Source organism: Euleptes europaea, chromosome 5, assembly GCF_029931775.1.
Source record: "Euleptes europaea isolate rEulEur1 chromosome 5, rEulEur1.hap1, whole genome shotgun sequence".
Taxonomy (NCBI): domain Eukaryota; kingdom Metazoa; phylum Chordata; class Lepidosauria; order Squamata; family Sphaerodactylidae; genus Euleptes; species Euleptes europaea.
The window spans coordinates 54680582-54824760 of NC_079316.1; the positions used below are offsets into that span (position 1 = coordinate 54680582).

At 42.7% G+C, this 144179-nt stretch overlaps 1 protein-coding gene across 1 annotated transcript; it reads left to right on the plus strand.

Moving 5' to 3' along the window:
* The first annotated feature begins 7376 nt into the window (after window positions 1–7376).
* Window positions 7377–91643, plus strand: SUFU (SUFU negative regulator of hedgehog signaling). The gene is made up of 12 exons (XM_056849744.1): window positions 7377–7531; window positions 17855–17989; window positions 27016–27152; window positions 41679–41821; window positions 45017–45102; window positions 46545–46617; window positions 49785–49941; window positions 53183–53294; window positions 69548–69682; window positions 71030–71168; window positions 87841–87909; window positions 91158–91643. Exons 1-12 carry the CDS (start codon window positions 7377–7379, stop codon window positions 91245–91247), a joined length of 1431 nt encoding a protein of 476 aa, XP_056705722.1. The 3' UTR covers window positions 91248–91643.
* The last annotated feature ends 52536 nt before the right edge of the window (window positions 91644–144179 follow it).

The window sequence follows — 144179 nt, forward strand, 5'->3', positions numbered from 1 at the left end:
CATGGACTGACACAAACAGGACACAGGGTCTTATTCCAAGACACTGAAAGACTGGACAATTCTACCAACTATTTTGTCAGATTGCACAGAGAAGCCATTGAAATTCATAAACATCAGCACAACTTTAACAGAAAAGAGGAGAGTTTAAGAATGAATAAGGCTTGGCTTCCTGCCCTGAAAAACCTCCAGACAAAGACAATATTCAACAATAGCCATACAGATTAGCTTTGGATTACACACATTAACAGATCACTTCAGGATACAATGGTTCCATATTAACATACCATACCCTCATTAGCACATTATCTTGATACTTACAGGACAATACTTTTGCAGGACAATACTCAGCTCAAACCCAACCCCTTTCTGACTATATATTACTCTTCCTACACCCTTGACACTGAGAGACACTGTCCTTCAGTGTTACTACTCTGAAGATGCCTGCCACAGTTGCTGGCGAAACGTCAGGAAAGAAAATTCCAAGACCACGGTTACACAGCCCGGATAACCTACAAGAACCAATGAACTCTGACCGTGAAAGCCTTCGACAATATTTTAATGCATTCTGGTTATTTACAAAACGGTAAGATTTCATTCCTGTCTGATACCCCAGGAATGTCAACCTTTTTGCTCTTTAACCACCTTTCCTACGTTGTTTCAGTGGTATATTAACCCATGCTTTACTGCCAAATATCCTGATATGATCCAAACTGGGATCTTTCCCATACAGAGCCTTGTATGGAATGTTATTTGTGGCACTTGTCCAAATTCTATTTGAAATATAAGAAGCATTTTTTGCCGCTTCTGCCCAGAACATTTTTGGCAATCCAGCATCAAGTAGCATTGATTTTATCATTGTTTGCAGTACTCCTGCCTTTCTCTCTGCAACACCATTTTCTTGACTCATAGATACATTTGCAATTCTATGTTCAATACTTTGAGTCTTAAACCAATGAGCCATTTCACCAGACATGTACTCACCCCCAAAGTCACTTTGGAACTTACAAATTTTATGCCCCAATTGCCTTTGCACATTGTTAGCCCACATCTTTATAGTGTCACACACCTCTGACTTCTTTGCTATGGGATACACCCATGTGAACCTTGTGGCATCATCTATCAAAAGAAGAAGATATTTTCTTTTAGATATACTGTCAGGGAAAGGGCCTACCAGATCACTATGAACAAGATATAGAGGGGTTTTTGTTACTCTGTCACTCCTTGGTGCAACTGGGTGTGCTTTAGATTTACTTTGCTTGCACACATCACAATCCAGATATGTTTTGCACCCTTCAACCTTCTCTTTGCCCAGCATGGCAAGAGTTTTATTCAAGGTACCCCAGCCCACATGGCCAAGTTTTCTATGTAGCAAATGTATACATTTATGGTGAGGGTTTTTATTTAACACAGTTTGTGCTTTACCTGCCATGTTCTATAGCACGTACACATTATCCTTCAAATTCCCCACTGCCATAATCTTATCACCTTTGAGAATATTACAGCACTTATTTCTGAAAATCACACTGAATCCAGAATCTAGTGCACTTATACTTAATAAGTTTTTCTCAACAGAGGGTATACAAAGCACATCTTTGAATGTATGGTTTAAACTTCCAAACATTACACTTCCTTGACATGAAACAGTTGCAGAACGTCCATCTGCCAAACTTACATGACCTAACACCGATTGATGTGAGTTCATTAGTAGCCTTTCCTCCCTCACAAATATTTGTGAAGCTCCTGAGTCAATTATCCAAGAGTCATTCAGGGAGTCTGGACTTGCTCTCACCAGCGTAGCTTGCTGTTTGGTCACAAATTGAGTCCTTTTTCCTTCTTTGTATTTCCTTGCAGCAGGGCAAAATCTTTGAATGTGTCCCTCTTTCCCACATCTGAAACATCTCTTTACACGTAACACCATAGGTATAGGCTTACTTGCTTCACAGCTGAGGCTTGTATCCTTCCTTATCTCTTGCTTGGCACAGCTCCCGGTCTGGCCGGCTGCCAACTCCCGTTGCATATATCGCGCCTCTTCCTCTAGCAATCTGCCCGTGATGAACTGCAAGGTCAACTTAGCTGCATCCACAGATTCAAGGGCTGAGATAAGTGGGTCGAAACGCTCCGTCAGGGAACTTAAAACAATAAACACCTGGTCCTGGTCAGAAATCTGCTTTCCCCTCTGAGCCAGCAGTTGAAAATACGTGGCTAAGGTGTTCAAATGAGCTCTAACACTCTCATTTGGCTCCATAGTCTTTCTATAAATCCTTCTCATCAGGGAAATAAGGGATCCAGCTGTGTCTTGCACATATACAGCCTTGAGGCTATTCCAGGCATCTTTAGCTGACCCCTGTCCCTCCACATGCACCAACTGGTCATCAGCAACACTTAATATCAACATGGCCAATGCCTTTTGGTCTTTTAAACTTTCCTCAGGCGTGGGAGCTTGTGGGGGAGAATCCACATACGTCCACAATGACTCACGCTTAAGATAATGCTCCATTCGCAGAGACCACACGGCATAGTTATCTGCAGTCAGTTTATCAACCAGCAGGGCAGAAACAGCTTGCGCCATGATATCTTCTCTCACCGGCAGTAGCTGATTATCTTCCCCTAGTTCCTCCTCCGACTCTTTGTCAGAAACAACTGAACCGTCTGCAGACTGTACATCAAGGTCCTCAGCGTCGCTGGCCTCTGTAGACATCCAAACCACTCACAGCAGCAACTCACGGCAGTAGCTCACCAACTCCAATAGAACCTCCAGCTCTCAGCGCAGTCTATCTGGGCCCATAGCCCTGTCGCGCACAGCTTGTCTGGACTTCAGGAGTTTACTGGTAGCAACTTCACACCACGCAGTTCTGCTATGTACAGTTTATTTACAATATCTACACAGAGTCCTTCGGCTGTTAACATTCACAGCTCTGAGCAACAGCATGCTCCGCCAGCATATATAATTCAGGCAATAGGTAACTTACATTCACTATACAGACTTATATACACATTCATGACCAATCACAGTTCACCTGAGATGAGTCATTCTGGAAATCCCCATTCCTGGCTGTACAAACTGGATCAGACCAGCCTCATCACATGACTTAGCTGTCACTCTGATCAGTATGATCTGTTTAGCAAACTGCAGACTAGGCATAACTTTGACATATGTTGACACTTCAAACTCCAACTCTGTCATGGAAGCTTCCTGGGTGACCTTGGGCCAGTCACACACTCTCATCCTAACCTACCTCACAGGGTTGTTGTGAGGATAAAATTGAGGATAGGAAGAGGATAGTATAAGTTGCTTTGGGGTCCTATTGAGGAGGAAAGTGGAGTATAAAATAAATAGAACCATTCCGTGAATGTCTGCTGCATCCTAGCTGTGTCATCAGCAAGATAGGGCAATACTGGTTCCTCTTAGCAATACTCAAACATGTTGGTTTCTAGCCTGCCCCCTTTATTTGTTAATGGTTTCCTTGCCTGGCTGAACAGTGATATGTTAATAAAATTATTTTCTGAAATGCAGCAACAAGACTAATAATTCTGGGGCAGAAATCCTGTGCATACTTACCTAAAATGTTCATCTTGGGAATTGTAGTATCCTAGCCTGGAGAATTTTTTCATGCTAATTTCCAGCTACATCATGTACAGGAAAGATCAAGAAGGGGACGATTGTCGCCCAAACTTGCCCAGATCCCCATTCTGGGAAGAGAAGGTCACACACACACTCTGGCTATGGAGACTTGGAACTGTTCTGGGGCACTCAATCAGGGCCATAAAGAGTTAACTTTCACATGGTAGCAGTTCAACCCAACAGCAGGAGATTTTTTAAAAATCATACATAAAGCCTCCTGAAACACATCCTTCTGCTGTGAAGGAACACATATTTAAAGATGCTCTATATGCCAATGCCCAACCCATGTAGATCCTCTGATCTTTGGCAGGATTGCCCAGTGTGGGAGTGGGTATCCCTAACTGTCTACTTCCAGAACACTCCTGGATCTCAGTGGTCAGAGTGTGCATGTGATAAAGTCTCTTCCCCTCTCAGGAAAGAGAACTGGGCAAGTTCATAGAATCACAGAATTGGAAGGGATCACCAGGGTCATCTAGTCCAACCCCCAGCACAATGCAAGAAATTCACACCTCCCCCCACCCCCCTCCACTCCTACTCCATGCCCATAAGATGGCCAAGATGCTCAAGTCCATTGTATCCAACAAGGCAAGTGACTCCCTTAGCCTTTGAGCAACTAGCCTTGGGGGAAACTTAGCCTAAAAAGTCTCTCAGGGCCAGGATTTTATTTTTAGAAGTTTATTTAAAGCACCCATTGAGTGTGACAAATGAAGGGAATCATGCAAAGGGAAAATGCAAAATTTTAAAAATGAAATAAAAGTACAGTTTCTAGCTAATCCTAAACCCATAAGAATTCTCTGATCTTTACACATTCCTTTCAGATGGGCCAAGCAAAGGAATACCTCCTTGGAATTATTCTTTGAGAATACAATACAGACAAAAGAACATTTGCTTTACTCAGCAAATAATTAAACGGTGGCATTAGCTGCCAGTGGATGCCACAGTGGCCTGGTGTGGCAGAAGGGCAGGGGAACCAGAGGCAAAGGACCCTGCTTCCTGTAAGCTCTTTGGTTATTGCTTGTCCCTGAAACACACTCTCATTGGGTAGCTGCCACCACCTGTCATGTTAAGATCTGAGACAGAATCTGACAGGCCCACTTGGCCAACCTACCTGCCTCTGTCTCACATATACACACCTACCCCATCCAGCTTGGTTTATCTGACAGCTGGCCTGTATATAATCCAGTCTTTTTATACCAGAACAATCTGGGAACAACACAGGTTGTCTTAATGCAAGTTTTAACTTGATATTGGGGAAACCTCCTAAAAAGGGGAAGGCATATACAACTACTTGATTTCAATGGGCTTAGATGGGCATAACTCATGGGCATATTGCATATTGCATATTGCATAGCCAATATCTTACAATTTTTCATAGACTCCAGACTGCATCAACCTGATACATGGCTGTCCTGCAAGGTACTCCTCTTCCTTTGCTTGCTCCTGGAAAAAACAAGTCACTCTCATTCCAATTTGGCTATAATCACACCCCCTTGCATTGATAGGTGTCCTGTTCCCACACTGGCTGATTCTAAGACAATCAGTTGCGGGAGAAACTCTATCCCTCTCTGTCTGGCTTTCTGGTTGACTGTCCTGTCCCTGCTCTAACTAGAGGGGCTGTGCAAAGGGACTGACTGATTTTGGAGCTTAATTAAAATGGGGAATCATGGGGACCAGGATGGAACTCACAATGAAATGAAATACTTCTTAACTCAATGAGCAATTAAACAGTAGAATTTGCTGCCAGTGGTTATAGTGATGCCACAAACATACATCGCTTTAAAAGGGAGTTAAGGCAGATTCAATTATTAATAGCCTCAGTGAACAAAGGGAACCTCCATACTCAGAGGTAGTTTACTTCTGAAACCAAGTGCTTGGAGGCAACATCTGGGGAGGGCCTTGTGTCCTGTTTGTTGGCTCTGCAGGGCAGCTGGTGGTTGGTGGCTATGTGTGAAACAGAATGCTGAACTAGATGTACCACAGCAGGGCTCTTCTTATGTTCGTAGTGAGCCATATTGAATGCAATGGGGCTTGTTTTTCAGCAAACAATAAGATCAGAATATTGTCGAAGGCTTTCACGGTCAGAGTTCATTGGTTCTTGTAGGTTATCCGGGCTGTGTAACCGTGGTCTTGGAATTTTCTTTCCTGACGTTTCGCCAGCAACTGTGGCAGGCATCTTCAGAGTAGTAACACTGAAGGACAGTGTCTCTCAGTGTCAAGGGTGTAGGAAGAGCATTAGCACATTATCTTGATACTTACAGGACAATGATTAGCACATTACTTTTGCAGGACAATACTCAGCTCAAACCCAACCCCTTTCTGACTATATATTACTCTTCCTACACCCTTGACACTGAGAGACACTGTCCTTCAGTGTTTCACTCTGAAGATGCCTGCCACAGTTGCTGGCGAAACGTCAGGGAAAAAATTCCAAGACCACGGTTACACAGCCCGGATAACCTACAAGAACCAATAAGATCAGACTACAAGGATGCAAAGCTGTGAGCGCAGGCCAGGATTTATTTTAGACTAATGTGCCCAAGACTGAGTTGTCAGAAAGGCCACATCCACAGGGCCACTTCCCTACCTCTCCAGGCTCATTTGGGTCCCTAATGGTTAGGGTTGACAACCTCCAGGTGGAGCCTGGTAATCTCCTGGGATTACCATTGATCTCCAGGCAACACAGGTCAGTTCACCTGGAGAGAATAGTCACGCTGGAAGGTGGATTCTATGGCTTTATACCCAATTGAAGCCCCTCCCCAAACCTCGCCCTCCTCAGGCTCCACCCCCAAGCCAGCAGGTATTTCTCAACTCAGAGCTTGCAGCCCCGCTCATGGTCACAATGAGGAGTGTTGATTCCTGTAAAGACAAAAAATTAACAACAAGAGAATCCATCCTCATGGTACCGAGACCTTTAGTGAGCTTGCAGCTCAGTCTTAAGCAGAGATACATCCTTCCAAGTCTGCTGGAGTCAGTGGGCGTAGAGGGGTATAACTCTGTTCAGGTCTGCACAGTGCACTTGTTAAGCTGTTACCCTGAACTGAGATTCCTTTCTAGCTTGTTTTGCTGAAACCTATATAGCAACGGAGAGACGGCGATAGCCTAGGAGCGAGCAAGAAAATCCCCTTCTTCCAGCTATGCAGCTGCAGTCGCCAGCGCGGGTTTGTTATCTTGCCCCAGAGTTTTGGATTTCCTCTCTTGTCTGCTATGGAGCCTTTTTTTTCTCTTAATAATAATTTTTTTTATTTTCTTAATTTGACACGTTAACCTATAAAACAATATCCAATACTAAAAACACACACTTAAAATTTCTAAAGTAACCACAAATTGACTTCCCCCTCTCCCTCTCCCGTCCAAAAATAAATTGTATAAACTTTTGCTAACGGGGCTAACCCCTTTCCTATTTTAATTTGTCTGCTCTGCAGCCCGACGAGCACAGAAGCTGAGAGAGGGGCGGGGTTCCTCTCCGGCGGAGCGAGAGGAAGCGTGCAGTTGCAGAGCTCCGTCACTAGGTGTCAGGCATACGCCTCAGCAAGGGACGGAGGCAAAGGCGGGCTCGTGCCAGGCTCCTCCTCCGGCAGGCTGCGATTGGCGGAGTCAGGTGTCTGTCAAGCCGGCAGGCGGGGTCGCTGCCGCCTCTGCCGCCGCTTGGGCCGGGCTGGGGTCGCGGAGGGAGTTGGGAGCAGCCGTTGGGAGTCCGCGCGCGGGGGCCGCCTCCCCCTCCCCCCACAGCGCGACCAGCCCCGCCGGCTCCCCCATGGAGACCACCGCCGCCCCCGCTCCCCCTGGCCCCGCGGCTGGCCCCTTCTCCCCGCTGTTTCCCCCGGGGCTCCACGGCATCTATGGCGAGTGCCGGAGGTTGTACCCAGAACAGGCCAACCCCTTGCAGGTCACCGCCATCCTCAAGTACTGGTGAGTGGGGCCGTCCCAGGTCGTGGCGGGGGCTCCGAGAGGCCTTTGGGGACCCCGACAGGCTTTGGGGCCTGGGCAAGAAGCGGGGAGGGGTCAGGCGTCTTGGGTTTAGGAGTACCTAGGGAAGTCTAGGGGCGCTTTCCCAAATAAATCCTGAATAGTGCACTTTCAACGCATGTTGCGGCTGGGTTTGACTGTGTGGAATGGCAAAACCCACTTGCAAACGATCGTTAAAGTGCGTTGAAAGTGCATTATTCAGGAGGTGTGAAAGTGCCCTAGGAGTGGGTAGGGTGCCTGTGTTTGTGGCGAGATCCGCTGCCGAGCTGGGTTCAAAGGGGTGATTGAAAAAGTTTGGGATTTACTGGTGCTGGTTATAGTTGGGTGGGTTGGGGCTTTGTCAGGTAGACGTTGGAGGACTCTATAGGTATGAAGGTAGTTCGGTAGAGGAGAGGTTGGTTGGTGTCCCCCCCCCCTTTCGGATGCTGAACCTGGTTGTGGGGGGGTGTTAAGGCTTGTCTGTGATCTTGAAGGGTTGGGGGAACAGGTGGGTCTAGGCTTGTAATTAAATGGGGGTTGATCTGGTGTCTGAGATGAATGGTACATGAGTTGGGTTTGTTAGGGAGCAGAATGGTTGATATGGTGGTGTGTTTTGTGTGTGAGGGGGGGTTGAGAAAGCCATACATTTAAAACTTTGTTACGGTTTCCCTAGGTGCATGGGAAAGGGTTGGAGGCCTCTGCAGCATGATTACTTATACCGTGAGAAGGATTAGCTGGAGATCTTGGTTTTTTATTTATACATTTATTCTTTTATACCCAGACTTCCCCAAGGGGCCCAAGAACGGCTTTCATCATTCTCTTTTCCATTTTACTCTGAAAGATGGGTTAGGGTGAGTGTGTGACTGGTCCAAGGTCATCCAGAAAGTTTCCATGGCACAGTGGGGATTTGAACCTGGGCTTCCCAGAGCCTAGTCTGACACTGTGACCACCACACCAGGTCCCATAGCCTAGTCTGACACTGTGACCACCACACCAGGTCTATAATTATAACAGCTTGAGGTTATGTGTTTGCTCTGTACCTTCAGTACTTTGTTCCTCTGTTCCTTTCTTCTTATACTACTTCCATTTTTCATTTCTGAACTCATGTTTGCTTTTCTCTTACTCGTCTGATGTGCTTCTGTAGTCCACATGCTTTCCTCAGCCTTTAAGCAGGTAAGGATTTGTCTCAGTCACAGTTTACACGTGTATACTATTTACTTTTTGTCCTAATCTGCCCAGTTTTCAGACTACCCGTTCAGTGTTAGCACAACCACACACACTTCCTACCTACTCAATACATGGTTTGTCTTGCTGGCTAGTTTGCTCCATCACAGTGCAATCTTTTGGTGAGTTACTCTAATATGAAAGGGTTTAGACTGGTGTAACTGCACAGAATTGCACTGTTAGTCTGCCCCTGGCAGCCTTTACCTTGTTCACAGCTATGGCCTCAGAATGAATTGGCTGCTAGGCTGACTTTCCTTATGAAGAGTGGGTAACACACATAAACCCAAAGATAAACTGTGCTCCTTTGGGGCATTAGCCTTACAAATGGGACATGTAGCTGTGCATATAAACTGGGAGTTTTGGCATACAGATTGGTTCAAAGAGAAAAACATAGCATGTGTGTATATTAAGTACTGGACTCTGTAGGGGTATGTAGACTGCAAAGGTTATGTACCCATGGTTGAGCATGTGTGCAAAACTCTGGCCTGTTTGTATACTCCAGAGAGTATATGTGTATATTAATCTAAGAATAAGGTGCCTCTAGGAAGCCCACAAACAAGATGACTGCAGCAGCATTTTCCTGCCTGTGTTCCACAGCACCTAATATATTAGGCATACTTCTCTGATCCTGGAGAGAAGGAGTTTCTTGATCTTTCGGACAGATGTATTTACCTTCTGGAAGAAGCCACTGCAATGAGGATATCAAGGGTGTTCTGTCCTGTCCTTCACATATTTATCACATCCTTCTTCCAAGAAGCTTAGGGATCTCTGCACACTTTTCCTTTCCTTTAACCATGTTTGGTTAAGCTCACAATGCGTGACCAGTCCACAGTCATCCAGAAGACTTCAGAGCAGTGAGGATTTGAACTTGGGTCTCTCCAGTCCTAGTCTGACTCTGTCACTTGTTCTAGCTTGGGAGGAACATGATATGGCATATTGGAGAGGTCTTGGTAGTGATCTGGCATGTTAGAAGATTCTCATGAGGGTGAAGTACCCAATCTGATACAAGGAGAGGGAAAGTGTCTGAAATAGTACATATGGTCCTAGCTATCTAGGATTTGAGGAAAGGGTGTTGATAGAAGGTTGAAATGTTGTGGCAAAGGTTCTAGGTTGGAGGGAATGGCATGGGTGACGTATTAGGAGATCTGTGAAGTAATAGGATGTAGTACAGTAGTCACCTGTGGAATAGAAACATGATGTGAGAGTGGAACATAAGTTCTGCCTTACCTTGCAAAGAGTTGAGATGCTGTTTTGTCTGGTGCTTAGGTCTGAAGGCAAGTGGCAGTCAAGCAGGCAGAAGGCTAGTGACACAGAGCAAGGATCCCGATGGCATCCTTCAGTGACAGATTATCCAGGTAGTGGGATGGCAGCAGATCTGGAAGTTTTATATCATCTGGCACCCATTTGTCACTCTGACACCTTACTTTCCCAGGTCAGAAAAATAATGGATTATAGTGTGAAATGTCCCAACTGGAAATATCTACCAATTTGTCTGACAAGCAACCTCAGTGGCTCTCAGAGTTGGTGGCAATGGTTTGGATCCCACCAAGATTTCCAGAGACATATAGGGGTATTTTTTTGGCAAAGATCATTTTTGGTGTGAGAGACCTCCAATTCCTCCCTAAGCTATTCCTGTGGATGTCCTGTCCCCCAGGAGCAACATTTCAGGGGCTTTCTGGGTCACTGCAGGAGGCAGGAGTTGGCAAAGGATTCCCCTTGTTCCCATGGAAATCTAGGTGAGATCCAAGCCTGTATTCAGGTGTCACAAATAAGCCACAATTTATTTGTAATGAGACTGAAATCCTTGGGTTTGTATATGTGCTGTGTGTGTGTGTTAAGTGCCGTTAAGTTGCTTCCGACTCATGGCGACCCTATGAATGAAAGTCCTCCAAAATGTCCTATCTTTGACAGCCTTGCTCAGATCTTATATGCGTCGAACAGCTTCGGGCTTTTCTTTTGCATCTATTCATGTCAACCACTGAACGTCCTTTCAGCTTTAGTCCAATTGCATCATTAAGAACAGTGCTACTCGTACTCCTCTGCTCTACCCCAGTAGCAAATTGAGTGCCATCCGACCTGAGGGTCCCATCTTCCAGCACTATATCTTTTTTTCATTTTGGATTGTCTCATCATAGGGTTTTGAAGGTAAAGGTTGGTCAGAAGTGGTTTACCAGTGCCTTCTTCTGCGCAGTACTAACCAGGGTTAGCCATAATAGCACTGCCGTTGTCTACGAAAGATCTTCCGCCAGTGTTACCTTCCACTACTGCTGCTGCCCAGTAACTAACCTTCAGGGATTCCTCTGCCCCCATCCCCATTGGAACTGCCTGTTCTCTTCTGCGGATGTGGCCGTTGATCCCTTAAGGGGGTGGATGCATCTTCGTCTGGTGTCTCAGCTGTGACCATTCCGTCTTGAGTGACTCTGCTAGGAGTTTAGTCTCTTGACAGAGTCTAGACCCCTTACAGTATTGCTCTCAGCTTCCCTGACACACACAAACCCCCTCACCACGTTAAGGTGTGCATCCAGAAGGGGTGTATGTGTGCTACTTTGTTCTTTATCTTTGGCTCCATGCTGAAAATAAGGACTTTCTGATTTAGGAAGTTTTCTGTCTTACTAAAAGCTGTTATGACATTTGCATAAAGCACCTTAACAAATTGCAGTTCATTTCTTGACTGTAAACAGAGATTCAAAATCAGTATTAAAATGTGGCTTAGAATCCTGGTTTGTAGACAAGAAATAAACTGTGATTGCGCTAAAAGTGCCTGATGGAGTTGTAAAATTTCTAGACAAGATCAGGCTAATCTGGGCTATCTATTATTAAACATCATTAAAACACTGAACTCTTTGTTGATGTATTATCATTAAACATAGCCTATTAATTGTTGCCAAAATGATTACATTTAAACACAAATATCTTGAAAATGTTGTATATGTTTACACCGTAAGAATTTTTTTCAGCTCTCCCAAAAATTTCCCAGGTTTTCTATTGAAAAAACTGGAAAATCCACACACATTTTCATGCTATACATTTTGAGTGTGAAAAACCTTGTCTTACACATTTTACTCATTCTAAAAGAGAAGATATAGGAGTCTCTTTTCAGTGTTGCACCAAATTGTCCAATCATTCTTTAGGGAAGTTGTGGGGGGAAGGCCAGGAAATATGTTTTCCTAATTTTTCCATTCCCATTAGTCTATTGCCTCTTTTTCATGAAAGTGATGACTAGAATATTTAAATTTAAATTCTTCAAAGTTGTGTTCACATAAACATAGGTGAGCACCGTTAGCTTAGGTGCTTCTGTGTAACATGACTTATTCATCGGTTTCTCTCATACATTATAGGAATAGTAGTATGTAATGTGTCCTCCTTCTGGAGGATTTCAGTTGACCTCAAAAGTTCTTGGAGGAATGGGCATTATAATGGCAAATGAGATTCAATGTGAGCAAGTATAAAGTGATGCTTATTGGAGTGAAAAATCCCAACTTCACATATACAGACCAAGAAAGGGATCTTGGGGTGGTAGTGGATAGCTCCATGAAGACATCAACCCAGTGTGCGGCTGCTGTTAAAAAGACAAATTCCCTGCTGGCCATAATTAGGCAAAGAATAGAGAATAAAACTGCTGCTATCATACTGCCCTTGTTCAAATCTATGGTGAAACCGCACTTGGAATACTGTGTACAGTTCTGGTCACCACACCTAAAAAAGGATATTGCAGAGCTTGAGTAGGTGCAGAAAAGAGCAACCTAAATGATCAGGAGGCTACAGCAACTGCCCTATGAGGAGCGTTTAAACCCTTAAGGCTGTTTAGCTTGGAAGGAAGGCAGTTAAGGGGAGATATGATAGAGGTCTATAAAATTATGCATGGTATGGAGAGAGCGGACAGGGAGAAGCTTTTCTCTCTGTCATAATAATAGAACATGGGGTCATCTGCTGAAGCTATAGGGTAAGAGATTCAAAATTGATAAAAGGAAGTATTTCTTCACACAACACAGTTAAATTGTGGAACTCCCTGCCCCAGGATGTAGTGATGGCTTCCTAGAGGCACCTGGTTGGCCACTGTATGAGCAGAGTGCTGGACTTGATGGGGTTTAGTCTGATCCAGCATGTCTTTTCTTATGTTCTTATGGCTATGCTGCATATGGTACAAGTAGTCGTAGGTGTTGTTGGAACTCAAGATGTGTAATTTGACACTAAGACGTAGTTGGGGGGACTGATGTAGAGCAGGGCCATGGTGCTGGAGAGAGGGTTAATTCTTTTCCTTCTCTCCCTCCCTTCTTCCCTGATAGAAAAAGGACCCTACTATGCCACAGTACACAAAGAGAAAAACAAACAAAATAACAACCAGCTACCCATGTTGTGCCTTTCCCCCATACCCAAACTAAAATTAATGGAGTGGGTAGTCTTTTTGTTAGGGGAAATAGTCCTGTGGAAGCCTTAATCCGTATCTCTTACACTTGTGTAGCTATGGCTTCTTTTTTAGGACCAAAAACCATGTTGAGAAATTCAGTCAGGGAGCTTCACTGCCACTTGTAGCCTTGCCCTTTAGTGTCTGGTGGGTGGGACACCATGGGAAGATAAAGAGTAACCCCATTCTTGTAATGTTCACATGATGAGGAGTTAAAGTAATTCTCCTTAAAGAAGAGTTTGTAATTCTCTTTAAAGAAGAGTTTGTACTTGTGTTCTCTCTCCCTCTCTTTCTTATTCACTCACTAACTATGTAGCTGAGGAGTTAAGGTGTCAATGTTAACATTCTGTAACCATTTGTGAAGAAACTGGTAGAGATTACCGTAGCTCTTTATTCCTATAAAATGAAGCGCAGATTCAGAAAAGCAATGACCTTTAATTGGTGAAAGTTTGAAATTTCAGCCCATAGAAGAACCAGATAATGATTTAAAACTTTCCTATTTCAGCAGAACCAAGTAATGTTGCCTTTGCTGCTTTAACATGGCATTTCCTCCCTCTTCTTTGGGCTGTATAGGGTTAAATAAGCTGCTTTGCCTTTGGCAGTGAGAAACACCACTACTAGGTGGTCTGCTGCAAGCACACTGCTTGCCAATAAATAGTTGAGAGACTGACATCTGGTGGTCCCTTTAAAATTGTACTTAGGGCTATATCTCCTTCAGACTTGCAATGGCACATCTTTATGGGTGTTCACACAAAGCTTTTCTGTTTGTGGCATGTTTCACAAAGCTGCCTCTTTCAGTTCTTACTGACAAGAAATGTTTTCTTTGCTTATGTAAAAGCAGATGGTGCTTAAGCAGCTGGTGTCCTGAGCCCACTGCATATCCTGCTATTGTCCCATTGTTTGACCGTGTTCCCCTTATCTGCTCTATCTTCCTGTTGAAACATCCTGTATTTCATGTGGAGGTGCAGCAGTCAAAAACAAGTGGACACTTGGATATTTCCCCTTCTGCTTCTACCTTAAAGAAGCAAACGTGGAAAAGGGGGAGAGTTGGCTGGCACTTATTTTTTAATATGGCTACTTTACACACTGAAGAAAGTCTTGTAGGTGTACCTAATGCATATTCTGAAGATTATAAGGAGGGGCAAGTTACTAGTTTTGCACTTTTAGCATTTCAAAAATAGAATTGCAGCAGTATCAACTCTTATGCTTTCAGCATTTTAAAAATAAAATTGCAACAATATCAGCTTTTCCCCGCAGTGTATTTAGGATGGAAATTTAGTTGTAAGGAACTCATTGGGAAAGAAAAGTATGACCTGTTTATTTCTTTAGGTAAATGTATAATGCTGTCTCTGCAGAGACCTTCTGGAGGCGGCTCACAAGTAAGAATAATACCAGAAAACCATAACAACAAAATGTCAACATTAAAATGAAGCCAGGGGTGTAAATACAGCACAAGTACCACCTAGCAGCCTAAAAATAAACAGTTCTAAAGCTACAAGCAAGCAAAAGCCGCTAAAGAAGATAAGCCTCATAAGTTAAGCCTGGGTTAAAGGAAATGTTTTGGCCTGACGTGCCTTAGGAGGGGAGGCATGGCAGAGGCAAGGTACCATCACTGAAAAATGCCTTTCACTCACCACCCTCTTCCTCACCTCTGCAGGCAGGGCATGGAAAGCAGGGTTTGAGAGGCTGCTTTTAATCAGCAGGTTGGACAATACAGGAGTAGGTGGTAGTCCATGTACCCTGGTTTCTAGCTGTTTAGGGCCTCAAAGGTAAAAACCAGGAATTGGAATTATGCCTGGAAAAAGATGGGTAGCCAGTGCAGATCTTTTAATCACATGGGTGATAGGATCCCTGTATCCAGCCTCCAACAGTAAGCTGGCCACAGCATTTGTTCAGTCCTCAAGCAGGTTTGTGATTAATAAACAGCATCTGGGTATCTTGTGGAATTGGATATCCTGCTGTTCTTCCTTGGTAGCAAAATTATTTGGGGAAAAACTGCATTGTAATTTTTTGAACTTAATAATGTCCTGCTGTGTGTAATTATCAACATTGGTGGACAGAATGCAGATTCTTTTATGAATCTGGTTTGTGAACATTAATGGGGTTTTGAGGGAGACCCCCACATAAAGTGATTAGATCTGGACAACCTAAGTATAACAGAGGTGGTGTAGCTAGCCCAATCTTGTCAGATCTTGAAAGGTAAACAGGGTCAGCCCTAGTCAGTATTTGGATGGGAGACCACCAACGAAGAAGAGGAGTTGGTTTTTATATGCCGATTTTCTCTACCTTTTAAGGATAATAAAACCAGCTTACAATCTCTTTCGCTTCCTCTCCCTGCAACAGACACCTTGTGAGGTAGGTGAGGCTGAGAGAGCTCAAAGAGAACTGTGACTAGCCCAAGGCCACCCAGCTGGCTTCTTGTGTAGGAGTGGGGAAACCGACTTAGTTCACCATATTAGAGTCTGCTGCTCATGTGGAGGAGTGGGAAATCAAACCCGGTTCTCCAGATTAGAGTCCACCTCTCTTAACCACTACACCACACTGGTCCAGGGTTGCTACACAGAGGCAAAAAGTTTCAAACTACCTCATCATCTCTTGCTTGAAACCCCTATGGGGTCACCATGAGTCAGCTGCGATTTGACAGCACTTTACACACACAAGCACATATACAAGTATCACTGTCATTAGGTCCAACACTTGATCATCTTGGGGAACAGGGTTGCTCCCCAGTTGAAGGTTCTAGTTAGTATCAAATGGAGTCAGTTGCTGGTAGATGAGCACCTCTTAAAAAAGGGAAAAGGTTAGTCCTGAAGATAGGCCATATACAATTTACATCATGAGATCTGGGAGATGGTTACTGAGAATCAGTTCATAATAAGCCTATGTTATTCTTGCTAGTGACTGAGTTATTGAAAGCAAGTGGAGAATTTTGTTACCTCATAAAGATTTTGCCCAAGCACAACAGGCTTTCTCTGGGCACCTGCACATATACTTTTTGGGAGGAAAAACCAATTAATTTATAATGAACATTTTTTTTGTTAGGGCTTTCTTGCCATCTGTTCTTGTTCATTATTTGATGGGGTCCCCCTCTAATATGCATATAGTCATTCCTATTGCTTGCTGTTGTAAGGAGGAAGCACTTGCCTCATGAACCATGCTAGCAGTTTTGCCGGCATTTCTTTCCTTTAGAGATTTTAAAAGAAGCACATGCTGTTATGGCTGCTGCCTAACAGAATATAGCCTGCCTGATAAGGTCAGAAGGACTCCCAAACTTGTATTATTTTGCAAATTGTATAGAACAGAATTCAGGAAGACATTTTTATAATGGAAATATAGTGGTAGTAAAATGGAATTGTTCAGGAAGGCACTTTTGTAAAACAGAAGCAACTTGTAATTTTAATGTTTAATGAACAAATGTAGGCAGTTTTGGGTTTTTGCCCTGACCTGGATAGCCCAGGCTAGCCTGATTCTGGCAGATCTCAGAAGCTAAGCAGGGTCAGCCCTGGCAAGTATTTGGATGGGAGACCTCCAAGGAAAACCAGGGTCATGATGTGGAGGCAGGCAATGGCAAACCACCTCTAAAGTCTCTTGTCGGGTGAACTGTGACTTGATGGCAAAAAAGGCAGTTTTTAGATTCATTGCATTATTTATCGAACTATTATATTGTTTCTGTCACTTTGTTCTGTACTTTTTAAATCTAGTTATTGCATTATTGTCTATATTGTGCTGATGATTTTGCATTGTTTTCTATTTCTGGAGTCTGCCTTGAGTCTCAATGAGATAGGCAGACTATAATTAAAACATGAAATACTGTTATAAAGGCCAAACTGTGCAGTACTGTCTGAAGGACTCTCTCCTCCCATATATTCCTGCCTGGAATCAAGATCACAGGGAGAGGGACTCGTGACTGTCTCACCAATCAAAGAAGCTTGTTTAGGGCACACGAGAGAGGGCCTTTTTGGTGGAAGCCCCACAATTATGGAGCAGTTTCCCCAGGGATGAGTGTCTGACCTCCTCACCTTTGATCTTCAGGAGGCAATTGAACACAGCTTTACTTAGGACTGCATTGGACAAATTTAGTTTTTGTTTATTGACAGTCTCGTGGCGCAGAGTGGTCAGCTGCAGTACTGCAGTCCAAAGCTCTGCTCACGACCTGAGTTTGATCCCAACGGAAGTTGGTTTCAGGTAGCCGGCTCAAGGTTGACTCAGCCTTCCTTCCTTCTGAGGTCAGTAAAATGAGAACCCAGCTTGCTGGGGGTAAAGGGAAGATGACTGGGGAAGGCAATGGCAAACCACCCCGTAAACAAAGTCTGCCTAGAAAATGTCAAGATGTGACATCACCCTATGGGTCAAGAATGACCCAGTGCTTGCACAGGGGACCTTTACCTAATTGAGATTTAAAATAATTTTTTCATACCCGTTGCTTTATTTACATTGTAAGCTGCCTTGAGTTCTGCAAGGTAGAAAGGCACCTAATAAATGTTTTAAATAAATAAAAGAACTGTGACAACATTGTAGTTTTGATGACACTTTTTTTTAAAAAAAGATTTATTTATGCTGTGTTTTTAGTAGTGATATATTGTTCTATTTTTTAAAAAATCTACCTGTTTTCCTTGACCAAGCTGCAACTTCCTCTTTTTTGTTTTCTTTTTTAATAGGTTAGGTGGACCTGATCCTCTGGACTACGTCAGTATGTACAGGAATTTGGGTAGTCCAGCCTTAAATGTTCCTGAGCACTGGCACTATGTGAGTTTTGGATTAAGTGATTTGTATGGCGACAACAGAGTACACGAGTGAGTCCTTATTTTCATTTGCTGTGGATTATTGTTTTCTGTGTTGGGGTGCCTTTAGTCTTTATATTTAACCATGTGCAGTGCTCAGCTAGAAACTGACCTATCTAATGGGGTCACATAGATGTAGGCCAGGGGTCCCCAACTTTTCTGAGCCTGTGGGCACATTTGGAATTCTGGCGCAGCAACAATATGGCTGCCACAAAACGCCTGCCACAGGAGGCAGAGCCAGCCACAAAATGGTTGCCACAGCTTAATTTCAGTGTCGATCCTTGTGCTGAGGTGGCAGTTGCTGCCAAAGCCACATTTTAAAAAAACTGCACAGCCAATCAGAAGCCATGCTGGGCAAAAGCCCTACCAAGCCTCATCCACATCCTAAAAACACTTGGTGGGTGCCAGAAAAGGTGTTGGCGTGTGCCATGGTGGCCACAGGCACCACGTTGGGGACCCCTGATGTAGGCAACTGTTCATCATTGTACCCAGTGTTCTGTAAGCCCCTAGAATACATGATGATTCCCCACATAGGGTTGTCAGGTCCCTCTTCGCCACTGGTGGGAGGTTTTTGGGGTGGAGCCTGAGGAGGGTGGGGTTTGGGGAAGGGAGGGACTTCAATGCCACAGAGTCCAATTGCCAAAGCGGCCATTTTCTCCAGGTGAACTGATCTCCATCAGCTGACGATCAGTTGTAATAGCAGGAGATCTCCAGCTAGTACCTGGAGGTTGGCAACCCTGTTGGAAATAAAAAGATTTATTTCTTTAAACAGATTTAAGTTCTGAATAAAAAGAAACTCAACCTCAGCCTATCCCCACATAATGGTGAAATCTTGAAGAAAAAAAACTTCCTTTTCACGGTCTGCTTTTGGCACAGTGCCATCAAGCAAAACTCCTTAGTTCCTGGTCTCTGGAAAGGCCAAGATCATGCCCGTTAATCGATGCAACACTCACACCCAGGATTTTGAAATGAATTAATCTAATTTGCACTGGATTCTTGATATTACAAATAGATGTAGAAAGTGGTATGACTGTTAATTTATTAAAATATTTATATCTCACCTTTCCTCATGTATACTTCTCTTAAGAATATGCAAAGACTGAAATATAGCTGCTCTATCTCTCCTTGCTCATGGTTTGTGGAAGGGGCATGGATGTCATATTCTGCTTAAATATTTGTTATGGCTTGCTTACAGAAGAGATTTGCTTGTAGAGAGATAATTAATGATTATAGGCATCCTTTTCATTTAAAATATTTTGTAAAGGTGCTTTAGGCTGTAATGACAAACAAATTTAATAATCCTTAGTCAGTACATTTACAAGGATGGAGTTTAATTCCATAGATGCAGTCTTTTTGAAAAAGGATGGAATTCCCCTGTTTTGTAATCCAAAGTATATTATTTGCAGCATTCCATTTATCTCCTTATATTTGTCTTTCTCATTATCAGAGGAAGGATTGATAGAGCAGTCATCACAGTCTGTCAATATTGAATGTTCCCAGTTTGCACATATTTGCTTAAGGCACTTTTGTAAATCTTAAGTATTCTCTGCATAAGTTGAATATCCTTCCTTCTTCATATGTGGCATCAAGGCACTTTTTCATAGTTCCTATTCTCTGTTGGTGGTAGACCTCCCTTGAAGCCAGGGCCACCTCGTGGATATTTCTTCTTCTTTTTTTTGTCTAGAGTGTGTTTGGATTAAAAATGTCATTTGTTTAAGGTAGTTAATGTAGGAGACAGGCCACCTACAGAGAGGCTGCCTTGCAATGTTTAAACTCACACAGAGTCTCTGGAACTAAAACACATCCCTATTGTTAAAGATTCTGGAATTAGAGACTTTTTAAAAAAGTGCGGAGGGAAACATCTTTTATGTTTACAGCACAGTAGTTAAACTTACAAGGAGGGCTGCTTTTAATAAAAGGAATGTTACTAAGTTTGGTTTTGGGCAAAGCCAGCTTGTAGCATATCTCCCTATACATCCTTGGAGAAGAAGCCCCCCCCTTTTAGTGCAAAAGATTTTCCCATTGCACAGTAGTAGTGATTGGGGTGGGGAAAGAGAAGAGGCCCTGGCTATTAGGAGTAGCTTAGTTAGATAATGATTGATATATTTATGTTGGTAACTTGATACTTTTGTTATCTCTATGATTACTGCTTCTGAATTATTCTTCCTTTGGTTCGCTTGCTGTCTTATCAGGCACTGTCAGCCCCGCACCTCTGGCAGGACTACTAAATTCTAGATTAGAAGCAGGAATTCCTGTTCACTTCTTGCTTAGTCCCTGGGATATTTGTCTGCTGCATGTCGACTCCATGCTAGCATCTATCCTGTTATTCTCCTAATTACTTAGTTCTGCACCTCGGCAGTGTAAGACTTGCAACTGGTTCCCTGCTTGTTTCCCATAAAGCTTCAATATACTGAAACCCCAAAGCTGCTGATTACATGCTTTTGTCCTAACTGATTAATTTGTGTCTGTTTATAGGCTGTGTAGGAATGGAAAGAATTCTGTTGCTTTTTATTAGCAGGTCTCTGAGCTGACTAGTTGCAGCTTTCTCAGTGAGGTCCAGGAAGGCAGTTTTATCAGGTCTTGCACATTCTCCTCTGGCAAAGAATCCCTGCAAAAAAACATGAACCAGATAAACTAAATGCAGATAATAGTCACACAGTGTTGTCTTTATGTAATGTATGAGCTTTATTCATTTCATGAGTTTTATGCATTTCATAAAGACAGCACTAATACAGTATACTATGCAGTTACAAGGGAAAAACTGACTCATTTACAGTACATTCCTAAGGAGAGTTACTCCAGTCTAAGCCCATTCATTTCAGTGGGCTTAGACTGGAGTAACTCTCTTTAGGAATGCACTGTTAGAGTAGTTGAAGATTGCCTGCTCTTGAACAAAAACAGGAATTGTCATTGGTGGTAATGCATCAGTGTTAAGCCTGTGTATGGGCCCCACAGAGGCATGTGGATATACAAGTTAGGAGCCCAAAATACAGCAAGGAAAATTGGTCCTAGGGACTGTGAGCAAAAAATCAGACTCAACCTAAATTTGTTACAAGTAAGCGTGCATTTCCTTCAAAGCCCTGATCTTGAACTGCTTAAGCATCGAGTTGACTTGAATCTGGATCTCACAGGTGATAGTTTGACACGTTAACCACTGTATCTCACTGGCTGTCTTACTTTATATGGCATTTGGAAGCATTGGGGGGGATGGACAAAGGGGATTTGTGGTGATTCTTGGCATCCCTGATTGTTTGTCCCCTGCATCTGGAATTCAGTGATGCACTGCTTCTGCAGGCACCATTTTGCAATCATGGCAAATAGTCCCTTCTTTGTCGAAGGCTTTCACGGTCAGAGTTCATTGGTTCTTGTAGGTTATCCGGGCTAAGTGACCGTGGTCTTGGTATTTTCTTTCCTGACGTTTCACCAGCAGCTGTGGCAGGCATCTTCAGAGGAGTAACACTGAAGGACAGTGTCAAGTGTGTAGGAAGAGTAATATATAGTCAGAAAGGGGTAGAGTTTGAGCTGAATCATTGTCCTGCAATTACCTTTGATACTTTTTGCAGGACAATGATTCAGCTCAAACCCTACCCCTTTCTGACTATATATTACTCTTCCTACACACTTGACACTGAGAGACACTGTCCTTCAGTGTTACTCCTCTGAAGATGCCTGCCACAGCTGCTGGCGAAACGTCAGGAAAGAAAATACCAAGACCACGGTCACACAGCCCGGATAACCTACAAGAACCAAAGTCCCTTCTTTTTTTTAATTCTCTGCTCTTATGATTGCAGTCTTGAGCACAAACAATTATAATAACAAAACAGCAACAAAAAGATAACAATAACAATAAATACACCTATAACAACCAAGGCATCAGATTACTCGAATCTAACTAACTGGATTACTCGAATCTAACTAACTGTTAGATTTGACGACACAGGAAAAAACTTGGCAACTGCCAGATTGGCAAATGGTCATGAATTTTTCTAGTTTGTAAAATTTATGTAATGTGTAAATCTGTCAGACTAGCATAAAGATGCATTTTGCATATTTAAAAGAGCAGATTCTCTCCAAATAATTTATTACTGTAATGTCTGTATATAGGCATAGCTATGGCTTGGTACTATCACTAAATACCGAAGGACCAAAAACCAAGATAAGAAACCAGAGTTTTAAGTCAGCTTTCTGTTGATGACTTGCATTAAACATGCTTAAGCATCTCTTCTGAGCAGATCTGTTATAGAATTATCTGGATATGGTGTCATTATTGTGCTTTTTATAGATGCTGGCTAGATATAATTCTTGCCCAGTCACTGAAATGGCCAGCTATTTTCTTTGCCCTATTATTCCATGTGGACCTATATTTTGCTTTCGCAATAATACAGTTTGAATGAAGTTGTCAGAAGTTAAATACAAAATTAGACAGTGTTAAATGGGTGACTGTAGGAAGTACAGTAGATTGTATTTAGCAAGGCAAAATGAAAATGCGATTAAGGTCAAACTCTTTTTAATTTGAAAATCTTACCAAGCTGGCTGAGGGTAAATTGTGGTAAAATGTCCCAAACATTTTTTAAACCTTAACATTTGATTGTTGTTCAGCTTTTTGCAAAAACACATTCATAGATCTGACATTTGATAAAGAAAGCTAAACTTATCTTGAGTTTTAATCTTATTATCTATATCATCTTGCACATTAATAAAATAGTTAAGGGAAGTCATGCTCTTGTTCTGATTTATACACACAGATGATTCAGAGGCATTTTTTCCTTTGCTGGAGAGAAAGGGAAAGCCTCTTAAAGTAGTGCTTGCTATTAAAATACTTGTGTTAACAATTAACTTTTTTTTAAAAATTGACATTTGATTAATCAGAGATACCTTTTTAATAACTCAAGAGTGATAACCAGTTAATACAACAGATTAGACCCCTCCAGTGTTGCAGCACTAGATGTTGTTGAGTTGTTGTAATGGCCGAGCCATTAATGACATGTATGTCCAATAATTTCTAAAGAAATCACAAAAAAGTATAAAAATCTTAAATGGTGGAGAAATCTGATATTGCACAGGATATTGTTTCAGTTCTGTTTTCTTAAAATTAGAAACTGTTGTTGGTTGGATAATGTAGCGTCAATCTTCCTCAGCTGGTATGTTGGAGGAGGGGATTTTTCTGAAGACCAATGTTACAATATTACTTAAGGCTCAAACTTCACATTCATGGAAAATCTGTGATTCTCCATGATTTTTTTTTCTTTTTTTACTAAAAGGTACCTGGGTTATGCTGGGTGTGAACTGAAGGAGGCTGAGAGGGATTAATCTTTTCCCTTCTGGTCCCTTTTCAGCTGAAACGTAACCTTTTTTTCATAGGGTGTATGTATTGGTTTGTTATTTTGAGCTGTAAAAGGAGAAAGAGCCTCTTTGCATGCCTTTCTTCTGCTTCTACTCCTCTTGCCCCAGGCAGCCTTGGGTTAAAAAGCAAAACAGAACTCTGTGTAATGTCGTTTTTTGCCTAAGGGAGAGAAAATATGCAAAGTAAATGTCTGGTTTCATGTAATTTGGCAGAGTAGCAAGATCATCTTAATTTTAAGTTTCCATGTGCTAGCAGTGTATAGAAAATGTTAGTTTTCATTAACGTAAGAGAAGAATCTACTATAAATAGTTTTTCTGTCTTTAAATATTTACGCAAAATTAAAAGTGTCATTAGCACCTTAAGCAAATACGGCTGAGTCATTCTTGCTGTGATCTTTGAATTATCACACAGGCATCACTCTTTTTATATGCAAAAATAACAGGGCTTTGATTATCCACCCTGCCATAGGTCATCAAGATGCTGTGACACCTTAACTTGGGAAGTAATGGTAGACATTACTGAATAGGATTGAACTGGATGATTTAAATGGCTGCTTGGTCCATTTTCAAAGCCATGCATGGTGTGTATGTTGGCACTGTATAAGTTTCTAAAAACAACGTTCAGATTACACTGAAAATTGGCCTGAAGTGCTGCTTGTGCCTGGCTCACTGGAATGGCTGGGGAGTTACCCATTACAAACACTAATTTTTTTCAGGTGATCTTTTTTACATAAATATGTTTACACACAGGGCTCTTTGCCTAAAATGTAAATGTACAGTGTGCTGTTCTCCTTGTCCAGTGAGGAATAGTTTTCTCATATTTTACTTTCAATAATGCAGTCATCATTCACTGGAATTTGGAGGAAATTGCCTACTAAAGTGAGAATGTAAGCATTTTGGCAAGTAGCTTTGACTTTTGAACTAGAAAACTCTGAAAACTGGAGGTTAAGGCAAAGATTAGTGTGGTTTTTGCTGTTTGTTGTTTCTTTGTGAGTTGAAGGAGGGGGAGCATGGATTCCCCCCCCCCTGTTATTCTTCTGTAGAGGTTTTGACTGAGCACAGGCCAGCAGAGAATACAAGGAAACTGTTAATATGCCCCAAACCATGGGAATATTCTAGTCCTCGGAGGTAACTAAATATAGCAATAATTACAACTATATCGCTTTAAATGAGCAAGCTAGACATCTGCTGAAGTTTGGTGTTTGAGACGATACCCATGATGGTCCTATCGTGGGCCAGTCTAAAGAGATTTAAATGTGATATGTAACAATATATATCCTTGGCTTTCAGAAGATTTATTTTTATTTGTATAACAAAGTAGTATGTTTAATATTAAAATATCAGTCTTGATTTAACTTGGCAGATTCAAGAAGCTTCAATTATTTCTGCAGTCAAAGTATGGAACAAGCTGGTGTGTGGTAGTATTCCTGGCCAGTGGATTCTAAGAATTCCCCCTTTCCCCAAATATTGTATTTGTTTTATAGGGAACAGTGGTCAATTTCACACTTAGAATTGTTGTAAAGTTGAAATGCAGGTGGCAAGGAGACTAGAGAACAATTAAATCTGCTAAAATATTTGAATATGCCATTAATTTTTTTCATATGCAAAAAGTTGGAATGCATGGATATTGCTTTTCTTGTGTTTAAATTCTTTCCCTTTAGCATTATTAAGGCAGAAGCCAAAATGTAGTTTTGTGCAGGAATTGTAAAATAATTGTGAGCGAATATGAGCTTACTACAGTCTGTGCTTAAATATACAATGTTAATATTTATTTTCTTTAAAATGGGCTGTTAGATTTGTTTGCTAAATATGTTTTGTGTATACATTATATTCTGAACGATTTATGTAAACATTGTAGTTCTAAAAGATTTTTTTAAAATCTTTCAAGGCATATCACAATTAAAATGATCAAACAATAACCACAATAATAAAACAACTGAAACCGTGATCAGTGTCCCAAGTCATACCTTGATAATGATAGGTTGGAAATAATGTTGTGTTATCATGACTATTGGTATAGAATCCAAGCAGCAGTAGATGAGTTTTACTCATTTATTGTTTACAGTTGCCTACAGTTTGACATGCAGCTTGTTAACTGCATGTCTTCGTTTGTAGCTTCTTGCTTTATTTATGTAGAATCTTTAATTGGTAAGACCAGAAAGCAAATAAGAATTATTGCTACAGTTGTTCCCAAGGTAGGTCATGTCATGTACAAACTGGAACATAAAGGAGATCTGACCAATTCCTACCTGACAATTAAGATCACAGAGACCCTCCTGACTGTCCCATCAATCAAAGAAGCTGGGTTGGTGGGTACATGAGAGAGGGCCTTTTCAGTGGCAGCCCTACAATTATGGAACAGCTTCCTCAGGGAGATGTGCCTGGCCTCCTCACTTTCAAACTTTAGGAGGCTGTTATTTAGGACTGCATTTGATTAAGTTACAAGCAGTCCTAAATTGTGATTTTAAATTTTGTTTTTTATGTATTCTATATTGTAAGCTGCCCTGACCTTCGTATGGAAGAAAGGCATCTAATAAATGCTTTAAATAAAATTAAATAAAAATTTAGTATTCACAGAATAAAAGTATTTTGAACTTATTGGAGAATGTGCAAGAAAGAAAGAGGCATGTATTCTGAGGAAGATTCTGAAGTAGTCTGACATTAAGGACCATAGGTGGGTTGGAATGACCATGAAATTGTATAAAGAACAGAATTATCTCAATATAACCTATCAAAAGCCTTAACAACCTTAACACCCCCGTTGGTTTCTGAGCCTTCAGCAAATGGTAGCCTCATACATGTTGGACTGAATGGTCCCTCAAAATCCAAATTTGTACATAGATTTTGGAGACTGTTCAGGCTTGGTGGACCTCAGGACAATGTCAGCAATTTAAAGAAAAAAGAAAAGTGGCAGTGGAATTATAAAACTTGCTTCTGTCAGATTATTTCTCTTCATTCTATAGATGCATTTGTCTTGGTGGTAGGCAGTTAGATTTCATGAATGTTAGAAAAGTTATGAAAGCAATGATTGGGATCTGGAACAGACACTTGTCCTCATAATTACAGAGCATACTAATACTTCAATTCCAGTCATAAATGTGCATTTGATGAAGAATTTAATGGAGTTTGGACACAGTTTGCTGCATTGTTCCTTGCTTACATGAAGAAGCTATTATTTCCCCACTTCATACTTTTCCAGGTGGTTTCCTCCTGTTGCTGTGTGTACCTCATTGTATAGAATGGTAGACTGAAAACCCTGGGGTTGAATCTGCACTGTTAGTGAAAGCACTTGTGAATCTTTCCCACAGTCGCCTTTCCTATCCCTCTTCAGGAGCTCAAAAAAGAAAAAAGTCTGGGCATTGGGTGGTTGCAGTGAGGAGGAGGTGAAATTACTCTTTCTGTTGCTTCTGCCAGCAGCACTTGTATAATGAAAGAGCTGCATGTTGCATGGCATTTTGTCCATTTTGCCCATGCAGGTCCCCCAACCCCTGATGTTGCATTAACTCCATCACCTTCTCCTGAGCAGGCTGTGACTAGAACTGTCATGACAGCAGTAGTGAAATGCCTTTGTGGGGTGGGGGGTCTTTCCCTGTTTTACTTGTAAAATATACAGCACAGTGCTCTTTTCAGTTTATAAAACATTTTGACTGTGTGTGATGCTTTGTTGTAACACTTCTATGTTTAATTTCCTCCAGGTTTACTGGGCCGGATGGGCCAAGTGGTTTTGGATTTGAACTGACATTTCGACTTAAGCGTGAAACAGGGGAATCTGCACCACCTACATGGCCAGCAGAGTTAATGCAAGGCTTAGCTAGATATGTCTTCCAATCAGGTATTGTAACTTTAGATTGTTAGCTTTGTGTTTAATTGCTTTCCAGTAGATTACCTGATTGTTTTAACAGCTGGGTATGTTTATTCATTTTTTGTCACTATGTGACAATCTTCATTTCTATGATCTTGTCTTATTTTCTAAGGTCTTAACTTCTTTAGATATGGTTTGCATGGCTGATCAACCGAATTACAATTCAAAAACGTTTTTAACTGAGAAGGAAAAAAATAGGGAATGTAACTAGAAGCAATCATATTTTTAAAGGGGTACTTTGCAATACTGTTTCATGATCTGCATTTTTAGGAACATATCTTCTTCATATCTCCATTGTATTCTTTAGAAAAGGGTTCTCTGGACTGATTTTTTGATGTACTTAGTGCATGGCAAAAACAGACTTCTGATTTTTGTTCTGCAGTGAATTCAGCCATGTAGAGCCCCGAGAGATAATTTGATCTAGGGCTCATTCCATCATGTCTGAGAGTGTTTCAGACCAGCTGTTGGATTTCTTTAGAACTTCTTTAGTGGCTTGATTTGAGCTTTTCATTACTGAAAATAATGCTTTAAAATGCACTTGTATGTTCTTTGGCCTGAACATTGGCAAAGGAGGGAATTTAATAATGTGTCCCTCCCTCCTTGACATCTTGTCTGCTGCTGAGCCCAGGTTTTGAACACTTGTGATTGTGCTTGACTGCCTTGCATTACCAAGCTGAGGGCTCTGGATGCCCAGAAGCCTGGTCATAGATGGCCAGACTTGAGCTAAGAGCTTTCAGGTCAGGAGGACTTTTTCTGGGGTAGCACCAGAGGGCATGACCAGATCCATTGTCATTCTGATATGTCCCTCCAGCATGAAACTCTAGACTGGGCATGATACTATCAGATGAAGTCTGCCTTTTGTTTGTAGAAGATGATTTGGTTTGGGAATACAGGGTACAGGACTAGCCAAGAGAGAGATAATTTGGGGGATGGGTTGATAATTGCCTGGATTTTGCTGGGGAGTGGCCCATTGAGGGATGTCATCCGCTGACATCCCTCAGTGGGCCACTCCCCTGCAAAATCAGGGTGCTGTATTGTTTAGATAGGTATGGAGGGGGTGCAGAGTGGTAGGCCTGTAAGATGTTCAGTGAGATATGTATATGCTCACTGCTTTATACTCTTTGACCCTTCAATAGTGATTTGGATGGGTCAGCTCTTAATTATACCCCACCTTTACCATTTTTGCTGTTTGATGCCAGGCGTTTTAAAAATAAGATCACTATTCTATCTGGCCATTTTTTAGACAATTGGTGAGACCCGGCTAGACAATTCTAACAATTTTGTCTCAGTTGGATCTGGCCAGGTGTGCAGTCCTACATCAGTCTTGCAAGAAAAGTGGGAGCTTGGAAGCCTGAGAATAAACCAACTCTATTTTTTCCTGACATCTGAAATTTCTCTTGTGTTAAGCTGCAAGAACTCAGTTCTATGAGGACTAGGATGGTTCACCACTTCTTCAGTAGAGGTGATTCTTTGACAGGTGTGCTAGCTTACTAGTGGCCATTAGTGCACGCATGCCCCCCCCCGATATATACTGATGGAAAAACGTCAAGGATGATAACATTGGGGGGGATGGTGCAGTATTTTCTGTAATCTTGATCCAGGTGATTTGAAATGTATTATTTGTATAATAGATTTGATATAAAATAAAGCTTTTAAGCTAGTTATCTACTTTGTGCCTTTTGAACCTTTTCATCTTGAAGACGTAAAAGCTGTTTTACTAGGAGAGTGTTTTTAGTTTCTCAACAATATTTGCGAGCTGACTAAGTGGTATTTGCTGCTAGAGAGTGGTAAGTTAAAATGGAACAATGGAAGTTCCATGAGCCCTGTGTACGGTCTTCACATTATTGTATCTGAAAAGGATACACAATACATATTTGGAAGGGGTTGAGCTCCAAACACAGCAACTGTTTTGTTTGTAAAATAAACACATGATCTCTGGATTGTATCTCTTGTTATAGTGTGAGAGTTGGATTAGTCACCCGGTCCATATTTTCTTACATGCAATGGCAGGTTGCAGTCAGTGGCATGTGAGAATTTCCATATACTTATCCGTGGAACTGGTTGTTGTTACGAAGATTGGTGGAGCCACAAAGTTTAGTAAGCTCTGAAGTAGGGACCCAAGTTCAAAAAATGTTGAGAAACAGTGCAGCAGGTTATCAAGAGATTAGCTGCTAGATGTCGCAGGTTGACTTCAAAATAACTTCGTTTCTGAGTTGTCTCGTGGCTCAGGTGTAGCAAAATTTCTCCATTGGAATAGAACTATGTTTCAGTGTATTGCACAGCTTTAATGCATGGTAGTGGAACACATTTGTTAATATGTACCAGACGCAAAAACTGTTACCTTGAAGTTGTTGTCTTAATACTTTATTAGTAGTCTTACAATGACTTTGGATTGAAGAGAAAGATGTCATCTTTAGATCTTCAAAAGTTGGCAGGTATGGCTGATTAAACCTGGGGTATGACGCTAACACATACGCTGCCAGTGACTTCTAATTAGCCTTTGCTCCTGATTCAGCTCTACCACAAAGTTCCTTTAATTTGTTGAACAAAAGTTAGTATAGGCAAACCCTTGTTGTGTTCCACATCCTACTTTGTCTCAGACTTTCCATGTTACGCTTCTTATGTTCAGAATTTAGATAGATTTGTCTTGAAATCTGGAGTTGCAAGATTCTAAGTAGAATTCTAAGTAGAATTCTGGAGTACATAGAGGAGAGGACATTGTATCATTCTTTCAGGACGAGAGCAGAATCCTGCTTTATAGCATATATGTTCAGTTTTGTTGCTAAATTTATTTACATGATTTATAAGCTCACATTTCCCCCAATTCGTGAGGACTCAAGGCAGATAAAAAGTTTATTGGTAAAGGAATTCTTAATTGTAACTTTGCTAGGTATTGTTAGGACGTCCTTAGAAAAGCTGATCGTGCATGCTGCTGTATGGTGAGCTAGGGATTCACTTTCAAGCCTTAACACTGGGTTTACTGGCTCTTAGGGATTTAAATTGGCCTTCATATCATTTTTCACATGGGTAGGTTTCTGTAGTTTAATTGAGCAGTCAGTGTGAATTTTGTGGTTTGAGTGGGGGGAAAGAGACATTTTAAAAGTAGTCAGCGCTCCAATAGACACAAACAGGTGGGTCTCCAGCAGAGACATTAGCATTTGAAAACCAGCTCCAAATGGCTAGGATTTCCCAGGAAAAGTAGTCTGGGTAGCAAAACCCAGGGATCGATCAGCATAGAATTGAGTGAGCATTTGACATGCAGAATATTGTGACAGAGAGACAAGCCAGAAGAATAAGGGCCTTTGTGGCTTTGTTTCATTTTGAAGAACTGTGACTGCAAGGCTTACATCATTAAAACTGTTAATCAGCAGAATCTGGACTGATGTTCTATCTGATCTTGGAAATATTGGGAATTAAAATTGTGGAGACTTTAAGCTGGATGGGAATGCTTTAAAACAGCCTCCATTGTCTATTATTCTTTTTCAAAACTCCTAAAATGTCTGTATGTAGTCTGACTCTGCAGGTTGTTACAAGTTTATGGTAAGCACTGTCTTCTGCAGTGTATGAAACGGTCTAGCATATTCAGTGTTAGGCAACTCTTATCTGATTCATTTACTTTCCACATCTGTGTATTAATCAAGAGACATTTCCTTTACTTCTGTCAACGCTTCAGTTCCTCACACCCTACCCTTGAGCCAAGTTGCTCTAACTCAGTAATGATAAAATGTGGGGAAAGCCTTCCTAGGCTGTAATGGAGAGTTTCCAAAGGAAGTGTCTTCACTGCTTTACAAAAGCTAGAAAAACAGTGCAAAAAAGAAAAAGGTATTGGACATGATAAAATGCAGAAAAAGAAATTACCGATGTGGTAGACGATGCAGGAAGAGCAGGATAATACAGTAAACAACGGAATGTACAATGATGATCCTTTTATAAAATGCATCCACAGATGGTGAACAAGAGTCTAAGCAAGATCATAAAACTACTGCTTGATGGTAGGAATTAGGAGGATTTGAAGAAGGCCACACTTCCTCATGCACAAGATTTATGTGACTAAAAAGACAGAATAGCTGGCCCTTTAGGAATCTGTTTGGTGTAGGCCCAAACATGACAATTGTTGCAACATTAAAAATTCTTAGAAACTGGAAAAAAAAGTTTAACTTTAAAACCATTGCTGGGGCTAGGTGCTCCACGTAAGCTGCATTTGTAATTCTGGGATTCAGACCCTGGATAATAGTGACAGTTTGAACAAATTGCTAGTCTTGATTTTATTTAAATAAATTTTGAACAGTTTAATTCTTGATTTATACTTGCGATTGTCAAGAGACTAGCTTGCCTCGTAGTCTGTTATCTGTTCAGAAACATTCGTTCAGTCTGAGGCCTAGTAAAAATCATGGTAGCTTCTCGCTCTGAGAACTTGGAGGTCAAGCCAACTGTAGCTTCAGAGAGAGAGATAAGGGAGATGGGAGGGGACACAGGTGCCCGGCAGACTATTGGTCTAGCTGTTTCAAGGCCAAAGAATCTGAGAGGGAGTTTGGCCTACACATTCCATCTAGTTAGTACAAGGACCCATGGGTGGTAGAAGGTGTTTACTTGATTGGACCCTTTACACCTACACAGTTTAGTGTCTTATTAAGGCAACTCTCCTGGTTGGTTAGGTCACCTGGGTAGCAACATACCTGATTGGTCAAGTTACATACCTTTGATTGGCAACTAGAATCATGCCAGTGAGGGTCGTTGGGCATCTTTCATTTTAGTTTCGCTCTTTGTCTGGGTTACGTCTAACGTTGGGACACTTCTTGATTCTGGATGGGCCATGTTGGCTGGAGCACTTATTTTTGGACTTTAGACTTTGAAACTCTGTTGGACTCAGTCTTGTCAGGTAAAATCTGGATCTAAAATCAATGTTTGTAAATGTGCTTAGCTTAGATATCTAGTTTTATTATTTTGTCCTCACTGTTCACTTCTCTTAAATTGTATTTTCCTGTACATTCTATTAGTAAATCACTTTAATTATATCTTGGGGTGGTCTTGCATTTTTGGACTTCAATCTGAATCAAGTACATTAATCCAGATTGACTACAGCTATCAGAATAACTGTTTTCTGGAATTTGCCTTGTAAAGTGTCCTACCTTGCAGGTTGATTTCTTGATCTTAGATCAGAGAGGGCTAGAGACTCAGTCCCATGGTCTCTGGCTGGCGAGTTAGTTAAAGTGGACTGGTGGTAGCTTTACCGTGGGGTTGGGAGGAGTCACACCCCAGCACTTTGTAGTTCTCTCTCTGAGCTCAGGGGACATCTTCAGCGATGGGTGTTTCCGTTCCTATGCTCAGGGAGAGGCAGGATCTTAAACTTGCAGCTTCCCAACCTTGTCCTGCAGCGCCCCCTAACTTCCAATTCTACTCCTGCCTCATAGGGAGAAGCTGTGTCGCAAGCGAGCTCTTGAGCTAGGCTTCCTTTTAATAGATATATATTCCTGACTAACTTCCTTTTCTCTTCTAAATTTCAATCGTCTTTCTCAGTCTGCTACCCCCCTTTTTTCTGGGTGTCCGCAGTCAGCCGTTTCAGCTTTCTGTTCCTTTTAACCTCCCACCCCCTTCCCCCTCTCGTCTTTCCCGCTTGAGGAACGTGGCGGCCATAGCCAACCAGTCTGGAGAGGAAATTCTCTCTGGAGACGAGGTAGTGTCTGCAGGGATACTCCCCCCAAGCAAGAGGCAAACGGTCGGGAATCGAAAGCTAGCGGCGGCGGCAACAAAACCAGATGCGAAAAAAGCTCGTGAAGAGGAGGCGGCCGTCGCGTCCCCCCGTTTGGCCCAAGAGGGCTACGAGGGTGAGGACGAAGAAGGAGGAGTTCCTAACGCAGGCTCCAAAGGGGATTTGGCCACTGGCACAGGAGGTGGTAATGTACCATTCACCCTTTTTCTTCCTTCGGTGTGGGGGGGGGCCCTTCGGAACGGAGTATGATTACGCTAATGAGAAAAGCCTTGAGGGAAGAGTTTGCCCTTCTTGGAGAGCCATCTTCCAAGGGTCCCACGTTGGCCAGAGCCTCCTCCCCTTCTAGGAGTTCTCTGTATTCAGAGCCCACAGCGTCCACCTCACGCAAGCCTTGGCCTACTAAGGCGGCCAAAAAATCCCACATAGTTAATCCTCCCAGACTTAACCAAGAGGATTTCTCTCCTGATGAAGCGGAAGAGAGAGAAGAAGGGGAATTCTCTGCAGATGAAAGGGAGGGGGCGCAGCCTGGGCAAGACCTCCACCCTCTCCTATTTGCAGGGGAGGATTACCAAGCCTTTTTATGCAAAGTTATGGCAGCCCTTGACCTCCATGAGGATGAGGATACTGAGGCAATAAAGACCAAGACAAAATTTAGAGGGTCAAAAGAATTCTTCACCAGGCTGCAAACAAAGACATTGTCAGTTCCCTTCCTAGAGTATTTTGAGGATCTGATTAAGGCTGAATGGCAAAAACCAATGTCCACCAAGCAGATTCCAGCCTCTACAAAAAGACTGTATGCCTTAGAACCTAGGGCCATGTCTTTACTACGGGTTCCACTGGTGGAGACCCCGGTGGCTGACTTACAGTCATCAGGTTTAATTTCCCAAGAAGGGGCGGGGAACATCAAAGATGCCCTGGATAGAAAAATTGACTATGCCACTAAGAAGGCACATGAAGCAGCAGCTTTTTCCATTCAGGCCTCTGCTACGGCCGCCCTGGTAGCCAGGGCCAGCATCATGTGGGTGAGGAAAATAATTGATTTACTTCCACCAGAAAAACGAATTCTTAGTGGTCTAAACAGGCTCCTTAAGGCTTCCAATTTCATGGCTGATGCTACATTGGACTCTATGTCTTTTTCAGCCAGATCCTTGGCGGCTTCCTCCGCCACTAGGAGGGCCGCGTGGATTAGAGCCTGGTCAGCAGATAGTGGGTCTAAGTCTATCTTGCCAGGGTATCCTTTTGAGGGCAGTCGCCTTTTCTGACCCAAATTGGATGACATTCTCATAGAGACGAAGGACAAGAAGAAGGCCCTTCCTAAATTTATCAAGAAGTATGGGAAACCTCAATATTCTTCTTCCTTTCGTCCCTTCAGGACGTCACATTTTCTCCAAAGGCCCAGACCAGATGGTAGACACCACAATTGGGGTCAATCCAGAGGATCCTTCAGAAGAGGATCCAGGTCCAATAGAGGGTTCCAATCCTTCAACCAGGTATCGGACAAATCTGGACGCTTTGGAGACAAGTCTACCAAGCAATGACTCCCAGTCCAGACCGGTAGGGGGGAGGCTCCAGTTCTTTGCAAAAACTTGGGAGCTGTCGAAGCCAGATGCCTGGGTGCAGCAAACAATATCTCAAGGCTACGAAATAGAATTTTACAGGCAACCCCCGGACCGATTCCTAGTCTCCCTCGTCCCTCAGAGTTTAGAAAAGGCTCTACGTACTCAAAGGGCCATACAACACCTATTAAGCATTCACACATTAGAACATGTACCAACCTCACAGAGGCACACAGGGGTCTACTCTTTTTTCTTCACCGTGCCAAAGAAAAACAACGATTGGAGGGCCATATTGGACTTAAAGTTTCTGAATCGCTTAGTGCGCAAAAAAACACTTCAGAATGGAGACCCTTCGCTCAATTGTGGAGGCACTGCGACCCCAGGCCTTTTTAACATCCTTAGATCTTACGGAGGCCTACATGCATATCATGATTCACCCGGATTACCGCAAATATTTGCGGTTCACACACAACCAGGCCACCTTCAGTTCAGGGCACTGCCCTTCAGGTTGACCCCAGCACCGAGGATATTCACAAAGGTTCTGGTCACCCTGGTAGTGTCGTTGAGGGAGCAGGGGATCCACATATTCCCCTACCTCGACAACATCTTAGTGAGTGCACCTACAAAGTCACAAGCCAGACTTCATACATCCATAGTTATACGAACCCTATAGCAACACGGTTTCTTGGTCAATATGGCCAAGAGTCACTTGCATGTAACACAGACAATTCACCACTTAGGGGCCATCATAGATTCGGCCCAGAGCAGACTATTCCTCCCATCAGACAAGATAGCCACGATAATTACACTAGCAAAGACCACCATAGTCTCCAAGAGGATGGGCCTTTCGTCGCTAGTGAGGTTACAAGGCCTCATGGTAGCTTGCATAGGCCTGGTCCCGTGGGCACGCCTTCACATGTGGGACCTTCAATGGTTTTTAAAACCATACCAACTCCAAATTTCCCAGAAGAGGAATCCCCTAATCATACTACCCCCTCAAGTCAGGGACAGCCTATGGTGGTGGACCAAAAGCTCCAATCTCAAAAAAGGTCTGCCGTACATACAAGATCAGACGACGCAAATCTTCACCGACGCCAGCCTAGAGGGCTGGGGAGCAACCCTCCACCAGCACCTTGCACAGGGACAGTGGACCTAGGCGGAGACGCGTCTGCACATCAATAGGCTAGAGCTGCGAGCTGTTTACAACGCCCTTCTACGATTCCAACCCATGATAGAAAATCAACACATCCTCATAAGGATGGACAATGTGTCGACCAAGGCCTACATAAACAGGCAAGGAGGCTCGCGTTCATCCTCCCTCCACGCAGAGGCTCTGAAAATTCTCAACTGGGCGGAAAAACACCTTCCATCAGGTCAGAGCACATCAAAGGCGTGCAAAACCTTCAAGCCGATTGGCTAAGCAGAAAACAGGTGACGAGGGCGAATGGTCCCTCAGCAAGGAGGTCTACCAACTCATCCAAGCGAGATTCGGTCGTCCAGAGATGGATCTATTTGCGTCCCACGAGAACAAGCAAGAGAGCAGGTTCCTCTCGAGGTTCTTCCACCTGGAGGTGGAGGGAGTGGACGCCTTGGAGACTTCTTGGTCACAGGGACTGCTTTATGCCTTTCTGCCTCTGCCAATACTACCCAAGGTGTTGCGGAAGATTCGGAAGGAGAGGGCTCACGTTATCCTGATCGCTCTGCATTGGCCTCGTCGACCATGGTTTCCAAGCCTCAAGGAGCTTTCAGTTCAGCAGCCATGGGAACTACCGGCAGCAAGGGACCTTCTACATCAGGGACCCATTCTGCATCCGGATCCAGCGTGGTTAAAACTGACCACCTGGGTCTTGAAAGGCAGCGGTTGTTAGATCTGGGTTATTCTCTGGAGGTCGTATCCACTATGCTGGAGGCTAGAAAGCTTTTTACGAAGCACATTTATAATTTTACCTGGAAATCCTTTGTCCTCTGGTGTGATAGAAAACATCTAGATCCTCTCACCATCTCGACGGCCAATCTTCTTGCCTTCCTTCAGGACAGTCTGTGTCAGAAGTTAAAGCCGGCAACACTGCGGAGACAGGTGGCGGCCATAGCCACCGTGGTCACTCATCTAGACGGATATGCGATCACTCGTCACCCGCATGTCGTCTCGTTCCTAAAAGGGGTGTCATACCTTTCACCCCGACTGTCCATAGATTTCCTACATGGCGTCTCAACCTGGTGCTGAATGCGCTAACTAAACCTCCCTTTGAACCCTTGAGGGAGGTGCCACTCTCCTTCCTGAACATGAAGGTTCTTTTCCTTGTGGCGGTGACGTCGGCAAGAAGAGTTTCAGAACTGGGAGCGCTGACATCAAGGGACAGTCTATTCATCTTTCATGCGGACAAGGTCATGCTTCGATTAGATCCGGCCTTCGTGCCTAAAGTGAACACACCTTTCCATAGGCAACAGGAGCTCATACTACCCTCCTTTTGTCCAAAACCACAGCATCCAAAGGAAAAGAACTGGCATTCCTTGGACCTGCGGAGAGCCATTAGAGTTTATCTCAAGCGCACTGAGTCGTTCAGAAGATCGGAATCCCTGTTTGTCTCCATCTCACCTCCAAACAAGTTATCTAATGCCTCCATCAGTAGGTGTATACGTCAGTGCATACACTTATGTTACTAACACGCGGGCACCCCATGCCCGCAAGGTATTACGGCGCACTCAGCCTGCGGAGTGGCAGCCTCGGCGGCCTTTGACAGACAAGCTTTGGCATCTGAGATCTGCAGAGCGGCCACTTGGTCAAGTCTCTCCACATTCATAAGGCACTACAAGATCAACGCATATGCCTCGGCAGATGCGGCCTTCGGGAGACGAGTGTTACAGCAAGTGGTACGGAGCAGTGATCCCACCCAGATGGAGCAGCTTTAGAAGATCCCATCACTGAAGATGTCCCCTGAGCTCAGAGAGAGAACAGAGCCTTGGCTTACCTGTGAGGGCTCCTTCTTCTCTGAGGGATGAAGACATCTTGCCCACCCAGGGCGAAGTAAAAAAGAAAAAAAGAAAAACAACAAAGAGGAATAAAACAAAACCAGTTGAGGGAGCCTCAGAATTGATGAATTCCAGAATCTGAGGAATGATGGACTTGTCATTTGGTCAATATAGGTTCCCACTAAAGTAGGCAACTAACACCTTGCTGTGTGTTGCATGTGTGTTGTTTCATGTGAGGTCTCGTCAACAAGTTGTTCTTACGTCGGAGTTGGCGAACCAACAAGTTTTACTGTTTGTGTTTGCATTTGTACTGTTTGTGTTTGCATTTGTTCTGTTTGACATGTTATGTGCTTCCTGTCTTCTACCTGCTGTGGAAGTCCTCGAATTGGAAGTTAGGGGGCGCTGCAGGACAAGGGCGGGAAGCTGCAAGTTTAAGATCCTGCCTCTCCCTGAGCATAGGAATAGAAACACCCATCGCTGAAGATGTCCCCATCCTTCAGAGAAGAAGGAGCCCTCACAGGTAAGCCAAGGCTCCATTTTGCCATGTACCAACCCATCACCCTTAAGGAGGCTTTTATGCATCCTTGACAGTGATAAGGCTTCAAAACCCCAAGGATAGCTTGAATTTTTTTAAAAGTCAGGTACAGATAAAACCCAAACTTAGTTCAATTTATCTGTAAGTAACAATGAGGGCATCTGATGAATTATCAAAATTTACACACATTTATCTAGGTTCACTCTCATTAGCTATAATTAAACAAGTAGGGTGAGTGACCAGGGAGAAACGCTGTTACTACCTGTTGTGTTATGGAACCCCCACGGAGGGGAACCTCCTAATTCTGAAATGACAGATCCACTCAGGATACCCCCCCCCCATTTTATACTGAAAATTGAGTATTGTAAAATTCAAGATGCACTGAGATATGGTGATCATCTCAATTTTTGTGAATGACTGAAAGAGAGAGAGGTGTTGGGAGTAATATGAGTTGAACTTTAACATATGTAACAACTGGTCATTGTATACATTGACAATTTCTCATGGACAATGTATGCATTATCAGTTCATGAACAGGGAACATTATACATCACCCACATATTCATTGACATTGAATATGTCAATGTACATATTCTTCAACAGGCCCTGAGGAATGAGGCAATGTTGATCATGTTCTCTACATTCTCCAGCTAGTATGCATAATGTCCAAAAGTCCCTATGGAATGTGTGCATTTTGAAAGAATTATGTATACTGTTCTGTCAATATGCAATGTTCAAGAAACATGGCTTTTGTTTCTGACGCTAGTTGATGAACTTGTTGTAAAGTTCCTGGACTCGAAGCCCAATAATGAGGGCTCCTGAGGCAGCTGGCCACTGACCCAGATGCAGCACCACCAGTCCATATCCTGAGAACATTCTCGGGGGGGGGGGAGGGAAACAATGTGTGGCTCTCTGCAAGGCACAGGTGGCATAACAGGTGAGCCAGAGTCCATAGCAATACCCACCAATCACACAGTGGCAGCTGATGACGTCTGGAGAGTGGCACACACAGGCGCAACCAATAACCACAGGCTGATACAGCTGCTGCCCCTCAGCGTCACCCCCCACACTCATGGAGCAACAGGCAGGGAAGAAAGACCCAACAGCAGCACAACCCCAACAGAGGTGTGTGGTCCAAAGAGGACCCCAAGCCCATAGGGGAAGGGCAACCCTTCTCATACTGGCAACAAAATTGCTGGCCACATGCAGCTGTCCCTGCTCCAAGCCCCACATCCCTCCCCCACAAAAAAAGTAGAAAATAGAAAGGCAGAAGCCAGGCATTAACCCACAGCCCACACCCAAGACCAGCATCCTAACCACTGGGCCAAGAGGGTAGGTTCAAAGGAGGCGTGCCATCAGGCATTAGGCACTCCACTGCAGCTCTGACATCACCGCAAGCCACGTGGGGTCAGGCAGATACCATTGCCCAGAGAGACATGGCTCAGTGGGAAAGCACTAGCATGGCTAAGGCTTTTGTTTTGATTCCCACACGGTGGGAGGTGAAATTCAGGTAAAAGACTCTGATATGATTATTTGCCCCCACAAACTGCAAAAGCAGGAACTGAACATTCTATAGCCGATGGGCCGCTCAAGAGATCCATCATTTTGGCAGGGATGTCACTCCTCTGTGCTGCGCTCATAGCAGCCACTCCCTTGCATCCACCTAGAGTCCTCTGCTCCTGCATTGACACGCTGCATTGATTATCAGATGCCAGCAGTGCTGTGGGAAAGTGTAGGACCCAGAGACTGCCCCCCATGGCAGAGCAGCTACACATATCCTCAGACCACCCACCAGCCTGTTTCCCATGCAGACTGCACACAGCAGCCAGCAGAGTGTACGTTTGAGAAAGGGGTGGGGACACATGTGGGGTCAGTCTTCTCAATGCCACTGGTCTGCTGCTGTGTTTGCAGCTTGTCTGGATGACTTTAATCAGGTCTGATTCGGATATAGGCATACACTCAAGAAGTCTTAGGTATCTAGTTAACTAGGTATCTAGTTAACTTTCCTACATCAGATCATTTAACTCCTGGCTGGAGATACACCTCAAATATCACTTTAGGCCCTTTAACAGTATAGTACTGAAGTAAATAATAGAGAATCTCTGCTTCTGTTTAACCTTTTATGAAAGCGTAACTATTCATTTCTTAACTTTGACGAAATCAAAAGAAACTTATACCATCCGTTATTATTACATAGATAATTAAAGGAGTCCATAAAAGTTTCTTACCCCCAAAATAAACAGGTCACAAGGAAGGACCTGCTTCAGAGAAGAAGCTCTCGATCAGTTCAACGTCTCATATTTATAGGACTTTAACATCATCTCCTAACAGCGGCTAACTGTACCACTTGATAAGGGTGCACATTCTTGGCTGACTCATTATCTTATTACTTCAAACACCATACAAGGTTATGTATACTTCAAATGTCTTCTTAAAATATATAAAAACTGTTAGTTCATTCTGGCTACTTTTCATCTTATCAGTCAATTTTAAAAACATGATTACAAGTTTCTCATACATTTGAATATAAGTTGGCCCTTGACCAACACACCTGTCTTTGAATCGTATCTTCACTTCTGTGAAGCTGGACATTCTCAGATATTCTCTGCACCTGAACAGTATCTGTTCATATTTTTCTTGCTCCTCCTCAAGGCTATTCTGTTCTGGATCTCTGAACTTTCTTGTTGTCCTGTTATAGGTGGGAGGCCAGGCTAGCTTTGTTTTCGTGCATAGACACATTTTCTATAATTCTTTTGGTCAACCCTAGCAACTGTTTCCCTATTTTTTCTGGCTACATCTGTGACAAGATGAACAGAAGCCCAGTAGCACCAGAAAGACCAACAACAGAGATCATAGTATGGGTGTCCCTGTGTCTGTGCCCACCCTATCCGATGGGTGATGGGGGAAGAAGTGGGGATGGGGGGGTCATGGTTCTCATCTGCTCACAAACAAAGAAGCCCCTGAGATTTTATTGTACTACATATTATGAAGAGATCTGATGAAATGGATTGCCAGATTCCTTTTTCCAGTAGAACCTGAACCTTTGCAAGCTCTTCCTGGGGGCCATGTGGAGACAGACTGAGCTGTCCTTAGCACAGTATGCATTCGAATGAGGCAAATTTGCTGGTTGGAAAGCTGGGCAAGGCAGGACACTCCAGGAGCTGGGCTGAAACTGGTGACTGAGCAGAGTGGCAGGAACTGCACTATTCATACTCTCAGGTCTCCCTTTTGAGTTACCAGCTGCACAGACACTAAACAGACATGTGTGCCACGGTGGTGAACAGTAAAGATGCCGTCTTAATAGATAACTATTTCTCCACATTCTGTGCAGTTACTTGGAGACTTATGCTTATTGCATGAGCCGAGTACAAAATTATAATAGGAATATGTTGAAATGTGTATGTTTTTCCTTCTGTCTTGGAGATTGTGCACACTAGCAAATAATGGATAGGATTTGGCTACTGGGTTTGCGTCCTAGTTTTGTGTTTTACATCTTCATTACTGTTATGGATGAGTGAAAGTAATAGAAAGAAGTGTAAATGTCTTGTCTTTGTGGCTGCATCAGTTTATAAATGCTTCTCTGCTTGTTCAGGCACACTTCATAGTGTTTCTAGGTCTCTTCCTGTAATGCCTGCTTGAAAGCAGGTTGTTAAAAATACCTGTGATGAAACTATGCATTCTATTTCATTTACTTGTTTCTCTGAAATCCCCTTTCTCCCTTACAGAAAATACATTTTGTAGTGGTGACCATGTTTCGTGGCATAGTCCTTTGGATAGCAGTGAATCTAGGATCCAGCATATGCTCCTAACTGAAGATCCACAAATGCAGCCAGTTCAGACGCCATTCGGAGTTGTTACTTTCCTCCAGGTATAGTAATTGGACCATTAGTCTAATCATTACCTTCAAGATCTTATTTACTCAAATACCTTACTTCAAGATCTTATTTACTCAGATAAACAATAACCTTAGGTTTAACATGGCATAATGTGTTTTAGGTATTTAAAAACTTACGGACTGACACATTTTTCTTTGAATACATTTCTCTCTCTTTTTTAGAGAATTTATTAAGAGAAAATGAGAATATAACAATAAAAGAAAATGGAAATATAACATTACTAAAATACTCATAATACAAATTCTTGAAAAGAAACTAAAACCGTGCTGCTAATATAACTAAAATACCATAACAGTAAACCAAGCAAAACACTGTTTATCTACATCACTACCTCTCTGTGATTTATACATTGGAGTGTTTTTTCCATCCTGCAAATTGTTAAATTCCATCAAGCATCCAGTTTTTCCGTATTTTTGTCATTGTTATAATATGTCAACTTAATTAAAGCATAGGTTTCTTTAACCTTATCAAGCCAATTATTTAAATCAGGGAATTTAATGCTTTTCCAATATCTCACAAGATTTGTTCTAGCAACCGTTGGTATATGGAGAAACAACTCGAATATCCTTGGTTTATCTGGAAAGTAATTTAATAAAATTGTTTCCGGTCTTACTGGAATAACAATTTCAAGGCCGTTGGATAGGATTTCAGTCACTTTCATCCAATATGTTTGGGCTCTACTGCAGCTCCACCACATGTGTAGAAAATCTGCACCTGCTGAATCACAATACCAACATTTACTAGCATTTTTATCCAAGTGTCCCGTGTCGCTCATCCAGCAGGGCTCCCGGGACGCCCCAAACCCCCAGCACAATCACACGGATGGCAGGGAAGGGGCAGGGGCCCGACCCGACTTACCGGCAACCTGACACAGCCAGGCAGGGCTTCCGAAGCCCAGAGTTGTTGCCTCTCAACAGCTGAGAGGCGGCCAAAACCATGGGCATCTGTGGGGCCAGGGAGCTCCAACGACAAGCTCCCTCCCGAACCCCAGGGAACCCTGTCCAACAGCTGAGAGGCGGGGAAGAGAGCGAGTGGGCAATAAGCCCCACGGATCCCGCCGGGCCCCAGGTGAAACGGGCGGCAGGTCCTTCCGACCTCTCCCTGTCACACATGGGAGAGGAAGAGCGAGGTCGGCTGAGGAACCAGCCAGGAAGCGGCCTTGCCGGGAGAGGGGGAGAAGATTGTAGGGGTATTAAGCCCGTTCCAAATGGAAGGGCAAGGGCGAGGCAATGCCGAGCGGCGAGACCTCTCCCAGGCGCTCCAAAGGAAGGGAACGAAGGAGAAGACAGGGGAAGCCTTTATGGACTTGGGGGAGGGACTAAGGGCAGAGGGAAGGGAAGTGGAAAGGGCGGAACGGGTGAAGTGGGAGAGGTATAAAGCCAAGGGGATGGAGGCCAAGGAAGAGGATGCATGTGGCTTGGAAGCTCTGCAGTCTGCAGTAGGCTACCAAGCTGGCAACCTCAGAGGAGGAAAGTTCAGATTCACCCTCTGAGTGGTCTGAGGCCGAGGAAATCCCCTTAGCTCAGACCTCAGGGGCAGCAGCCAAAGTCTTGCCAGCAGGGGTCAGCCCTGTAGGGGCATCAGTGGCACGACACCAAGTTACACATTATTGAACTCTGCTTGGGGAAAGATGCCACATATGTGTTATCTTAAATAAATTTTCTCTAAATGCAAGACTTGTTGTAAAATGTAAACCTTTTGTGAGTATCAAGTTCCATTTTTTTTCATCCAACTCATAACCTAATTTTTTATTCCATTTCTCTTGAAAAGGGGGATTAATTGTCCTATTTGCCTGTACTAATATTCCATATACCTTACTTACAGAAATTTATTAAGAGTTCTGGGTATCAGCTTACCCTTCTTAAATTTCTTTGAATACATTTCTCCTTCATACACACAAACATCCACATCAAATACAATTTTTGATCTTTTTCAGTCTAGAAGAAATGGAAAAAAATCTCCTGTAGACTTGTACAGTAGCATAGAGAGTTTTAACATGTTTGTTCATTCTCTTCTTGAATCAGTTTAGATGAAATTGTTTTAAGGAGTGCTGACTTTTGGATTCTTCTTCCCAGTGTTTTTTCATTTACTCGATTAATGGCCTGTGCTTTTGAGCTCTTGTCTTAATAAGTATAGCAAATTGCATCTGGAACCCTCAGAGCTACCCAGAGAGCAATGTATAGCTGTACTTTCTATATTTAAGTATGCTGTAGAGTTAATTTGTGGGCAGTGACTTCTTTGACTTATTAAAGTGCAATGAACAATATGTCTTCTGTTCATATACAAGTCATATATAAGTCAGCCAGTAGCGAAACACTGAAGAATTGTTTGTTCAAGTTTCATTTAATCTATATTGCTCACTTAAGAGTCTTCTCTTGTAATGTTTGAGGCACCTGGTATGGTTACTGGCCTGGCCTAGCTTGGTATTCCCATGTTGCAATGAAACTTGTTTTACTTCAGAATGATGTGGTGGTTTCCGCTGCACCAGTAGATGCATCATTCCATAAACATTTGCCTGTATACTGCTATGACAACCTACGTCAGCAAACTGCAGCAAAGATTTGCACGAAGCAGAGGTTGTTGCTTCATCTCACTGGCTCTATTGAGAGGAGCTCAACACAAAAACAAATGAAAAGGACTTGTTAACGTTCTGGTTCTTGGTCCTCTTGCTATGAAGTAATGTAGTAGAGCCTGGATTGGAGGACTGGGAGGTACTGCAGAATCGCTTCCTTCCGTTTGTGGAATTCCTCTAAATATTGACATCTGAATTGGCCATACTGTGATTAGTACCAATATCCAAATCTTCAAACTATGATTTCAAATGATGATTAGGAGGTTAGTGCTAATCTCAATCTGCCACATAGAGACATCATAGCAAACTATATGGCGGAAACTTGGAAATGGAGATGAGAATTGGGGGGAGCAAGTAAGCCCTTGGCACATTTCCATTTAGCCTTTGTTAGTCTGAATTAAGCCTTTGTCTTTCCAACATGGCTTACTTGAGAGAGGGCTCCTGCATATGGTTAAAGGCATAGTGGCACTCCCTGAGATTAGCCTGTGTCTGCTGCACAAACTATAGTTAGTTCAGTAGAAATAGGGCCCTTTGTAATGACTAGCAGGAACCAGATCTCCACTCAAAGAGCTTTGCCCTCCTCTCTTTCTTCAAGATTGTTGGTGTCTGCACAGAAGAGCTTCATGCAGCACAGCAGTGGAATGGACAGGGCATATTGGAGCTACTTCGGACGGTTCCTGTGTAAGTACAATCCTTCCAACTGCCTTGAAAACAATGCGAAGTGAGGTTTTGTTGTTGTTTAAATAAAGTCTGCTCAAGAAAGATGCAATCATTTTGCATATTATTTTGGTCAGAAGGTCTCATAACATACCATATTGGACAGATAGGATAAATTATGAAACTAAGCAGATCTACATAAATTTGTATGTTTTATTCTGACAATATTTCTTGGTATTTTCTTTTCTTTTTTGTCAGTCTCAGATAATGGCTTGGATTGTGTGGATCACTTCTGCTGATGAAAGGGATTTCTGTCAGCAGAGTGGGTTTTTTTCACCTCCCCCCCTCTTGCTGCAGCCCAAAATACACCTCCCAGAACACATTGAAGGTGAGTTGGAGGTCTGCAGCAGGAGGGGAGGAATTAGCAGAAATCCCCTCCCCATTAGTGGAAATTGTCCACAATACCCAATCCATCAGCTGTAATCGTAAATGTACTTACTAGGAGTCAGTCCTGTGGAACACAATGGGATAACTTCTGTGTATGTATGCACTGATCAACTAGTAATATATGTCTTTAGGCAAGATATGAGTAAAACGAGCCTGATATGAAAAAACAAACATTGAATTGTAACCACACAAAAATCAAAGAAACTGAGGAATAGGTTTTTTTTACTATGTTATATCACGTTTTAAAGTTAGAAATATAGATATAACAGTTTTATTTGGCAAATTTGTAGTTTTTACCATCCACCAACAAACTGCATTTTTAACTACTTGTTGAAAAGAAGTTATGAGATACTCCTGTTCTCCCAGTTTGACATATAAATGTATTTACTATTTATTTTAACTTGGCCAAATAGTTTTGAAGGATTCCATTAAAATAATAATCAGTGACAAATATGTAATTAAGACCTTACTTGTAGTAAAAACAACAACAAATAAAATAAGATGACTATGCATGCTGGCCAGTGTACTCAGAGAATCCTGCCATTAGAAGCAATTAGACTACATGACCTCTGAGGTTCCTTCTAATTCTCTGTGCTGGTATATGAAGAGCCTTTGCTAATCATACTCTGTTCAGGTGTTAATCTAGTATTTTGAATGCCCAAGCAAGAGTTCTAAGGTTTTAATTACTTCATTCATACCCCCCACTTTTCTCCCCAGTTGGTTATCCAGAGTGGCCCTACATCATTCTCCCTTCCTCCGACTTATCCTCACAACAACATTCCTGTGAGGTAGGTTAGGCTGAGAGTACATGACTGGCCCAATCTCACCCAGCAAGTTTCCATTGCAGAATGTGGTTTTGAACATGGTTCTCCCAAATCCTTGTCTGACACTCTAACCCCTGTACCACACTCCTAGCCCCAATTTTTTTTTTTTTTTTACTGGAAACCTAGAACTGCTTTGGCAATGGCAGTATGCAATATGGTCACTTATTTTCTCTGTTTTTTGTTTTGTTTTTATAGAGCAGGAGGCCCATGGTTAATAACAGACATGCGGCGTGGGGAGACGATATTTGAAATTGATCCACATTTGCAAGTATGCGTAAAGCTACTCGGGTTTTTGATAACTTGAGGTTGATCTCTTTGTCATACCAAACAGAATGACTCTTCTCCGGCCTGTTTTCAGAAAAGAAATATACTTGAGTTGGTCTGTCATTGCTTATGGAGTACAAATACCATGGTGGGGAGTGTGATCTGCTGCATTGACTGCCCATCTATACATTGCATGAGCTTTTCTTGGGCATGGAGGGGCTGGGCCTCAAGCTTCTAGTGTATGATTGGCTTGGAGGGAGGGGAGCAACACCCCCTGTTCCCTCTGCCAGACCTCTTTCTAGTTAATATGTGCACTAGCTTTGGTTGCTGGGAAAGTCCTGGCAGCTACAGCTAGGTAGAGTGGTAAAATTTCTGGAAATGTTGAAGATACAGAAAAAGATAAACGGTGTGTGTGTGTTCTGCTTTAGGGGGATCGGGAAGTAGAATTGGGAGGGGGATGGAATCTTTCCTAATCTTTCTGCTGATTTAACTATACAGGTTGGGTATCCCTTATCCAGATTGCTTGGGACCAGAAGTGGTCCGTATTTCAGATCTTTCTGTATATTGGAAATTTTTGCATATACATAATGAGATATCTTGGGGATGGGACCCAAATTTATTTATGTTTTATATACACTTTATATACATAGCCAGAATATAATTCTAAACAATATTTTCAATAATTTTGTGTACATTGAACCATCAGAAAGCAAAGGTGTAACTATCTCAGCAGAATACCTGTATTAGCTGTTTAACAAGAGCAACAACAAACAAACAACGGCAGGCTTTCAGTCTCCACCTACGATGCAGTGTACACTCTCTCTCTCTCTATATATATATATAGAGAGAGAGAGTGTACACTGCATCATTAATCTTTTATTATTATTTTTTTTAGGTGAGAGGAAACATTGAAAGCAGGCAGCATGGATCTGCCTGCGTGCTGGCTCGAAGCGTCCAGTTTTCTGATCAGTCTGGGTATAGGATGTCTGGATAAGGGATACTCTACCTACATAATTTATAACTTAGTTACAATATAAAGTTGTACTATTTGGCATATTTATGGAACTCAAAGTACAAAAGACTTCATTTTCTATGAGAAAAATTACAATACATGGAAAAAGAGTCACAGACTGCTACACCCTATCTTTAATTTTAATTTTGACCATCCAAGAGGTAGGAAAAAATAAAAGTTGAAGGTAGAAAACAAATTATGTAGTAAACAAATGAAAGTGTATTATTTGGACAAAAACATTCTCATACCATCACAATAGGTGGGACTACTTGCATATTTGGATATTAAATTAAACTTTATAGCATTGAGAACATTGAACTCTGACAATATATTATCATTAAACATACTATAACATATTAACTGTTGCCAAAATAATTTATCATTAAACAAGAAAAACTCTTGAAAGCATTAGGGGAGGGGCTATGACTCAGTGGTAGAGCATCTGCTTGGCATGCAGAAGGTCCCAGGTTCAATCCCTGGCATCTCCAGTTAAAGGGACTAGGCAAGGAGGTGAAAGACCTCTGCCTGAGACCCTGGAGAGCCGCTGCCGGTCTGAGTAGACAATACTGACTTTGATGGACCAAGGGTCTGATTCAGTATAAGGCAGCTTCATGTGTTCATTGTATATGTCAGCAGTACAGGTTGAGTATCTTTTAACCGAACATCCAAAAGCCGGAATGAACTGAAAACCAGACTTCTATCGAAAACCGTTTTTAATGAGGCAGATGATGCTGGAGGAAATATTTTAAAAAGCCATCCAGAAGAATGCCTCTCCATCCCTAGAGGACTCACTTCCTGGTCCCTCAACTGCTTCTGATGTTTCTTCTCACCTAAAAAAATAAAATACAGTGTACACAGCATCATAGGTGGAGGCTGAAAGCCTGCCTTTGTTGTTGCTGTTGTTTAACAACTGATACACGTATTCTGGTGACCTTTGCTTGCTGATGGTTCAGTGTACACAATATTATTACAAATATTGTTTAAAATTACATTCAGGCGATGTGTATAAAGTATATATAAAACATAAATGAATTTCATGTTTAGACCTGGGTCCCATCCCCAAGATATCTCATTGTGTATATGCAAATATTCCAAAATACAGAAAGATCCGAAATACGGAATACTTCTGGTCCTAAGCATTCCAAATAAGGGGTAGTCAACCTATATACATAGAAATTATTCCCTAATGCTATAGATTGTCTTATATAAAAATTTCCTGCAAGGCTTTACTCAGAATGTGTAGTCTTTCATTTTACTCATTCCAAAAGGACAAAAATATGAGTTTTTTTCCCCCAGTGGTCCCCCAAATGTCCCAATGTTTCCATCAGAATAATTGAGAAAAGTCCTTAGAACTTTTCATGCTACACATTGGGAAGACAATCATTCTTCTATCAAAAAGAGGAAATATTTCATGGGAGGTCTCCCTCCCCACCCCCAAGAGCTTCCCAAAATATCTCAATTTTTCCATTGGAAAAAAAATTAAGCAAAGTTATTATTTGGTTGTACTGACCAAACTGGCTGGCTTGCATGTGTGTTTTTGCACATGAAAAGAAAACCTGGACAGGAGAGTGTACTTTTATCGCCTTGTAAATATTAAATTGCAGCAGGTGTTCCTCCTAGCACAAAAAGCTGAGGCTTAGCTTAACAGCGTCCTCTGCTGGTGATTGTTGAAGCTGAGCTAACCAGTAACTTTTCCTTTATCTACACCTGAATTTGCATGTAGTATACAGATACTACATTCTGGTTTAAACATACACAGCATAAAACATACCATCGATATGCAGTTCATTCTTTTTACCATATTGCCAGGCCTGAGCCCTTTGCAAAAAAGGGAAAACTCTGGTGTTTGATAATAAGTACAGCAATTTAAAAGAATAACTATTGGGATTAAATAAAACTTTATCTAGCTATTTGTAATGTTTGAATTGAAAGCAGCTGTAGCTTATGCTGTGTACAGCAATGGCTATTTCTCATATTTCATGTCAGTGGAATGTAGGAAGATTTTTACAACTCTTCATGGCTTGTGCTTATTGCTGGTAAAAGGTGGGAAATGAACTATAGACTTAATACTTCATGCTGCAGGACTCAGTTCTTCCTGCATTGGCAGAAATAGGGACCATGGCATTCAAAGGCTTGGCTGGTTCTTGGATCTTTTTAAGCAGGACAGAGTTGATAAAGGAATTGAGACAGACGGCTCAAACTTGAGTGGTGTCAGTGCTAAATGTGCCTGGGATGACCTTAGCCGGCCTCCAGAGGATGATGAAGATAGTAGAAGCATCTGTATTGGCACACATCCCCGACGACTGTCTGGGAAAGGTAAGAGGGACCTGGCCATGCTGCACAAGTTTTGTTTTTCTGAGCATCAAGAGCTAAAGCTACTCAAACAGTAGAGCTCTCCCATAAATAATAAATAATGTTTTATTTATTTATTTTCTTTCTTTAGAATGTCTATGTATGTATGTATGAAGTGCCGTCAAGTCGCAGCTGACTTATGGCGACCCATTTTTGGGGTTTTCATGGCAAGAGACTAACAGAGGTGGTTTGCCAGTGCCTTCCTCTGCACAACAACCCTGGTATTCCTTGGTGGTCTCCCATCCAAATACTAACCAGGGCTGACCTTTATGTACCTCCTCTGCAAAGACCTGCTTGAGGCAGCTCACAAAGTAAAAAAAGTACAATAAAATCATAAAAACAACATATCATCAATAATTACATTATCAGTAATTACATCAGTAATCAAACAAGATATAAAACAAATCTAGGCCTAAAAACAGCACAAAACAACATTCAGCAGAGTAATACTGTATTCATAAAACAGCATTCAGGCTAGATATAACCCCCTTTTTATCATAAAGCTTGAATAATTCCAGATTGAAAGTAGAAGGATAGGCCTTTTGCACAGGCATCTTGTGCATAAATGTATTTATTTAATTATTTTGAGCACTTTATACTCTCTGTTTCTCCCATAAGATGACTATGTAGAGGTTATATAGTGCTAAACACTGCTGCTATAAGCAAGTATTTACATAAAATAAAATTAGGATCTCTTTTTAATTGGAGTATTGAGTTCTGCCAAGATGTTAAGAATGGGGTACACTGTAACAGGTTGGATTTGAGCAGTGTTTAAAGTGGAGAAAATGCCATCCATATTGTATGTGCGTAAAGTGATGTCAAGTCGCAGCCAACTTGTGGCAACCAAGTAGAGTTTTCAAGACAAGAGACTTAACAGAGGTGGTTTGCCAGTGCCTTCCTCTGCACAGCAACCCTGGTATTCCTTGGTGGTCTCCCATCCAAGTACTGGCCAGGGCCGACCCTGCTTGGCTTCTGAGATCTGACAAGATCAGGCTAGCCTGGGCCATCCAGGTCAAGGTGCCATCCATATTAAAAGCTATATATAGATGAGATGGGTAAGTTGCTTATTCTGCTTGAGTTCTCTGATAGTTTAAAATAGGTGTGCTTAATTACCATTTGAAGTACTTTATTGTCAGCATTGACACCTTTCCATTTTATCTTGTCTTGATTCATTTTGCCTATATGTAAAATCTGAGCATAGATTAGAAAATGTGCTGCTTCTGATTGTCCCAGAATATTTTTAAAATGTTATGTAAAGAACCAGACTTTGTTTTCTAACTAACATATGTTTTAAAAGGTAGGCAGAAGGCTTGGCTATTTTTTTTCTTTGTCCAACAATGATTACAAAGAAATGGGGAGACTGAAGAACTGTTTCTAGCTGTGTACCTTCTGCGGGAGGTCAGAAATGTGAGGATGATTTTCTGATCTAATATGATTCTTCCATGGGCAGACTTACTTCATGCGAAAACTGAGAGTATTTTTTTAAATCAAGTTAAACCCAAAGGCACATGCTTCAGCAAGCAGGGCTAGCTGAATTCTGTTTGCCACATCAGATGGTGGAGTCCGCATGGGAGGAGGTGTACCCTCCCACCAAGATGGCCTGTTCTGGAACTGGATAGCAGCTGTACAAGTGTGTGGAGAGAACAGGCGTACTTCTTTGCATCCCCACTGACTCCAGGGCAGACTAGAGAGCATCTGTAGCCCATTGGAACATGGTAGAATTCGCAGCAGTGGGGAAGGACATGTGTGCTTCCTCTGAACGGAAGCCAAGTACCTACAGACAGTCTCTGTGGTCTTCTGGAGCCTGGGCAGTATTGGCACCAGTGGGGAAGAGGGCATGGACTCCACAGCTAACCTTGGACCTGGTCTGGGAAATGTCTGGCACAAACCATGTCTGTTACAAAATATTGTCGAAGGCTTTCATGGTCAGAATTCATCGGTTCTTGTAGGTTATCCGGGCTGTGTGACCATGGTCTTGGTATTTTCTTTCCTGACGTTTCGCCAGCAGCTGTGGCAGTCATCTTCAAAGGAGTAACACTGAAGGACAGTGTCTCTCATGTCTGTTACCTCCTTCCAGGTGGCGTCCCCCTGCCAGTTTGGTGCTCCAAGTGACCACTTAGGTTACCTGGGCAGTAGTGTCCCAGTCAAAAGGTCCTTCTAATTAGTAAAGGAATGTTAGACACCTCAAATATTTAAAATGCTAGTTAAACTCTGTAGCACTCTCATTCCTAGTGTGGTATTCAAGGGTACTATGGCGTCCACCAGCGGGATTCCTGGCTGCCATATGCTTTTGTGACAAAGCATCTCTTTCCCAAAGAAAGAATCAATCCTTGCTTCCTTTTGTCACTGGCGCATTAGTGCTTCAAAACAATTCAACAGGACATCACCTGTGTGTCTGCGGGGAGCCCCCATTTGGAAACTGCTGCCTCCATCATAGGAGGATGCTTGCCTTGGCCACAGCATTCCACGGCAGCCAGTTTGTAATTGCCCCCCATGGCAACTGTTTTGTGGTTGCTCCCACTCTCCATTTTCCAAAAGTGTCTACAGCAACAATATTGAGGACCCTCTGGTCTACATGCAAAAGTATATTTTGTTGGAAGGATGGAACACTTAAAAATTTGCATCTTCTGAATGATGTGGTACTATCTGATAACGTTTTTGTGCTGTCTAGCTTTAACAGTTTCCTGGATGAAAAACCACATAACCTAGCTATGTAAGGCTGTTTCATTCTGCCCAGAGGATATTTATAGCATTGGTTTTGTATAGGTAGAAAAAGGTGAAACTTGTTTAATTGATACATTGTGCTCCATCAAGTTTATGTAGCAATTCTATGAAAATTAAATTCCTCTAAGGATATTATTTTGAGTATAGAGGATCATTTACAGGCAAAGGACTCATGCCTTTCCCCCATCCCAGCCCCACATTTCCTTTTCAGAGCTTACTGATTTAAATGGCAAGCACTTAAACACAGTTTACTGATTTGTATGGTAAACTGTGATCTGTGCTTACCATCTAAAGCAGAAACTGCTGTTTGAAGCAAACTTCTGGTTTGGGGGACAAGTGGTATTCATAGTTGTCTGATTTGGCCATTGTGTTAAACTCTGGTTAGTGTTAAACAGAAAACAGAGAGGGGTGGGAGCACACAGTATGGGGATGCTGCTGTGTGAATTGAGCACAACTCTGTTTTGTATTGATGTCATTTCAGATACGGAACAAATCCGAGAGACTCTGAGAAGGGGTCTCGAGATTAACAGCAAGCCTGTTCTGCCACCAATTAACACTCAGAGACAGAATGGACTGAACAATGATAGAGCACCGTAAGTTTTGTCTTGTTCTTTCTCTGAATGCTTCAGTATTCCCTTACCCCACAATACAAGGATGGGGTTCTGATTTGGCTTAAGGGGGTAGTAGAAGAAGACAGTTTCAGAGGGTAGCCGTTTTGGTCTGCTCTGATCGTGCTGATTATAGTATGTATTGTACCTTTGCATCCTTTACAAGTATTCGTTACAAGCCCCCTCCCACCTTCTGACTGGGATATAAAGACTCAGAGATCTCCATTCCTATTCATGTCTGGTGAAGGGAGCTTTGACTCTTGAAAGCTTATATTCTGGAAATATTGTTGTTCTCTAAGATGCTACTGGACTTGAAGAAAGTATCTAATTTTTTCTATCACAATCGGTATGTATTTTTATTAAAGTATTTATACTTCACCTCTAAGCATATTGCTCTTGAGGTGTCTCCCACCAGTGAATTTTGTATAATAAAAAGACAGTAAATCCAAATAAAAGTATTGAATCAGTTAAGACCTGAAGTCATTCAAGAGTAAAGCCTAACATAAATAAACAATAAGAAACCCAAAAATAAGATCTCTCCCCCCCCCCAAAAAAAAACCACTCATGGGAACAAATGTTTTTACTTAGCGCTTGAACTCAATGCCAAGCAGACCAATGTGGGGAGAGAATTCCACTATTTGTTTGTTTGTTTGTTTATTGAGTTTATACCTTGCCCTCCCTGGCCAGGCTTGGGATGGCTACCACAATTTTCAGGTACCACAATTTAAAAAAAAACACCTTGTATGTCCCTTTTAATTCACTTCATCAAATAACCTCCCTGCTGCAGTTGTGTCAGTTAAAACTTCTGAACAGTTTTCAAAGGCAGCTCCATGTAGAGTGTATTGCAGTCATTTAACCTTGATGTGATCAGAACGTGGCTAACTGTGACCAAGTCATTTCTTTCGAAGAGGGTCATGATGTTCCAGACAGTGTTCGCTAAAGGAGCTACATACCAGAGGCCTGCATCTCAATCTGTAGACATGGGTTGAATAACACACTCAGGTTTCACATCTGGGAGTGCAACCAATTCACATTTCCTGGTTGTCTGCATTGCCAACCAATAGTAGTTCTGTCTTACTATGGACTGAGCTTCTACTTAGTTGAAAAGAAGAGGTAAAGTTGTGTTTTCATCAGCATACTGAAGATGCTTAACCCAAAACCTGTGACCAACCTATTCCAGCATCTTCATGTTTATGTTAAATTGCATGGGGACAGGATGAAACCATGTGGAACCCCCATAGCACAGTTGCCCAGAGTTGAACAACTGAGTTCCAGTACCATCCCCTGGTACCGCTCTGCCAGAAAGGAACAATTACTAGAGTAATCCATGTAACCCATCTTGGTTAGCCAAATTCAGAAGGAAACATAATTGATGGCATCGGAGGCCACTAACAGGACAAGGAAAATAACATGATCACACTTCTATCATCTCTGTCCTGGTGAACAGAGAGAGCAACCCAGGCAGTTTCACTTAAAAAGCCAGGTCAGAAGTGAGTAGAGAATTCATCTCACCCAAGAAAGTTACCCAGACACTGCACTCTCAAACATCTTATCTGGAAAAGGGGTTTGTCAGATCATTAGAGTCCAGGGAGAACTCCTTCACAAAGTGTTTCATGACCACCACCTTCAAAATGGTTGGTGCTATCCCCTTCTTTTAAGGAAGCAGTAAATCCTGAATTCAATTAGGCAGTCCTTTCTTGTTAGATATAATAAGCAACAAGGGACAAGCAATGATATGGTGTACCACACCTCTCCAAGAAACTTGTCAGTGATACCAGGCTGCAACAACTGAAATTCATCCAAGCACCTTCAGTTAAGCTGTGCTCTGATAACATTCTGGAAAATTTCAGCAGATGCAAGTGATTATGCAAGATGCGTAGCAAACAAGTCACAGTGAGGTATTGAATGTTCTGAGTTTATCAGGGGCAGAGTAAAAACCCTCTCCCCACATGGAAACCTCATCTGGACTGCAGTGTGCAGTGCACCTTGCTGACACAGAGCTGGTAACAAAGATGTGCTGTTACGCGTGTTTGGTCATGCTTTTCTTGGCCTTTCTTTTGCCTACACTCTAAATTATCTGTCAGCCCATTTAATTGCTCTTAGTTCTTTGGTAAATCAAGAAACAGAATATGCTCTATGAAATAAGAGAGAGGTCTAGGAGCAGCTGTGTTTAATACCCAGACCATCTTTAAGTCACAGAGATCCTCCAGAGCGTCAACTGAACTATATGAATATTTTAAATCTAAGGTAATTAAGTGTAGTAAATAATAAAAAAGTAAGAGTGCCTCATGTCAGTGGGAAACAGCAAGAATAATTTTTGCTGCTCTTCCAGCCCTCCTTAAAAAAAACCTTAAGCAATTAAAAAAAAAAACTACTGGCAAGCACAAAAAGGGACAGAAATTAAGGAAGGGGGAGTATAATATAGCATACCATGCATGCAAGCATACTGTAGAGTTCTTCAGAATTTCTACACTGTTTACCAAAACTAACTATCCTGGGTATGCAATATATTGAAGTCACCCAAGACATTATCATGCTGGCAGATACTAAAGAACTAAACTTTAGATCAGACAGAAGCACAGTTACTAATGGGTGACGTAAACAGAGCTCTGCAGAGCTTGGCTAGAAAATCTTATCTGTGTGCCGAAAGAACAAATATGACCAATTGAGTGGCTTCTTACAGACTTGTTGAAGGAAAGGAGTAAGTGAATTTTTAATTGTCGCCGCACCTGTAAAATTTGGTTTTAAAAGCCCTTCTAGCTTATGTTCCTGTTCCTTGTCTGGATAAGTGCATGGGATTGTACCAGAGCACACAGCAATTTAGAAAGACTGGGTTAAAGGAGGCATACATTCACCCTCCCCTTATCTCAAAGCTTTTGTAATTCACACATGAAATATGCAGAAGTCAGGAAGGACTTCCCTGTTTAGCAGTAAATGAGGTGTCTTATTCTGAAGAGCATATTACTCTAGCTATTGCACAAAGCTGCTGAGGTTTTTAAAACATTTAAAATATGTGACCTTTGTTTATATTTGAGATAATATTGTCAGAATTCCTTCTTAAAGGATCTCCTTTGCTTCTGCTGCCACATATTTTGTCATGTGAAAATCATTTATGGGGTGTTCTTGTTTTTAATGCCATGTCTCTAGGATCAAGATCCCATCTTATAGATTTACAGGTCACTGTGTTGAATCCATTCAATCATGTGTAGTCACTTTATACATTATTGGGACAGGCCATGGCTAAGTGGCAGAGTATCTGCTTGTTATGCAGAAAGTCCCAGGTTCAATCCCCAGTTAAAAGGATTAGGTAGTAGGTGATGGGAAAGACCTCCAGCTGAGACCTTGGACAGCCAAAGCAAGTCTGAGTAGACAGTACATACTTTGTTGGACCAATGGCCTGATTCAGTATGAGGCAGCTTTGTGTGTTCATGTGTATAGCATTACACTAGGACCTCTGAGATTTGCCTTGTGGGGCTATGCTGGTTAGGTGTGTGCATTTGCTGAAAAAAATGTTTTTTTAAACTGTAGCCAGTAATCCAAATTCCGAAAGAGCAAAAAAAAAAAAACCTTGGCTTTTTCTGGGATCATTTTGGCATCACTAACTACAGAAGTAGAAAGGGAAGAACCCCTGTTAATGGAGAAAAAACGGCATTGGCTCATTATCACTGAACTCCGCAATGCTGTAAAGTTTAAATTCCCCCTCTTCTCCTCGATTATAACCTATGGGGAATCTTTCCAGGGCTCGGGGGAGGGGGGAATTTTAAGGTAGAGTCACCAAATTTTCAGCATAGCTGAACCCCCTAGTTGGGTCAGGGTGTCCAATTTTATTGGCCCTCATTTTTCATCCATTGGAAACAATGGAAGATGGATGGGGGCACCCTCTTTGGAGTCCCATAAAATTGGACCCCGACCCAATCTTTACCAAACTTGGGGGTTCTCCTAAGAAGAGTCACCAGAAGCTATGCTGAAAATGTAGTGCATCTACCTTAAAAAACAGCCCCCCAGAGCCCCAGAAAAATTCTCCATAGGCTGTAATGGAGCCAATTTTTTTCAGATTCCTGGAAAAAAAAAACCCAAAAGCCTGATCTCGTCAGATCTCAGAAGCCAAGCAGGGTTGGCCCTGGTTAGTATTTGGATGGGAGACCAAGGAATACCAGGGTTGTTGTGCAGAGGAAGGCACTGGCAAACCACCTCTGTTAGTCTCTTGCCATGAAAACCCCAAAAAGGGGTCGCCATAAGTCGGCTGCGACTTGACGGCACTTTACACACACTAAATGGCATACTGGTATGGGTATTCTGTAATATTAAGTAATCCGGAAAAAGTCCAGGTACAATATACCCAAATCCAAATTTTCCTTTTTTTCCTTTTTCTTTTGCACACCCCTAATTCTTTGCCAGGAATTAGCAGGATCAGTTTCTCCTACAGGAGGCAAATGTTTTCCTGATCAAGGGTGGAAGAATAGCTCCAGCAGAACAGAAGGTTCTGTTTACTATTTCATCCTATAAGAGGGGGGAGTGGTTGATCTCCAGCATAAGATTCAGTTGGCGTTGAAAGCAAATTAGTTGAACAAAGAAGTTCTTGCCCAGCTGAAAGATTTGCACAAACCTGCAATAAGCATACCTTCTTGTGACACCTAGAGAAGTACACTCAAAGTTTTCATCTGCATGCTGTGAGTCTTAATGATATGCACTCTAAATACATAAACCATGATCTCTGAATAAAAATCCCCTCTGAAGTCAGTACAAATGTTACATTGTACCAGTTTGCTACTGGATTCCTGATGGGGCAGGATCTTTTCCTCTGCAGAGAGGTATCAAATACATATAGCTATATGTGTCCATCAGCCACTGCTGTGTATGATACAGAATGAGTTGGTTCTCATGATCACAACTGTCTGTGCAATTCCACATTCAAACTGCCATCTATGCCTGTTCAGTTATTGTTTTACGCTCCCCCCAACAGACACACACACACACACACACACACACCATTAGCATTCTTGTGGATGTCATAAGTGATCTACGCCTGTCTCGGAGAGTGGCAAAATCTGAGGTATATTGAAGTGAAATGGCATTCCATTCAAAACAACCACAAGTGGCTCTAACATACCTGACAAGCATGTGTGCTCATGCCAAGGGAGTTTGGTGACTTGGGAACTTCGTGATCTTAGTTAGCTAACTGGAACTAAGAGTAGTGTGTTGGGCTGTGAGAGACCCTTTGAACCAGTTGCACAAAGTCATTGAATTAGTAGCAGTGGACAACTGAGTTTTGTAAATTTATTTGAACACGAAGGGGGACGTGGCATCCCACAGGCAATGACTTGTGATGTGTAAGCGGAAAAGAAAATGTGCATAACTCAGTTCAGCTTGTGCACACACAATGGTGCTTTAAGATAAATTGTAATGATAACAGCTGTGTACATGTGGAGCAAGGAATGTACAACAGATAATTTCCATAGTTTTATTTTGTTTTTGAAATTGTATCAAAAATACAATTGCTTTCACTTAGTGCACACAAGCAAAGAGTAATTTCAGTGGTTCCACTTGCACAAGAACTGTTGTATTTACATACATTTTCCATAGGACCCAGCCCTCTGTTTGGAGATCATGCTAAGGTGGGTTTGTTGGATTCCAAGAGGTATACCTTCCCTTTCCATTCTGTTTTATGCTCTTCCATATAGTCAGGGGTTCAACAATTCTGGGCCACCTGGAAAGTAAAAATGGTCCTTATTTTCAGCTTGGACCACAACCTATGGATTTTACAGATGGCAAGAAAGTCTCTTCCCAAACTGTGGCTGGCAGACAATGGATACTGTAGGTGTGCTATTGTCTCCTTTATCTCTTCCCACATTCTGCAAAATCTCAGGCATCCCCTGTCTCTTTTGAGGCTAATAGACATGTCAGCAAGGCAACATTGTGTTTTTGCTCTGACCTATTTTAGAGTTTACAGTACGGATCTTCCCTCAAGATAGGACTTAAGTAGTAGAAGGGATAGTTGTTAAATGGACATACTCTTGCTTGTAAACCATCTTTCTCACTTCCCACAAGTAGGAACATTAAGAAAATGGAGATACTTACTATAACATTTTTCTTTAAATTACAACTGTGTGCCATCCGCCCACCTTCTTCTGTAGGATGGTAATTGGCTTAGACTGACTTGAGAGTCCTTGGAAGTGAGAAGAAATTGAATGAGAAGTCCTCTGTTCTTGTCTTTGGGCAAGAAAACAGGAAGGAACTATACAAGGGCAATCCCATATATGTACTCAAAGAACAGTTAACAAAAACCATTTCCCTCCTTTAATGAAGCAGTCTTAGATCGCCCTCTGTTGCTTAATACATAAATAGCAGTGTATTCAGCTTTGGATTGAGAACAACTTGAGTACATGTGTGCTTGTTACTTGCTGGGAGTTCAGTTGCTCAAGCAAAAGACCTTTTTGCCATGTGTCTCATGTCATTTCTTATTGCTTTAATAATGGCATTTGAGTGTTCAACGTGCTCCATGTACATTATCAAAGTAATCTTTACTGCAGATAGACTTTCTGTTGCAACCCAGAAAGTTCATACCTAGGCTTAGATCTGAACTAGCAGTTTCAAGATCATAGAAGCACTTGTTCTACACTAAATTTAAAAATGGTAAGTAGGAGCATGGGGGAAAAAAGAAGGAAGCAGGAAAAAGGGAGAATCTGTAGGGACTGCCAGGGAAGGGAAAGAGGAAATGGGGGAGAATGAGATGCCCCCCGCAAGTCCTGGCAGGGCCATCATACTTGTGTCTTTCTGTAAGGAAGCAATTTTGCAGCATGAACAAAACTGTTATGTTTGTGATGTTTCATTGACATAGGTGCACTGCTGTTGCCTAAATATTTACATGCTTATGAAGTAACTTTGGTCAGACTTTGAGGGAGCTCAACATGGCTCTGTTGAAGGACCATTGTTCTAAACTGTGAATGTACTTCAGTTTCTTGCTTCCAGGTGGAAGGAACACCTATTGGCAAATCTGAAGATCTGTCATTCTCTTTTGGAGTCAGTGCAGTATATTTGACCAGGATCTGCAAGAACCAGATTCTAATCCCCACTCTGCCATGGAAGCTTGTTGGGTGACATTGGGCCAGTTGTGCATACTCGGCCTAACCTACCTCACAGGGTAGTTGTGATAATAAAATGGAGGAGAGGAAAATGGTATAAGCTGAGAAAGGCAGGGTATAAATGACGTAAAATAAATCTGAAATTTACCTTTAAGCTTCAAATTCAGAGGAGAATAGAGTTGGTACATTGAAACTGTCAGAATAGACAACAGTCTTAGTAATTGTTTTTTAACCTTTTAGGCCAATATGCACATGATAGCAAAGATAAGCCAGACTTTGTTCTTAGTTTAGTTTCTCTGTCTAGAAGTTCCTGAGGCATAAATTTTTAACAAATTCAGGCCATTCCTACAAGCCTAGGAAGTAAATATATTTGCTTTACAGATGGAGTAGCCCAAGGTCACAGAAATCTGAAACAGGATTAGAAGTTCAAACCCTCATTTTTTGAGTGGTAAATCCCATTCTCTCTTTCTACAGGAAGGATGGTTGTAAAAACTACCACTGCAGCTATGATATGATACTGGAACTTTAGTTCAGGTGAAATAAAGATGTGATTTTGCCTACAGAGGAACTCTTGGAGCACCTAATAAAACCCTTAATATATTGTTACACTGCAAGTTGGTTTATCTCTCGTGAGAGTCAAAGAGCACTTCAAATATTGGTGGGTTAACTGAAACAATGTACTATGCAGTGTGGCACAAAATTGAGGCGTAGATTATTTGTAACACTCAATACTCCAAGACAATTTAAGAACTTGGAAACATAATCCAGATATCAATTCTGAAGCATGTGGTGGCGGCCCATCTCAGGGTATTCCTCAGTGATCCGTTTCTGGCCTGGCCGTGTGGCAGAGACTGCCTTGGTGGATCTAGCGACTGTTTTGTGTGCCTTGGTTGCATCTGGATTCAATTATGTCAGTAGATTCTACGTAGGGCTGGCTCTCATAACTGCAGTTGATGCAGAGTTCAGCTGCCAAGGTGTTGCGTCTTTCTGACTGTATAATATTTATGTCGTATCATTTTACATGGTTTGCAGTTTGTTTCCAAACCCAATTCAGAATTTTGATTTTGCCCTTTAAAGCCCTAAACAGGGTAATTTAAAGATTGCCTTGTACTGTATAAATCTGCTCATGCACTCAGGTCATCAGGGTAGGCTCCGCACTGTGTCCACTTGCCATCTGAAGTATGGCGGGAACATATAATTTGGCCTTTTTAGCTCTTGTACCCTGGCTCTGAAATACTGTATTGGGGGAAGGGGGAGAATCAGGCTGGCCCCCTGCCTGCCTTAAGATTCCATCAAGATGTGGTTACTTTGTGCTGTTTTATTCTGTTTGTTGTTCAGTTACTTGTGTGTGGGGTTTTTTTTTAATATGGTTTCTCGCTGTTTTTCTAACATCTGTTTTGAGGTTCCTTGGACGGGAGAGTGAAAGGGAAATACAAATGCTTTATTAAACAAACATTTTAATATTGAAGTTAAGCAGATCAGCTTTTGTTTTCCTGCTTGCACTGCTTGTGTGCTGCACTCTGAGGATGCACCTACACATGCTTGGGACTTCGACTGCCTCTTTAAAAGCCATCATGGTCAGCTCTAAACTGGATCAGAACAATGGAACTGGGGGCAGCGGGTAGACGGGGGAGAGGATTCTGCACACATGCCACATTCCCAGTCTAAGTTGCCCCCCCCCCCACACACACACACACACTATTTACCTCATTTTCCCCAGAAGGGCAAATACCAGCTTTAGGGGTGGTACTAGAGGAGAGATGTTAAATACTCCCATGGTTGTTTTTTAAAAAATTAAAATATCCTGCACCTCATCTTCTTGTACCCTGACATCCAATTCTCCATTCTGATTTGCTTGTAGAATTTTACTATGTACAGTACAAAATGAATCATGCTGTGAGACAGATACAGAGGAAAGTATAATCATTTTGCAAATGATAAAAGGACTGCATATGTGGGTTAGCACCTCTACCATCAACCAACCCTTGAGTCTGCTGGCAGCTTTTTCTGTCCCTTCTTTGGAAGGAAAAGTCTGAAACCCGGGCTGTTCTATCACTTTGTTTTGTAGGGGTCAGGAGACGGCTATACACACACCTGAAATCCCTTACATATCTTGTCTTTCGGAGTTGGAATTTAGTTGTTGTAAACTGCTTGGAGAGATAAATCTTGGCTGGAAAATGGTTTGAATAAATAAATGAAAATGTAAGATGGACAAAATTAGAGGAGAACATGATAGTGGGGTGAGATGAAGGAGGTCAAGGTAGAACTGATGCAATTCACTTACTAATTGTGACATTTTGATGTAGTTACTCACCCCAGTTATCTGTTCACTCCTGAAATCAGAAAAGCAGTGTAATGAATACTGTTTAAGTGGTAATTACTGGGAATATGTCTTTTCTTTTGGTTAAAACATTGAGCAGCAAGCAGCTGGTAGAATCTTTCCAGGAACCATAAGGATTTGATGATAACTATCATCAAAAGAAAGCAGATTGCAACCATCCATCTATAATGTGGCAAAGATGGCTGCATGTTTGTGCATGTGGCCAGGACAAGCTTTGATTTATTGCTTCCTCCAGCCTCTGACCTAACTTAAAGCGAGAGGCTGCAGTTTATAGTTTTGCTGAAGGTTAGCAGTTTCTCCAGTTCAGCTGCACAAGCTCAGTGCTTGGAATAGAATATGGCTGTGGCTAACTGTGCTGTTGCTCATCTCAATTCACAAGATTTAGAAACCAATTCAGGCTGCTGTTAAGAAGATGGGGGAAGAAATAGTTGAAAGTCAGCAAAAGTCACCTTGGTAACTGCCGCATTACACTCTCTCAGAATGAAGAGACTTCAAACATGACTACAAACAGCTTTCAAGAAACAAAAAGAATTTAATCATCTAAAGAATTAATCTGACAACTGCCCACACTTACACCTCCCACAATCCTTCAATCACTTGGGAATGAGCTTTAATCTTAGATTTCCCTCCAGTTCCATAAAATGCTAGATGTGCAGTCTTCAAACTGGGGCATTTCCGGCACACTGTTCTCATTCAAATGCTCTCCCTCTCCTAACACAGCAGCCTTGGCTTTTGTCAGTTTTTTTTTTCTGATGCAAACTGAGAATCATGAATTATTTGTGTTGGTTGGATAAGGCATTCAGCCTGGTAGAGATGTTTGCAATATTTTATATGCTAGTTAGCATTACTTTAAAGACGAAAACTTATGTCGTCTTTTGCTGAATGCGTCTGATTAAGGGAAAGTTTAAAAAAGACAAGATGGGTAGCCGTAAACATGAAGATCCAAACACTTGACGCAGAAGCCTTGCTAAGCTTTCCTTTAAAGCTACAATTTGCAGACAAAAGAAGGTGCAGTAATGAGTTGTGTGTTTCATAGAGGCCAAGAATTCCATCACTCCCTCTTCTGGGTTGTCTTTCCCAACCACTCGGCATGGATTTTCATTCACGCTAAAAGAATGTGAAAATCTCCTGCATACTTGATTCTTTATTCAGCTTAGCGTAGGTTATTGAAAATCTGATATGTGGGTGGCCCTGCCAGTACCCTCCCATTCTCAGGAGTTGGCAAAAAAGGGGGGGAGGGCTTCTGTTTCAGAGACAAAATAGATGGAGAGCTTTAAGGTTCCTGGGTCACACAGTACAGAGAAAATCCTGTTGTCAGAGCCAGGAGGTCTTGGTCATCCAAGGGAGCTGGTTCCTGGGCTTTTACAGAACCTAGCCTGGAGAAGGAGTTTAGCAGGATGTGGTTCAGGGCAGAGGTACAGAATTGTAGATTATTGTCGGCAAGGTTTGAAACAGGAAATTGGGGCCTCAGCAAGCTCCACAAAAGGCTTGTGGAGTTTACAGGGCAAACAGAAACAGCGATCAGAGGACATACCGTTTGATTCAGGAAAATAGTAATGTGAGATACAGTCAAGTAGCTCTGGGAACGAATTGTCTGAAGACAGCCTCTTCTGCTTGTTTTTACATGCATTTCTTGGAGACAAGGCAGAGTAATCAAAATAGATTCAGCCATGCCTCAGTCTAGGAGCAGCCATTCTTACACTTGGCAGAACGATGTGCAAAACATAAGTGTCTTTAGACCCATTTATGTCTCTTAAACCAATCATGTTTTTCTGCCGGTTCATGTACTGTGGCTATTTTGCTCTCTTTTCAGAGGAAACAGACAAATAAGACCACTTATTATACTAATGGCCTATTTTGTGTGCATTCAGAATAAACATAAGGGTATGCTTATAGTTGCAGGCGACAATCCAGTGGGTCAAAACATGTTTATTGTTGATACTATGGCAACTGAACTGTTGCCAAAAACAGGCATTGTCTGCTATGCTGCAAATGCATCTGCATGTAGTGAACTCTCAGTTTCTGACATACCAGGAACCTGTTGCAATGAATCTGGGACCATAGCATCTCTGTTCTTGACACAATGGCATCTGCATTATCAAACACTGTTCTGTGTGTTCATTAGAACACAAATTTTGTTAGGAAAGGTGGGAGGGGGACCCTTCAAGAACCTTGGACAAATTGTGCCTTACCCTGTAGCCTCATAAAAACAGTAATGGGTCTTCTCGAAAGTTAAGGAGCTAGAGGCTCGCTGTAATATGAACACTGTTGTGTTTTTTAAAATTTATATCTTGCTTTTCTCTCTGGGACCCAAAGCAGCTTTTGTCTTCATTCCCCCTCCCCCAAAAAATTTTTCCTTACAACAACCACCTTGTGAGGTAGGTTATGCTGAGAAATTGAGACAAACCCAGGATCACCCGGCTAGCTTCCATGAGCCCCAAAACATAGGATGACACTCTTAACCACTACGATATGCTAGCTCTCTCACCATTGTGGTAAAAACAGGGTAATAACATCTTCCATTCTCGGCAAAATTATTTAATTTGTTTTTAGAAGGGCAGGGGAGGGTAACTATGTAGCGCCATTTATGTATACAGCAGTTCACTCTGAGTTGTTTTGGTGCCAAGTGAAACAAACCAGAAAATGTAGCTAAATAACTTGTGCTATAAATGGATTATTTCCAGTGTGCCTGGAACTCTCACAATGAATTAGGTTTCTCCTGCCAGTGGATCCCATGTAAGAAATGTTGGAGACCGTCTGTTTCTTAAAAGATTGAAGCCTGATGGTAAGAGTTTTGAAACCTGTCCAATAAACTCATATAATACTTTGTAGAAAAACTTACAGCTGCCACTCCTACTTCGTTCACAGTAAGAATGAATCACATATGTTACCGTAGTTGGAAAGACCTAGAGTGTAGGATTGGATCCCATTACTGTTTTAACTGTAAGATGAATTGTTGATAAAACTATAGATAGGTTGTCTTCAGTGCACCTGTAAAATTTGATGTCCTTCTACCAATTCTTTTAGAAGTTAGTACAAAATAGTTGAGATTGTCTTAACTTGACCAATTCAGTGTATATGGATGATTTTAAAAAGCTTAATTTAAATACCAATTGGCCTTTAATAATTTGATTATTTAAGAACAGCAAAATATATTCTTCAGTCTGCTGCATAGCATGCATTTTAAGGCAGCATCTACACAAATCAGCAGCTGTATCTTATCTAGACTGTATATGAGGGGAGTAAAAAATACATTTGGAACTAACTAACTAACTAACTCCAGGCCGGGAAATTCCTGGAGATCTGGGGGACAGCGGAGTTTGGGGAGGGAACTGATCTGTGTAGAGCGGCGGTTGGTTGTAATCCTGGGAGATTCCCAGGCCCCAACTGGAGGTTGGCAGTCATGTGTGTGTGTTAAGTGCCTATGAATCAAAGTCCTCCAAAAAGTCCTATTTTTGGCAATCGTACCAGGGGAGGAATCCCTGCGACGGCGGGAAAGGAGGCGATGTCGCCGTGTTACCTCAGGATCGCCCACTTACTGCAGCCTTGGGAAAGTTGGCCAGGCCGCTCAAGCAGTAGCAGTTCTGGGTGAGAAGCGAGGGCGGAGGTTGCCCCGGTGGGACTCCTCCTCCAAGGGCAGGGCCAGGGGCAGCGCAGGCAGCTGGAGCCAGCTCCAGTCTCGCTGCCGCTCATGCCATGTGGGACAGACGTTGGCGGTGCAAAGCAGGAGCAGTGCAGCGGCTCCTGCTCGAGGAGAACCCGGACATGCCGCCAGCCATCCTGGCCGGTCCCGGTGCCTGGGGGGCGGCCACAGCAAGGTCGCCCTGCACCTTCAAGGGGGGGAGAGAGGGAAGCTTGCAGGCGCCCCGGCGATGGAGAGAGAACCCGGGGAGCTCAACTTTCTCCCCCCCACCCCTCCCCTCATGGCAGCCAAAAGAAGGAGAGGAGAGAGGCTGCCCGGTGCAAGAGCCGGGGCTGCGGGCAGGGGTCACCACCATGAGGGGGTTCGGGGGATCCCTCCCACCGCCTCTCCTGCTGCTTTTCTGTGCTGGGGTGATGGTGCGCGTGCCCACAGAGAGGGCTCTGAGTGCCCCCTCTGGCACTCGACCCATAGCGTGAGGGTCCGTCCCTTGGGCCCCACCTCTTATCCCCGCAGCCTGGCCGGCTCGACTCCGAGGGCGCTTCCTTGGCCTCAGAATGGGAGTCGAGGAAGGACTTTTTTCACTCCTCTCCACCCCACAGCCGGTCTCTGCTCCACTGAGCCCACGCTCCACAGCAGACCGCCTCTTCCTCCCCGGCCTCCACGCCCCTCCTGGGTCATATAGGCCAGGCCCCCCCCCCCCGATCCTCCCCGATCCTCCCCTCCTGCCCTGGTGGGGCTCCACCAATCGTCCCCCGCCAGCGTCTGCGTCCCACCCTCCCTCTCAGTGGCCCCGGCTCAGCTGTTCGGCAGCTCCTGCCCCGCCTCCCCCAGTCGTGCCTGCCCGCCTTTCTGGCTTTTCCTCGCCCGGCTCTTTCCCTGCCAGGGGAGGCTGCAGCTGAGCAGGGGGCCCTGGCGTGGCTCTCGGAGGCGGCGCCTCTTGGGCCCTGCCGTCGCTGGGTGGCGTTGCCACGCTGCCCAGCTCTACCCTTCCCGGCCAGGATGTTGGTCCCTCCAGGGATTCCGCGGGCAGCGAACAGCCGGCTCCGCCCCTTCGACAAGGGGTGGCCGGGATTCCCGCCCGGTAAGTGCGCTGCCAGGCAGTCCCACTGCCGGGGCTTGCCCTGGCGTGGGACACATAGGTTCGCCAGTGTCCCACGCCTGTGTGATCTAGGCTGTGTGAAAAGATGTCCCAGGTGACTTCCAAGTGCATACAACTACTACCTGCAATATGCAGTTGGTAACTAGAAGTGAAATGTTTTAGCTACACTTGGCACTAAATTCCTGTAGTGTTGCATCAGATTTCTCTGTAATGCTGCTTAATTGATGCAATACTATAATAATCTGTATGTGGTGGTAGGCAGGGCTGGACCCAGCTGGGCAAGAAAAGAGGGAATAGATCAGAGTGGGAAGCAGAAGTGAGATGCCAAGAAAAGGGAGTGCAGATGGGGCAATAAAAAAGCAGAGACAAACAAGGAGAGTGAGAAGCAGAGGTGGAGACTCTAGTAATCTTGATCATGAGTGTGTGGTTTTTTTAATTATTCTTTTAAAGCTAATTTCTATTGCAGTCAGTGGCATGTAAGTAATCCTGATAATGCATTGTTCTATTTGTTTGTTGTTGGGAGCCTAATGGTGAGCCTCAAGGTTGCCTGGACCAGATAAAGTGGTCCCTGGAACCAAACCTCTACTAGATAATATAAAGGTTTAAGTATGAATACTCTGATTCATATTTACCTGGTTTATCCTGAGAATGTGCTGTGCATGTTTAAAATGTTACTAACACTGTCAAAAACAAATGTTGAGAGTTAAAACAGTTTCCATAGTGTTCTATAAAGTGTATATGAATTGCATAGAACGTGTGCTGGTTGAGAGTACTCCATTTTGTAGGCATGGTGAAGTTGCTCAACCTTAAAGATAGATGGCAATGAAGAGAGTGAATTGTCTTTTGTGAAGGAAGTCTTCATTTAGATCAGGCTTGTCCAAACTGCGGCCCCTGGGCTGCATGCGGCCCAGGACGGCTATGAATGCAGCCCAACACAAAATCATAAACTTACTTAAAACATTATTAATCAGCTATCGTTAGTGTTAGTGTATTTTATGTGCAGCCCAAGACAATTCTTCTTCCAATGTGGCCCAGGGAAGCCAAAGATTGGACACCCGTGATTTAGATCCTTGAAAGTGGAGATGAAATTATCAACTGAGATCTTATGGGCCAGTGCCTCCAGTAGTCTTTAGCTTGGATAATAGTGAAATCATCCTTGAAAATTGGTGCATAAACCTTCATATATTAACTACAATTCTGATGCCATGTCTGCCTCAGAGTTCAGGAATTGAGAGTAGTTTGCATCTTTATTCTCATCCGTTACCCCATAGCTTTCTGACTTCTCACTAGGCAGGAGGGATACTTGTACATGTGGGATTTGGGGATCTCCCTGGCATGACTTTCCATGCAGATTTGTAGTCACTTTAATATAAAATCATATAGGCTTCATTGTTAGATTCCAAATTCGGTGATAATAGAATCAAAGCTATGCCTCTGAACTATATTTGGGCATATTTACATAGCTTTAACTTCCATGTTTTAGTATGGCTGAAAAACTTCATTTTGAGGACTGGGATAATTTGACAATTGTATTCCTGGCTTGTTGTGCTATAAATTAAGTACGCTGTCTTGGGAATCCAACCATTTGGGGTGTCATCAGATACAAAGGCTTGAGGATAGCAAAGATGGCCTGGGTCTGATTAGCCTAACCATATTCCAACCACTTAAAGCATAGTCGAAGCCATTTTTTTAAAGGTAGAAATAGCCAATGAAATTGTTCATTGTAACACTGAGATCTGAACTCTGTTTCTCAGATCACACATGGTCTTGGTGTATTGCTTCTGCTCCTTTAAGAATCTTCTATTATTTCCATGTTTTTGTTTATAGATATAATCTGATTATGAACCAGAATCAATCCAAATGCATAATCCTGGAATAAAAAGTCATAGAGTATAGTGCTCAGTGAGCATGGCCGTGCACCAACCTGGTTTCCCTGCACTTTTGGCGAAGTATGCTGCGTCTTTTAGAAGAGCACTTTCCTCCCTAAGCATCTTAACCCATAGCATACTTTTCTTCATTTTACAGAGGGGCAATAGTGTCCTAAATGCATATCTGTGGTTTTCTTTTTCCTAGGAGTCGTAAGGACAGTTTAGAAAGTGAGAGCTCAGCAACAATTATTCCTCATGAGTTGATTCGCACAAGGCAGCTCGAGAGTGTACACCTGAAATTCAACCAGGAATCAGGAGCATTAATTCCGCTGTGTTTAAGGTGAGAGGAATTTCTGTTCTCCTCTAACGGCTCAAGTATTGGAGCTGTGCCTTTTAGAAGCTGCTTTGTGTTATCATTCTCAAACTTTAAAATGCTAGAATGAATATATTTAACAAGTCATTTGTCCATGTGACATTCACTTGTGAATGTATGCACCAGCACTAGTGCATGAAATGCTGCATGCATGCATGCACAAATAGTATAAAACTAAGCTCAGGAGGAGCCCCATGGCGCAGAGTGGTAAGCTGCAGTACTGCAGTCCAAGCTCTGCTCACGACCTGAGTTTGATCCCAATGGAAGTTGGTTTCAGGTAGCCGGCTCAAGGTTGACTCAGCCTTCCATCCTTCCGAGGTCAGTAAAATGAGTACCCAGCTTGCTGGGGGTAAAGGGAAGATGACTGGGGAAGGCACTGGCAAACCACCCCATAAACATAGTCTGCCTAGTAAACATTGGGATGTGACATCACCCCATGGGTCAGGAATGACCCGGTGCTTGCACAGGGGACTACCTTTACCTTTTAATTTTATGAACACTATACACATCTCTCATTCCATGCATCAAAATGAGTTCCCATCATTGCTTGTATTAACTGCTTACAATTTTAAAAGAGAAAGAGAGACTTGCCCTATAACCTTTGAACATATTTTCCTCCGCACATACCAACTTGATTTGATACAGGAATATACATATGGTAGGGTAAAGTGTGCTGTTCAGTCACAACCAACTCATGGCAGCCCCATGAAGTTCTGCCTCATGGGGTTTTCAAGGCAATAGCAGAGCAAAGGTGGTTTGCTATTGCCTTCCTCTGCATAGCAGCCCTGGTCTTCCTTGGTGGTCTCCCATCCAAGTACTGACCATGGCTGACTCTGCTTAGCTTCTAAGCTCTGACTAAAGAATGCTAGTCTGTCCTCATAGGGCTTCTACATACATATGGAGTACCATATATTATAATTATTTAATGTTATATGTTATACTTACTGAAGAACTGTAAGAAGTAGCGCATAGGTGTGGAATACAGATTAGTTTTCACTTAGGCCCCCTTTACATTGACTTTCAGTAGTGTGGGAGTTGCCTCCCCATGATGCGTGTTTGTACAGCCATTGTTAGTATTAGCACAGCCAGTTGCAAGAATGTTTCCCACCGAATCAGGAATTTAGTCAGATGTGACTTCAGTCATACTAAGCTCACCCACCCACATTCTTTTACATTAGATGAACTTTAGAGTGCTCTATGTAAGTGCTGTGGTCTTTGGGAAATTTAGTGCCTTTGAAGTTCCAGAGAACCAGGTGGAAAGGATGGTGTGGAACTATAAATTGTATGCAAATGTGCTTATATTTACTCTCCCAGGGGCAGACTGTTGCATGGACGGCACTTTACATACAAAAGTATTACAGGGGATACAGCAATTACTTTTGTATCAACTGGAGTTGAAGGGGCCTTTGCTACAGAAGAGCATCCCTATGCGGCACATGGACCATGGCTACAAGTAAGAAGCCCTCTTCTCCTGCAGTCACTCCTTCCTTTTTAGATCTTCACCCCCCACACAAATTTTTGCTTGATTTCTGCCATACTATATTTATGTCAAAGAATTGATTATGTTTTTCTCCAGTTCTTTGAGTTGTGCAGAGAGAAGAATTTTAATCTTGAAAAGTAGGTGTGGCTTCTAATACTCCCTTCTATGTAAAGAGTTTTCTCTCCTAGAATCCCTGAACGTTTTTACAAACTCTGCATCCTCTTAATTCCTTCTCTCTTCACTGCAATGCAGCTACCTAGGTAGTCTCAGTTGCATTTCAACTGCACACTGTAATTTAGGAGATGAGATTGCAGTACTTGAACCTATTCAGAGTGAAAAGCCAAATCAAAAAAGCAGAAATACAAACACTGCACAATAATCTTCAGAATTTTAAGAAGTTCTGCCCTTTGAGGAGGGAGCTTTGGAATTGTCCTGAAGTTTTTGGTTCAGGGTCTCCTGGTTCTCTCATGCCTGAGTATGTTGTTCCCTGCATCCCATAGGAAGAGCTAGTGGAAGCAGGAAAATAGAATGTAAACCAGAGTAGTTCTTCATTGTACAGTTTCACAGGTGGTAGCAGAACCAGGAGCGATCTTCAGAGGAACTATTTGAAGTAGCTGAGTAAAATTCATGCACAAAAGGGATAGAGCTCTATATGCTTCTCAAAAGGGACCGTAGCTAGATGGGGACATTTGCTTCTCCATCAGAAAGCTGCAGTGTGGTGTATGTAATCTGCTGCTTTTCATTCTGGTGCGTTTGCACAGAGAAGGATGAGAACCACAGCTGTGGGGCCACTTCAGTCATTATGCAGTTTCTGATATTTCTTTCCTAAGAACCCTTCTATTCTTTGCTCCTGCAGGTGTCACAATTGGGCTGGGTATAAATATTATTTATCGTTTAACATTTTTAGCATTTTCTTCAGGTGAATTAGCCTGTTCATGCATTCAGAAGAACTCTTTAAAGGTCTAGATCTTGCATAACACTTTTGCTGTTTTCTGAGAAACAGATTCTGTTTTCTGCTTATGAGAACAGTATACTCTCTGGACTTGGAGTACCCTCTAAGGACCCTGTTATGGTTCTTGATGTGTTCGATACTGGGGCCTTATGATAATGGCAGACACAGATCTCTAGGATTTACAAAAACATAGGAATATATAGAGAAGAACGCTGCAGAACGCTGAGGTAACTTCTAGAATAATAAGTAGGTTACAACTTAGAGTTGACAGTTCTGAAGTATTAATTGCTTAGAGGATTGCAAAAGAAAAGAATGTTAGAAGCATATTTTCTTAGGAAGAAGTGGTAGCTTGGCAAATGAGTACAGCTCATGTTATATGAGAGAAGCAGGTGAAAGAACAAAATATAAAGACAAATCCAGTCATAGTGGTTGTCTTCTACGATCAGACAAAGAATTCTGCGGTAAATCCCAGTTTGGTGGCAGTAGACCAGTATTCTGCAGCAGTCTTCTCACCTCAGGTTGGTTTGTTTCATAGCAAGGACATAGGAGCACTGTAAAAATATAGAAATTAATACTTGGGCAAGAGTCTTTTATTCCTTATTTGAAGCCTGAAGATGTTTGGCTCCAAGGAGGAGCTACGTCTTGGCTTGCTATAACAGGAGAAAAGATACTAAGACATTAAACTTTTTGTAATGTGGCTTCGATCTTCCTTCAAGGAATAGGCGAGAACAACCAGGAAAGTTGGGTTATATAAAGATGGCATGCTGAATCAATTTGCCTGTTCCAGGTTGTTCCCTTTGTTTACAAAGTAAGGTTGATATACTTGCAACTTTATTTAGTTATAGAGTTGAGATTCCCTCAGGCCCTAGAAATATGTTGGACTGAAATATTTTTTTGTGGGGTGTATGCAACAGCACCACCCCTCTCCCAAATACTTACACACTTTGGCTATTTATTTATTTAGAAAAAATGTATCCTGCCTCTCCAGGAACCTGCCCAAGATGGCTTACAATTAAAAAAAAAAAAACTTTAAAAAGATATTGAAATCCAGCATCAAAAAACAGATCAGCATAAAAACATAGACTGTAAAAACTGACCATTGACAGCTTACAATGAGTTTCCAGACTAAAGCAATATTAAAACATCAACCCCTTAATCAAAAGCCTGGTGAGCAGAATTTTTTTTTGGCCTGGTACATAAAAGAAACCAATGTAAGCGCCTAGTGAGCCTCAAGGGGAAGGGCCAGTAAGAGAGATATCAGTAATAAAAAAAAACTCTCTCTCTGGTTGCCTCACCTGAAGACAGGGGCACAGAGAGCAGGACTTGTAAGGGACTCCTTAACTGGTGGGCTGGGCAGCACGGAGGAGACAGTCCTTTAAGTGCCCTGGCCCCAAGCCATTTAAGGGCTTTAAAGGTAAGAACCAGCACTTAAAAGGTAAGAACCCAGAAACAAATGGGGAGCCAGTGAAGATCTTTCAGTATTGGGGTGATACTGTCCTTTTATCCCATCCCTGACAACAGCCCAGCTGCTGCATTTAGGACAAATTGAAGTTTCTGGACTGTTTTCAAAGGCAGCCCTACATAAAGCATATTACAGTAATCTACCCTGGGTGTAATCAGCACATAAATCACCTTGTATAAGGCATGATTGGACAAAGGAAGGGCCCTGTTCATGGACAATGGAAGGATTATTGGGCTTTTGCTGACCCCTGAACATGTTGAACTAAAGGCACAATGCTGTATATTATACACAATTCACATCCCTATGGAAATGTTATTGGGTTTTTTAAGCAAACCTTATAACATCAAGCTGTGCTGTCCGTATCTTGCCAGCAAATCCAAATTGGTCCTGTGTCATCTTTGGGAATAAGGCACTAGTGTTTCCAAAGAACTTTTTTCATCTTGGCATTCTACTACCGCTTTGCAGAATGCAGGCTGCCAAAACCCCTAAGGCCATGCCCGTGTTACTGGAACAAGGGTGTGTTTACCAAGAGATGATTAGTTGCAGCTCTCCTGCTAATCTAGCCATGGTGAAGGTGAGTTTAAGATTGATCAAGAGCAACCGGTCCGACCCCTTTTTCAATGCGTGTTTAACAAGTTCAAGCTGAACTCAAGGTACCCTATCTACAGGGGGGATACTTAGCTCTTCTGAGTTCATCTCAGGCAGTCTTACAGTATATTCCTGTTGTTGGAGGCTTACCCTTGAGGACAAGGTTCACTCAGTCACTAGTTGGGTGCAAACACAGCTTGTTACTGAGGTGTAAATTAATCATCCTAATCTATCTTTCTCAGCCTCATAAAACTCAAAAGACGGTGCAGTACTTCAAGTCATCTTAGTCACAAAGGTGCTTTGCTGAAACATAGCTTTCAATTCTCCATAGCAAAGCATAATACCAAAGATTCTATAAGGAAGTTCCTGGTTCATAAGGTTTACATTTTGTTGAGAAAGATGATTGAAAGAAGAACCATGAATTAAATACAGACAAGCTTGACATGGAGGTGGTTGAGGCCAAGAGCCACCAAATGACATGATACAGTTGGCATGCATACACACACACACACATGCTCCAGCTAAATGGACCGTTAATGATCTGCTGAACTGTTGCACTATGAGTACAAAGTTAGTTGAATGCAAGTCACTTTGGAAGTTTTTGGCACAGTGAGAGGCTCTGTAGCCTTCTGTTTCAGCTTATCTGTGCAAATACATTCTCAGCCAGTCAACTGAATATTCTGTCCATCCAATGGCTGTTGTCCTTGTATGGCATAACTTTGGTGGGTCATGCCTCAGTCCACCGACAGAAGCAGCTTTACACATTGTGGCTTGTACCACATGGTATTGTGTGTGCAAATTTTGGTAGATGAAGAAACAAATAGATTATGATGGGGTCCAGTTTTGTCCCACACTGCTGTGGGAGCGCACAGTACCCCTGCTAGGAAACACAAGAGTTCTGAGGGTCATTGGTGGTGGTCTAAATAGCAGAGACCGGAGCCCTATTAATGTGCACAAATGTCATAGTGCCATAGATCATGGGGCAGGATGTTAACGTTCAGTCTTCTGGCTTCTTCAGAATCTTGAATGTCTTGCTTTTTTTTTAACAGTCAATGTTATGCTGTAACATCAGGAAAAAACTCATTGATGCTTCCTGGTGTGCAAACCATACTGTTTTCAGATGGAACATCCATTTTGTCAAAAATAGGACTTTGCTTTCAGCACCGTTCACAGCTAGCTCCCTGAAGGTCCTTTATGCACCTTGATGCAAAATAACTGGAGAGCTATGTAACTGTAAAACATGTCCCCTCCAGACCCTGGCCTAGTCTCCAGCAATAACTTTAAGCAAAATTCCAAATTGTTCAAGGCAAATTCCCAATTGTACAAGGCCCACCATGACCCGTGTTACGTTCTATTAATTCAGGTCTTTCTGGCCACAGAATTTGGATTTTTTCACGCAAAATTCTACAACCTTTAAAATGTTTCCCCCCTCATCAGCTCTTAGAATATTTTTTTAACTTGCTGATCTTTTACGCAATGCTGAAAATTCAAAATTCCTTGTCAGACTAGCTTAATTTCTTAACACCTTCTACTGCCTCCTGTGTTGTTCAGTGAGAAAATCACTTTGAGCCCCAAAGGTGCAAACGTAAGCCAGAAGTCTCATTTGTTAGCACTAAGCTTCTGTTTGTATGTTAGTTACCGTGGCAGTGTCTCTGATGTGTAACACTCGTACTAACGCTGTACATGATCAAAGGCTTCCTGCAATAGCTTTACCTCCTCTGGAATAATGGCTGCCAAAAGCATCTGCAACTCTTTCTGAAAATAATTCCACGCCAAATCTCTTCCTGGAACCAAAGTGAATGCTTCAGGTGCAAACAAAAACATTCATGCTGGGGGTCAAACTAATAACCTATCCAGCTCAATGTACTGTGTTTCTCATAATGACCACGTTTGAATGCCGCAGAAAACTTTAAATTCATTGAAGCTATTATGTGGAATAGCCTACTCTGTTCACTCTCAGGAACTGTTGGTTTGTGGTACAGTAAGAATTTTGTTCTCTAGCACTCATGGAGAATGGGGGTTGTGGATTAACCAGCTGTGCTGGTTGCTGAAGCTTATTACTTTTCTCTGACCCCTACCCAGATGCATCTACACCAGTCAAGCCCTACCTCACTGGGAACACCATGGTATCAGCTCCCATGCCTGGTGGGACCATTCCCCCACCCCCAAGCCATAGAGCCTTCCTACATAGCAGTCAGACAAGCAGGCCAGCTGCCCTGGAGCTTTCTGAAAGAGCTGATTCTCCAACAGGTGAAGGCAGGCTGAGGGGGAAGAAGGCACCTAAGGATGACACTGCAGAAGCTCAGCAGTGGCCAAAGGCATCAGGCTGTCTGCCTGGAGAGGCGGGAGTGGGGCATGCGCAAGCCCAAAGTCACAGGGATATGGTGGATGAGGGAGAGGAGCTTGACCTCTGGGTGATGCTGGTTAACTGAGCATTCTGGATCCTCATGTGCCAGAAAGCAAAGCTTTTTACTATATTGGGAGTTTTTAAAACATCAAGTCAGGAGAGACTATATACGTGAGACTTTACTTTAACTAAAGTAATCTAAGGGCCATTTCATTTTATGCAGAAGAAAATGTTTGAGTAATTTATAAAAGTAGCTTATAAAAGAACCTAATTTAAATAAGCAACAATTGGAACAAGCAAAATACAATTAATAAATAAAACAAAAATTCACTAAACCACATCCTGGGCAGGTTCTAACTCCAGTGGCCATCTCACTCAATGGCTACCTTTGGCTCTTGCCCTTCAGCTCACAACTCTGGCAACACACAAGCAGACAGGAAGGAGGCATGAACAGCTGAGTTGTTGTTCCGCTGGCAAGATGTTCCCCAACAATTCCCTTTCCTTTGCATCTACATTTGCTGACAGAGGGAATGGCACATATCATGACCACCTACGTATATATTCAGTTCAGGCATTTGCAAACACATGTTTGTCATATGCCTGCATTACATTGATTGAAGTATTGATAAATAGTTAGCATAAAGTTGCCATTAGTATACAGGGCAAAGGTGTATGTCACTATTTTTGAAGTGTGACATGGGTGTTCATTTTGCCAAGAGTGTACAAGTTCGAAGCTGCACCACTGAACTCAGTTTAAATCTGTAGGAAGAAACCTTGTGTGTTGGTTTGTTATTTTTTTTAAGGTAGAGGCTGTGGTTCAGTGGTAGAGCATCTGCGTTGTATTCAGAAGATCCCTGTCATCTCCAGTTAAAAGAATCAAGTAGCAGGTCATATAAACGACCTCTGTCTGAGCCCCTGGAGAGTTCCTGTCAATCAGAGTAGACAATACTGACCTTGACAGACCAGTGGTCAGATTCTACATAAGGCAGCTTCATGTGCTTGTATGTTTAGGAAATTTTATGTATCTTTCTATCATTAAAATGGTACTCAAAACCTTACAGCATAAAAGTCAAATGTTTGAAAAGTTAAAATGGATGAATAGTCTGAAACAGTAACAGTTGAAACCTTCACTATGAAATAGTAGCAGCAAAAAGCAAATATGAGTAATCATATAGTGGTGAATGTAAAATTTTAGCAGCAGCAAGTAGAAAACTAGTTCACCAGATACTCTCCAGAATTTTTTTTTTAATTTCTATAAGGCCAAGAAATAGAGGGTCTGGCATACCTCCTAGAGGAAAGAATTCCATAGTCTAGGGGACACAACCAAAAAGGCCCTGTCCTATGTAGTTGCCAACCTTATATCTGGTAATGCAGGTGTATAAAGCTGAACATCACCAGCTGGTTTCACAAGATAGTCCCCCAGGTACCCGATCCCTGAGCCATTCAGGGTTTTACGGTCAAAGTGGCAGTAAAAGTAATTGTGCTAAAATTGGTGTTAGGGTCTCCATGATAAACTTAGAATATTTTCAACCACATTTTGAACCAAGTAAGTTTCTGAATGTTATTCAAAGGAAGACCTGTATAATAATGTTGCAGTAAACCCGTCTGAATGTTACCAAGTAATGTAGAACTGTGACCAGGATTATGGCCACAAATATTTTTCTTAAGTTTACTGGATGCCTGTTACTGGTTTCTGTTCTAAATACAATAGTCCTGAGAATTCTGTATCTTTGTTATATAGATAGCTGTGTTTCTGGTAAATTGTAAATATAACCATTTTTAAAATTTATATATACATTCAGGATCATTTTTTCTATCAGTTTTTTTCTGGGAGTTGTAGTATATTCACCTATTGTTTTAGTACCTGTTTTAAAAATGAATTTATTAAAATGTTTCTACCCTACATGTCCCCACAGCTAGTCACAATGATTCGAATAATTTTATCTGATGGTAGTACCTCAGTATTGTCTAAGTATGATTACATGTAGGAGCATTGGCTGTGAGGAAAGAGACTCCTTTATGGTTGCACAAGTAATTGCTTGCCATGTACCAGGGCTTCCCAAATCTTATAGGAGCAGCTGTTCACACTGCATTGTAAATTGCTTTTGATACTCCCAAGAGTTATCAACCAGTGTGCATTAAGGAAGACTGAGGAGCATCATTGTGATCATGGATCTCACTGCCAAAGGCCTCTTATTGCACTTGTGACTTTAATCTGCCATTTTGTTGCTTACTTCTACTCTCAGGTTTTTCTCTTAATTGTTCACTTTACATAGCCCACCATTTCCTCCTCTCAGTTTGAAGACCTGACTGTTTCTGCCTACCTTCTTCTTATTTTTCCTCTAATAATCATCAACAAAAGGATAATCCTTTATAGTCCAATATGTGGATTCTTCTAAATCTTTGGTGCACGTAGCTTGATGCAGGTTATAAAAATCTCTAAGTGCCTTGAGATTATCCCTAGCCGCATTGCATTCCCTCGGATTTTTCTTACGTGTGTTTAGAATGAATTTCCTTTAGTTTCCCCCCTAAAATATATTTGAATACTCCATTTTAAATTACAGTTTCTGTCCAAGGCTGCATTCATACGTTGTGTTTGGCCAGCGTCAAGCGGTTAAGTCCACAAACCCAGCTTGTTGCCTGGCTTCCCCACTCTTCTTCCCTCTTTCCTTTCTTGTGTGCAGCTCAATGATGGTATCCTGGTTTAAAACAAAATCTGGTTAGTTGCATCATATGATATCATATGCATCATATGAATCCAGGCATCCAGTTTAACTGGGGTTATGATTTAGAATCCCAGCGGTCGGGGAGCATGAACTCCAGCTAACCTGGGCACCTGTTTTCATATGCCATGGGTAACTGGATTTTTTAAAAACCAGGATTGTTTTAAACCAGGATTCCTGCAATACACTCTGCATAAGAAGGAAGGAAAATAGCAGAGGAATATGCACACTAGCCTTGCAACAAGCCAGGTTCATGCAGTGTCCGCTTAATGTTTTTTTTTTAATAATAATTTTATTGGTTTTTATAATACAAATTTTCCATGATAGTAAACAACAATAAAGGCAATATGAAATTCAAAATTCTAACTCTATGTTGTTATGGTTTCTTAAATTCATAACAAAAAAAAACAATTAAAGGAAAATTTATGACTTCCCCATCGCCTCTCTCCGCCTCTTAATAAAGTATTCATCCCATCGTAATTGGTCTGATCTTAACTATCATAAATTCATTTAACTTTCATAAAACATCTTCTATTAATATAAATGATTATAACTCTTAATATTAATTGTGTCCTCTAGATCAGATTAATAAGTATTCTTCCATTTCCCCCAGTTTTAATTCATATTCACAATATTTCATCCAATCCTCCCATTCCCCTAAAAATCGAGCATTGTCTTTTTCATTTAAAATGGCTGTAAGTTTTGCCATTTCCACCAATTCAAACATTTTCCCAATCCAGTCTTTTTTCTCGGGAATTTCTGCCCCTTTCCATTTTGCTGCATAAAGCAGTCTCGCAGCTGTTGTAGCATAGATCAAAAAAGTTCTTTGTATTAGCAAATCGTCAGGTATCATACTTAATAGCATCATTTCTGGTGTTTTGGGTATATTTTTTTGTACTATTAATCTCAATTCATTGTAGATCATATCCCAAAAATCTTTAGCTTTATCACAAGTCCACCACATATGATAGAAGGAACCAATTTCCTTATTACATTTCCAACACTTAGGGGATGTCACTTTATATATCTTTGCAATCTTCTTAGGTGTTAAATGCCATCTATACATCATTTTATAAATGTTTTCTCGAATTGATTGCGCATTTATTCCTTTCAAATCTTTTGACCATAGTCTTTCCCATTTATTTAAAGCAATATCATGTCCCATGTTTTGAGCCCAATCGATCATAGTTGGTTTAATTGTCTCCTGCTCACAATATATTGTTAAAAGTAGATTATACATTTTCGAGATCAGTTTCAAATTGTTATCTAATAACATCTTGTGGAAAGGGGACTTTTCTTTAGAAAATCCATTTTTCATATCTTGTACAAAAACTGATTTAATCTGACAGTATTGCAACCATTGTAGATCCTCTTTAAAAAATTGAAATTCCTTTAATGAACATTTTTTCCCCTCCCATTTAATTAATTCCTGGTAGATTATAAATTTGTCCGGTCTAAGTGGACGTAGTGTTAACATTTCTTGCGGTGAAATCCACATCGGTGTTGCTGGTTCCAAAATATGTTTATATTTCATCCAAATACGCAATAAAGAGGACCTGATTATATGATTCCTAAATGATGCTTGTATCTTGATTTTGTCATACCATAAATAGCCATGCCATCCACTAATATTATTAAAGCCTTCAAGCTCCAGTAAACGTGTATTTGATAAGGTTATCCAGTCTTTTAGCCATGTTAAGGCTACCGCTTCAGCGTAAAGTTGAAAATTTGGTAATGCTAAACCTCCTCTGACTTTAAGGTCCACCAAATATTTATAAGCAATCCTCGGTTTTTCCCCCTGCCAGATGAAGTTTAAAATGTCCTTCCTCCAAATATCAAAGTATTTAATATGTGATATTATAGGCAAGTTTTGGAATAAGAAGAGCATCCTTGGTAGCACATTCATTTGAATTATTGAAATACGTCCCAGTAGTGACAACTTTTTATTTGACCAAATGATCATATCAATTTTTATTTTACCCCATAGTTTAAAGTAGTTGTTAATTAACAATTCTTTGTTCTTCGCTGAGATCCAGATTCCCAAATATTTAACTTTGTTGGCCTTCTCCCAACCTGTAAACGAGATGAATTCCTGTTGCTCTATTTCTGGTAAATTCTTGAATATTGTCTTTGTTTTTTCTTGATTAACTTTAAATCCCGATATCTCCCCAAAGTCGTCCAGAGTTTCTTGTAGTATCTTCATTGATTGTGTTGGGTTTTCTAGAATTAACAGGAGGTCATCCGCGAATGCTCTCAACTTAAATTCATGTTTTTTAATTTTTAAACCGCGAATGTCCTCCATGCTCCTTAGTTTACAACATAATGTTTCCAACACCAACAAAAATAATAACGGAGACAAAGGACAACCTTGTCTAGTTCCTTTCTTAATTTGACAATTTTCCGACATTGATTCATTCACCAAAATTTTCGCTTGTTGGGATGTGTAAATAGCCGATATACCTTTCAAAAAACGGTCTCCAAAATTTAATTTTTCCAATGTTTTTTCCATAAAGTCCCATGAGACCATATCAAAGGCTTTTTCCGCATCCCAGTGTCCGCTTAATGTGACGTCTGAGTGTGTGTCACAGTGAAGTCATGTTTTCTGGCATGCAATTTCCAGAATTGCTTCTGGAAATCAGTTTCTTCCCAGCAAGAAAAGTATGATGGATGTTCTTTTTTAAGAATTACCCAAGGCTTTGTGGCATGCAGGGTAATACTAACATGTGCAATAGATTTGAGGAAGGGGTATGTGATGGCCTCTTGTATCACCTTCCTCAAATCTCCTTGTGTGATTAACCTTAACGTGGTAGAAATACAAAGGCATTCTATAGCAGGCTCCTTTATACTTTGGTTGAACAGATTTAGGCAGCTGTCTTGCCATGTTCTACAACAGCCATGTTCCAGTTAGGAGGTTAACCTTGAGCAGTTTTTGCTTGAAAAAGCAATCGTGTCTTATCCTATATGAGATGCTGAGGGATGCTATGGAATCTGTTGGGAGGTTTGTTCCTGCAATATGTGTTCTATACAGTCTAAACTTGAAAGATTGTTTCCACACCAGATCGTTCCTTAGCAAAGGGGAGGGAACTATCTATCTCAAGCTTGTTCCACTGTGAATTGTTCCTTCTTGTTTCAGTACTTTCTTGGACTGCTGATTTCACAAGTCCACTTTCAGATCACACGTCACCACCCTTTGTGGAAAGCTTATCTTGTGAGGAATAGCCATAGCCTGCCATGTTAAATGTCAAGCTGAAGCTTTTGTCCTTCAGTGGATCTGCTCAAGAATAGGTGCCCTGCAACCAGCTGTCAGGAATGGGCAGCTCCAGTGCTTCTCCTCCTAGTAGATCTTTGAAGGGAAAGAGGCAAAGTCTTTTCCAGAGTCTCTCCAGACTTCAGAAGAGCTAGTGCATAAGTAGTGAATATCTTTTTAAAGAGGTACTCACTTTCCCAAGAGGTGGGAAAAGCTGGAAGTGGAGCCCTAATGAGACACTACCTGAGTGAATAGTAGTCTGTCTCAACTTGTCCTTGGAAACATCCAGGAAAGAGTGCAGTATTCACAGCTGAATGTGCTTCATCACCAGAAAGTGTGTTTTACTGTCTAGTTAGGTTTTTCTACTAATAGCTTTTTATGGTCACACATAGATGTCATCCTAAAGAACTCCTTGCTTCATGGCGTTATCTCCCTTGAAACTTCCAGCACCCTTGAGATGATCAGCAATGAGGCAGAGATGGTAAATTAGACATGCCGCTTATATGATCACTTCCTTTTAAATCTGTTTAGAGAGAAAGCTTCAACATTCACGTTATTTGTCCTTGTAGAGTATGGCAAACCTTTGTTATAAACAAGAATGGTGAGATGCATACGAAAAGCTACCATAATCAATGAAAGCTTGATTCACATTCCTACCCACTGTTCCTGCAGCTCAAGCTAAATGCTCACAAAACATGCCTTCTCTGTAAGCTTTAAAAAATCCTTTCTAACCTCTGGCACTTATGTTTCCTTATGTGCTGTATCTGTTTTAAACATTCATCTCCTGTAAGTCAAGGAATCTGTCCCTTTTACCTTCTTCCTCTCAAGATATTCTTGTTGGAGCAGGAAAATCAATGGTTTGGGAGCAACAGTCTGTCAGTGGTTAATGCTAAAACTGGATTTTAAAGTTGGGAGAATTTCACGTTACCAGTTATAGAAGCCCTTCTAATTTGGAGTGCCTTGCAGTCTTTATTGTATTTCTCTTCAGAACAAACCTATGAGCTAGGTCACTATTCTTTCCATTTTACAGATGGGGGAATTGAGGCCAAGCCCCAAGAGCACACAGTGCATTCATGGCACAGATGAAAGTAAAGTTCTTTTGGATCCAAGACAAACTCTTTGTCTGCTTGACTACAGTGACTCTCAATTTGAGCTAGAAAAGTCTGAGAGGTCAGATTCCTTCTGGCAGAGAATTTACACTCTCTTATTGGAAATAATAGTAAATTTATGTCATCCTCTTGCAGACTAGTTGGCTCCTGTAAGGACTTGTGTCCTTACAGAATTAGAAGACTTCCCTTTACAGGAAAAGGTTGTTTAAAGTAATGATGATCACAAAATCTTACGGTAGATTTCACAATCAAATATTGGTCCTTCCCCATCAGATTGAGACCATGTTTATGGGAGATCCAGTGAGGAATTTAAAAGGAGTCTCCACTCTCCCCCTTTTATTTCTGATGTCTTTGTCAATGATGAACATGGGGCGGGGGGGCTTTCAAACCCTGTAGGTGCATAATCTGCAATCCTGAGATTCAGGAATTCCAGGAAAAGTGAAAAGCATATATGTCATAGAAAAACAGGGATTAAAAAACCTTTCAAAACTGTTTATGCACTGAAAAGGGTATGTGTGTGTTTGGTTTCTTTGGCACATAGGGCAATTTAGAGCGGGTTTCTCTTTTTTGTTTTCATATTGCAGAAGTGAATGTGCACATTTGTACTTTAGACCAAAAAAACCTTCAAAATTTACCCTTTTGCATGCTAAAAAATCTTATTTTAAAAAAATTCAACAAAGTTCTGCTTCTGAAGGGGTATCTTTTTTGTTGTGTTTTATGTCTTAGTACATAGGGGCAGAGTCCCCAATTTCAGAATCAGGGTTGCAGAATTATTCTGCTGTCATACTTCCTCTTTGTTTGTGGTCTCCAAGAACAATTTTAGTGCTGTTCCTTGGAGTTCCACAAGATTATTGGAGCAAAAGCTCTGGGTTGAGTTTAAAGTTTGAATATGGCTGGCACAGTTAATCAGAATGAATTTGAGGCTGAGTTCAGCCATCACATGGAACCATAGTTTAATTAAACTGAATATAGTTAGAGTGGTTGTCTGAATGCAGACTGGTCCACTAGCTATGGCTAGTAAGGTTCTGTCAAAGGTGCTGAAATCAGTGTTAATTGAGGCAGACTATAATTTGACTGACCCATCTGCAGGTTGAATCATGTTTTCACGGACAAATGAAACATGGGTTCGCATTAGGTAGAACTTTTTGAGAATTTAGGATTGCATTGGGATTGTATCTCTATTTTGCAGGATATTTGTTATGTAATAATTAGAGAATAAGCTCGCTTTCCAAACTGGACTTAGAATAACAAAAAGTAGCTAGGCATAGGAGAGCCTCCTCCCTTCTGCCATCCTTTACTCCTGCCTAACAGGAGCTGGCAGCTTAAGTTTTAACACATGGCTAGCAAATTAATATACCCAGACCCTGCACTTAGACCACCACACATTTTTTAAGAATATTGAGAAAATGGCAGGCTTTTAGTGAAAGATTGGAATGGAGATAAAAACAGGAATTTAGCATATTAATCAAAGGACGTTTGTAGTATTTATTTATCCACAGTATTTATTTATCCACATTCAGTGGCATATATCTGAGAGATCAGAGAGTTGAAGAGGAGAGAAAGGGAAGAACAGCAAGGAGGGTGGAGGAGAGAGATAATTGCCTATCCCTTTCTGCATGGAAATGTAGTCTGGAATGGCTTATGAGCATGTAGGCATCTGATGATCTGAGCATACAAAGTTGAAAGCTCTAGATTGGGTCAGAAGGAAGCGGGGAAGGCTTGAGATGGCGATGTGTTAAAGAGGGTTTTTTAAAGCAGAAGTCTTTCCAAATGAGAGCATTAGGATCAGACCTTTCTAAGAGGGCAAGATAAGTGAGCTGGTCATGGGGCCACGAAATGGAGGCAGGAAGGTCATGGCAACAATGGATATGTCTGGTTACACTTTGAGAAGAGCATTTTCCTATCACTGTATATTCAGGAAGGATTAGGGTCAAATTACAAAAGAAAGCTAACTAAACCCAGAACAATGTAAGACCTTCCATTATCAATCAAAACTAATGTGAATGCTGAGGAGAGAGACTTGTATGCAAGAGTTTTTGTAGAGTAATTTGAAGAAATTCCATAGTGTTTTTCCCCCCCCCAATATCTGGTCACTTGTTTTGGCCAAATTTCAGAGACTCTTGATTTACATGTTCCTCTCTTACACATTTGCTGCCTGTTTTTATTTGCAACATATATAACAAACCTGGAAATTCACATCGCTGGAACTACTTTGTTGAGGTCATACCCCAAATGAAAATCCTAGCATGGACATTTGTTTCTTGAATTGCTGAAGGTGGAGCACCCTTTTAAGCCGCTGTGTGTTTGTGTTCTGCAAACAGTCTTCATAAAAGGCAGAACCATGTCCCAGCATGAGAAACCAGTTACAGCAGGCTAGTGGGGTGGGAAATATTTGCACAGTGCTACCAGAACTATGGAAATGTGGCATTTCAAAACCCTCATAGCCAGTGACATCTGATACTATTTACGGCCTTAGTTGCAGCTGAAAGATTTCCTGGGAGAAAGGTTTTCTTGGATGTGGGTTTTGAATGAGTGCAAAACAATTTAACTTGGCCCCTATATGTTAAAGGCTTTTCCTACTGTTGTATTAAAGATATTTTTTTTCTTAATGGAATACATCAGCTACTGTGTCCAGTCTCCATACAGTGCCCTTCCTGTTGCTAGGGAAATATTCACAAAAGGCGGTGCTCCGCTCAAGTTGAAAAATTTCGCAGAGCTGGGCTTATCTGTTCAATTTCTGTGTTTAAACTTAAAAGAGCTATGATAGTCTATGATGTTGTTTTGACGTATTTGGTCACCTTTATTATGCACATCAGTTGTATGTGATTTCTGGTGTAATGTGACTCCATCATTGCAGGGACAATTTTTAAAATTTATTTATTTAAAGCATTACTATGTCAACTTTCTGCCCAACTCAGGGTCTTCAGGGCAGCATACATTTCAAACCTTAAACCAGCATTTTGAAATTCCCCCCAAAAAAGTATTTTTAAAAAATTAAATAACACAGATAAACACATAGACACACACACAAACAGGGAGGAGACCTAAAAGAATTAGTGAGGGAACGCCAAACAAAATCAATTGTTCACCCATTGGTGGAACACAACAACAGACAGATAAATCTCTCTGGGGAGGAGTTTCAAAGTTTTGGTGCCACGATCAAGAAGGACCTTGTGTTGCAACCCATCTAGCCTGAGATGGTGGGGGTACCTGAAGGAGGACCTCTTCAGAGCGTTCTCTGATGACCAGAGCGTTCAAGTCGTTTCTGAATTTAAAGGTAAAGGTCCCCTGTGCAAGCACCGGGTCATTCCTGACCCATGGGGTGACGTCACATCCTGACGTTTCCTAGGCAGACTTTGTTTACGGGGTGGTTTGCCAGTGCCTTCCCCAGTCATCTTCTCTTTACCCCCAGCAAGCTGGGTACTAGCAATTTAGGGAGTACTATAAAAATGTAAAACGAGTACCCGGCTTGCTGGGGGTAAAGGGAAGATGACTGAGGAAGGCACTGGCAAACCACCACGTAAACAAAGTTTGCCTAGTAAACGGGATGTGACGTAACCCCATAGGTCAGGAATGACCCGGTGCTTGCACAGGGGACCTTTACCTTATAAAAATGGAAGTGGTGTGGTTGATAATACTTTCATTAAAAGCCATGTCATAGGAATTCCTGGGGGAAACAATATTCTTGTGTTGCTATGCCTAAAAGCCTTCGTGTATTTAATCGGTCTGATCCTAATCAGATCAGAAGCCTGGTTTAAACTTAAGACACATGTAGGTGCACCTTTGTGTGGTAGGGAGTTAACAAAGTTCCGTGAAGGTTAAGTTGTTCAAACTATTCGGCAGAAGAAATGTTTATAAGCTAATAATAGTCACTCCCCTTTCTCCTGTTTGCTTTCAAAGAACTAAGTGTCTCCTTTTTCCTATTGCCTGCCTTTAAACAAAATATCTCCCCACCATTCTTCGCTTCTCTTCTCTTTGAATCAAAGCCTTTAATATTTGACCCAGGAAGATAAGTGATGATGTACTAGATTCACTTATAATTGTAGTATTTTGACAGTACTAGAGGAGGAAGCAAAGCGACTTCCAAGGCCTTTGCGAATTGCTGGATGAAAAACACAGTACAGTCTCTTCTCTGTGCACCAGGAAGGAGTCTGTTGCTTAGCAATTAGGTAAAGCTTGGAGTGTAAAAGAATAAAGCTACTGTCTCTCTTTTGCAGATCCTGCTGACTGAAGAATTTGTGGAAAGAATGCTAGAAGACCTAGAAGATCTGAATTCTCCAGAGGAAGTAAGTCTGCTTAACTCAACTCTAATACCCAAGGGGATTCTCTGTATATTCAGTGGCCTAATTTGCTGGCTTGGTGGCCTGGTTTCTTCCCTATAAATATAGGGCTCAGTGTTCTTTGCCATTGTAATCCCCTGAAAACGCTTTGTGGGATGTTGTATGGTAGCAACTCCAGGATTATTTAGCCTGAGCAACTGGGGTTGGCAGTGACTAGAGGACGTTTTCTCTGAAGAAGTCTATGCTGGCCATTTACTTAGCAGCTGACATCCCCTAACTGAAACTGTTCCACTTGATTCTCTGTAGAATGTAGACATTAATTTTAAATTTTGCTAATGGAACCTTTTGTAGCTTCTCAGCAAAGCAAAGTTGCTTATTAAATAAACACTTGTATTACAGTAGCAGGCTCTGTTGCCTGTATGATCACCCTGAAGAACTGTTAATAGTTTTTCAAGTGTATGTCTAAAATTATCCTTCCCGATATCCATCTATATCTTGCAAAAAATAATTGTTATTCATTTTTTACAGGTTCTGTAAACACCAAATAAATCTCTTCAGAATAGCCTTTTGTATCCCCACTTCCCATTGCTTTAATGGTATTTAGTGCGGAAGTTATGCGCGGTCCCTGAATTAGAATACCACATTATCATGCAAGTTAAAGTAGTGGCCTTCAGATTAAATAATAAATAAATATTCGATTAAATAATAAATAAATAAATATTCGATTAAATATATGTGTATCATACTAAATAGTGGCTTGCTGCTTTCTCCTTTTCAATTGTTTTTTATTATCCACAGCTACTCTATGCCATTAGAACACCCGAGTCTCTTAGAAATCTGATGCATAAAATACCTCATGAGAATGTAAAAATAATCCTGCTGGATTAGACAAAGGTCCATCTAGTCCAGAATCCTGTTTCTAGGAGTGGCCAGGCAGATACCACCGGGAAACTAGCAAGCAGGGCCTGAAAGCAACAGTCTTCCTGGACATATACTATTTGCTCTGTCTCTTAGTAATATGGGAATCCCATTTAACAGATATGGGTAATTGCCATTGATAGCCCTATAATTCAAGAGTTTGCCTAATTCTGCTCACCCTTAAAGCAGTCGGTCAGTATCCATCCCTTATGGCTGCAAATTATGCCTTATGTGAAGAAGTACTTTCTGGTATCTGCCCTGAATTGGTCAGTTTCTTTGATCCTGACTTCTAAGAATATTATTTTTATCCACTTTCTCTGCACTGTGCACAACTTTATAAATCTCATGTCTTCCCCATTCCAGTCCTTCTTTCTTCTAAATTAAAAAAGCCCTCACTATCTTGACGGCACTTTACACACACATCTTAACCTATTTCCATACAGAAGATATTTGAATCCCTTGGTCATTTTTCAGCATTTTCCCAGCACTGTGATTCCCATTGTGAAATGGGGCAGCCAAAATAGTACATGAAGTTTAAAATGCAGTTGCACCATAGATTTATATGAAGACATTATGGTGCTGGCAATTTTTTTCCTGGTTAGTAGCTGCCAGTTTAGATCCCATCACTGTATATGCAGAATTTGTGCCTCTGTGTGCGCCATTTACTTACATGGAATCTCATTTGCTTTTTGTTGATTATTCACCCACAGCCTAACTTGACATTACAAACTGTGCACGTTCACCACACGGACTTGCAGCTATACTGTAACAGCTAGTTCCTGGTGGCAACTTTTGAGGAAACACACATCAGGGCATGATTAAGATAGAGACTGCAGCGCAGGAGAAAGAGGAATTTCTGCCTTCTCCCCTGAGCTATTTTCAGTGGCTGAAAAAGCCCAGGGGGAGCCTTATTTGCTCTGCGAGGCACCAATAGAGCAGATAATTCCCCCCCATGGCCTCTGGGCTGTTATAGCTTTCAAAAACAGCACAGAGGAGAAAGCCAGAATTCTTTCTCACGTGCAACATTTCTCTTTCTCCCATGCAGCAGTCCAAATACGAATCTTCCCGTGCTTTGTGTTTATTCCAAATCACTTGAAGTTGAACATCAACAACTGTGATCCTCAAGGGACTCCACTGATTATTTTCATCTGTTGTCAGAGCTATTTATTTCTCTGCATCCTATTTTAACAAAGTCTAAGTAATGTGAACCTGATCACCTATTCCTATGTTTGATGAAAGCCTCACATAACTCAAAGAATGGTTGTTGTTGTTGTCATCATCATCATCAGTAATTCAATTTTTATGCTGCCCTTCCCAATGTAGTTGGGCTCAGAGCAGCTAACAGGCTAAAAGGTTGAGCTTCCTTTTGCAAAAGCCATGCTGAATCTTCCTCACCAAGGCTTATTCTTTTATATGATAAATAATTTGAGTTTTAATTATGCTTTCTGCCAGTTTATCCAGGATGTTAGACTTAAAAGTCTGAAGTTTCATGTCCCTTCCACAGAACCTTTTTCATCTGTAATACATTGAATGGCTTCCAATCCTTCGTAAAGGAAGCTGATTTTAATGGCATTGTACATTTTTGTTGGAATATCAACACTTTCACTTTGGGAACTCTTGGGTGTATCCTACCCAGATCTGGTGTTTTGCTAATTTTTGAGTATCAACTACCCCTAAAACTAGTTCCTACCTCCGTTCTTCAGTCATCCTCCTTGGAAAAAGCAGTTCATATCTCATTATTGGCTCAATATAATCCACAGTGCAAACTAATGCCAATAATTTATTCATCTTCTTTGCTACCTCCCTGTCCTCCTACAACAGTACTTTCACATGTTTTCCTTCTAATGGTCTAGCCACCTTCCTGGCTGGTTTCCTAACCCTTGGTTCTGCTCTTTTAACCATGTGTAGAGCTCTTGTACTATGGTCCCTAAATACTTTGTCTGTAGACCTACTACTTTTTGAAGTGAGCTGACTTGGTCTCAAGGAAGCACATTTGTTCCCAAAGAATAAGGAGTTCATTTCATACATCATAGGATGGCAGAGGAATCTCTCAACTCTTTTTAACAACAACCAAAAAGAATTTAAGGGGGTGAGGTGAAATGAGAGGAGGCAAAGTAGGACAAGAATAGGCTGTGCAAGTGAAGGCTGGAAATAGGAACAATAATTGGTTATGCAATCTTCTGTCCCAAATGAGTTCATTGGAAAAGATTTCTTATTTGCATGTTAGTTTGAAACTGTGGCTTCCACATAGAGGAGCTATCTATAATATCATTCTTCTGTTTGGTTTGTATGTACTAGATAAAGTCTATCAACTAACAGTTTTCATTGCCTTGTAGTTCAAACTTCCAAAGGAGTATAGTTGGCCTGAAAAGAAGCTGAAAGTCTCCATCTTGCCTGATGCTGTGTTTGACAACCCACTCCATTAACATAACTGACATTCACAAGCAACAGCTTACTGTATGCTGCCCAGTGACTCATGGGATAATTAAAGCAGTGAAAGCTCTTCCTACAAATAAGAGGATGTTGCTCCATAACCACTGCAAACCGAGGAGGAGTTACTCAACACCAGAGTCCAGCCTGAACCGAACTGTGCTGGTACATGGCTTTCTCCTTTTCATCACGGCTGAACTCTGAACACCCTGCATACAAATGAGTATATAAGAGGGAGAGAAGTATTTAACTATGAATAGTAGTGATAAGAATTTTTAGCTGGCTCCAGAACTCCCTGCTGCCTTAGCTCAGGGTTTATGTGCCTCATCTACCTTTAGCCACACATTTTCCAGATGTAAACACACACTCCATTGGTTTAGATGTGTTTTCAGCAACTCAAAATGCATTTCGCCACATGCATTTGAACTGAAGAAATGTTGCAGTAAAACTTGGTATGCTTTAAACTGAGGGAAACAATCTCTGTTATTATGTCTCAGGCATTATCTGTCACATTACTGCAAACAAAGGCACTTGTATGAATTCTAGAGATGGTGTCGCCCTCTGCATTAGACTAAATTGGAGATCATGGAATGTTCTGCTTTTTAAAGGGCCAAATTGTCATTCAACATTACTCTTGATAGATTTGACCCTCCTGCTGCTCCCTGTTTCTCTTCTTGTTCCACTTCTCTTGATGTTGGTTAATCTGCTGGGATGTCACAGAGATGCTTTCCTAGCTTGACCCAGGTAACTGAGTGCTTAAAGGGTATTTTAGAGTCTGAGCTGAGGCCTATGGGCATCTTGCTTGAAATTAGCATACCTCTGTTGACTTTGCCTGGAGAAGATAGCTTATGGCTCAGATATTAGGAGCATTATTGGGGAAGAATGCCATGCTGACCAGAACTGTGTATATTTACTGGGAAGCATGTTCAACTGCATTCAGTGGTGCTTACTCTTAGGTCCATGTGAAAGGGATTCATAACATTAAGCCTATCTCTGAGCTGGCCATGGGCAAAGGGCCCCCCAAAAGTTCTGTTTACCAATAAGGTAAAAATTAAATTTAATAAGGTACCTCTCACACTCTTGAACCATGATAGAAAGCCAGAAGGCTTTCATACATAATGTGTAGGTGGCTTGTTGGACTCATGTGCAGTCTTGGTGCAGGCATTTCTTCTGATACTGCATCCTCCCTGAAATTTGTGATAAAGTTCCACCAAACTTTTCAGTCTTGTTGCAAAGAAATAAGAAATTATCCATGAATTAAGAGATGCCTGGAAGCCTATTGCTTTGCCTTACATCATCAGCCTTGACAATGTAAAACTTTCCACAGGGTATGTATTTGTGCTGAAGTTGTAGTTTTTCAATGTTCAAACACATATTTGGGGAGAGATGTTTATTTTAATGGTTCAGATTATTCTCAAATGTACACACAAGCACAAATTTCTATGTTCAGAGTTACTGCCTAGTTTTGTGACCGTTAGTCCAGTATTTCTGAAATACAAACCTTGCCATTGTGCCTATAGACAGGTGGACTAAACTTCCTAGAGAAAAAAGAACCACTTCCTTCACTCCCTGTTCTAACCCTGCAAACAAACAAACAAATAAAAAGACAGCAAGGACAGCAATAGGGGATTCATTTTGCAAAAGGGAATGGAGTGACTCTCTTCTTTTCTTAAAGAAAGAAAACTTCATGGAAATTGACTATCATTTCAAATAGCTTGTACTTATGGCAAGCTGACCTTGCTTTCTGTATGTCCTAAGAGGGGAGCAGCACAGAAAACAAAAATCCTAGTCAAAAGCTATGAGTCAAGATGGCAGCTCAGCTGACTCTGCTTTTAAAAACTATGGGCCTGTGCCCAACCAAATGTTCAGTTGTCCTACTCTGAAGCTAACACCCTAGGGGAAGAGTTGCATTGGCCAAAATAAGGGTGGTTTTTAAAAAACAAACTTATGGGGGGGGAACCCTTAAAGAGAATTAGCATTTATTCTATAAGGAAACGTGTGGTTGACAGATGATAATTTTGGAACAGAGAAGGGCTAGTATATGGCCTTTGGGCATTATGTAGCTTTGAAGGGATTGTTACATTGCCTACAGGTTCCCTTGGGAAATCCTAGGACCATCACTTTTTATTTAAAGTAAAACAAGGCTTGGTATGGTATGGTATACTAGTATATTTGAAAGATGTTACATGGAAAGAAGGGCTGGATGTTATACATTTAGATTGTTATGTTTTGGAAGCTGATGAGGCTGTCATGCTGCAGTGAGCCCAATCCAAATTCTGTGTTGATGCAAGCAGAATTAATTAAGAAAGGAGTGTTGTGATGTTCAAGCAGGCCAGAGTGCCGTAGTAGAATCTCATAGAGATACCTTAAAAAAAAAAACACCTTAGCATTTACTTGTAATGCTGTCACTTGCATGTTATTGCCAGGTATCTTGCATATTTTCTGCACACAGGTGGTCTCTGGCTTGGCTTTCACAAGCTACAGCTAAAGGAAACCTGCTTCTTGACTATACCACTTCGAACTGCATTCTCACATGATTGCATGCTCCTCCATCCCCCACCCCAAATCTCTGATATACAAAACTGTTACATCAGGGAGAAACTTGGGGTAGAATCCTGCTTCCCAACAACTGCCTGCCTATATATGGGAGGAGCATCCATTGTGTGAATCCCATGGAACTCTTTCCAAAGACTGTGCATCCAGAGCTTGGGAGCCTGTGACAACTGCTTTGGGGGACAGTCTTGGAAATCTTGTGTTCCATGATGATGTAATCACTCCAGTGAGTCCTTGCCACAGCTACATGCTCCCATTCGTCCCTCTCCATTGCTGTCCCTTCCGTCACCTCTCTCTGTTGATGGACTAAAGACCTGAAAGGTTTCCTAGGAATGAAAGATGTGACACCTGAGGCCAAATTTATTTTCCTTCCAAAGGGAAATACGTGGAATACTATGTAGTGCTGTGTCAACCTGACTACAGACTTTTTGTGTATTTCATGAGGAGGGTCCTGCCAATTGCAGCTCATAATTTTACTACAAAGGTTGGGTGGATGTTATGTCCTGCCATAACATCTTTGATGTTTAGTCCTGCATGAGTATTCTTTTCTGGGCGGAAATACCTTGCAGTATCTTTATTTAAAACTTTAAAAATGATTGTTTGGTATGACTTGCAGAAAGAGCATTCAGATTTCATTATCTGCCAGAAACTACCCACAAATTATGCCTTGGCAAATCAAAGGTAAAGTGCCCTGATGTATGTTTGTTTAATCAGTAACAGTTTATGGCAGTTTTTGCTGGGAGCTCTTGTTAGCTCCCCAGAAGGCTTAATGGAAATGGGCTGGGTCTCTCCAATTGACCGTATATCAGTAGCTTTTTATGGACAAACACTTAGACACTGTAGATAGTTGCGCTGGCCGTTTTTTTCCCCAAGAGTTGGGAGGAAGAGTTTGCTTAGCACTCTTGCTCTCCGATGACTAGTCACTGAAGTGGTTTACAGGAAACTGGAGCTCTGGCTGCTCTTCAGTTGGTTTGCACCTGCTGCTTAATCCCTCCAGCACCTGGAGCTGTAAACACCCTTCCTGCGTTGCTGTGACAATTATTAACTTTCAGTGCAGCTGTTGCACCAGTCAAGTGCCAGGACAGTAAAAAAACTAGCCACTAAAGTAAATGGTAACAAAAGGCCCATTCCGGAGTGTTTACTATCTAATGTGGGGCAGACAGTAAGAGAGTATAATACAAAGGAGCAGTAAAAGTTTGTGTGAGAATGCTGGTCAGGTGAAGTGCAAGATGCATGTAGAGGAACAGAGGGTTAATCTTGCAGCTGGTGCTTGCCCCAAAGTGCAGTTGCGTTCAGGATCAGGACTCCTGGAAAGTAATTGAGATCAATTTTTTTTTTTGCCATACAAAGAGCTGCGGGCGCATTCCTCTATATCCTTCTGTGTCACTGGAACTCAGGAAGAGTTTAGATGTACATCAAAATGAGATCCCCTCTCATATAGTATCTTCTCCTGAGGATCAGACTTTGGAAAAATGAAGCAGAAAGGGCTGGTCAGAGCACTTGTTAGCTGGTGCCCATGATACCATAAAGTTCTCTTCTCTGCAGGAACAGTTTTCAGCAGTCCCACCAACAAGTGAGGGAGGATTCTTTTTTTAAAAAATCACATACCAAGCAATTGTTTTATAGCATAATTGTACAAATCGCCTTTTAAACAAATTTAAAAGGTAGACTTCATGCCAGAAAGATAGTAGGAGGGGGCAAACTAGCAAGAAATATGTGTTCCTAACAGAGGCAGGTACATGTATCATTTGAAGAGCAAAGGCACAGGCAAGCTATGCTGCCTCCAGTTTTTATGTGTGGCCCTCTGCACCCTCAGATGACATCCATGTTTTGTTGTGATATGTACGTTTAAACCTAGTCTCTGTTAACTGAGTTGATGTTCTGTATGCATTCGGCAAACCTCTGCAGCATGTTTTGTGCTTAACTCTTCCCCCCCCCCCCACACACACACACATATACACACACACTTTGTTTTGCAGACCTGGAATTGGAAGGCCTCTGTCTTGCACATGAAAGCATGGGGGTCACATCTGCAGAGATGCCGATGAAGTCCTGGGGTGCTACAGGGATTGCTCCACCTCTCCCAATCTATTCTTCCAACAACAGGAGGAAAACTGTAAACTGCTTTAAAAAGCTCCTTTATACATGATCTATAAGCATAAAAACACAGGAAGGAAGGGTCAGGGGGCAAATGTATTTGCAGAAATGTGTTTAATGCCTTGTGGCAAAAAATGTGTTAATGTTTAACTTTGGTCTCTCCCATTTACCACCATTGTAATTTATAGAAAAGGTGATAATAGTTCTGTATGTTGGCAATCCTGCCTTACTGTGGTGTTTTCTTCCCCACCTTTACTTGTTCTGTTTCTTTAAAATCCTGCTTTGGTGGGTATCCAAAATGTCAAAAGGAAAATGAGCCTGTAGCAGATGCGAGTTTTAAAAGGATCCTTAAGCTAACCTGTCTCTCAAGCAATTAACCTATGGGCATTATGCACTTTGCTGCCGCTTCATTTCAGATACGATTCTTTTTCTTCTCAAATTGCTTTCGGACCATAAAATCATAATAAGTGGTACATTAGCTTTGTAGTATCGTTCCAGGGCTGTCATAAAAGGTGCATCTTTCCTATTTTCAGCCAGCTAATAAGGAGGTTGGCGAAGTATTTTGAAAAACCCTCTCCACCTTTCTGCTTCATGAGTCACTGCTGAAATTTGAAGTCTCTGATAGCAAAATAACATCATTATCAATAACAGTGTGTGGGGTAGATGTTGAAAGGGTTCCATCAAATGCCTTTTAATTTCAGGAAATTGATTTTTTTTAAAGCTCAAATGTAGGAATATGCTTGCCAGCTGATCTGGTTTTGTAAACACTTTCTTCTCTCCCCCACCATTGTTGTCCTTGCTTTTTTCCCCAGTGAAGGTGGAAATCAACATGGCAACTGTTGTCTTCCCTGGGGTGGGGATGGCAAAGGTCTGCATCCATCACTGCTAGGGTTGCCACCAGCGGGAGATTTTTGGAAAGGAGTCTGAGGAGGGCGGGGTTTGGGGAGGGGAGGGACTTCATTGCCATAGAGTCCAGTTGCCAAAGCGGCCATTTTCTCCAGGTGAACTGATCTTTATCAGATGGAGATCAGTTGTAACAGCAGATCTCCAGCTAGTACCTGGAGGTTGGCAACCCTAATCACTGCCATTCTACGTAATCTAGGGAAGAAGGGATGATCGAGTGAGTGCATGTTATTATAGTGTCGGCCCTGCAGTAAGCAAGGATGACCACTGCCAGCCCTAGTCAACATTTCAAGGAAATGCAAGAGTGTGCCTTATAGGGGCAGCTGGGTCAGGATTAAGCAGCATATCCTTTAAAATATGCCCCTTCACCACTAAGTGAAATCTCAATGCTGGATAAAGACTGCACCTATCTTAGGGAAAGCGAAACCTTTTAAAGTGATCAAACAAGTGAGTTAATTCAAAAGATCCTGTGCTCTTACCAGCTGACACCTCTGATTCCTGGAGTGGCAATTTTCAGTTTCAACAGCACCAAACGGCCATTGTGAAAAAGCACCTCAAAATTATGAGCCTCCTTGCCCAGCTCCTCTGCTGGACCCTGGGGGAGAGCTGGAAAGTATAGCACTAGTGTTCAGTTTTAGCAAATGTGAACATTGCTGCAGCTAGAAATGGTAAGTACGAGTTTTAAAAGGAATAAATTGGTGTAGTGTCACACTCCGAATGGAAGAAGAATCACCTTCTTTTCATGAAACGGTTTTATCTCCATAGGAACCAGTTCTCTGTTAAAGTGGGTTGGGGGTTGTTAAACTGCTTTTTTTTTTTTTTTTTTTTAAAGATAGAGCTCTCTCGTTGGTTGTTACTACAATTCTATATTTTGGATGGCTATAGTGTTAGAGAACTTTGATTGAAATGAGTTGTTCTGTTTGCGGGGGGCCTAACCCTTAGATCTCCTCAGTTTTTAATTCTGACTGCTGAGGCTGCTTGGATAAGCCTCAGTTGGGGTGAACCTTTTTGTAGTTCATCTGTGTGTGTGTGTGTGTGTGTGTGGTGTTGTTGTTGTCCCTTTACAAAAACATTAAGGACTCTGCAGAAGCTGGTCTGAAAAAGGCTCGCCGTACTTGCAGTGAAATTTTCAGTATTTTGTTAGTATGCCTTTTTTCTACCAAAAACAGTGGAAACCTAAACTAGCAGAGAGGTTTTAAAAATATTTTATATTAGTTTCTAATGTATATTCTTACATTATCGCAGTGCTGGTGTGTTCACCTGCACAAAGCTACTTTTTGTAATATTTTTGTGAAACACTGAGCTTTTTTCCCCTCCTGTGTATTCAAGGTGCATTAAACTTGTTTGCATAATTGTCTTGTGTGCATTTATTGATTGCAGAAGTGATAAAGGTGGCTTTATTCCTTCCTTCTTGTGTGACTTTCTTGTTCCAGCCATTCTTTTCAAGCTGCAGCCAGGTTAGGGGGCCCTTTTGTGTGCACACACAACAGCCTCCCCTCCCCTCCCCACTCCCCTTTGCTTATCAGCCGTCCTCTGAAGTGGTCTGTTCTCTTCTGCATTGTGTGACCCGCCTCAGGGAAAAGGGTTGTATTCCTTAAGGATCATTTCCACCACACTCTAAAAAGTCCAGAGTTCTTTATCACCTTCTCCTCACAACCACCCTCTGAAGTAAGCTGCTATCAATATTTACAAGAGTATACACTATTTAAGAATTTTTAATCCAGTTTTTTTAAACAGTTTGAAGCAGCTAACAATAAAAATACAGAAAATTACAAATAGTTTTTTTAAATGAAACAAGTTTTTCAATCAAGTGCCAAAAACTCATTGGGAAAGAACAACTTTGCAAAGTTGGTCAAACCTAACCAGAGTAGGATGATTCCTGACTTTTTCCTCCTCCTACGTGGAAATGGCAGATGATCGGGGCATTGAGGTTTGCACTTGTCAGGGGTCCGGGATAAGAAGAGATTGCTGGGAACACCTCAGCTGGTAAACAGGCTTGTAGAGGGAGAGGTCGTCCTTTTAAGCATGTGAGTCCCATGGCATGAAGGGTTTTTAAGGCACCAGCACCATTAATGGAGCCTGAAAACAAATAGGAATCGAATGTAGTTGTGCAAAAGTATGCTTTTATATGTATGCTCACCCTGCAGCCACCAACAGATAAATCACGGCATCAGAGGCGGATCTACTGTGAAACTAATGAAGCTTGAGCTTCAGGGGCCCTAATCCCAGAGGGGGGCCCTGAAGCAATTTTTTTTTAATGATTGAATTTCTCAACAAAATTGATGGAGTTTTTTAGTGATAGAAACATAAGCCAGTGGGTTGAATTACTTAATATTGACTTTACAATATGCTCTAATACCCATTTCATATGGCCTCAAAATGTCCCTGTAATTGGTCAGATTTCAAAATTTTCTTGGGGGCTTGCAGAGCCCGAACCCCCAGCTGTAAGCGCTCTCTGAGCTCGCCAGAATCTATTTGTAGCCTACATTTTGGCAGCTGGATCCTCGAATCCTTCATTGGTGCACAGCTTAACAATTCATTTCATCACTGTATGGCCCATTTTCAAGGACTCCACCCCCACCACCCTGTTCTCCACCATTTGGGACGCAAGGGCAGCAAGGCAATTTGGACCTTGTTGGATGTCGCCCTATTGTAGCTGGTTGCGAAGGGGCCCCCATAACAGATCAAGCTTCAGGGCCCCAAAAATGTAGGTCCGCCACTGCACGGCATTCTTTACTAGCTGAAGTTTCCAAGTAGCCTTCAAGGACAGCCCTCTATAGAATAGGGATTTAAATATCTGAAGATTTGGCTGACTTCACTATTAGAATACAAGATATTCCATACCAGAATCTTTGATTCAAGTCATACCTCTGCGAGTTTCAGGCTGCCATGTATGATGGGGGCTGTTCATGCTATTTTTATTCACAGGATTACAGGTGGAGGTTAATAGTGGCCTGTCAAGGCTGCCTAATTTGTGCCTGAAATTTAAGCTCAACACACTATCCATCGAGAGGCCATTTTAAGAATCAGCCTCTTAAAGTTTGTTTTCTCTTTGCAAGAAGATAGGTAATAGGACTTTTATAGGGCCAGGTTCTCTTGGAGAACCAAATACTTGGAGTTTTATATACTTCATAGGAAAACCCTGCTCTTCAGTGCATTCTATTGCATATGCAAATGTGTTGCTCACTCAAATATAATTTAAATGAGAAATGGGGAGTGTAGACCCCTCTGGGGGCAGAGGAACACCATACCTACAACCTGTGGGGTCTTGCAATCACGAGCCCAGTCACTGTTTCTTTAAGCCAAGCTCTTTATTCAGCAATTCAGACCCTGGAAGGTGGTTAATTTCACCCACCTCAGGGTCACCCTATTACAGAGGAGAAGAGCTGCGATGCTGCAACCTGCCAGTATGGTGTAGTGGTTAAGAGCGGTGGTTAGGAGTGGTGGACTCCAAAGAACCGGGTTTGATTCCCCACTCCTACACATGAGCAGCAGACGCTAATCTGGTGAACTGGATTTGTTTCCCCACTCCTACACACGAAGGCAGCTGGGTGACCTTGGGCTGGTCACACTCTCAGCCCCACCTACCTTGCAGGGTGTCTGTTGTGGGGAGGGGAAGGGAAGGTGGTTGTAAGCTGCTTTGATTCTGCCTTAAGTGGTAGAGAAAGTCAGCATATAAAAAACAACTCTTCTGCCAGAAGTCTCCTCCCGTTTCCCCCTTCCTTCTTTTTATAGCCCCAGCTTCCCACCTTGAGTTAAGCCCCACCCTCTTCTCCTCTGTTCCTTGTCCTGCCTCAAAACACCTGGGCCCCGCCATTGTTCTTCCACCCAGGCTGGCTTTCTGCTGCCACACCCTTTGAGCTTCCCTGGGCCAGACTGTAAAACCTGCCCTTCATCCTAAACTGCTCCATCGAGGTGAGTCTTGCGGCTGGGTTCAAGGGCCTGTCCAGCCTTGCCAGGTAGCTTGTTTCTGGGCAAAATGTGTTTCATGGGTGCTATCAGACAATTTATCCTGACCTGGATGGCCCAGGCTAGCCTGATCTCGTCAGATCTCAGAAGCTAAGCAGGGTCAGCCCTGGTTAGTATTTGGATGGGAGACCACCAAGGAATACCAGGGTTGCTGTGCAGAGGAAGGCACTGGCAAACCACCTCTGTTCGTCTCTTGCCATGAAAACCCCAAAAGGCGTCGCCATAAGTCGGCTGCAGCACTTTACACACACACATCAGACAATTTGATGAACATTGGGGCAGGCAGAGGCATACAGAAAAAATATCACTGAAGAAATGATGCAATGACTTCTCTAGCAGCATTTTTTTAAATATAATTATTTTTATAAGAAAAAACAAAACAAATTATAAAAAACAAAGAAAACAATAACATCAAAAATACAAAAAGAGCACTTATACATCATTCAAAATTACCCCATACCATATGAATTATAAAATACACAGTGCTCTAATACCCACCACCCACCTTAACAGTGTGTCCCACCACCAGTAGACTTCCGGAGAACCAGTGGTTTGGAGCGGTGGAGTCTGATCTGGAGAACCGGGTTTGATCCCCCACTCCTCCACATGAGCGGCAGAAGCGAATCTGGTGAACTGGATTTGTTTCCCCATTCCTACACACTAAGCAAGCTGGGTGACCTTGGGCCAGTCACACTCTCTCCACCCCACCTACGTCACAGGATGTCTGTTGTAGGGAGGGGAAGGGAAGGTGAGTGTAACCCGGTTTGAGTCTCCCATAAGTAATAGAGAAAGTTGGCATATAAAAGCCAACTCTTCTTCTCTTCCTCCTCCTCTTCAGAAATATAGTGGAGCCAGGTGGGATGTTTGCCCAGCAAGGCTTCTGATTGGTCATTGGAGATCTGATTGGCTGCGCATATTAATTTTTTTTTAAATTGCTTCAGTAGCAGCTGCCACCATGGCACAAAGCAATTTTTAAACAGTATGTCAGGGTCCCCATCTTTTTTGAGCCTTTGGGCACCTTTAAAAATCTGACACAGGGTGGTGGGCATAACCACAAAATAGCTGCTAAAGGAGATGGTGCCAACCACAAAATGTCAGGGGTGTGTGTGAGGTTATGCATAATTAAAATAGTAACTTTTCAACATTTTAGGCATAAATTCTGTTTAACAGAGTGCTTTATAAAATGGACATATTGTTTTAAAATATTTTCTTGCATTTTTTTTAAAGACTGGGTTTTTAAAATTTATTTGTATTATTATCTAGCATGAAGTCAGTGTTGCCATGTAACTGTAGAATATGGTATCTGGTGTGTAGTCACCATCCTTAATTTCTTAGTTTTCAGTTTAAGATTAAATTCCTTGATATGGAAGACAACTTCAGATAAAAGGCTTTGCAAGGTCTTTTAACAATCAGGGAACATCAGCAGTAGGAGGATTGTTCCCTGCACAGTTCCATGTTCTTCATGCCTGGGGAACAGCACCAATAGCAGCCCCACAAGAATATAGCATAGTGGTTTAGAGCATGAGCTATGAACTGGAAGCCCACAGTTCAAGTGTCAGCTCAGCCCTGCCTGGAGTTCAGATTCGAAGTAAACAACTCTTATCAGACACAACTTGGAATGATTTAAATGCCCCTAACCACAGACGCCGATGTTTCCCCAATCTCCATTTCCAGCTTTCCTTCCATACACACAGTCCAAAATGTCCAAATTATGTGATTTTTCCCCCATGACATGAATATGTGCAGATTTGCTTTATTCCTGATTGAAATTCTGTGACCAGAATAATCTCAGTGCAGAATTTGGAGGGGAGGGTGTTGAGTGCCTGCAGAGGATGGTCACACATGATTAATTGTTGTACCTTCCTTATACAGAGGGAGGCACAAAACAGCATGCAAGGGGAGGTGACTTTAGCCATTTAAAAAGAGAGTTGTATGCTTGGTACCCTGAGGCAATGTGCATCTAGCCTATGGCGCACTGTTAATATTTTACCTGCTTTGAGGTTAGGCAGAATGCTAAATACCTATTGAGGCTGGAGGAGGCCTGAGGCAGTTTCTTGGGGCTAGTAGCCTACAGGCAACTGTGGATTTGTTCCTGCAGCTCAGCTAATTCTGAACTCTTCAGGCAGCAGAAAGCTAATATTGGGGACGATATTACTTCTCTGCCACTGTTGAATCTTCTATCACCCCTTAATTGATTCTAGTTCTTGACTGTTTCTTAAATTGTTGTGGACAGTTAAGATAAATTTTGCCAGAGCTGAACTGCTAAGCCTGCTTTCCCTAAGCAGGTGGCCAGCTAGAAGAAACTTTGAGCCCCGCCCCCTGTGCAAAATCACCATTTCCACATGGTGAAGATGCTCTGGGCTTCATTTGTCACTGCTGCAATTGGAGGGGCACTGGGTGCGGGTGACAGAGCTTTCACGCCAAGAATTTTCTGGGCATTCCTCCGCACTTTTTTTTTTGTAAGTTCTCCTTTCAACACATGCTTTGCAGTAACTCAGCATATGCTAATGAGAGCATGGTTATCATGGTTGCTTTTTTGTTCTTTCTTTGTGTATGCTGCATAGCACAATATCAACATACAAGTAGCATCCCTCCAGCCATCTTTCCGTTTCCACTTCCATTCCTTTCCAGGCAGTTGGGACAAAAACTGCCAGCACCTTGCCCCTTATATCTCCATATTGAAACAAGCTGGTAATGTCATTTGTTAAAACAAAAACAGGGCATTCAGATAAATTAAAATTTGACATGGAAATTGTTATGCCCACAAACACTAAGTGTTCCTTTCCAAACCACAGGTATTCATGGGGGTGATTATTTTAACAGGAATTCTGTTTATTCAGTCAATAAATAGGCAGCCTCCAAATGGTACAACTCAGCAGTTACTGGAAAACAAAAGAACTGTAGATTCTAGAATGTGAATCCCATAATAGCCCAGGCCTTTCTAAACACTTTACTACAGAAACAGATAAATCGCAATAGGTAGTTTTAGCATTGTATCAACTGCTGTTTGTTTGTAAAGCCTGAAAAAAGCTGTTATTGCAGGAACAAAATGTTAGGGAAATGGTACCTTTGCAGCACAAACGTGTGTGCCATTTCTTCCACGTGGGGACCTAATGTACTTGGACTGTATTGGAGAAAAGAGAATGATTAGAGCACACACATGTGGATGCTCCAAACCTTGAACCTTACAGAGTTGTTCTTGGGAGGATGAAATGGAAGAAGGGTAACAATGTAATGTTTTGGGTCCCCACTCGAGAAAAGCTGGGCATAAAAATATGCATTAAATAAATAGTGCTGGGAAACAAAACACCCAGGATTGCTGAGTGGTTTTCTTGTGGCCAACAAGAGCCCAGTGGTCAAGCGAATAGGCCTGGACTATAGACTTTGGTGAGGAATTGCTGTTCAAATTGTTAGTCTGTGTATTGGTGAAGGAGGTTGAAAAAAAAAGACCTTCAGCCTCTCTATCTTTCTTAACCAGGACTATGACCCTGACTTTGAAGAAAAGAGAAAAAACTGCTTTATTTTTCTTTAAACAGAAGAATCTGCATGTGAAAACTCCTAATAGGTTTCAGACTAGCCTAAGCAGGAAACCAAAGATTGTGTGGGGGCCAGCAAATGCTTATAGCAAGTTCCAGGAAGTGTTACTTAGTAATCTGGCTAAACCCTTACAAACACAACTTGTGTAGGCAGAGTTGAGAAAACAGCCACACGGCACCATCAAGATAGCTAGAGAGAGAGGGAGAGAGGATGAAATTAATTAGGACCTTGTAAAAGCAGGGTCATGATGAAACTGGGGGTTTGAGCTACCCAAAAACCGGGAGTATAGATCTCTCTCCCCCTGCCCCATCCCTAAGGAAGAGAATTCCTATTAAGATGATTCTGGGATGATAATAAAGATGTCCAAAAGGGCAAACTAAACCTTGAGCACAAAGAACTGTGTGAACTGATTAAAAAGTATGTCCAAAATATATATTTGCACAAATTTACATAATTTATTCTAAATGCACAGTTTTGGTGCATCTGCTTCAGTGGAACATTGGAAAGGAAAGGGAGAAGGGACGGCGCTAATGGGAGGCCAAAAGGGCTGGGTGTGTACCGGAGTTTCAAATATGGGGACCCCTAGGGTTTAGCCACCACTAAATATGCCTCCAGCAAGTCCTTGTCAATTTTGTATGTGTGTGAAGTCAAAAGCTAGCAAACATTGGCAAGTCTCCTAGGAAGCTGTGATTATGATGTGGCTCCATACAGTGTGGAGCCACTGTGGAGTATGTATGGAAGGGGAACGTTGGGAAAAAAAAGACAGAAAAGTTTGCAGAAAACACCCATCTCTCTTGTGGAAGCTTCCTCACCAACGGGCCTGCCTCTACATTTGGAGCTGTGATGAAAGCAACACAGAGAATCATTTCTGTGTGGGAGCAGCCATGGAGAGGATTTCCATTAGAAGATTCGATTTTACCCCTACACATACACTTCCTGTTGCACCCTGAAATCTCCCCCCAAATGCTTCTCTTTAGGGATAAAGAACACGAAAGCCAGAGTGTTGGACTAGGATTTGGAAGGATTTAGAAGTTCCAACTGCCATTCTGCAATGGAAGCTTGCTGGGCGACTTTGGGCCAACCCCACTCTCTCAGCCTCATTTATCTCAAAGGGTGGTTGTGGGGATAAAATCGAGGAGAGGGGAATGATGTTAGCCACTTTGGGTCCCCATTGGAGAGAAAGGCAAGAGGGGAAGGGAAGGAAACAAATTGGGGTTCTGCAGTAGCAAAAGGAACTGCCTTTTTGAGAGTGGTCTATGACAATAAGAAAAACCGCCCCATCAATTTTATTATACAGTGGGGAAATGTATGTCTTGGTTGTCTAGAATCTCCTCAGCAACAAAATTCAGTGGGTGGCCTTGAGTGAAGGTTTGCATGTGTCTGTCAGCCCAGCCTACCCTACCCTACCTTTCAGGCTTGCTGTGAAGATCACTGAAGTTACATGTGGAGAGCACCTCACACCCTAAAAGAGAAAAGCTTTATATAAAAGTTTCCTTTTCGTTCTTAATCTGAAGATTGAACTGTAACACTGTAGTCAAGTGTATTTTTATTATAGTTCTAGATTTACACCCCACTTTTCTCCCCGCTGGGAACCCAAAGCACATAATTCCATTGTTAACCCTTTCTCCTTTTTATCCTCACAACAACAACAGCAACAATGCTATGAGTCATATTAGGCTAGGGTTGCCAACCTCCAGGTGGTGGCTCGAGATCTCCTGGGATTACAACTGATTTCCGGATGACAGAGATCAGTTCACCTGGAGAAAATGGTTGCTTTAAAAGGCAGCATCTATGGCATTATACCCCATTGAAGCCTCTCCCCTCCACAAACCCCACTCTCCTCAGGCTCCACCCCCAAAATCTCCAGGTATTTCCAAGCCCAGAGCTGGCAACCCTAGATTAGGCTGAGAGAGAATGACTGGCCCAGCAAACTGCCAAACCAGAGTGGGAATTCAAATGGGGGTCTCCCCAGTCCTAGTCTGACACTGTAACAATTACACTGTGCTATACATGCATATATACAAATGTTAAGGCCCCTGGTTTAGCACCTGCCACTTCGGAGTTAAAAGGACTGCAACAATAGGTTCATCTGACTCTTGGAAGAACTTGTGGACTCCACTGTCACAGGATATAGTGCTAGCTGCTAACTTAGATGACTTTAAAAGAGAATTAGACAAATTCATGGAAGGCAGAGCCATCAATGGCTCAGGGCCATTAATGACCACTGTCTAAATGGAACCTCCATGGTCAGAGGCAGCAAACCCCTGAATACCAGTGCTAGGGGGAAGCTTTGGCCTCCATGCCATGCTTGTAGGCCTCCCAAGGGATTTGTGTCTGGTTGGTCACTGTGCAAAACAGGATGCTGGACCACTGCTCTTATCCAGCAGGGTTATTTTTATATTTGCTATTCAAGTGTTAGGCTGGACACAGCAGTGGCCTGACTAAACAAAATGGTTCTTTATATCCTGCCTTCTGCCCATACCAACGTCATCTTTCTTGTATGTTTCTTGGGACATCCCCATCACACTAGAAGAAACAACAGGGTTACTATTGTACATGTTCATCCGGTTAGCTATCTATGTGACGTGATAATGATTAGAAGACTTTGTACGTAATCACATACCACTGGTAGACCCTGGTTGTGCTTATGTGCTCTGACCAGCAAGGATAAACTTGAGATGAAATGCTTTAGCTTCTGGCTTTCCAGGGCAAGACTGGAATTTGGTTCTAGAAAGCCTGGCTGCAATCTTAAGTGTTCTCAGAGAGAATTTATGCTGCAGTTGGTTTTGCAGCTTTACTGAGAGCCAATGTTGCCTAAAAAGAATCAACCCTTTTTCTGAGACAGCATTAATGTGCTGCTAATGATCTGAGATTTTTAAATGGGTGGCCTAGATGAAAAAGTTAATCCTACAGTGCTTGACCCTTCCCAGACAGTGACCCCCATGCCACCAAAGGAAAGATCTGGAGATAGCCGCTCCCTCTTTCCATCCCTGTTTAGGAAAGGTCACAACCTCTTCATACTCATTTGTGATCCCCCACAGGTCATGACCCTGGGAGCTAATGTGTTGGCCAAGGGAATGAAAACTCCGGATGTTGGCAGGGCTAGAGAAATGCTAAGGAGGAGAGGAGTTTTATTCTTTCCCATTTTAATTAATCTGCCTTGATTGACTAAAATTCCGGGCATCCAAAAGGGCCTTAGTTTTTTAAGAGTCCTTGAGAAGAAATAAGTTCCCATCAAGAACATACAGTTCTGCAGCCCCAGCTCCAAGCACTTTTAGTTAAAGCAAGGACTGAGCCATTGTCTAAGATCCACAGAGCAGAAGGGAAGAATCGTGTCATTCTCCAACAACAGGGAAAGTTCGGAGGCGATTGAGACTTCAGGGTCTTGCAAAAAGTGACCCCTGGCAGAGGTCGTTGGTGAGCCTGAGAGATTTAGCCCTGGGTGACAGTGTCTAATTGCTTTTCATGAATTGTGATGCTAAGTGAATAGTAGGGCATTATGGCCATTTGGAGATGTAACTTGCATACATCCCTGAAGCCCTTTCCTGCTAATGTTGCCTATGAGGAGCTCTTCTGTGGCTTTCTGTTGCTCAGTAAGTATTCCATGTGGCTAACCTCTGGTGGCACAAGAGTTTGTAACCTTTCAAGCTGCACATTATACTTCATTAGGCAGAATGAAATTGTTGTTGTTCCCCTTCTATGTAGAACCACATGGAATTCCAATGATGTGTTTTCCTTCCTAACAGGTAGTAGCTTAGGCCTGATTTAAGTCTGAAGCTGGCAGATAAGATCTTACCCATGTGATCTTTCTTATGCCCAGACTGGGCTCTCAGCTGTTTGGCATGCAGCTTTATCATACCAGAGATCAATAGGTGTTGTGCTGACATGGTAATGTTGCATATGCAGCAGCATTGTACACTGGAGAAATGCTCTCCATCCTTGAATTGTAATTCAACAATTGAGGCTATACTCCACACATGCTCCAGTGGCTGGTAAAAGATTTGCTAAAGGAAAACTATGGAATATGAGTTTCCTCTCAAAGTGGGAAGACCAGAATGACCTGGGAGGGGGTCTCCCAAGGGATGATTCTCAGGATACCAGAAGGATCTCTCTTCTCCTTGCTAATCTTTCTTGGGTGGGCACAAGCCATGAAGGACTAGGCCTTTACCTAGTTACCACATGTCAAAGGATAATGTGAGAAGTCCCAGCTCTGAGAACAAAGGTAATGATGGACTTTTAAAAGCTTCAAGACTTCTGTGTGTGTGTGAAGTGCTGTCAAGTCGCAGCTGACTTATGGCAACCCCGTAGAGTTTTCAAGCCAAGAGACCATAACAGAAGTGGTTTGCCATTGCCTTCCTCTGTATAGCGACCCTGGAATTCCTTGGTGGTTTCCCATTTAAATACTAACCAGAGCTGACCCAAAATCGGGCTAGCCTGGGCCATCCAGGTCAGGGCACCTTCAAGAATTGCTCTCCTAGTTAAACGTCATTTTGGATAAATTTAGAATTTAGAGGATTGTGTGTTTTCACCTCTTCTTTCTATCTTTGCTTGGCCTGATGCTTGACAGACCATGTGTACTCTTTTTATTTTTATTAAAAAAATATATATTTTGATTGCTCAAAAATATGATCTCTGTAAAGCTATCCAAAGAGCTATATAATGGGGATCAGCAAGTGAGCTCGCAATCCCTTGAGCATGATAACTCAAAATCAAAAAAGTCCAGTAGTTCATGCTAACTAGTATGAGTGAAGTAAGCGAATGCCCTAAATGGCAATGCAGATACAGAGTATAAAATACTGTAAAGCCTGTGTTATAATGTTAATTTCGAATCAATATAACACAGTGGGAGGTTGATAGTTCAAAGCAGCAGTTTATTGAGCTCAATATACATACCGGATAAAACTGCCCTAATGCGCAGGACAGTCTTCATACAGAACAAAGGATTGCTACCCCAGTTATAACTTCTGGTTAGGGATGTTCCAATTACGTCGACTTACTAAACATTGGTTGTCTGCCTTTCTTTAATTAACATAGTATATAGAGATTGGTAGAAGCTGTCTCTAAGCAAGCACTTGGTCTTGTGATTCACATTCCTAACAGTGAAGGTAAGACACTGTTTTTCTATACAGGGGAAAGCCTGTTCCAGGCAATGTGTTCTGCTGGCCTCTTATAGTTATGGATGCCAACGTTCCCAAAGTTTCCACGTGTGGGTAGAATATATCTGCCTGATGCTATGCTCTATTCTTGAGCATAGCACCTCATGAACCTATGAATGTTTATACATATGAAAGAATATATGTTTTCCTATAAATGAAGTTTATAGGCACTTCAATACAAATCTGGATACTCTTGTCAGATTTGTTGGTGGCAGCAGTTGCTACTCAGAGAGTAAGAGAAAGGGGCAGTGTCACCAAGTAAAGACTTGGGACAGCAGCGGGGCATTTCTGAGCTCCTGAGACCCAAGGGAATGGGGCTTGCAAGCCAGAGTGGTGTAATGGTTAAGAGCGGTAGTTTGGAGTGGTGGACTCTGATCTAGAGAACCGGGTTTGATTCCCCACTCCTCCACATAAGCAGCGGACGCTAGTCTGGTGAACTGGATTTGTTTCCCCACTCCTCCACATGAGCGGCGGAGGCTAATCTGGTGAACTGGATTTGTTTCCCCACTCTTACACACGAAGCCAGCTGGGTGACCTTGGGCAAGTTACAGTTCTATTAAGAGCTCTCTCAGCCCCACCTACCTCACAGGGTGTCTGTTGTGGGGAAGGGAAGGTGATTGTAAGCAAGTTTGAGTCTCCCTTAAGTGGTAGAGAAAGTCGGCATATAAAAAACCAACTCTTCTTCTTCCTCTTCTTCTTTCTCTTCTTCCTCTTCCTCTTCTTCTTTCACACCCACAAAGCTGCACACTTTAAAAGAGAAATGGGGTATGTGCAACAAGTAAGTTCTTGTCTGTCAGCATCATGCTTCAATCAGGCCATACTTGTTCAACTTTTCACGAACTGCATAGTACACTGACCAAGGATGCATTTCAGGCTTTCACAAGGACTGATAAACTCACCAGTTGCATCCTGTTGCAAGGATATATATACTTCTGAATAAATATGCCCTTTTTTAAATAAGAAGGAACAAAAGTGGTCATGTTGGAAGAAATATTTGCTCTTGGTGCCCCAACATATATTTCTTATCAAACTCCTCAAGCTCTGTCCTATTTAATTCCAACAATGTAACAACCATTAGAAAATACTTCTATTGAACAGGAAGGATATTTGTAATTCTGTAGTTCATTGCTCAGTGAATGAATTGAAAAGGTATTAACTTTCACTAGATCAAAAACTGGGAAGAGCTATCTGTCGGGTTACCGAAGTATCCAATAATTGAATGAAAAGTAATTGATAATACTTCATACTTACACAGCATATCCAAATGGGGACGCAGTGCGGCTAAACAGTTGTTCTATGCATCATATTTGAGGGTTTCAAAATTCCACACTAAAGCTTTCCAGATCTGGCAGCTGAACAAACTGGGCAAATTAAAAATAAAACGGGAGATAGGAAGCACATCTGCATACATTTACTCAATGTGCATGCCTTTTGTTTGCAGTTTTGTTCCTAAAAGAAATCGGCATCCTTTCTCCCTTCCCAGAGTATAGCACCTTTTTGTTCCAGTTACCTTTGGAATGACTGCAAACTGTGGGAGCAATAGATGTTCAGAGCAAGGAGAAAAGGTGCACTGCTTAAGGACCGCCATATGGAATGGTGCAATACAGAGTGTTTCAGTATGTTCTGATCTTCTTTGGATTGTGAGCTGGGTGGAACAGTCTCTCATTTTTCAGTTTTTGTTCTCAGCCACGAGGGCTAGAAACATGATCTTTTAAAAATGTGAAAGCTCAGGTTATTTTTTCCAAGTGTTTTGAGAAGAGTAATGCTTTTCCATATTCTGAGATATTTTAAACCCCTTTACTCATTTAGGTGTTGCCAGCATTCTCGAAGGAGAAGAAAAACTCACACAGTGTCACACGCCAACAAATTACTTCCAGCCCCCTGTTATTTAAAGCCCATAGAAATTAATTGTTTTGTGATTATGGTAAATGCAAATTCAACCACCAACGCTCAGACGTCCAGGACATCCAGATGAGCACCTGCTCTGACCTATTCCATTATTAATGAGAAACCGGTTAGCCAGCAGCGGTTCCTAATGAAATTCAAAGGCACGGGGCAGGGGGGGGAGAGACCACAGAAGCTGCCGTCTATGGCTTTCCCACAGATCTTAGGTAGCTGTCTCCTGCAATGGAGACTGTTATTTGATGAGGTACAGGGTAAATATGTCTGGGACACAGGTGCTATGAATCCCAGGTGCTATGATTGGCCTGAATGAAGGCAGAAGAGAAGCAGGAAACTTTCATTCTGTCCATCACCTCTGAGGAGTCTCTGTATACTCTGTAGCTCCATGTTTTAACATATATGCTGATGACTAAGGAGGCAGAAAACTCCTTTACAAACCAGAAAATCTTGTAATCACAACCTCACGTGTAAGACCAAGTTTGGAAACACATTGCTGTAGCACAGAGTTGGTACTGTCTCTCTATTATTTCAGTTTCCAGAATCTCAAGGAGATGGGTTAATTCTTTCTAGTCCATTTAACAGAGTTTCTAGTCTTCATGGCAACAGCTTTAAAGATATAGAAGCCATTTCTGCTGAGGTGAGGAGGCAGGGATAAAAGGATCTCCCAGAATTACAGCTCATCTCCAGACAACAGAGATCAGTTCCCCTGGAAAAAATGGATGCTTTGGAGGGTGGACTCTATGGCATTGTATCCCACTGAGGTCCCTCCCCTCCCCAGGCCACATCCCTAAATCTCCAGGAGTTTCCCAACCTGGATCTGGCATCCCTACTCCCCCATCCCCCACTGGTGGTCAGGGGGGACCTGGCAACCCTATGTGGAGGAGGAATGTTCTAGATAAGGCAGTAGGTAGCCATAGGATAAGACAATTGTCCCCACAGTGTAATGTTAACATTTTCTTGCAAATCAGGTATAGGATATAGAGCGAGGGTGGGGAACGTCAGGCCGGGCCGTTTAAGGCCTGTGAACTCATTTGTTCTGGCCCTTTGTGGGTCCTGGCAGATCTCTAGCTCAGAAGGATCTAAGACTGGTGATCCTCCCCTTCCCGTGGACAAGAATAGCCTCTATTCAAGGCAGATGTGAGTTTGTTTTGCGAGAAAAGGAATCTTTTCCCTCCCTTGCAGAAGAGTTGTTAGCGATGGAGCTGCTAGGACTGCCCAACAGAGTTAACCCTTTCCCACCTGGGCCATGGAGAAACGTATTCCCTCTGTACTACAAGAGGGCTGGGGGTGGAAGTGGCGACAATGGAGGTGTTAAGGAGGCAGGTCCAGAATGTGCGCGGGGGGGGGGGTGTTTCTTAGCTAGTGTGTCCTCATTTCATCCCTGCAGGCGGAGGTAGGAGCGGGCTGTAGAATCTGGCCCCGACCATGCGGAGCAGGAGCAAATCTGGCATGCGGCTGGACGGCTACACCTGGCTGGTGCAACAGACCATCCTGTGCCACCAGGTGGGCGAGTGCGCCACTGGTTGGATGCCTGCCTGCTTGCCCATGCAGGGGGGTCATCTGGGGCAGCTGCCTGCTTGGGGCTTGGTTGGCTAATTTTTAAGTTGATAATTTTGTATAGCCCGTGAATGATGTTATAAATATCCAAATGGCCCTTGGCGGAAAAAAGGTTCCCACCCCTGATATAGAGGTTCCTGCTCTTAAGTTCACACAGTAGAGATGAGTGTATTCAAAACAACATCCATTTAATAGCAAGAAGATATAGGGATGGGAACAACTGGTTTCAGGAAAAGGGATCTCATGCAGTCTACAGTTCTAACAAACAGAACTGACAGGCAGGGACTCCACCCCGTGAGGTAAAAGCAGATTTAAGGGGTAGATTAGATTGGGAAAACAGCATGGGAGAAAGAGTTAGACACTTCTATCTCAGTGTTGTTTCCCCAAACCAACTTGCCCCAACTTCTACATTTTCTAAGAAAAAAACAAAAACAAACAGGGACTCCATGTTTGGATCTCCTGCTATCTCATTTAATTTTGGCCAAGTGTGGGCTCTGAATAGAAGTCCCGGGTTCAAATGTCACCTTAGTAACTAATTTCCTTATTTACTTCTTTAAGGCCTCCTCTCTCAGCCTCAATTCACCCTATCCCTACCCATTGCAATACAAGTAGGAAAATATTATATTCTAAGAGCGAAGCCAGACAAATCTTTGGATACTTAAATCTGGTGACTAGAGCTGTGAACGGGCAAGACAGATCTTCCTACCATCCTGAAAAGGGACCCAGGTTTGCAGAAAAAAATGTGAAATCTAAAACAAAACACTGGGGCATTTAAAAACCCTGAAAATTATAAAAGAAGAACCTGTAGCTTTAAGCAATGGATTCCCTCAGTGGTTGTTGCTAGGCGACCACAGTATTCCAGGCTGTGTTTCTGTGAGTAAAAAGGCAGGGGAAGAGGGCAGGGTCCTTACCAGGACTATTTTTGGCATTTGAGGGAGGACTAGTTAAGACCAGGCTTGAACTAGGGTTGTCAGCTTGAGGTTGGGAAATCCCTGGAGATTTTGTGATGGAGTCTAAAGCGCAGGGTTTGGGGAAGGGAGAGGCCTCAGCCAAATATAATGTCAGAATCCACCCTCCAAAACAGTCATTTTCTCAATTTTGCATGACTCAACGAGGCCTGGCTGCTTGCTACTATTCAACCTTAAACAAAATAAACAGCACGTGGCTCACAATTCTTATGTAGAAACACTTTGAAATTTTTACTATAGTGAACGAAAGAGATGAAATATAGTCATTACATGCAAAAAAACTGACAAGGTGCTGTACAATAAACCCTCATCAAAACACACACACAAAACCCCTATTGTGTCTCCATATATACAAGGATGAAAGAATCCAAATCGTAGCCTCAAAAGGGCCAGTTTTGCACTAGTAAGTGAAGTCTTTCATAAATAGCCAAAAGTACATCCGAGAAGGCTCAAAGCATAGGTAATTGGTGTAACTTGTGTGAGTAACATATCGTTTTGTTACATGTCAAAAGCACATCTTACTACTCCAATGGCGTAAGTGTGACTTGCGCAAATGACGTATCTTCAATTTTATATCGCTGGATTCAATGTTTAGCGTAGATCACAACTGCTTCCAAGTAGGAGTTATTCATGAAGCTTATATGAACGTGCTTCCTAGGTACTGGTTCATGTTTCACCTTTAAGGCTTCTTCAGCCTAAAATGCACAGCAATATAATACAATCTTCATATATTCCATTCAAATTCTTAAAATTAGCCGTACAACGTATCAAACATCTCATCTTATTGTTACATTTCCAAAACCATTCAGTATCACAGTACTAAACCATCTAAAGAAAAAGACATATTACAAATAACATTTCAATATTACATATTACAAAGAGGGAAAGAGGAAATAGTGTGGGGAGGGGGATATAAAGGAAAGTGAAGTGTGACCCCACAAGTCCTTGAGGATTCCCAGCATGCAAGTGGGCCGGGCCCAGTGGGCACCATACAACTGGGCCACAGTTTTCCTAGGTAGAGGCTGCCTGGGTGGGTGGGAGACAGAAAGCTTAAGATAGAGATCAGTTCACCTGGAGAAAATGGCTGCTTTGGAGGGTGGACTCTATGGCATTATACCACTTCCCTCCTCAAACCTTGCCTCCCAAGGCTCCACACCAAATATCCAGGAATTTCCCAACCTGGAGCTGGCGACCCTAAGGAGAGAAGGAAACAGAAAAAAGGGAGCATCTATGGGCTATTCCAGGAAAAGGAACGAGGAAATAGTGGTGGAGGGGGAAATTAGATGCCTCCCGCAAGTCCTTGAGAGTTCCTACTTGTACTATTTTAATTCACAGAATTGGTGCAAGGAGTTCTTACAATGCATGTGAAGTGTTCTAAATAGTACAATATCAATGCCTACTACTACTACTACTACTATTCCCACTACTATAAGGAAAGAGCTATGGCTCTGGCCGCAGGCTGAAAATCTTCAGGGGCAAAAAGTCACAAAGGCTCTCAAAGGATTGCCAACTCCAAGTTGAGAGATTCCTGGAGATTTGAAGGTGGAGATGAAGAAAGGCAGAGTATGAGGAGGGAAGGGATCTCAGCAGGGTGTAATGCCATCGATTCCATCCTCCAAAGCAGCCATTTTCTCCAGGGGAACTGATCTCTGTAGTCTGGAGATCAGGTGTAATTTTGGAAGATCAGGTCCCACCTGGAGGTTGGCAACCCTACTTACCACCCCAGCTGCAGAACCACTTCTAAGGGGATCGCAGGAAGCACTGTGGAATGATGCAGGTTGCCCCGGCAATCCTTCTTTGGGGTAATAACCATCAAGTCATGGGCTGCTTCCTAGCCTAGAAGAAAAATTACAAACTGTTCCCTTCCCCCATTTCTTTCACTGGAGTGAGGCAGACCCCAGGCTGCTTGTTGTAGGTTCCTTCATTGAGTGCCTATCTCTGCCTTGGCCCTCCTTCATCTTTGATCCTGATGCTCTGGGCAACACTCGGTGAGTGAGGAATAGGGTTGCCAGGTCTCTCTTCACCACCGGTGGGAGGTTTTGGGGGCAGAACCTGAGGAGGGAGGGGTCTGGGGAGGGGAGGGACTTCAATGCCATAGAGTCCAATTGCCGAAGTGGCCATTTTTCTCCAGGTGAACTGATCTCTATCGGCTGGAGATCAGTTGTAATAGCAGGGGTTCTCCAGCTAGTACCTGAAGGTTGGCAACTCTAGTGAGGGGCCTCAGCAGGGTTCCTACAGTGGCTCCAGGTCATCAGAAGGTGCCAACAGGGTGCAGGCACCTGGTCTGTTGGCAGTCTGGGAACAGAGTCCAGACCCATTTGCTGGGGAAGGATTATGGGGCCCAACTGCGGAGCATTCAGAAGGGTCCTGTGCCTTGGAGATCTTAGGGGCTGTGCTCATCTGAAGAGCCTGCCTCAGTTGGACAGGGGTGAACCTTGACACGTCCCTCCCCCTCAAATTTCTGGAAGAGAAAAAGTCCCTGTATTATAGACAATTAAAATTCTTCCTTGCAGAGGATAAGCAGGAATGAGGTGGCATATGCATTCGGTTCTTCTGGGTTTCTATAAGCCTCAAATGGAAAGTCAGGGAATTCTGTCTTGGTTTTTTTGTTTTGTTTTTTGTTTCAAAAAATTGCAGTGTGCAAGGAAAGTCTGTAGAGTTGCCCTTCCTTTGCTTACCCCATAGAACTGTTTCTCTTGTGGGTTTCCCCCAGTATGACTAATTTTCTTTACTGGAAACTTGATGGGACAGTATATGCTGCCTGCCTTTGGGGTAGAGGGGAAGTGATGGCAGCTGTTTGGCAAGCCTTGGTGAAGGATGAGCAGCATTGCCTAGGGCACCCAAAGTGCTTGGCCAAGAAAATACAAACACATCAAACACAACACAGAAAACTCTCTTTCTGGTTGAGGAGATCAGGAGGGAGCAGAAAAGACAGCCAATGACTGTAGTGGTATTAGAAAAGCTGCTTTTGAGGCATAGAAGAGACCAGGCTGAAAATGAAATTGCCCGCAGGTGCTGCAAAGGAATAAAGATACAGCACAGCAAAGAACTTTTCTTTAAAAGGCACCAACCTGTTAAATACTGGCCTCTCTCCTATTCCCTCCATTATAAAAAAGGGAAGGAAAATTGGTCATGCCAACAGAAAACTGGTCAGCTGGTACCCTTACCCTGCCTCTACCCAATTCCGTGTAGAATTGTATTCCCATTTAAGAGACTACCAACTCAAAGAAGACAGTTGTGCAACTGTCCAGAAACTGAACAAAGAGCCCGTGGCTTTGCTAATTAGAAGTAGTGGTGAGTATGTATGTCCTAAAAATAGATGTCATCATGGCAAGTTTGTCAAAGGTTAAGCTTTGGCTACAACGTTCACATTATTTTTTTCTTACAATGTTCTCTGGCAAAGTTTTTTTAATGTCGTATTTCATTACAGTTTATGAATAAGACATGGGTCTAAATATCAAATCTTTGTTTTTAATAATTTTCCTCCAGGGGTCTAGATGCTGCTACCTTCCCCTGAGCTCATTGTTGCTTTTATTCAGACTGACCAAGAATAAGCTCTGTATCTCCATCACCGTACTTGCCTTGCTGCAAAATCCAGGATCTTCAAAAACACGCACGCAAACTGGGTACAATGATGTAAGTTAAGCAGCTGCAGAATCCCATCTGCCAGATGTATAGATTTTCATAGCCTATTTAGAGCACAGGATTAGCCACAGAGTGTGCACGTTTCTTTGGTACAATGTATGAATAACCTTGGCTACAAGTATTCTAGTTCTGATATTTGTTCCCATATTTCAGCAACATCAACTTTAGAGACATCTCTCTTCTCCCAGCAGTGAGAGGAAAGCATTACCCAGCCAAGAAGAACAAGAAGAGCTGGTTTTTATATGCCGACTTTCTCTACCACTTAAGGGAGACTTAAACCAGCTTACAATCGCCTTCCCTTCCCCTCCCCACGACAGACACCCTGTGAGGTGGGTGGGGCTGAGAGAGCTCTAAGAGAGCTGTGACTAGCCCAAGGTCACCCAGCTGGCTTCATGTGGAGGAGTGGGGAAACCAACCCAGTTTTCCAGATTAGCCTCCGCCGCCAGGGCCATCTTAACGCATGGGCCCGATGGGCACTTGCCCAGGCCCCCTCAAGCATAGGGGCCCTATGCTAATCTGTGTATGTTAAGTGACTTGCCATAAATAAATACTACTACACAGTAGTCTAGACTATACTAAACTATAAATGTTTATCATGTTGATTAGTTGCTGCTGTACAAAACACCAGTTTTGTTGAAATGCCAATAAAATAAATATATGTTTAATATTATCAACCATTTACTTTTTATTCCTGTGAGTGGTTGTCGTGGGGGGCCCAGCACACTGGTTTGCCCAGGGGGCCATAATGCTGTTAAGATGGTCCTGTCCGCCGCTCACGTGGAAGAGTGGAGAATCAAACCCGGTTCTCCAGATTAGAGTCCACCGCTCCAAATCACCACTCTTAACCACTACACCACACTGGCAGGTTACAGGATTGTAGCTCTTCTCCTCTGTAATAGGGTGACCCTGAGGTGGGTGAAATTAACCACTCCATGCTGGCTCTCAAGGAGGAGAGGTAATTGGGAATATCTGAGATAGTGGAATAAGGATTGGGCTGAGCATTGGCTCCTCTCACTTTTGCTGGTATTTGAAGTCTGGGCTTGGCTTGAAGCTCTTGGCCCTTGGGTCTTTCTTAGCCCATTGCTCACAGCTGTGGCCTGCATAAGTCATGCTGACAGAAGCAGCACTATCCTGGGACAAACTTGTGGCTTATCACTTGCTTCCATGGCACCCTGTGGTGTTTTTTAGTTTTTCCTATTTACATTGTACTTTTTGTGGCACTTTATTACATGAACAATACGAAGATAAATGTTTCTAAACACATTGCTAGAGAGAGAGAGAGAGAGAGAGCGCGCTCTGCCTTCACCCCCAGGTTTTATCTACATCTTTGCTAAATAGCTCAGCCACGAGAGCCAGCGTGGTGTAGTGGTTAAGAGCAGTGGTTTGGAGCGGTGGACTCTGATCTGGAGAACCGGGTTTGATTCCCTGCTCCTCCTCATGAGCGGTGGAGGCTAATCTGGTGAACTGGATTTGTTTCCCCACTCCTACACACGAAGCCGGCTGGCTGACCTTGGGCAAGTTACAGCTCTGTTAGAGCTCTCTCAACCCCACCTACCTCACAGGGTGTCTGTTGTGGGGAAGGGAAGGTGATTGAAAGCCGGTTTGAGTCTCCCTTGGAGAAAGTCAGCAAATGAAAACCAACTCTTCTTCTTCTAAGTCCATGCAAAGGGAACCTAATAATTCAGACCCCTTGAACAACTATTAGAATGTGAAGCTGAGCTGTACAATCACAGCTGTGCATATTTCTCAGCCCCCTAACTGATTTGATATACACCTGTGGGCTTTATTTAATACTTTGTGTCCTGTTTTCTTTTCCTCCTCTTGAGTTTGAATACCTTGCTGCTTGCTTTGGGCATTTAAATAGCAGGCAACACCAGGGTGACCAGGAATTGTAGTCAGGGGGCCCCAGTGAAAGCATCCACTTTGCACATGAAACGCTCAGGCTCTCTCTGTTCTGCTCCCGAGGCTATTGAACATTTCAGTTAGCGTCATATGCCCAAAAGCTACATTGCAGTTTCAGATTCTCTGAATATCTTTCATAGCAACTGTTTGGTGTCCAGCAAACTTTGTATTGGAGGGGAACCTGCCCCAAGATGTCCATGCTCTCCTAGTACAGCACAAATGGAGAGGCAAAGTAATGGAAGCGGAGCCCTTTTGCTCTGCTCCTTGCCTTTTATGAGACCCCCAGATAACCTGTTCACTTGCCCCTCCTTAAAGATGCTAGATCGGATGGCCTGATGCATAGGGTTGCCAACCTCCAGGTACTAGCTGGAGATCTCCTGCTATTACAACTGATCTCCAGCCGATAGAGGTCAGTTCACCTGGAGAAAATGGCTGCCTTAGCAATTGAACTCTGTGGCATTGAAGTCCCTCCCCTCCTGAAACCCCGCCCTCCTCCGACTCTGCTCCAAAAACCTCCCGCTGGTGGTGAGGAGGGACCTGGCAACCCTACTGATGCAACTACTGAGAGCAAACAAGATGAATCTGCTAGATCTAGTAGGGATGACAATTGAAGTTCAACACGCCTTAAACATAACTCAGTTTGTTGTTTCAGAACACAACTACGGTAACACCAACACTTAAGTTCACCCCCTTCAGCCACACCTCAGAACTACAGGGGATGAAGAGGTCCAAACAACCCCAAGTAAAAGGCAAACACCCTCAGACGTACACAACAAAACCATAAGCCAGAGGTCAAACAGGGCTGACCAGTTCCAGTTGTGTGATGGGTCCTTTACATTAGAACTCAAAAGGTGCCAGGAATTCTGTAGCATATTTTTTGACTCAAAAAAGCAAGCAAACAAACAAAAAACAAGCTCACAGGGCCTCACTTTGGATTGGGACCACAGTGTCAGTGGTGCGGGTGTTTAAGCCTTCCTCCCTGCGCCATTTTCCCAGCCTGAAAAGGTCCTATAGAGCCACAGTTTGTCCTATTAGAGCAAACATACAAGGACATTAACAAAGCATCATGTAACACCTTAAAGACTTACAAATGCACCATGGCATGAATTTCATGAAATCTTATGTCACTACTGGTTAATTACCCTTAGGAGGGTTTAGCTGAGCATGACCTGTGGACCTCCAAGGGATTTCCTCTTTAAATTGGAAAATCTGTTGCTCTGATCAAAGGAAGAATTGCCGGGAGGCTGTAGGCAGAGACTCCATGTAGACAAACCACCTATAGCCCCTATGGTAAGGGGGACAGAGCAATGCTTCATCTTCAAAATGGAAGAGCTAAACCTCCCCTTGCCTTCATCTTCCCCCCCCCCCCCACCATTTGAAGGATTTTTTTCTTTTTCAAGATATAACAGGGAGGGGAAAGATGGGTCCTGATGAAGAAAAAAGGGGAGGACGGGGAGGCAGCAGCAGCAGCCAGCAGGGCAGAGTATGTGGAAGCCATTCCTACCTACTCCCACACAATTTGCTGCTTTTGCCAGGATGGGGACATGATTTCATGCCCTTGCACAGAAGCAATCTAACACAGCGGTTCCCAACCTTTTTGAGTCATGGAGCACTTTTCGGGTGAGAAATTCGTCACGGAGCACTAATTTTCACCTAGCACCTATATACTAAACCGAATGACAGTAGCATTTCTCTTTCCAGTCTCTTCACGGAGCACCAGGAGATGTTTCGCGGAGCACCAAGTGCTCTGTGGAGCACAGTTTTTGAACCGATGATCAAACACATCAACCCCACTGAAACAGAAGGGAGAAAGTCTCCAGACACAGTTTTTCTGGTTGCTATACTGTAGTGACGGGGAAAGCTGCATGTGGTGGAATTTCGTGTCTTTGACAAGGACTCCTGTACTCTTTGACAGGTACAGGAGTCCTTGTCAGATCTCCTGACACTGGGCTTGTGCTTGTGTGATCATATGCTTTTGATCATGACCAAACTTTCCCCCCGCAAGCAATAGTACATCTCTGAACCTGTCCCTCCCCTGCTCCAACTGGGAGACATTACAGATTGGGGGGTGGGGGGAAGACTGCAGGGTAAAGGTTGGTAGCATGGATCTCTGCGCACTACTTTACTTCCTCTTTTGTAGTTCAACCTTTCCCACCCCCCATCCATCCTGCCTGAGATACATACCAACAGTAATAACTAAGAGACTGGTATGTTTATAAAACCTTACCACTCTGGTGGTGATCTATTACTCCAGTGCTGTTTGGATAGGTTTATGGGGCTAAAAGGGTGTTTCACACTGGCTTTTAAAAGCACTAAGCTGCAGTTATTTAGAATTCTTTGGAGTGTTGTAGCGTAAAGTGTTTTAAATTAGCATTTGCAGCTGTGGAGCAGGGCAGGGGAGGAAGAAGCACATTCTGCTACGTGGGACTTCAGTAGCCTACAATATTATTTTTGCTACAGGGCACTTTTTCAGTCTAACTGCCACGCATGCTGGCACAGCTTGTCCTCAAAGGTGTGGAAACTTGGAAAGAAGTTTTAGCTTAATGCTCTTTCGATACAGGTGTAAGCTCGTGTTTTTCTTTTCTTTTCTTTTTGGTACATGTATGGCTTACTGAAAATTACTGACTGCCAGCCTGCACTCCTTGGCTAATGCTACTGATTCCAGCTTTCGTTCTGCCACACAGAATGCGTGAGAATGAGGATGGGGGAGAAGGGGGGATGTCGTTTTGTTGCCCCTAGATTCAAGCAAATGTCCTTGCTGAGGCAGGCAGCAGGGAGACCTTTTGGTAGCTGGCTGGGCGTGTGCGAGACTGAATATTTAATAACATGGTGGCAGAGAGAGGGCCTGCATGGAGCATACCTGCGGGGGAAGCGGGTCTGAGCTGTGTTTATGCGCTTAGCAGCAGGCTGTGTGTAGGAGGGTGGGAGGGAGATGGACTCTCAGCTTCCAGAAATGTTCATTTTTGTCATTTATGAGATCTGCCAAGATCTGGTGTGGTTGGAGATGGGATAAAACAATCTAGAGATTATTTTTGCTACTTCCTAGCAGAGCTTCAGCAGGGTGTCCCTTTGAAAAACTTGTGAATTTAAATGGCGAAGCCTAGAGACTGGGTTACTGCACTTGTATTCCCAGCGATGTATTAAGAGTTTGAAAATGTTATAAAAAATACTGTTCGCACTTTCTGTGTATTCCCACTGATGGACTAAGAGTTTGAAAACGTTATAAAAAATACTGTTCGCACTTTGTTTGGCCCCTTTAGCTGTGAAGACGTCTTCCAACCATTTATAAGCCGTGGTATCCCAAAACCCTTTTAAAGTGGTGTTTTTTATAACATTTTCAAACTCTTAATACATAGCTGGGAATAAAAAGTGCAGTAACCCTCGGCACAATCTGTGTTGTATCTTGGAAGAAAAAGGTGAAAATTCGAGTTAAAAATTAAAACACAAGAAGAGTTGAAGTTGTACATCTTTGCCTTGCTGTTCCACAATTGTAGCAAATGCAGAGGGTTGCCAGGTCCCTCTTCGCCACCGGCGGGAGGTTCTTGGGGCAGAGCCTGAGGAGGACAGGGTTTGGGGAGGGACTTCAATGCCATAGAGGCCAATTGCCAAAGCAGCCATTTTCTCCAGGTGAACTGATCTCTGTCGGCAGGAGATCAGTTGTAATAGCAGGAGATCTCCAGCTACTACCTGGAAGTTGGCAACACTACAAATGCAAAAAAGGTTTGTTTCCAACATGCAAGAAAGCACAAAATTTCTGTATGTGGATCAAGATTTTTGAAAAGAGGGCTGTAATTTGAGGAATTGGGTCTCCTACTTGTCTCGGTGCCCTGCTGGCAGGACTAATATGGACAGTGTGGGGTATGGCGCTACCACCCCACAGCAAACCCAGGCCCAAGCTGGACTGGTATTGCAAACTTTCCCCACCTATATCCTGCTAATTCATCACTTCTGGTGTGCATGAGAAAATGACAAGATTTATTATACAGTTCTATCTAGCTATTTTACAGAACAAATCAAAACAAATAATAATAGTTTATCTCACATGTTCCAACGTTTTTATTTTACTACAAGCTGAGAAGGAAGTTTAAGAGGATATATCGAAGAACCTACCTTTGATTTCCCCCCCCTTTCTTTTTTGGAGGGGAGGGGGGACGAGGGAAGTAAACCTCTTGGCTTTCAGTCTTTCCAAACCTTCTCCAGGAATATTTGGTCCCATCTGTTGTCTTTGTGGCAAATTAGGCAGTGGGAAATGTTCTGTCTCGTGTTTTTGCAGAGCAGGAAGGAATTGACAAAGTCTATGGAGAGAAAACACTTCCATAGCTTGCTTTTGGGATGGTGAGGAAGAACCCATCCCAGTCAGCCTCAGAAATAAACAGTGATGTCTGTGCGAGGACACTGGTTGACACCCTTCACTTTGGGTTTATCTGTTCTAGTCAGAATCAAATCAAAAGTCTGTCTCTTGAAACCAAGCTCCCAGCCTTCAAATATCACAGGCATATCACAGATTGGTTTCCAAGAGATCAGGAGAAATAGTAGATGATGGGATCCCAGCCTGTATTTTAAAAAGGATAGGTCTCTCTCTTCCCTGCTGTTTGCTTAGTGATCAATGTCTGAATTCACAAACAAAGGTGGTCCTACAGGAAAGCAAGCAGACTGGCTGTTTTCAAGGCCATGCTATTGTGCATATATGTTTGTTGAAATTATTTGGGGGGGAAGTGCGTTGAATCTCTCCAGCACTGAAGTATCATTCAGGGGCACTGGATGCTGAACAGGGTTGCCAGGTACCTCTTCACCACTGGTGGGAGGTTCTTGGGATGGAGCCTGAGGAGGGCGGGGTATGGGGAGAGGAAGGACTTCAATGCCATAGAGTCCAATTGCCAACGTGGCCATATTCTCCAGGTGATCGGATCTCTTATCGGTTGGAGATCAGTTGTAATAGCAGAAGATCTCCAGCTAGTACCTGGAGGTTGGCAACCCTAATGCTAAACCATCTTGCTGGATTTGGGGAGGGGGCTTACTAGGGGATCAGGCTTGAAGGAAGAAGACAGAAATAACACTTTCAAGAATGGTAGAGGCAATTTCATATCACTTCTACTGAGTTCGATTTGTTGATATATAATGTGTGTAATGCAAGCAAAGCTGGGTTTGCACCATGGGAGAAGAATTGGCTGTTGTTGCTCTTAAAACCCTATAGCTATCTTCAGCCTCAACAGCACTGACCCTTATATTGCTTTCCCTCCTTGGCTTCGGGAATTCCCTATAGATTGCAACTTGGAAAGTGGTTTTGAGAAAGTAACCAACAGAACTGCAGTTGAATGATGAGAATGGCAATGAATGGAGGAGGCAGAAGGCCTAACAGCAGATGTGGTTGCTAGAGGTCCCTCATTGTAAGGAGCACCCTGATTTTTAAATCATTGTATTTTATGGTCAAGCACCACAATCCTGTACAACATAATAAGCATTCTAGAGAAACAAAACACTGTTTTTTAAAATAAAACTGGAGTTTATAAACCTTTCCCTTTCCTTCCGTCTTGCTATCAAAGCTGTAATTCAACAAATATGCTTTGATCTTATGGCACTTGAGCAGCAAGCATCAGTGTTCAAATTAACATCTTGTTCCATTCCAGGGGATAGTCACAGTGACTCCATTTAATTGCAAAGTCTGAGGCTGTTTCCTCACAACCATCACTGGCTAGCTAGTAAAGCCAGTGAACAAACCTCTGGAATTTTTTGGCTGGGCTAGGTTTTAAGGGTATAGACTTGCCTTAAAAATAAATAAATCATGGCTTCTGTATAGGGTTGCCAGGTCCCTCTTTGCTACATGTGGGAGGTTTTTGGGGGCGAAGCCTGAGGATGGGGTTTGGGGAGGGGAGGGACTTCAATGTCATAGAGTCCAATTGCCAAAGCGGCCATTTCTCTATGTGAACTGATCTTTATCGGCTGGAGATCAGTTGTAATAGCAGGAGATCACCAGCTAGTACCTGGAGGTTGGCAACCCTACTTTTGTACTAGCAGAAGAGTAAGCTGTTTGTATTTTAATTAAATCTTGTGATGTCTCTCACGTGGATGCTGCTTCTGTGGGACCAACCCAGCTGCTATTTACTTCTTAGATATGTCTGCATGGTCCCTTTAGTCCAGAGAGTTCATGCAACCACTTTAACTGAGGAATGCCTTCACATAGTTCCATCATTCAGGCTCACGCTGAGTCATCCCGGAAATCAAAGTTGGCTGCAGTGTTGTTCATGCAATTGTGGGGTGTGGATATAGGAGGGATCCACTCAGTCACTTCATCTGGCAGAATGTATTCTGAACTGGCATGCTGGTGGAAAACAGTGATGTCAGAGAATGCTCATATTAACTACTTTTCATGGAGATGAAAGGCCGAAGGCTTATGTTAGAGGTCGGAGTCTTGATTTGTTGCCTGCCAGCTCATGCTTCCCCACCCCCACCGCAGGCCTGCTTCCCAGTGCTCTCAGACTATCTACTGTTTGCCCCCAGGGGCTCGTGTAAGATGCCTGCTTGATAGTAATCCCTGCTTCTCGTCAGCCTGGCAGCAGCATATGCCATTGTCTTTGGGAACCCAGAAATAATCTAACGTGTTGCAACTTTCCAACTCAGCTGTGTCTGAAAATTAGCAGGCAATGAACAGCAAGCAATGACGCCACCCGTGGAACAAGGACATTTACCGTCCTTCTGGGAAGAAATATGGCAGACCTCATGGTGAGCACAAGAGGGGATTACCTTTAGTTGCATCCAACATGCAGTTAATGGTAGTTTGCAGAAAGGCTTTGCTAGTTCTGAGGTTGCACCGCCTTCAGAGCTCTCTGCTCCCATTGTCAGCTAAGTCCTTCTTGGAAAGACATGCAGTGATAAAGATATGTCTAGCTAGCGGTAGACTTTCTTCTGGTTCTGATCTCTTTTTGACAGTACTGTGCAAGCAACTACCAGTTTAAGGTATAATTAACTATGAATCTTAATCATTTTATATCTGATCACTCACATACTGTACGCACAGTGGTACATTCAGTGGTACAGATGTCTGTGCATATGTACATACATTCGGTATCAAAAGATTCCAAATTTTATGAAACACAAAGTTTTGCATCTAAAATTATACCATTGCCATGTACATTATTAAGCAAGAAAGGCCATTTTGTTTTAGTTTATGTTTTTAATCCCACTTTTTCAACCAAAGATTGACTTTCAGAGCAGTTCATAGGAATCGGAATCCAATTTAAATAATTAAATGCAATATAAATGTTCTTCTGGAGAGCATTCTCATCTGAGCCAGATACAGGTACGATGGGAGGGTCTCTGGCCAGCTCCTTTCTGCCTTTCCTTTGATGGTCCCATTCATGGCAGGTGGAAGATGGAGGGAGCTTTCAGCTGAGCTGAATCCAGACATAATGGGGAGTGCCTCTCATACTCATATCACAAGCTGGGCCACATGACACAAAATTATTTAGATGGTGTCCCTGCCCTTAAACTGTGTAAATTTGTACATGTACAATAAATCTCTCTTACACACACACACACAAATATTTATGTGTTGGGATGTTTCCTCATAAGTGTGATCTTCGGAAGAAGAATGTGTCCAGCTAGCTAAAGAAATAAGAACTCTTTAAAAAAAGATTTACTGTTATAATATCGTTCAGTATCTGAATGCTAAAATTAGGGACAAAAGTTACCAAAATGGGGAACAATCAGGGATATCAGGAAAATGGGGAACAATCAGGGATATCAGTGGTCTTGAAATGTAAGGCACAATAATGGAAATACAGGAAAGGGAGCGTAGATGGATCTTTCTTCCATGAGGAAATGAAATCTAAGTCCAGAGTCCTCTACTAGGTCTGCATCCAATTGTAACCATTAATTTTTGCCTTCTCTTGCTGTTCTTCTCACTTCGTGCTGGATCTGAAATGTGACAGCAGCTGAGCAAAGCAGCTTTCATTTAAGTAGGTGGTCATATTGCAATGGCATCTCAATGCACAGCTGTGGTCATATTCTGGGGGGCTTAATGAGAATGAGGGACTTCCCAAAAGAGCAGAGGGACAGCTGCAAACTAGAGGTTTCTACTCATGGACACAAGAAAATCAGGGACATGAGCGGTATGATTGGCATGCAGGAGCGCCAGTTTGGTGGGAAAGGTGGGATAATATTTTAATACAATAAATAGTTTGTGTATACAGTTGGAGTGTGCCCTCAATTACAAATTACGTAGAACTTGTACTTGTTGGAGGAAGACAAGGGGCAAGTTCAAGATCAACATGAAGTAATGGTAGATGCAAGTAGCTTCTGCTGTAGGATTACTCCCTCTCTACCCACCCGTGGATAGCACCAAGATACCACAACATCCTACAAGCCTTGCGTTCTTTTTTCCAAACAGGGAACCATCTAGGTCTTTGCTCTGCACCATGTAGCTCAGAGGGAGGGGGGCAAGTGCTATGCTTCCACATGATAAAAAGTGGTAATAACCTTGTGACAAAGAAAACATGCAGAAAATGTTGCCATCACAATGCTTTATCTCAGAACTTGTTCTCAGGGCTGTATACAAAAGAGTATTAATTTATGGAGGAGCCTCTTTCCTATTCCTACCACCATGGCTCTGGTTCCAGTGTATTTACTTAAATAATTTGGTAGTTTTAAGTGTCATAAATTAAACCAGTTTAAAATGAATTAATTATCCTGATTCTGCAGCAGTGGCTTGATAAAGGGATATATATGTATGGACCCCCTTGAATATAAAACGGACTATTTAATAACAGAGTTCTTTAACTCTTTTATATTTGCGTGGATCCTGGGGTGACTTCCAAAGCTTTAAAAAATGCAAAAGGTTTTTTTTTTAATTGCATGAAAGCAATGACTGGACCAGCAACCAAGAACAAAATCACGGACCAGAACAGCCCAAAAACTAAAGAGTCTTTAAACAGAGATTAAAAGGAGGATTTTTTTAAAAAAAAAACAAGACTGCAGCATAAAACTCAGTAGGAGGACCAGAAAAGAAACACACAAAAATACAAAACAATAATAAACAGCAGAATAAAAATGTTTTTGCCTTGTAACTAAAACTTAAATAGGTGAGTAGCAGATGGATGCCATAACTGAGGCACCACAGCAGAAAAGAGATTCTCTGATGCTCACCCACTTGAACCTCTGAGGTGCAGGGCCTATGAAGTAGGTCTTAGGTGACTCACAGTGTGATCACAGTGCAGAGTGACTCCAGTTTAAGTCTGCATAGGATCACGCTGTCAGTCAGATGGCAAACCTCTCCCAGTCTAGTCAGTCTTGTGTCTTTGAGAAACCGTGTTGTTTTTCTTTCGTTCTTTTTGCTGTTGTTCAAGAAGTACACGAACACTTGCGAGCATGTTTCCCCATCCTGTCACAAGGTAATAACAAAAACCCTTTAAAATCGTTCCAAATGTGAAAATCATCTCCATCATTTATGCCTGGGAGATGTAGGGTTATCAATAGGGTTGCCAGGAGGTTTTGAGGCAGAGCCTTAAGGAGGGTGGGGTTTGGGGAGGGGAGGGGCTTCAATGCCATAGAGTCCAATTGCCAAAGCCACCATTTCCTCCAGGTGAACTGATCTCTATTGGCTGGAGATCAGTTGTAATAGCAGGAGATCTCCAGCTATTACCTGGAGGTTGGCAACCCTGGTTATCAAACAGGCACCAGCAATAGACATACCAAAATATACAGTCTGTTTTAATAGCACTGGTCATATTTGTAGGGGCTTCTTTTGGGGGCGGTCACACCTTGCTACAGAAGCCTGCAAAGCTCGTTTGACCAAAGGTTGTGGTGGGAAATAAAAAAATGAATCTCTGTTCTGCTGACAGGTACACTTCTATGATTCTGCTTCAAAGTAGTTGAAAAGCTGTCGTCTGTACTTTGTGGATTTTCCCACAGTCTGGCAAAATATGGATTCTGAACATCTGCCTCCCCCTTTCTGGATTCTTGTGTTGGAAACTGACAACAGTACAGTAACTGCTCTAGCTGAGCATGCACGATATGTGAGCATTGGTTAAGAGTTTAAATTTAGACAGCAAGTTTCTTTTTTCTTTTTTACTTTATGGGTTTATTTTTGGACTTAGAAATGTCTTTTCTGAGAAAATCCTCCCAGCTTTTCCCTCTGTGAGAGCCTTGGGCTGCAGTGGCTGTCCGGACAGGGACAGCCTGGAGAAGGGGCTGGTTAATCCGAGTAACATGGTGGGGAGGGGGGGAGAGAGAGAAAGGGAAGAAAAAAACCCTGCTTCGAGGGTTTGCTGTTGGGATTTTTGTGTCTGTGTGTGTGTATACAGCTCTGACGCGGTTTCCTGAAAGTCCTGCCTGGTCCTGCCAGGGACTGAACAAATGTACATCCCAGCTCACCCAAAGGGGAGTGGAATGGAGGGGGAGAGGAAAGGCTTCGCCAAACTGGCTTGACCAGAATGTGACACAAGAGCAGGAAATGAGTCATCGCCAGCAGCTGCTCTCGGCCATTTGCATAAAGAGAAGCACCGCCAGACAAGGGGGAAAATGACGCCAGGCCTCCCAGCCTGGCTTGAATCAACTCGGCAGCGGAATCAGCTTGCTAGATATCAGGCTGCTGACCTGTTCTACCCACCCACCCCCAACAAAACAACCACAACAGCAAAACCCTCTATCTGCTCTATCTCAGCCTCCAGAACCCCAAACATTCAGGGTCTGGCTCCTTTTAAAGCTGTGTCTGTAAAAGTCAACACGAAGCCCTGTTGAAAATAAATTGGGCACGCACACACGCACACCCCAACCGCCCAGCCATCCGGGCATGCTAGGACAGGTCGGGGCAAGGCCATTGGGGGCCCCTGGGTTGTTTCCCAGGAGGAGCCCTGCTAAGCTGGCTGCACAAGGACAAAGCTCTGGCAAGGGGGATGATACAGACGTAAACTGCTCTAGCATCCCCTCCATTGTCTCAATCGATTCCTGGCTGCAAAGGGATTAATTTTCTTCTCGCTCTGAACTAGCCCAACTAGGTCGGTGGGGTCTAGGGTGGGCTGGGTGGGTGGGAGGCCCTTTTGTGTGTTGGGATTTTGACAGAGAGTGGATTGTTTTGGCTGCCTCTAAGTCCCCTTTTATTAATCATTAAGGATGGGAGCCTGTCCTTTGCGATGGCAACACTGGCTCTTAAAAGGGCAAAGTCACCAGCAGGCCCAGCTGCAGGTAGGAGGTGGCTGCGAAAGAGAGTTCATGTGCAGGGTTGTCTGCGCATGTGAGATTCAAATGCTGAGATTAGTACTCTGCTATTTCTCTCCCACCCTCCCTCGCTAATGGGCTAGCAGATTTGGGAGCATGGATGGATACTACACACCTAAAGTTAGACCATATGTGTGTATGCACACACACGCATATACACACAAGCGGGAACCCAAAAGAACTTGTGAGAAGCATCTAATTTCCTCTCCCCCACTATTTCCTCTTTCCTTTTTCAGAAAACCCCCATAGCCTCTCCCCTTTACCTGCTTCCTTCTCTCCTTCACAGTTGCCAACCCTCCAGGTGTATTCAAAAAAATGTAAATTCAACTGTAAATTGGTAGTATTCAAAAATCACAGATGTAGGCTAATGATTCACTTATATCAATATTTATAAATATAATTTCCTCAGGTTGCACTATTGCTTCATAGCACCTTTTCAATCAACAAAATTAAATGTACAGTATTATATATACACCAGGTGTGGCCTGGTGATCTCCTGGAATCACAACAAATCTCCCAACTACAACGATCAGTTCTCCCTAAGGCTGCCAGCTCCAGGTTGGGAAATTCCTGGAGATTTGGGGAGGGCGAGGTTTTGGGAGGGAAGCGACCGCAGCAGGGTATAATGTCCACCTTCCAGAACAGTCATTTTCTTTATGGGAATTGATCTCTGTCATCTGGAGACCAGTTGTAATTCCAGGTGATCTTCAGCCCCCACCTGAAGGCTGGCAACAATAGTTCTGGAGGAAATGGCTGCTTTGGAGGGTGGAGTCTATGGCATTAAACCCTACTGAGGTACCTCCCCTCCTCAAACCCCACCCTTCCCAAGCTCCATCCACCAAATCTCCATGTTTTTCCTAACCTGGAGTCGGTAACCCTGTCTCCTTCCCACCCAACAGCCAGCCTACCTTTATCTGCCCCTCTGTCTTGAGCTCCCCACCCCAGTAACCTCTACCTAGGAATACTATGGCCCAGTTGTGTGGTGCTGGCCACTGGGCCCGGCCCACTTGCATGGTAGGGAACCCTGAAGAACTTGGGGGTAGCACCTCACTTTTCCCCATATCCCCCTCCCCACACTATTTCCTCTTTCTGCCCCCCTGGCAACCCCCATAGACTCTCCCCTTTCCCTGCCTCACTCTCTCCTTCTCAGCCATTCACCAGCCTACCTTCTACCTCCCATGTTCATCTATATTTATTATTTATTTTCTTCATTTATATCCCACCTTTCTACACAGTGAAGACCAAAACAGCTTACATTATTCTCCTCTCTTCCTTTTTATCCGTACAACAAACCTGTGAGGTAGGTTAGGCTGAAGGTATGTGGCAGCATATATCTAGTGTTGGAGGGATATAAGGACTGAAACTGACAATGTAGCCTTGGGGTCCCTATCCAGTGCGATTCCACAACAAGATGGGGATTCAAATCTGGGTCTCCCAGACCCTAAGCTGAAGCTCTGCTACACTACATTGATTTTCATAGGGTGGCTGCTGTTGAAGAATAGCAAGCAGTCAGGCCTAGTTGAGTCATGCAAGTCAGGTGGTATCAAGTCACTCAGAGGCTTCCAGGCTTAGGGTTGCCAACCTCCAGGTGGGACCTGGGGATCTCCCAGAATTACAACTGAACTCCATACAACAGTGATCTGTCCCCCTGGAGAAAACGACTGTTTTGGAGGGTGGACTCTGTGGCATTATATTTGCTCGAGGCCTCTCCCTTCCCCAAACCCTGAAGCGGGTCAGTGCCTTTTGAGTGACTATGCTCTTACAAATGACCCCTTCCTGAGAAGTGGTATGTTATCTTATTCAGTTAGTCACCTACTAAGCAGGACTCAACTACTTTACTCACTTAAAAAGTAAGCCTTTTTATTGATGTGCTCCCAGTAATTATGTATATATGTGTGTATATGCAAGTATTACAAAGTCTTAAAATTCAGTAACAATGTATACAGTAAAGCAAGCAAGTTCTACATACTATTCAGTTTTAAAATCCAACACTTAAAATATAACAGTTAAAGAAGTCTGATTTAGTTCAAAGTATCTAATTCACTCTCTAGAATAATATATTTGTAAAGCCATACATACCAACACCATCTTCTGAGACTCTCTGAGAGAGAGAGGTCTGAATTCTAGCCCTTTCCCTGCCTGTATTTATACTGTTTCAATCACCTTGAAAAGGGGCTGTCTTAAAAATCTCCATGCATTGGAGTAACAGCGCTGCTGCACTGTTTTAGGAATGTTACTGCACATGCTCAGTTGCTCTACTTTAGATGGCATATATGGACATCCACTTCCTCCAGGCTAAACATACTATTTCTTAAACAGTCAGTTTTGATTTTTGTTATATTCTATATAATCAATTATCATTCTCATCTCCAGAAAAATACATTAAGATTGAACCCATTCATTAATTTCTAGCATCTTGTTTTTATGTTTAAATCATAAAATACAATATATTGTTTACATTACATCATTTCTTCTTAGTCAGCATTGAATACCCTTGGAATGGAGAGCATTTCTGCACTTGAAGTCATTGAAAGGGCAGGAAGTGCGGCACACATTCTGCTCTGTAGCTTAAAATATATAAAAAGTGCTGCAAAGGCTTTGCTCTTCTCCATTGAAAAGGCTGGGGAAGGTCAGGAAAAAATAGGAAAAGTGCAGCGGGCAAATCTGCACTAACACTGAAATATTTGCCAGAATAATTCAGAAACATCAGCCTCTGGCTTAATATATGCAGGCTTTCTTTCCTTTTAAAAGGAAATTAAAACCTCTGCTGTATTCTTTGCAGTTCATATGTGCATTTTGCTTTTACATTATTTCTGCATATGTACAACACAATTCCATAGTTCATGTGCTCTAATATGTCAAAGCCTGTAACAACCCTGCCCTCCTTGGTTTCCACCCCCAAATCTCCTTGAATCTGGCAACCTGGAGCTGGCAACCCTAGTCGGGCCTGTCCCCAATGTGTCTTTCCTCAAAGGCTAATAAAGTCCTGGAATGACCCTGTCCTCTCCCCGTCTTTTTACTCATAGCCTGGAATACTGCAGTTGCCTAGCAACAGCCACTGAGGGAATCCGTTGTTTAAAGCTACAGGTGCTCCTTTTTATCATTTTGTGTTTTTTAAAACCCTCCAATGTATTTTTGTTAGATTTCACATTTTTCTTCAAACCTAGGGCCCTTTTCAGGTTTGCAGGGAGATCTGTCTTGCCCTTTCACCACTCCAGTCACTGGATTCAAGTATCCTCAGATTTGGCCAGCTTGGCTATTAGTCATTGTGTGTATATACACACCCACACGCACACATTTATGTTCTGTGATGTTTTGGAAAGACAAGTCTTTAAGTTAAGGGGCATACTTAAAAAAAAATGTTCCCAATAGTAGAGTGGGATGCACTAGACAATTTCAGGAGAGGAGATCACAGTGTTGCCTAAAACGGAGCATTACGAAAAATGTTATCTTCTATCCTCATCCAATGCCCTGACCTGGATGGCCCAGGCTAGCCTAATCTTGTCAGATCTCAGAAGCTAAGCAGGGTCAGCCCTGGTTAGTATTTGGATGGGAGACCACCAAGGAATACCAGGGTTGCTGTGCAGAGGAAGGCACTGGCAAACCACCTCTGTGAGTCTCTTGCCATGAAAACCCCAAAAGGGGTCGCCATAAGTCGGCTGCGACTTGAAGGCACTTTACACACACACACACATCCTCATCCAAAGAACTTAATGGCTAGTGTGTTTTGCATGACTTCAGTGGGGTTTTGCCTTAGTTTGTTAGAACACTCTATGCTTTGGATACATCTAAATTAGCTCAGTGAACTAGGAAGGTAAGAACTAATCACCTCCTGGTCAAGTGTAACTACTCATCCTGAGCCACTCAAATAGTTTGTGCAAGAGGACTGTGTGTGTGTGTTTAATATCCAGTAGCTTTTCCCAATTTGAGGTTTCCTTCCTACTGTAATATCCCCTATTCTAAGTAGTACTGAATTAGAGATTCATGGAAACCAGACATGTATGTGTACTAGGGTTGCCAACCTCCAGGTATTAGCTGGAGGTCTCCCACTATTACAACTGATCTCCAGCCGATAGAGATCAGTTCATAAGTTGGGGTCTTAGTAGACCAAACACTGGACATGAGTCAGCAGTGTGATGCTGTAGCTAAAAAGGCAAATGCTATCTTGGGCTGCATTAACAGAAGTATAGTGTCCAGATCACGTGAAGTGATGGTATCGCTTTACTCTGCTCTGGTTAGACCTCACCTAGAGTATTGTGTTCAGTTTTGGGCATCACAATTCAAGAAAGATGTAGATAAGCTGGACCGTGTCCAGAGGAGGGCAACAAAGATGGTGAGGGGTCTGGAGATCAAGTCCTATGAGGTAAGGTTGAAGGAGCTGGGTATGTTTAGCCTGAAAGAAGAAGACTGAGAGGGGATATGATAACCATCTTAAAATACTTGAAGGGCTGTCATATAGAGGATGGTGCCGAGTTGTTTTCTGTTACCCCAGAAGGTCGGACCAGAACCAACAGGTTAAAATTAAATCAGAAGAGTTTCCATCTAGACATTAGGAAGAATTTTCTAACAAAATATTGTCGAAGGCTTTCGCGGTCAGAGTTCATCAGTTCTTGTAGGTTATCCGGGCTGTGTGACTGTGGTCTTGGTATTTTCTTTCCTGACGTTTCGCCAGCAGCTGTGGCAGGCATCTTCAGAGGAGTAACACTGAAGGTCAGTGTCTCTCAGGGTCCAAGTGTGTTGGAAGAGTAATATATATAGTCAGAAGGGGGTTGGGTTTGAGCTGAGTCATTGTCCTTTGATTGTTTTGCAGGACAATGACTCAGCTCAAACCCAACCCCCTTCTGACTGTATATATTACTCTTTCAACACACTTTGACCCTGAGAGACACTGACCTTCAGTGTTACTCCTCTGAAGATGCCTGCCACAGCTGCTAGTGAAACGTCAGGAAAGAAAATACCAAGACCACGGTCACACAGCCTGGATAACCTACAAGAACTGATGAATTTTCTAACAGTTAGAGTGGTTCCTCAGTGGAACAGGCTTCCCTGGGAGGTGGTAAGCTCTCCTTCCCTGGAGATTTTTAAGCAGAGGCTAGATGGCCATCTGTCAGCAATGCTGATTCTATGAACTTAGGCAGTTCATGAGAGGGAGGGCATCTTCGCCATCTTCTGGGCACTGGGGGTGTGTGTGGGAGGTAGTTGTGAATTTCCTGCCTTGTGCAGGGGGTTAGACTAGATGACCCTGGTGGTACCAACTGTATGATTCTATGATTCTATGAACAAAATGGCCACGTTGGCAATTGGATTCTATGGCATTGAAGTCCCTCCCCTCCCCAAACCCTGCCCTCCTCAGGCTCTGCCCCAACAACCTCCCGCCAGTGGCGAAACCCCTAATGTGTACTGCATCAAAGTGTGGCTATAATGTAGCTGCCCACTGAGCACTTCATTTGACTAACAACTGAGTTGAGCTTGCATTGCACAGTTGACATCTGTGGCGCAGGTGTGTGTGTGTGTTTAAAATGTGGGATATGTATACTCCCTTGAGTTGGTGCTCAGATTATGTTAAGCTTTCTGTGGTAGATCAAGTTAAGAGCTTGTGGGTGCTCTTGGACCCAGCTTTGCTTATGGATAGGCAGGTCAGTGCTGTTGCTAGGAGCACCTTCTTTCAATTATAGCTAGCTCGTAAGCTGGCCCCTTATCTAGATTCTGCTCGTCTGGCTATTCAGATCCAGACTACTGTAACCTCCAGAACAGATTGTCATAGTACACTCTATGTGGGGTTTAGGGCTGCCAGACTCCAGGTGGGACTTGGAGGTCTCCCATAATTACAACTGACCTCCAGACTACAGAGCTCAGTCACCCTGGAGAAAACTGCTGCTTTAGAGGGTGGACTCTGTGGCATTACACCATGCTAAAGTCCCTCCCCAACCCCTGCCCTTCCCAGGCTCTACCCCAAATCTCCAGGAACTTCCTAACCTGGACCTGGCAACCCCAGCACTGGGGCTACCTTTGAAGATATCCCAGAAACTCCAGTTGGTACAAAAGGCAACAGCAGGGATTCCTCTCTGGGGTCAGCTGCTTGGAAGACATAACTCCAGTGCTGTGTCAGCTGTACTGGCTACCCTGTTGCTTCCAGGTCCAATTCAAAGTGCTGGTTATTACCAGCCTTTCTTGGACAAGGGCTCTTGTACTTTTCGAACTACAGTCTACTCACTTGCACCAGTTACATCCTCCCCTTTAAAGTGCCCTTCCTTAGGACCGTCTTTATGGCCACAGAGACATCACAGTGGGACCAGTCCTTTGGAATGGCCTGCCAGAGTGGGTGAAAAAGGCACCTTCAGTTGCTGCTTGCTACATCCAGGTGGCATGTAAGGCAGTCCTATTCCATTAGGGCTGCCAGCTTCCAGGTGGAGCCTGGAGTTCTCTTGGAATTACAACTGATCTCGTGCCTACAGAGGTCATGTTTCCCTGGGGAAAATGGCAGCTTTAGAGGGTAGACTCTAAGATATATACTAGGTTCTAGGTGAAATTCTCCCTCAAAGTTCTACCTCCACAGGCAACCATCCTCAAATCACCAGGAATTTCCCAGGCCAGAGTTGGCAACCTTAAGAGTATTTGGTGGATGGTGAATTTCCCCCCATGAAATTTGGCTGCTGGAACTGTGTTTTTTTTTTTTTTTAAGTCTGAATGCTTTTAAATAGGTACATTGTGTGTTTTGATCTGTTTTAATTTTGTTAGTTGGATTTTTATTTATGTCTTCACAACTTGGTTGCTACATAGGGTTGCCAGGTCCCTCTTTGCCATCGGCAGGAGGTTTTTGGGGAGGAGCCTTAGAAGGGCGGGGTTTGAGAGGGGAGGGACTTCAATGCCATAGAGTCCTATTGCTAAAGTGGCCATTTTCTCCAGGCAAACTGATCTGTATCGGCTGGAGATCAGTTGTAATAGCAGGAGATCTTCTGCCACCACCTGGAGGTTGGCAACTCTATTGCTACACTGTTCACAGCCTTGAGTCCAAGGAGATAAGGTGAGATAGAAATGTTTTAATAAATAATCAGTGTCTGATAAATTCATTGTGTCAGCAATTTATGGCTGTAAGCTACATGAATGGCCGATGTACTTCTGATCTTACAATATTATGCCATATTACATAGCAGAAGCCACCTGAAAGATATGCAAGTGCAGGGAAGGCTTAGCTGCGCTGGGGTTGCACTGATGTATGCCAGAGAGTATTTTATTTGGACTACTAAAGTTCAAACAGTTGAATTTCTGTTGTACTTGGTTTGCATTATGCCTGAGTATTGTATAACAGGCTTATATTCTACATTGAGATGGTGGTTGATATAAAGGAATTCTGCCACTTTGGTTTTGTCACTTTGCCCTTCTGTCTTGGGGAATTCAGAGAAGGCAGCATGATGAAGCACATGGATTAGGGCTGACCACAGCTATTTGGATTTGGATAGCAACACACTATGGTGTCTCCAGAAACATCCCTATCCATAAATCTTAAATTCCCTGCTTGAACTTCAGCCAAAACATATGCTGTCGTAGTAAGGATGGGAAAGTTTTCATCCCTCCAGGCTTTCAGCTTTCAAAGGCCCAAATTCTTCCACCTTGATCTGAATAAAGGATTATTTTTTGTTTTGCCGATAAGTCACAGCTGATTTATGGCGACCCTGTAGGGTTTTCAAGGCAAGAGACTTTCAGAGGTGATTTGCCATTGGCTTCCTTCATATCACAACCCTGGTATTTCTTGGTGGTCTTCCATCCAAATACTGGCCATACTTAGCTGCCAAGATCTGATGAGATCAGGCTAGCCTGGGCTATCCAAATAGGGTGCAAACTCTGGGTTGGGAAATACCTGGAGATTTGGGGGGGGGGGAGAGCCTGGGTGAGTGGGGTTTAGGGAGGGAAGGTACAATGCCATGGAGTCCACCTTCCAAAGCAGCCATGTTCTCCAGGAAAAGTGAAATAAATGCTAAAATAAATAAAAAATGAATAAGCAATTTATGTAGTCTGGAGATCGGTTGTAATTCCAGGAGATCTTCAGCCTCCACCTGGAGTTTGGCAGCCATATACCCAAGTCAGGGCATAAAGGGTTTAACCTGTGCCAAAATCTGAGATTTACAGAGGATTCACATTTGCCAGGGTTGGTATCCTTGTCATTTTAACAAACTGCCTCTAGCTAAATCTGTGTAAACAACTTTTATTCTTTAATCAGGTTGGAGGGGCCTGTAGGCCTCCGCATCAGATATGGTTTGGGTGTATCTGTGGGCGTATTAGCTAGGGCCCAGGTTGCTTCAGGGAGCAGAGGCTGGCAGCCTGCTCATCTGCTGAGCACAACTCCCTTTCTTCAGGGACATGTCATGAACCGGCATTTGTGATGCCAGTGACACAGCTGCCTTAGTGGTGGACTCCCTGGGCATGAGGCTTTTCCCCAACAGGGCACTCAGGCATCTTCAACATGTAAGACTACATTTCTGGGACAGAGATGACTCACGGTCATGACCAATAGACTACAGGGCCTTTTGAAGTGACAGTGCCTGTCTGTGGCAGGGCCTGGTGGCTGATAGTTGTGAGCCGCCCGTGGCCTATGACTATATACAGCAAATGAGCTACTGACTTATTTGTCCCTTTGTCAGGTAGGCATCCCTCCACTGTCAGAGAGAGCCCAGGTGTAGTAGGCTATAGATAGTGCCAGGGTAACACATGCTGAGGCCCTAAACCATGTCAAATTTAAGAAGCTCCATAGCAATTCAGTAATTTTTAGCAATTTTTTAAATTTAAAGACTGAGGCCCTAAGCTGTACATCTTAGCTTGTGCATAACTCCAGCTCTGGCTGTTATTTAGATCTGTAGATTCTGTGATGTTGCAGAGTCTGGAATCTCCCCTGTTATAATAAATAGTACCTGCAACCTCAGGGGAGGTTAGCAGGTTGTATGTATGGTGGACTTGCTCAGTGGTTGCTGCATCAAAAAAGGAAGCAGCAAGTAGGTGCTTGAACGCTCTTTCATTTCAAAAACTCTCCAAGGAGAAAGCAAGAAGTTTTGGGATAAACCTATGCTAGATTCTTCTTTCTGTCTTTCAAGCTGCAAATAAAATTTTCTTGTGTTGTGAGAAATTTCTGTGCTTACTAAGAACTATTTATTTACTACACACAGAGACACACGCTAACAGTGAAGTTGGCCAAATCTGAGAATACTTAAATCCGGTGACTGGAGCTGTGAGCTGGCAAGATAGATCCTGAAAAGGATCCTAGGTTTGCAGAAAAATATGAAATCTAAAAAAAACATTGGGGTGGCCCCCCCCTAAAAATACCCAAAATGATAAAAGGAGTGACAGATTTCCACAGCCGCTTTTGCTAGGCAACCACAGCATTCCAGGCTGGGTTTCTCTGAGTAAAAGGCAGGGGGAGGGGGCAGGTCTCTTTTCAGTGCTGTTTTAGCCTTTGAGGGAGGACTCATCAGGGCCAGACATGGCTAGGGTTGCCAGCTTAGGGTTGCCAGGTGCCTGGTGGTGGCGGGTAAAATCCCACCAATCCACCTGGTTGCCTGCTGGCCAGCTGAGGGCCGGCAGGCACGGCGGGCACAGTGGGCATGCGCGCGCCGCTTCCAGGACTACCCGGAAGTGATGCGGACGCTCTGGCAACCTTGGCTGAAACTCTATGGAAACCATAGAGTTTCGGCAGGGATCGCCTGCACACATTTACAGAAATATATACATATACAAATAGTTTAAATCAAACCAGGCATGTATATAGCTTGTATACTATATTACCAATTACTCAAACATCTGGTAAGATTGACTCTAGTTGTAATACTGGTTTACATATGTCTCCCTTATACGATGTGTGCAGTTATCAACCTAGTAAAGCAGTGTGCAGGTGTTACATGGATTTTAATTGGCCACTGATGAAGGCCAAATAGGCCGAAACGCGTCTGGCATGTGGTTAGAGACATCAACCTCAGGAAATACCATTGTGCTATTTTAACATTTTAAAAATATTTTTAATCTAGACATAGCGCTTCCAATAAATTATATTTTCATTAAAAACTCTTGACCTTGTCTCATTGCAGGTCTCTGTCTTCAAACCAGTCATAGCTGCTCACACAGTTGCCAGACAGTTGCCATTTCCCCTGGCTAGGATATTTGCAGTTGGTGTGAAGCATCCAGATGTCAAAAGTATGGAGGGCTCTATTACAGCCCAGGGTCTTAAGCACCAAAATTATTTGGACGTTGTCTAATGAGTGCAATGTGGGCTGTTCTGCTTCACAGCAAAGGCCCAGCGCTCAAGAGCTTGGGAATTCTGCTGCTCATAGATCCAAGTGGTGCGGCAAAGTGGTACCTTCCGGTTAGCTCTTTGCTGTTCATCCTGCCCTGATTCCTGTGGGTTGTGTCCTCAGTGTTGCAAGGAATGCCTGTGATGAATCAGCATTACATTTGCTATAGTAATCAATGCAAGACCCAGCATGAGTTCCAAGTACTGCACAGCACCAGCATTAATGGCACAGTTGGGCATGGTTCAGAAGTTACTGACTACTATCCTGCAGGGCAGGAACAGCTGATCTGAGTGATCTTATCCCCTGCTCCCGCCCCTTTCCCTTCTTCACTGCAGAGAGTGTATGGAGTAGCAATGAAAAGAGGGAAGGGAGAAATTTCTTCAAAAGGGAAGTTAATTGTGCATTGCAAGTGATTGCAGCATGTGGACAAAAGGCAGCAAAATAGTTTGTGCAGGAGGAGACTTAGACGTAATCACTCCTGAGGGGAAAAGGTTTGTGAGCAAGCACAAGAGGTATTGAGAAAGCGTAGGTTGCTGCCAAACCGCATCAATTATAGACATTTGGCTAAAGAAGATGAATTCCACAGTTGTGAAACTTGGAATTTCCTAAAAGAGATGGAATCACATTGCAGAGGAAGGCAAGGAGGTAAAAGATGGGGAAGAAAAATCACGCACCACTTCAGGGGTTCTAAATCCTGGCAATCATTTCCCTCCTCAGGCTCCACCCCAAAAAACTCCCGCCAGTGGCAAAAAGGGGCCTGGCAACCCTACTCTTACGGTATTTGGGGCATGGTGTGGTGTGTAAAGTGTAGCTTGGAGTGCAAAGAAGAAGGAACTAGGTGGCAGCCAAACTTAGGAAATTCTCCATTGATCCCTCATTGGGTTTACAGGTTACTTTGACAGAAGGCCTAGTTGTGACAGCAGTATGCTGATTCCTCCCCTCTCCCAAACCTGGGACCCTGACATGATGTGCCTATCGCTATGGAATGCAGTGTTATGCTTTACTGCAAATGCTTCAGCTAAAGTGCAAGAATCCATCCATAACAGCACCTGTTCTTAGACCTTTGAGAACTTACAAAATGCCTTCATTAAAAGTTTGATGTAAAAATAACCATGTATATATTTGTAATTAGGTTAATTAATTTGGGGGGGAGAAAGAGCTGGGACACATACTATGCAGCAAATTACATCAATAAGAATGGGCGAAAAATCGAAGCAGTGACCCTATTCGTATTTACCTGGGAGTCAGTTGCACTTAATTAGAGAGACTTCTAAATAAACAGACATAGGATTGGGTTACACAGGAGATGAGGATGGGGGAAAATACCAAATGATGTTCCATAAATAAATATAATTATTAGGGTTGCCAGGTCCCTCTTTGCCACTGGTGGGAGGTTTTTGGAGTGGAGCCTGAGGAGGGGAGGGGCTTCAATGCCATAGAGTCCAATTGCCAAAGCGGCCATTTTCTCCAGGTGAACTGATCTCTATCGGCTGGAGTTCAGTTGTAATAGCAGGAGATCTCCAGCTAGTACCTGGAGGCAACCCTAATAATTATGATAAATAGGTCAACAATACAAAAGGGGGAAAGGATGGGCTTGTTATCTACCAAAATATTTCAAAAGAGCCCTTGGTTTGTGGAAGACCTCCACCTTTCTTATATATGGTATCAAAAATACGTAAGTGTAATAACATACTGCAAAAAAAGGTGACGCACGCATAACTCTAGTGATTTCAAGGTGTTTAAGCATCGTAACCAAGAGCTGGATAGTGGCCTTTGTTCGTAGACAGTGTTGTCTGCTTCTTTCAAATGCTATTCAACAGGGTCTTTGACAGAAAGGAACTATATTTGCATGAATGTCTGAGTGTTCATATTCTTAGTGTATGCACACCTACCTGGTTTTGTGTGTACATCATGAGTCCCCAGAAGTGTCCATATTATCAAAGCTAGAATGTTGGTGTTTGAAAATATGTATTTTGACCTCTAGGGCCCAAATTCAGGACCATACTTACAATGGGCAGGGTTCCCCCCCAAAGATTAACATCTATGTAGACTTCTGCAAGGCTGAAAATGGAGCCTTGATTACTTACCGTGAGGGCTCCTTCTCTTCTGAGGCGTAGGCGTCTTGAGCTGTGGGTTATTTTCCTCCATCTTCAGGGTAGGCAGGACTAATATTTGTTAATTTTGCTAACTTCCTGTCTACCCTTGGCGGGAAAATAGCCTGCAGACCTCAGTTACAGTCTTGCCTAGCTATTACGACAGGAGTGAAGAATTATCTCATACAAAACGCATAAGAAAAAACATTGATAACATCAACAACAGAACCAAACCCTTTGAACCTAAAGGGCTCGTAAGAATGGCCTTGGCACAGAAGGTACCCCAGGACAAGCATGTTGGAACAATCTAAAAGGACAAAAGTCACTGAAATTTGTAAACTGTAACACCCCTAAAAGAAAGGAAAGGTTCACGCCAGGGTGGGCAAGACGCCTACGCCTCAGAAGAGAAGGAGCCCTCACGGTAAGTAATCAAGGCTCCATTCTCCTCTGAGGCTGCGGCGTCTTGAGCTGTGGGACCTACAAGAGCTCCCCTGATGGGTGGGTTATGAACCTTCCTCTGCTACTTGCTGCAATATCCTGCGACCAAAGGCCGCTTGGGACGATGACCAAGTATTTATTCGGTAGTGCTTTATGAAGGTCGAAGTCGATGCCCAGGTTGCAGCCCGGCAAATTTCTTCTAACGGGGCTTGTTTGTCGAAGGCCGCTGTGGTGGCGGCACTACGTAGCGAATGAGCAGTGATACCCAGTGGTATCGGAACTGCTGAGGCCTTATAAGCCTCAGAGATGCAGGCCTTGATCGTATTGCTAATAGTTGTGGCAGACATTCTTTCCCCCTTGTTGGGGTTAGCAATTCCAATGAACATGTAATCTGTTCTTCTTATACCCTCAGTTCTCCTAATAAAAATGCGTAAGGCTCTGCGCAAATCTAATGAGTGCCAGGCTCTCTCCTTGGGGCATGAAGGCTTAGGGCAGAAGGATGGCAGATTGATTTCTTGCGATCTGTGGAAAGGTGAATTTACTTTGGGAGTAAAGGAAGGATCGGGGGTAAGGACCACCTTGTCCTTATGGAACACGCAAAGACCACTACGTATGGAAAGAGCTCTCAACTCGGAGACCCTTCTGGCCGATGTGATGGCCACTAGAAAAAGGACCTTCATGCGAAGGTATTTCATAGGGACCGATCGAAGGGGCTCAAAT

Coding starts and splice junctions, on each gene's coding strand:
- SUFU (XM_056849744.1), top strand. CDS start 7,377: ATGGAGACCACCGCCGCCCCCGCTCCCCCTGGCCCCGCGGCTGGCCCC. Junction 45,103..46,544: donor CTACTTCGGACGGTTCCTGT/GTAAGTACAATC, acceptor TTGTTTTTATAG/AGCAGGAGGCCCATGGTTAA. Junction 71,169..87,840: donor CACATGGACCATGGCTACAA/GTAAGAAGCCCT, acceptor TCTCTTTTGCAG/ATCCTGCTGACTGAAGAATT.